General features: G+C 39.0%; 1 protein-coding gene across 8 annotated transcripts; it reads right to left on the reverse strand.

Annotated features, from left to right (window-relative positions):
• Nucleotides 1–536: 536 nt before the first annotated feature.
• zmynd8 (zinc finger, MYND-type containing 8) lies at nucleotides 537–103,136 on the reverse strand. Of its 8 annotated transcripts, none has more exons than XM_059980794.1 (21): nucleotides 103,027–103,136; nucleotides 88,815–88,912; nucleotides 79,345–79,490; nucleotides 43,634–43,852; nucleotides 42,876–42,989; nucleotides 41,240–41,332; nucleotides 38,239–38,326; nucleotides 33,042–33,097; nucleotides 32,630–32,707; nucleotides 29,801–29,916; nucleotides 27,801–28,291; nucleotides 26,091–26,240; nucleotides 25,280–25,432; nucleotides 23,210–23,752; nucleotides 20,483–20,863; nucleotides 18,996–19,192; nucleotides 16,551–16,631; nucleotides 16,371–16,449; nucleotides 15,206–15,445; nucleotides 14,011–14,168; nucleotides 537–1,554 (listed from the first exon to the last, which is right to left on the reverse strand). In XM_059980794.1, exons 1-21 carry the CDS (start codon nucleotides 103,038–103,040, stop codon nucleotides 1,453–1,455), a joined length of 3,597 nt encoding a protein of 1,198 aa, XP_059836777.1. In that variant the 5' UTR covers nucleotides 103,041–103,136; the 3' UTR covers nucleotides 537–1,452. The 8 variants fall into 8 exon arrangements, with proteins under 8 accessions (XP_059836777.1, XP_059836779.1, XP_059836778.1 ...); XM_059980796.1 differs by having other exon boundaries at nucleotides 541–1,554; nucleotides 43,634–43,777; XM_059980795.1 differs by having other exon boundaries at nucleotides 541–1,554; nucleotides 33,042–33,112; nucleotides 43,634–43,777.
• Between the last annotated feature and the right edge of the window lie 41,043 nt (nucleotides 103,137–144,179).

A 144,179-nucleotide genomic window follows, 5' to 3' on the forward strand; every position in this document is an offset into this window, starting at 1 on the left:
GTTTATTCCCCTCCATTGATGCTGCCCGATTGCAAAGTTCCTTCAATACTTTGTGTTGCAAATCATCAAGGGTGTTTTAAGATGAATGGTTAAACTCTGTAGACACAATAGACTGCAGACACTGGATTCTGGAATATAAAAAACAAATTGGTGAAGGAATTCAGCAGGGCAAGCAGCATTAGTCAGTGTATCTACAGATACTTCTTGATCTACTGAGATCTTCTTGCTTTTTTTTGTATAAACTATGTACTCACTTAAGGACATTCATTTGATATAAATGCAGAATGTGCCATATTTTATGCTTTCTGCTCACTATGGCTATTGAGCTGTTGATTTCTATCCCTTAATGTCAGAAGTCACATAATAGGATGGCTTTACTTTCTCATCTAATTTTTGAAGCTGTCTCCACTCTGCATAGGTCAGCAAAAAGCGTGTACATTAATATCCAGGAGTGCAAATCTGGATGCCATAGTCAAGCTCAGTTCAGCACCAGTGTTACCACACTGCTCAGTAACTTAATTCAATCTTAGTAAGGTGGCAATAGAGAGAAAAAAAAATACATGTGATTCCTTTTTCATCTATTTTAATATAAACTTTGTACAAAGAAATGTGAAAAAATACTTCCATATGCTAAAAGCAATCCTGTTTCACAAATTAGGCTAGCAAGTATGTTCTCAAAAACAATGGTAAATTTACTATAGTGTCAATTTTTTTTTTCTTAATTTTTATTTTAGCATTTACCCATCAGGACTGGTTGAAAACTGTACAAACTGCTTATATAAATCAGGATGAAAAATAAAAAAAAACAAAAATATACACATCAGAAAAGCAAAGGAACCATTCTGAACACAAGGATCATCTCATATACACAAACTCCTTCTGTTCAAATATCAGACACTCCAAGAGGAAACACAAGTGAAGATGGGGAGAAGAGAAACATTGAGCAGCGAGACATACCTCCCCATTTTGTATTCCTTCATTAGAAATGCCAAGACATTGCCCACCCCCCATTTCATGCTTTTACATCACTGGATTTCACAGACTCCTACATATAAATATTATATGCCGTGGTCCAACTACTAAAGGCTTTTTGTTTTGTAGCATGCTGTATATGTTCCCCATTTCACTACATTTTCAGAAACTATAGTCTACAATCTTCCATCAAGTCACATTAAAGGAAAATACCAATGGGGATGGAGATGACAAATTCTAGAAAGAGAAGAAAGATTTGCCAGATGTGGTTGTCTTCTGTAGACTTTGGCTTAATTCTTTTTAATGCTAGCAAGTATGTAGTGTCTCAAAAGCTCTGTATAATTATATACAAAGCAGATAACCAATCAATCTGTCTGTTCAGGATTGGAGAACGAGGGCAGTACTGATGAATTCCCATGCAAAGTCTGACTCCGTTACGCTGCTTTTTTCCCAAATGTTCTTAGACAACATCAGGGGCTTTCAGGCTCTGCGGGTTTGGACAGGCATGGTGGTCTGAGTGCACTGGACTTCCGATTGAACTGACGTTACTCCAACTGGTGTATTCACCACAACTGGCATGACCTGTGCAGGGAAACAGAAAAAACCTCATTTGTAATACAGTCCACAGTTAGGCAAAATCCAAGCACAGAAGGTACATTTTCCAAACAAGAGCAGCTTTGTGGAGAGAGAATTCCATATACCAGCCTTCATCCCAAGCCCATGCACCACTCAGTGTAAATTCATTTTCTCTTTGCTCACCATCCAACCAACTTAAAAGCAGAGGGAGACACAATCAAGGATGCAATGCCGAGGCTTTGTAAGGCATTGGTCATGCCACGCTTAAGCAGCTTTGGGTCCCTTCTCTAAGAATGGAGGTGCTGGCAATGGAAGGGGCCCATAGGAGGTTCATGAGAATGATCCCAATAACTAAAGGTTTAACATTTGAGGAGTATTTAGCTCTGGGCTTGTACTCGCTGGAGTTCAGAAGAATGAGGGGGAATCTCATTGAACATTGGAAAGCCTGGATAGAATGACTGTGGAGAGGATATCTCTCATAGTGGGGGAATCTAGGACCAGAGGGCACACACAGCTTTAGAGTCGAAGGGCAACCTCTTAGAACAGAGATGAGGAGGAATTTCTTTAGCCAGAGGGCAGTGAATCTGTGGAATTCATTGCCACAGATAGCTGTGGAGACCAAGTCATTTGGTACATTTAAAGTGGAAGTTGATAGGATCTTACTTAGTGAGGATGTCAAAGGTTATGAGGAGAAGGCAGGAGAATGGTGTTAGAGGGATAATAAATCAGCCACAATGAAGAGAATGCAGAGAAGGCTTGATGGGTTGAATGGCTGAGTTCTGCTCCCATATCTTACAGTCTAAAACCAAATCCAGTACTGAACTATACAAAATTAGGCCAATTGGTTCATCAAGTTTGCTCTGCCATTTAATCATGGCTGATACCCTCCTCTGCCCCACTCCCCAGCCTTCTCCTCATAACCTTAAATGCCATGGCCAATCAAGAACCTATCAATCTCCGCTTGAAATACACCCAACAACCTAGCCGTCACAGCTGCCTGTGGTAACAAATTCCGCAACTTCACTACCCTCTGGCTAAAGAAATTTCTCCATATCTCTGTTTTAAGTGGATGCCCCTCTATCCTGTTTATTTTAATAACAAAGGAAATAAACAACTGCATTTAAGCTACCAATTTCATAAGACCTTGGTCTATAAGTCAATCCCTTAAATTTAGACACTTGAAATACAATTTATCCAGTACTTAGCACATGCTGATTCTTTCTATCTCAGCACCCAACCAGTTAGAAAAATTTACTTGGTCATAAGCAGCAATCGTCAAAATGTTCAAGGAATGAAGCCAAACATGTGGGCATATCCCACTAGCAGACCTCTAGCTAATGACAGATGTGGCTAAAAGGAGACAGACCATTTGATTATTTCACACTAATAACTGGCATTTACTCCGTCTCAATCCCTGATTATCCACAGTGCAGCTGACCACCTAATTTGACTGCCAACAATGGGAGTAGAGCACAAGAATACATATAGCTATATAGCTTTCACTAGCCACGCCAATGAGTCTGTAGGAGGGCGGGCAACACTCTAACAGTACTTGTCAAGCCCTTTTTATGATGTGGTACAATGACCAGTGAAACTTTAAGCATTAAACAACCAGCCACAGAACTATTCCTTAACAAAACATGAATAACAACTTTAAAAAAGAGACATCTCCAAAAATTTGAGGACATTTCAATTAGTTTTCTTTATAATGTAAACAATTACTTCAGTTTGTTTGTTATGTGCCATGTTATATGACACAGGCAATCATACTTTTTCCACGACCATGATTGTTTTCGCCATCTTCTGGGGCGTATCTTTAAAAGATGGGTGATCCCAGTCATTATCAATACTCTTCAGAGATTGTCTGACTGGTGTCAGTGGTTACATAATCAAGACTTGTGATATGTACCAGCTGCTCATATGACCATCCACCACTGGCTCACTTGGCTTCACATGACCCTGTCCAGGGGGCACCATACATCTCCTGTGGTAGAGATGCATCTCCACCCTACAACCCACATAAACTCAGTGACCACTTTATTAGGTACACCTGCTCATTAATGCAAATATCTAATCAGCCAATCATGTGGCACCAACTCAATGCACAGAAGCATGCAGATATGGTCAAGAGGTTCAGTTGTTGTTCAGACCAAACATCAGAATGGAAAGAAATGTGATCTAAGTGGCTTTGACTGTGGAATGATAGTTGGTGCCAGACGGGGTGGTTTGAGTATCTCAGAAACTGCTGATCTCCCGGATTTTCATGCAGTCTCCAGAGTTTAGAGAATGGTGCAAAATACAAAACAAAAAATCAAGTGAGCCGCAGTTCTGTGGGTGAAAACACTGTTAATGAGAGAGGTCAGAGGAGAATTGTCAGACTGTTTCAAGCTGACAGGAAAGTGACAGTAACTCAAATAACCTTTCATTATAACAGTGATATGCAGAAGAGCACCTCTGTATGCACAACATATCGAACCTTGATGTGGATGGGCTACAGCAGCTGAAGACCACAAACACACACTCAGTGGTCATTTTATGAGGTAGCTCCACAGACTAGCTCTTCATTTTATATCTTGAGTTACTGTGCTTCAAAAGGTTATTGCCTTAAAAAAAAACAAAGTTCAAAAAAGTAAAATTTATTATCAGAGTACATACATGCCACCACGTACGACACTGAGATTCTTTTTCTGTGGGCATCCTTAGCAAATCTATAGAATAGTAACTGTGAGCAGTAAACAAATCGTGCAAATGCAGAAAAGAAAAAGTAATAAATAACAAGCATGAGATAACATGATTAAAAAGTCCTTAAATGAGTGTAGTTATCCATTTTTGTTCAAGAGCCTGTTGGTTGAGGGGTAATAACTGTTCTTGCACTTGCTGGTATGAGTCCTGAGGCTCTTGTACTTTCTACCTGATGGAAGCAGCAAGAAAAGACATGGTCTTAGTTGTGAGGATCTTTGATGATGGATGCTGCTTTTCTACTGCAACATTTCATGTAGATGTGCTCAGTGGTTGGGAGGGTCTTACCCATAATGTGCCAGGCCAACTCCACTACCTTTTGTAGGATTTTCTGCTCAAAGGCCTTGGTGTTCCCATACCAGGCCATAATGCAAATATAACAACTTCTTGGTTCACCATTTCAACAATTCCAAGTACGTTCAAGGCGGCTTAGGTTGATTTTCATTCCCATAACTAACAAATCTCATTACTGTTTTCTGTTGGGGGGGGGGGGGGGGGCAAAAGGAAGTGAGCTGATCCGAATGGAGAGGTGGGAGGTAACTTCTGCACTTTGCAATTTTGTATTCAGATTGTTACTGCTAATGGTGTTGAGGACTGGTTTCTCAATGCGACAGGACTGGAAGTCAAACTTAGACAAGAGCTCACAACCAAATATTAAGCCCTTGGCTGTAAATGCAGAGTGACCACTGCTTGCTTAAAGAGTAAAAGGGCTCCAAGACCTTGCTTCAGCATGGAAGGCAGCATCATCCAAATAATCAGCTTCACATTCCACACACTATTCTGAGAACTTAGTTGCCCAACGACATCCAAAAAATGGCATTGTACAGAATATTTTCACGAATGTCAAAAATCACAAAATAGCAAATGGCAACAGATACCTGACAAACTAGAAACCAGGTTGAAAGCTAAGAATAACATATTTTGTAGGTTTTGCATCAGAAATCATCTCTATCTCTTCACAGCACTCTCTAAAGTAGCATACAAAGTATCCACTTCCAACACGAATTGCTGCAGTATTCCCCTAACACTGAAGTAAATAGCTTCTTTCTTTCTTAACATTTGGACATACTCAGTCATCAAATGATTCCTCAGAAAAAATTTTTGTGAAATCTCAGATCAAAATTGCTCTTCAGCTCTGAGACAACATCCCAGACAACATCCTGTCTAATTCTCATTTTCTCATCTTTGTAAGTTCCACTGCTTCCAAATTGGGTACATATGTGTGTAACCTTCTGCCAAGTGCAAATATCTCCCTTCATCATTTTGGACGCAGGCGTGCTAGGCCAATTCAACAAATATTAAAAAGTCCACCATACCGGTGGGTTTGAAGTCGCAAACAAGTCTGACTGGTGTAAAGCAGGTAGATTACTTCCGATGAGGGACAATGGTGAACCAGATGTATTTCCACAAATATTCAGTAGTTGTGTTGTCATTAGTATCAATAACTTGTATTTTCATTAAGTTACAGATGAAACTGAATTGAATTGACTTGACTTCATTACGTACATCCTTCACATACATGAGTAAAAATCTTTACATTACATCTCCATCTAAATGTGCAATGTGCAATTTATAGTAATTTGTAATAAATAGTATGTACAACAGGACAGTCGATATAACACAGAAATACAATTGTATCAGCATGAATTAATCAGTCTGACAGCCTGGTGGAAGAAGCTATCCTTGAGCCTGTTGGCCCTGGCTTTTATGCTGTGGCACCATTTCCCAGATGATAGCAGCTGGAACAGTTTGTGGTTGGGGTGACTTGGGTCCCCAATGATCCTTCAGGCCCTTTTTTTAAACACCTGTCTCTGTAAGTGTCCTGAATAGTGGGAAGTTCACGTCTACAGATGCACTAGGCTGTCCGCACCACTCTCTGCAGAGTCCTGCAATTGAGGGAAGTACAGTTCCCATACCAGGCAGTGATGCAGCCAGTCAGGATGCTCTCAATTGTATCCCTGTAGAAAGTTCTTAGGATTTCAGGACCCATACCAAACTTCTTCAACCATCTGAGGTGAAAGAAGCGCTGCTGCGCTTTTTTTCACCAAACAGCCAGTATGTACATTCCAGGTGAGATCCTCTGTGAAGTGTATGCCAAGGAACGTAAAGCTGTTCACCCTCTCAACCCCAGATCCACTTATGTCAATAGGGGTTGGTCTGTCTCCATTCCACCTGTAGTCCACAGCTAGCTCCTTTAATTTTTGCAACATTGAGGAAAAGGTTGCTTTCTTGACACCACTGTGTCAAGATGATGGCTGCTTCTCTGTAGGCTGCCTAGTTATTATTTGAAATTAGACCAGTGTAGTATCATTAGCAAATTTAATTAGCAGATTGGAGCTGTGGGTGGTGACACAGTAATGGGTATATAGAGAGTAAAGGAGGGGGCTTAAGATACAGCCTTTAAATGAAATCAAATTCTTCAAATTCCACAGTTTTCACTTTGAAATTTAAACTCGTATTATTGTATTCTTAATCCAGATTTCAAGATATTATTATGGCAATTTAATTGTTGAACCATTTATTTATTTGTCATACTTGGTCTGGCTATCATTACCATTTTTACAAATACTGATGAAACTTGTGAATGTAGGACAAGACCACTAGCAGTAACTGGCAAGTGTTAAGCACACATAGAAGACAACAAGATCATAAGATTAGAGATACATCTCAAGTCTAAATTATCACTTCGTGAACAAAGAGAAAGATAGGGATAAAGCTGCAGTGACAGAGAACTCATTCATAGACCAACATGCTTGTTCATGTTCCACGTAGGAAAAATAACTTTATAATCAATAACCTGATAACTCCTTTTCATATCTTCACTATTTCTGAATATCTTCAATTGTTTTCTTCAGATTGCCAAGAACATCATTATATGTTTTTCAAGTTCTTACAAGAGGATACCCTGCAAGTGGCCTAAGTGCTGCTCCTATCCAGACAGCTCCTCCCTCATCTCCATTCAGAGCCCCAAACAGCCCTTCCAGGTGAGACAACACTTCACCCACGAATCTGTTGGGGTTGCCAATTGTATCCGGTGCTCCTGACGTGGCCTCATCTACACTGGTGAGACCCCTTCGTAAACTGGGGCTGCTTTGTCGAGCACCTCCGCACATTCTGCCAGAAGCAGGATTTCCTTGTAGCCTAACATTCCCATTCTGATGAGTCAGTCCATGGCCTCCTCTTGTGCCAAGATGAGGTCACCCTCAGGGTGGAGAAACAACACTCTATATTCCATCTGGGTACCCTCCAACCCGATGGTATGAATATCGATTTCTTCTTCTGGTGAACAAAACTAACCCCCCCCCCCCCCCCACATCTTCTATTCCCAAATCTTATCTTTTACTTCTCATCCGCCTTTTACTTTCCCCTGGGTCCCCTCTTCCTTCCCTTTCTCCTACTGTGCTCTCTCCTCTCCCATCAGATTCTTTGTTTCCCAGCCCTTGACCTTTCCCACCCACCTGGCTTCACTTATCACCTTCCTGCCAGAATCTTTACCGCCCCTCCCCCAACATTTAATTCCAGCATCACCCCCCTTTTCCTCTCAGTCCTGAAGAAAGGTCTCAGCCCAAAATGTCGACTGTTCACTCTTTTCCATAGATGTTGCCTGACCTGCTGAGTTCCTCCAAGGATACCAAAAAGTTTTAGTACAAATTAGTTCAGTTTTAATTTGCCTCAAATAGTACACTACAAAATCATTAAGATGATTTTCCCCATTTCTATATGAATATGTCATAGAAGAAAATATGGGAATTAGGTAGTAAATGTGCCAGAATAATTGAACATTTTCTGTGCCAATAGAGTTCTACAGTGACTCCAAGAATAGGTGGAATTCCTCAGAGTTGAACCAAAGTTTTATCTTTAGCATGAAACACTAAGAAAGAGGAAAAGCAAGTGTATCTAACTCATCCTTCCCCACACAGAGCCTAGGTCATAATTACAATGCTGTATTAACACAGCCAGTCAAGGAAATGACTCAATAGATGTACTGGGGAAAGGATAGGTGGCTGATATCCCTTGTAGTACTAATTCTATTTACAGTACACAACAGGCTGGCTCCGTCTTTGAGTATACTATACTAGACATTCTATTTTCAAACAACAATAATATTGGACACATTTGTCTTAAAGAAAAATAAGAAAATATGCATTTTAGATTTTTCCCACTTGTAAGAACCATCAATTCTGCAGTAAAATCCAAAAAATAAATGCACTTGCAGACTTACTGCTTTTAATTGGCATCAACATTTAAATGGCTTCTATCCAGGCTTGAACACTATTATTTTACTTTTACTTAATTTGGTTGAAAATAGATTGATTTTTCTGCTAGGATGATAGACCTCTTATCATCTACTATGTTTTATAACTAGTTTCAGAAGTTGCTTTAAAAGGAGACATAAATTGTTGAGATCACTTGGAACGGAATAAAGCACAGGGGGTAAATGGTACAACAGGATGGAGCAAAAATTGGTCATTAGTGAGATTTTAGTTAATTATTCTAAGATGCAAGGATGTTCTGCCCAAGCAATTGAAAATGAGCAATTGTTGTAATTTAGACAAATGGAAGCTGCTTAAAGCAGCACTTTCAGCCCAGGGGACATGTGAAGATTTCTATCAGCTTCTCTCTCCAAGAGCTCAAGAACTCCCTCAACAACTGTCTAATCAGTAAGTGACTGTATTTCAAATTATGGGATAAGCTGCTGGAACATAGGTGGTTGATGCTGCTTAGACCTGGATCAGTTTAATAGGCTGGTTGCTGGTCACAACTGCTCTTATTTGCAGTGACAGTATTACAATATTAAGCACAATTTTTAAAGCAAAGATATCTGGTTTTATCAATTCCAGAAAAGTCAATAGTTCTTTTGTAAAATAAACTGTATTTAAATCAATAAAATGCAGCTTCCTTCTTTAGCCTTTTGGCTGACTGAATGTTGAGAGTTCTGTAAATGCTTTAGCACAATAATTTTGATGTTAAGTTCAACTCTCCTCAAAGGTTCAAAGGTTCATTTATTATCAGAGCATACAACTCTGAAATTGAACATCCTATTGGATAATTGACAATTTAAACATGTATCCGCTAAAGTTCAATTTCCTTCCTCGACTACATAAATCAGTCTTTAATCAAATTAACAATATCCAACTTCAATAATGATTAATAGTTGACATTCATTTAGAAGGCCCTCAAAGGCCTCAGATCTTCATGCCTGTTCTAACACTGAGTTAACTCCTTTCTCCTTTTGTTTAGCTCCTCAGATCCACTACAGATTTAAATAGCATATTTTGTTGTGGTTTTTGTATTAGTAATTCTCCTGTGGCCTTGATCAGGGTTAGTTGCAGGAAGTAGTTATTTTCAACTTAACAATGGAGCCAAACTAAAATCAGCAGTCAGAGTCAAGCGCCAGCTATAGAAATTAGTTTCCTGTAACAGGTGCCCAGCGGGTAACGTCAGCTGCAAACTCTAATAATATTGCAAAAAAATTAACCCCATTGTGTTTTTTTAAGCTAAGTTCATTACAACAATTCAGAACTATTTGTGGATACAAGCAAAACAGCACAATGCCACCGGCTTAAGTACTTAAAATCAGGAGTTCTGCATCTAGAAATGAAAGTGGTCATTAAAATGACAGGTGTTACATCTAAGACTAGCGTGTCAACAAAACAGGCATGACAAATGGAAGGCACATTAAGCTTATTGTTCCTCCCATTTTAAGTTTCATTCTCGAGCTTGGGCAAGGGTAGAGAAAACTGGAAAATGCAGCTGATTAATATCATGCCTCCCTCTAGTACAATACTTATATTTTACAAAATGCTTGCAATAATCAGTGGCCTTCAGTATAACAGAGCAAACTGAGAGCCATTTTAGCAGAGTCTCTCCGCCATGGGTATATTGTGGTATAAGTGATATATCGTGACCAGGAAAGTAGCTGTCATATTAAAGAATCCTTTACAAGAGAAGCAATTTAAATCAAAAAGTGCATATTAAATATTTAACAGTATAAAGAATACTTAGAAAGCAAATAGAATTCAGAAAAGTAAAAAGGGAAAAGTTAAAAATAATAGATAATGTAAATTATTCTAAAGTAATTAAAACTTGGAAGCTATGAGACTCCATATTATAAAAGCAAATTTAAGACCATTTAGTTGCAATTAACACTTCAAACTCTTACAATTAATCCTTAAAAGAAATTTTTAATTATATGTGCAACACCTGGTTTTTTTCCTGGTGTGTGTGATAGGCAAGTGTAGGAACTTCGCTTCCTGCATGTATCTTACTGCTGCTGGTGAGATAGCATTATATAGCATTGAGAGAAATGTAGGACATCACGGACAGCAACTTACAGATTTCCATGGTTTACTGCAATTCTACAGACTCTGAAAGTTGCTCTGCAGTCCAGCGTCCTCCACAGATAAAGAGTGATGATGGCCTCATTTTATTGGTGTAGGAAATAGGCCAATAAGTTTCCGTTAAGACAATCATAACCACTGGACAGATACAATGGTAAACAATAAAATTTAATTTTCAGTTGTACTCTGGGGATGTCCTGTGTTGGGGATGGGGGAAATGAAGAATGAATATTGTGGATAGAGTGAAGCCGATTTTACTCTACATCTTGTTGCTGATATATGTGAACTTCAACTGAAGCTCATTAGGTGTATGAAGTGGAAGTTAAAGTGTTATGATCCTCAAGAAACAGGTCCTTACTCAATAGCAAAGATTACAACAATCCCTGATGACATGTGGTCTGCTCAAAAGGTATAGGATTCACTGCAGTTTACTTAATTATTGATTTTCTCTTCCTTTTGAGAAAATTGCACAGCTCTGCTCCAACAGAATAACAGATTATAAATTTTCTGTTTGGAGTGCATTCACTGGTTATCACAACAGAACAAATTAACACATTGCTTGATCTGAAAACTCTAAGTTAGCTCAGTGGGTCCTTGTTAAAGAAAGGGCAAGAAAATAAGCAGGGTGTATGAAGCCAGGATTAAGTTTGTACCGAAATACTCCTGACAATATGGTCATGATATAGATCAGATGGAAGATGGGATAGAAGGGTAGCAGATGGAATGTAATCCTAACAAGTGCAAGGAGATGCATTTAAGGAAGTCAAGTCAGGATAAAACAAATGCAGTTAAGTGGCAGAGCACTAAATAATGTTGATGAACAGGGATCAACTAAGGATCAAGTCCATAATTCCCTGAAAATGGCAGCAGATTGAGATAGGGTGGTGCAGGTGGCTTACAGCATGCTTACCTTCATGGGTTAAGGCACAGGAAATAAAAGTATGGACAGTGTGTAACAACTTAACAAGAGGACTAGTTAGTTCGCATTTGGAGTATTGTGTGCAGTTCTTGTCATCAAACGATAGGAAGGATGTGGTTGTGCTCAGAGGAGTGTAGAGAAGATTCAACATGATGTTGCCTGGATTGGGAGACATTAGTTATAGAGAGAAATTAGATAAGCTGAGACAGTTGTCCCTAGAGAGACAAAGACTGAGGAATGATCCAACATAGGTATATAAAATTAGAAGACGACTAGATAGGGTAATCATTAGAATCCTTCCCATCCCCCATGTTCAGTGGTCGTGACAGAGACTCCCAGATGGTTTGTTGCCTCCCAGGTGCCAGGGTCACCCCTGCAAGTGACCAAAATGCTTCATCTGCTGTTTACCTCCTCCCTCACCTCCATTCAGGGTCCCAGTCATTCCAGGTGTGGCAACACTTCACCTACAAACACATTGGGGTTGCCTACTGTATCTGATGCTTCCGATGCAGCCTCCTCTACATTGATGAGACCCGACAAAAATTGGGGGTGGGCTTCTCGAGCACCTCAGTCTCATCTGCAAAAACTGGGATTTCCTGGTTGCCATCGATGTTAATTCCTATTCCCATCACGACATGAGTGTCCATGGTCTTCTCTCCTGCCACGATGAGGCCACTCTCAGGTTGGAGGAGCTACACCTCATATTCCATCTAGGTAGCCTTCAACCCGATGGGATGAACATCAACTTCTCCAGCTTACGGTAAATTTTCTCCCTTCCCTCTTCTTCATTTATCCACTCTGGCCTCTTACCTCCTCACCTCACTTGCCTATCACTTCCCACTGGTGCCCTTCCCTTTCTTCTATGATTCCTTATATTAGATTCCTTCTTCTCCAGCCCTTTTCCACTTAGCACCTCCCAGCCCCCTACTTCATCCCACCCACCTGACTTCACCTATCACAATCTAGCTTGTTCTTCTTCCCCTCCCTCACCTTCTTACTCTAACATCTTTCCCCTTTCCTTTCCAGTCCCGATGAAGGGGCTCAGCCCGAAATGTCGACTTCCATTCATTCCTGCAGATGCTGCCTGATCTGCTGAGTCCCTCCAGCATTTTGTGTGTGTGGCAGTAAAGGTGAAAAAGGTGGCAAAGTCTGAGGGAAATATAACCTTGGCTATAATTAAGTCATTTCTAAAACAATGCTATGTACAAATATGGTGATTGCATTATTCTTCAGTTGGAGGTTGAAGATTTGGAATAGAATCTCTACAGGTAGGTCCTTGAAACACAGATAACTTCTTATTATCTTGTTCAATATCCAATAGTCAATGAACTAGTTATTTAAAAACCAGCTATTTATACTTATTTTACCAATCAGACAATACAAAATATTTCTGCTTGAGTCTACATCTACAGGAAAAGGGCACAATTTATAAGATGCAAGTAGCAAAGCAATTTATAAGAGTAAAATGTGAAACCAAGATGACTAAACGAACGTGAACATAAAATTAAGAACAATCATGACAAACAGATTTCAAAGTACATGAGCCTTTAGTAGGAGGTTGGTCAGAATGAGTCTAACAGCATTTGAGAACCAGCAAATTTTACTTAATGGTCACAATGGTCAGTAAAAGACAAGTTTCATCAAAGATGCAGACATTGGGTTTGCACTACTTCTGTTTCTCTTGCAAACAACATTTTTTAGGTGAATAGGTTTAAAAGATCAAGATTATGTTGACCAGCCCTATTAACTCTGTGGTAATAAATGGAAAGGAAGTGGAAGTAGTGACGGATACAGTCTTCCTCAGTTCAAAGATTTCTAGATGCTAACTACAGCCACAAAACTAATCAGCACTTACTTCTGGGGAGGGCAGCAATGGCAATTTAGATAAAATACTGAACAGCAGACATAACATCGTCTATGAAGATCCGTATAGTCAAATCTATGATATTTTCAGTTGTGATGTGTGGCTGTGAGAGCTGGACTATTAGCAAGGCTGAATACAAAACAATCGACTCCTTTGAATTTCCATGCTGGATGAAAGTGTTTGTTGGACAGCAAGAAGATCCAACAAGTCAATACTTAAAGAAATACAGCCAGACTGCTCACTAGGAGACTTGATTATAAGACAAAAGCTGAAATATTTTGGGCACATCATGAGAAGACAGGATTCCTTGGAGAGGACTCTCATGTTAGGTAAAACAGAGGGTAAAAGAAGGAGAGGACGACAGAGGCCATGATGGATCGATAATATTACTCAGACAATGCGTATGACCTTGGGGGATCTTAGGGAGGCAGTTTCCAAGAAGGCGGCTTGGCGTGCAGGAGTGCATGAAGTCATGAAGAGTTGGACTCAATGACTGAACAAAAACAACTGGTTTAAAAGCACAGAAGGTGTTCTGAAAAAAACTATGGCTTAAGTGTCTAGAGGATGTATTTTTTATTTCGGTATCAAGTACAACTTACTGTGACATTTTCCTTGTTCTTGTCTGTGCTGGGATCTTTGTCATTTTGGCCGGATTTGGTCTCTGACGGTGATTGTTGGACAGCAGGGACTGGCTGTGTACTCTTAGTCAATGCCTCAGAGCTCACTTCTGATTCGGGTTCCTGTTGAGTTGCTGTGGCTGCAGTCAAGAACAGAAACACCTGTTAAAACTGCAGCACTGGAGATGTGAACCAGCTCTCCATTTGATTCCATTTCAAGAGCCACTGTTTATGTGAAAGATTAGTTTCATAAACGGAGACCAGCACACTCATACACCTGGTCTAAATCCGTCACCCCCCTCCCCTCACTACTTCCCAGCTCAGACACACTTTCATCTTGCACTGGTCACTTTTCATCTTTTATTGCTGTTCTTCCATATATTTGTATGACTGCTTGCATTATTTGTAATAGTCCAGTAAGATTATACTGCCTTATCTGAACATGCGCCTCCCACTTTATGTCAACCCGTCTGTCTTCAGGCCATGCTACTCAGGAACTTATGCTAATATTATTTTGTGACAATATACGCTAAGTGCAGTGTGACTACTTGTACTGTGCTCAGCCCCAGAGGAACAACGTTTCATTTAACTGTATACATGTTTATAGCCAAATGACAATAAACTTTAACTTAATTACTATGGACAATTGAACTGGCTATGCCTATAGTTATTTGATAAAGAATGATAACTGTGTCAACATACTTTAATTGCTCAAGCTTCAAAATAACAGTGGCACAAAAATCAAATGAGATTGAGCACTTTACACTTCACATCTCAGGGTAGGTAGCACGTTCATACAGTGACTATTTTGGTCCAATTTTGTCTCTGTTCAAAGGATTGTGGAGCAACAGTTCAGCTAGTCATTATGCTCTGACAGTACTCAGCCAAGCAGAATTGGGTCTGGCCAATACTTCAATGGGAAACTACTTAGCAATGTCTGGGATAGGCCTGCTTTCTAGGTAGACAAATGATCCTAGTAACACACCAAATTCAACAAGAATCTCAGTCCCATTGCATTTGTTTAAAATAAAGGGTAAGGCATTATGAACTCACATTTATTTAAATCTCCTTTTCTACACATAGCAAAAAATGCCCCACTATCATATTAAAGTTAGATCTTTCAGTAACAGCAAATGTGTAATATTCTAGCCTGGGTTTAAGCTGCCATACAATATACCTGACTGAGTACAAGACTTCATGTGTTCAGGCCAATGTGCCTGCTGGCAAGGATAGTCACAGTAGCTGGTGTTCCAGCAACAGTAGAAGATGGCCTCCTTTCTGCAATTTGCACACCATTGCTTCTTCTTGGTTTCATCCACGGCCTGCTGCTTCTCTGTCTCCATCTGCTTCTTCATCTCAGCAACCATGCGATCTTTTTCCTGCTCGAGACTCTGGCGCATCTCAGCCATAGTTAGCTCTGTAAAGCACCAATTGGAGACCATTTAGCAAAACTGTCCTCTGCTGATTTGTCAAAAGTGTGAAAAGAAGAGGATTTCTAACAAAAAGAGAGATAACATTATTTAATGACATTTCAATTCTCCAACCTGCCCTTTTTATTCCATCAACCCAGTATTCAGAAGTAACCTGGAGTGAATGTTTTAAGCAGATTCACATCTTCTGGGATTATGAAATGTTTTTACATCAACATAAGTTCTCCAACTGTTGGTCTCCACCCTTCTTCACTTCATGATTGGAGAGGAACACAATCTGCTCCTAGATTACTTCTGGCAAATAGAGTTTCCAAAGTTGAAAACTATACTCCCAAGTTAACATCTAAGCCATATATAATACTGTGCCATGTATGTCCATAAGTTCCATGAAGGACAACACAAGAGTGTTTAAATTTGTTCTCAACCATGAATTGTAGTCAGATTGAGGTATAACTAATGAACAACTTTTCAAGAATCAGTGTGCTTATAATTAGAGTCTATATATGTTACAATGTCAAGCTTATTCCTTTGAATAATACACACAAAAGATTCTGAAAATGCTAGAAATCTTGAACACACACATAGAACACAGAAGGACTTCATCAAATCAGACAGCATCTATGGAGAGAAATAAACGATCGATGTTTTGGGCCAAAAACCTTCATCAGGTCCTGATGAAGGGTCTCAGTCTGAAACATCAACTTATTCCTCTCTATATATGCTGTCTGATTTGATGAGTTCCTTCAGCATTTTGTGTATGTTATAGGAAATTATTTTACAAAGGCATCAGACCACAAATAGTTATGAGTTTCTGCAATCTCTTGGTCAGGATAACGAACTACAGTACAGCGAGGACCAAATAAGATGATTTATTCAACCAATATATAAACTAAAGAGAAAACAGGCACATACCAAGATTATGTTTCATTTCAGCAAGTTCCTGCTGATGCAGCCACTGCAGTTTATCAATTTCAATTTTCATTCGTCGAATCTGCCAGAGGACAAGGCAAACCAACAATTCAGGATGGTTGTCTGATGTCAGTTGACGTTATTTAACAGCAAGACTCTCCAATTTGAATACCAATGACTAACCTCTGCTATTGTGCTTCCAGAGCTATTTCTAGAGAGATCATTGTAGATTTCAGTCATTGTTCCTTTTATTGCTTCCATCATCTAGAAAGTAATGGTTGTTTTGATTTATTAGAAAACAAACAGAGTGAAGTTAAAGATAGCAGTTAATCACAAGAGACAGCAGGGCTTTGTAGATTCAGCCAGCTCTATCCTCCCCACCAACAAGGACCAGAAAGTGGCATCCATCATTAAGGACCTTTACCATCTAAGACATGCCCTCTTTTCATTAATACCATCAGGGAGGAGGACAGGAGCCTGAAGACCCACATTCAATGATTTCTTCCCCTTCACCATCAGATTTCTGAACGGTCCATGAACCCATGAGTCCTTAATTTGCATTATTTATGTTTGTAATGTAGGTCTGCACTGTACTGCTGTCATAAAACAACACGTTTCTCATCATCTAAATCAGTCATAATAAATCCGAATCTGATAAATCAAAGGAAATATTTACGTTGTCAAATAAGAGCAGTAATCCCAAAGATTGGGAAAATTTCAGAATTTGATCAAGAAGAATCGAAACTTTGATAAAAGTTAAAATACTGGGATAATCTCATGAGGAACCTTAAAAAAGATTCTATAACTTTGTAAAAGAAATAAGATCAATTTGAACCCCTCACAGTCTGAAACCACGAACTATATTAGGGAATAAGAGAATTGCAGATGAAGTAAATAAACATAGCTGTCGTCACAGGTGAGAAAACATGCATTTCAGAAACAGTGAAAAGCAACAGGTCGAGAGAGAGGATATGAGAGAAACCAGCAAGAGCAAAATAAAAATGGAAACATTTTTAAAAATTAATGCCATGGGAGTGTAGTGGTTCCTGCAGCTCAGCTCAGGGCTTCGGAGGTGAATTCTGACATTGTAAGGAGTGTACATGTCCTCAACTTGTAATGTTTGGGTTTTCTCTGGGTGCTCCAGTTTCCTCCCACTGTTCAAAGGTGTACCAGTTAGTAAGTTAATTGGCCATTGTCAATTGTCCCTTGATTAGGCTAGTGTTAAATCAGGGGTTGCTGGGTCGAGTAGCTCAGAGTGTCAGAAGGGTATATTCCACGAGACAGACAAATAGAATCAATGGGAATGGAAACTGATAAATCTCCAAGACTTGATGATCAGTACCTTAAAGTTTTGGAAGAGGTAGTGAAGAAGATGATGGGCAGCTGACATTAAAACTTCTAAATTCTAGAACAGTTTCTGCAGATTGGAAGTCAAATACATAATCCCACTACTTGAGGATGATGAGAGAGGATAATTAGCTTAAAACCTGTTAATCTCATATCAGTAGTAAGGGCAAAGAAGCAACTAATTACAAGGTAAATAATTATTTTAGTGGTGCTGGCTGGTAATGCAATGATGCTAGCATTTGGACATTAATTAATCATTACATTTAAATTAAATTAATTAACATCAGGAATTTGCATGGACTTCACTTCTTCATTGTTATTGGTATCTTTCATTTCAAGAAATATGAAAGATGAAGCTAAACTTTCATATACAATTATTCAATACTTGAAACAGTGAGTAAAAATCAAAGACTGTTCAATGATGAATCTGCTTTAATTAATACTGATAACTGGGTTGTGACCTTTGCACACATACTACTCCACAAGGCCTTTGAAGATGACAACAGTGTCAGGTCTAATTGTCTATCATGTTTTAGAACGGCCATAGCTGAAACTCAGACACTACTTGGCTGCCTTTGAAAACATTTATTTAATACTGTAGAAAAACTTCAATATTAGCTCACCATTAAAAAAAACAAGAGAAATAACATATTTAATGAAGCCTTTCTTAAGTAAAAATAATTCACTAAAAAGCAATCTATTTAAACATTTCAGGAAGACCTGTTAAAAGCCCTCTAAATTTACATTTTTGGAACAGGTGTGAGGGATTATAATCCAGTTTCAATGAAACTGTAATTATGTTTTGATTTTCAAAACAGTGCTCTGTTATATTTCTGATTTCATAATCTTAGCCCTATTTCTTAGTCCAAATGAGTCCAATTTCTTAGTCCAATTTCTTAGTCCAAAAGAGAACCACACAGTGTAATTTGTCCCATTCTTTTCATGCTTACCCAACAGTGGAGCATTCATTATTTGCCCTAATGATTTCAGGCATAGAGCATGAAGATGATAATAACATCAGACTTTGGCACTGTGCCCAATAAAAGATATCATAAAAGGACAAGAGGCTTAGGTATTTTCAGCACAGTGATGCATATACATTACAGCCATTAAGTGGACGATTATCACATTGCTCATTTTATATTCCAGAACTAAAGAGGCAAACCCAATATTCACCAGCAAAGGTTCATAAGAGTGGTTGGGGAAACTATCTACCTAGTGTAGCCATTTCTCTGCAGTTCTATGTAGCAGGTCTTGGTGTATCATAGTAACAAAACAAACCTTGTTTGTATACTTCGTTAGATCAGCAGCAACATCAGCGGATGGAGTAGCTATGGGTAAATCTGTGCTGTAGACTGAACTGGAAGCTGTGTTCACTACTCCTGAGCCGCTGCCTATCGCAGATGTAGAGGATGTGCTTGTAACCAAAGTAATGGAAGACGTCGAAGTTGCCAGGATTGCCTCTTTCTGCTGCACAGCTGCAATTGGAAATGAAATTAACGATTGAGATACCAGAGTAGGTCACTGTCAACAAAGTTATCTCCTGAACCAGCATGGATAACTTCACTTACCTCAACTCTGAACAGTTACCACAACTTACTGACTAACCTTCAAGAACTCTACAACATATGTTCTTGGTATTATTCATTCATTTTATTTCTTATTTATTTTTTAAACTTGTACTGTTTGGCTTCGGCATATTGGCTATCTGTTAATCTTTGTGCGTATATTTTTTTTATTGATTCTATTGTATTTCTTTGTTCTACTGTGAATACCAGAAAGAAAAGGAATCTCAAGGTAGTGTAAGGTGACATATAAGTACTTTGACAATAAATTTACATTGAACTTAAAATTATAGTTTTCTTACTTGGCCATCTTTTAAGAATCTTCTAAATTCTGCAACGCTAATCAAATTCTGTACGAAATTTTTGAAACTACTGTAATGTTGTTCTTTCACGCTGTTCACAATGCCAAAGAAAAGCGGGTTGTTCATCCTGTGATGAAAGGAAAATGGCAGATCCTAGTATGCAACCTGGCTCCATTATTCTTAAAGGGACTGTCTTTACTGAGAAGCTCCACAGTTTTCAAGGTAATTCAATGAACTCCTGGCACTCGTCTTATCTAGACCAGAGGTTCCCAGTCTGGGGTCCATAGAACCCTTGGGATAATGGTAAAGCTCTGTGGCATATAAAAGTTCGGAAACCCTGATTTAGGCAACAAGAGCAGAATTAGGCCATTCGATCAATTGAGCCTGCTCTGCAATTCCATATTGGCTGACTTATCATCCCTCTCAACCCCATTCTTCTGCCTTCTCCCTGCAACATTAGACGAGCTTATCAACCTCTGCTTTAAGTATACCAATGCTTTAAATATGGCAAAGTAGTCCAGATTCACCACCCTCTGGCTATGGAAATTCCTCTTTATCTACTTTTTAAAAGGATGTTCTTCTATTCTGAGGCTACGCTTACTGGTCCTAGACACACCCGCCCCACTATAGAAAACATCCTCTCTGTCTCACCCTTTCAAAATTCAATAGGTTGCAATCAGAACCACCTCCCATCCTGCCCCTCATTCTTCTAAGTTGCAGACAGTATAGGCTCTGAGCCTTCAAACACTCCGTGACAATGTTCTATAGGATTGCGCAAAAATCTACTTACTACTGATTATACAAAAGAAAGTTAATTCTGCTATAGTAGACAAGTAGAAACAATCAATTTAATCTGTGTTGGCATCTGCCAAAGATAGAGCTCGAATGAAAATATTTCTACCTTTCACAGCCAACCTGGTCTGGTACCGTGTCCCTGTGTTCTGAGACTGCGGCTGAGACGCTGGCACTTGCTGCTGCTGCTGCTGCTGCTGCTGCCTTTGGACCTTCTGCATGTGCCACTTTTGTGAGGAGGTCTGAAACTTGGTCGAGGGATTCCACACGACTGCTCGTTGAACTGCAGGTATTGTTTCTTTTGGCAGAAGAGGCCGCTGCTTTTTAACTGGGCTGTTGGTAACAGTGACAGCTGGGACGGTGGCTGTGGACACCACACTGGCAGCCGTTGTCGTGCTGGTTGAAGGTGCCTGGCTCGGGAGACTGGGAACCGAAGAAGCAACTTCACCCTTTGGTTGACTGGAGACAGTTACAGTGGGTGATGCTTTACCTATACACATAATTAGCAATATTAGCTTACCCTTATAATGGAAAGGATAATGTGCAGTTCACAATTGTGTTTTATTGTAAAAGGCTGGTGGGAAGGGCACTTTTATGACTATGCCTCCTCACCTCCTCCCACATGTATAATGAAAAATATTTACTCCTTAAAAATTTACTCTTCACATCATAGTTTTCAAGCTAACCTTTCACTTAAACATTGCCAATCAAGATGTAAAAGCATACTTTATGCTCCTGTATCATGCAGCAAGCTAACACTGAGGAAAACGTGGCTCCAGTTAATCCTGTTGTAAAAATTAACATTCAAGATCAGAAGAAGCCAAATTATTTAGAAAAGTAAATCTTATTCGCCAAAAGGAGGAAATACTTTGAAGAAAGTACTTCCTAAGACATTTTTTCCTGTTTAAGTATCTTATTCCTTTATTCTAACACATTAAATAGCTGAACTGAAACTTACACCAAACCAATAAATTTCAGATTCAATGAGTCTAAAATTTCTACTTTTCAATGAATCGAAGTATGCATGTATCATACACATAAATGCTGGAGGAACTCAGCAGGCCAAGCAGCATCTATAGAAAAGTGTAAACAGTCGATGTTTCAGGTTGAGACCCTTCATCGGGCCTGTTGAGTTCCTCCAGCATTTTTGTGTGTGGATTTCCAGCATCTGCACATTTTTTCATATCTGTTACACATTATCATTCATAATTTGGCAATTCATGCTTTAGAAATAAATAACAAATCCTCATCACATTCTACAGGGGTTGTAATGAGAGCATCCTGAGCAGTTGCATCACTGCCTGGTTTGGAAATTGCACCATCTCGGATCGCAAGACCGAGTTCGGCACGGACTAGGAGGGCCGAGATGGCCTGTTTCCGTGCTGTGATTGTTATATGGTTATAAGACCCTGCAGTAGTTAGTGAGGTCAGCTGAGAAGATCGCTAGGGTCTCTCTTCCTGCCATCACGGACGTTTACACTACACGCTGCATCCACAAAGGAAACAGCATTAGGAAGGACCCCATTCACCCCTCATACAATCTCTTCTCCCTCCTGCCATCTGGGAAAAGGCTCCAAAGCATTTGGGCTTTCACGACCAGACTATGTAACAGTTTCTTCCCCCAAGCTATCAGACTCAATACCCAGAGCCTGGACTGACACCTTGCCCTATTGTCCTGTTTATTATTTATTGTAATGCTTGCACTGTTTTTGTGCACTTTATGCAGTCCTGTGTAGGTCTGTAGTCTAGTGTAGCTTTCTCGGTGTTTTTTTTTTACATAGTTCAGTCTAGTTTTTGTACTGTGTCATGTAACGTCATGGTCCTGAAAAAAGTTGTCTCATTTTTACTATGTACTGTACCAGCAGTTATGGTCCAAATGACAATAAAAGTGACTTGAGTTGACTTGAAATAAACTCCACATCCCAATGTCCTTTTAGTTTGTTTAACATTAGATCATTCAGTTTGCTGTTCTTTTTATACACTCAGCGCACACTTTAGAAGGTACCTCCTGCAGCTAATAAAGTCACTGAGTGTATGTTTGTGGTTTTCTGCTACCATAACACATCCACTTTGAGGTTCAAAGATGCTCATCAGCACATCACTGTTGTACCTCGTGGTTATTTGAGATACTGTCACCTACCTGTCAGTTTGAACTAGTCTGGCCTTTCTCCTCCGACCACTCTTGTTAACAAGGTGTTTTCACCCACAGAAATGCTGCTCACTGGATGTTTTTTTTTAAAGTTGTTTTCTTCAGCATTCTCTATAAACTTTAGAGATTGCTGTGTGTGAAAATCGTAGATGATCAGCAGTTTGAGATACTCAAACCACCCCATACGGCACCAACGTTCATTTCACGCTTAAAGTCACTTTTCTTGTCCATTTTGATGTTTGGTCTGAACAACAACTGAACTTGTTGACCATGTCTGCATGCTATGCATTGAGTTGCTGCCACAATTTGCATTAACACATAAAGTAACAACTACAGTATTTCTAAATCCTATCATGTAAAGTCATAGAATCATAGAAAAGTATAACACAGTAAAAGGCCTTTTGGCCCACCTAGTCTGTGCCAAACCATTTAAACTGCTCAGCACCAGACGACAGCCTTCCATACCCCTCCCATCCATGTACCTATCCAAACTTCTCTTCAATATTGAAATTGAAATCACATTCACCTCTTACGCTGGCAGCTCATGCCACTCTCACCACCCTCTGAGTGAAGTTGTTCCCCTTAAACATGTGGAGGTAAACATAACCATTGCTGAAGACCACCCAGATTCAACAGTAAGAAAAGGCATAATATCACCAAGGAAAGCACAGGTTTAAATATACATACTTTCTGCATTTGGAGTTGGTGACTCCTTCAGGGTTGGCGTTGGCTCCTTTCTGCTCTTCTCTCCCTTCTTGCCTTCACGCACAGCTTCCTTGCTTTCATCTCCCAGATCTATGACCAGTTCATTGTCAGAATCAGAATCAGAGTCCAGCCCCAAACGCACTGTTGGAGAATCAGTCTCATCTTTACTTCCTAGTTTCTCCTTTGCTCCTTGATGGAGATTTTTAATCTTCTCAACATGTTCTTTGTCTGAATCACCATTTGCCTTTTCCTTCCCCAAAGCCTCATTTTTGGACACAACAGAACTTGGACTGGTCTCCTGTTTCACCTCGCTATGAACTGCCAAATGTTTAGGTTTCTTTTTGACAAAAGGTGAATCCTTTTCACTCCTGATGCCTTCCTTCTCCTCTCTCTCTTCTTGCCCATTATTTAGTTTGGGTCCTTCATCACTAGCATATTCACTGTCAGAGGTATCTGATTTTTCTGAGTCTTCAGAGTCACTGTGCTCAGCTCCTGCATCGACATCTTCAGAAATTTCATTTATCCCTTGGGATAAGAACACATGGAATTTTCAAACTGAACCAAACAACACCCAGAGAATCATTAATGACACCTGAGATATAATTATTTGCTTCAAAATTGATGATAAAGATACAAACTTGATAAACAGTACATCATGAGTAAAGCCTTCCAACCACTGAGCACATCTACACAAAACATTGCCAACAAAAAGCAGCACCCATCAAAGACATTCATCACCTAGGCCATGCTCTTTTCTTGTTGTTGCCATCAGGTAGAAGTTACAAGTACCTCAGGACTTGCACAGCCAAGTTCAAGAACAGTATCCCACAACCATCAGGCTCTTGAACAAAAGGGGAAAATTACACTCATTCTATTTCTGTTCGCACAACCGAGAGCCTCACTTAAAGGAGCCTTTATCTTATTATTTCGTACTCTGCATTTATTTTATTTATTTATATTTGCGTCTGCACAGTTTGTTGTTCATTGATCCTGTTTAACAGATACTGTTCTGTAGATTTACCGAGTATGCCTGTATGGGAAAAAAATCTCAGGGTCATATGTGGTGACATGCATTTACTCTGAATTTAGAAAACTAAACAATATTCTAACACAGGAGTCCACTATCTCCATTACTGGTAGCACTTTCCTTTAACCAATGTAATGATATGATGTCCAATTTGTCAATACAAGCGAATGGTGCAGGAATCAATGTTGACAGATGATGCTTTAAACACAAAAATCATAGCAATTTAATCAAATTATCTTTTTTTCTTTATTAGTAGGCTTTTTAAATCAGTACCTCTTCAAAGACATCATATACAACAAATGTATATCTCAACGAGGGTCATTGGATATTACCAAAATGCATACATTCAACTGATTCTTTAGGAAAGGTTAGTAGAGTCCTTCCTCAAATCAATTAACAGTGCCTAGGGAAATTTAGACATTTTACTTTCTGAGATACAAGGCTTTATAACCTTGTCCTGTATTCCAAATGTAAAGTATTATCATTGTGACACAGAGTGTTGAATGCAAAGCACAAAGACTTACAAGACTGTTATATTCAACCTGTGCCGATGACTCTTCAGCAAAATTAAACAAATAATATTCATGATAATCACAATACAAGTATGGTAGATGAAAGTTAAAAAGAAAATTAAACTGAATCAAACATTTTAATAGCACATTTTAGATTTTAGCAGCTCCAGGCAAAGTGCTGGATTCCCAACTAAATCCAAATACAAACCTCTACCTCAGAGCTTCTCTTCAATGCACAAGCTTCATTAGTTCCTATCCAGCATGTTGACTGTTCATTAATGTGCTTCTCTTGAACTTAACAGTAGGTGTAGGGAAACACATTTGTCTCCCTAACACATCATACCCCAGATGATCAAACAGATTTTTAAAATTGGCAAAATGCCAATTCTCCTAACATCATAAATAATAACAAAGTTTGGAGAGAAAAGTCTTCCAAAGTAATTACACTAACATTTCAAAGAAAAAATAAATAAGTCCTCCTTGAAGACTTAATTTTTAAAAACATATCCTCACCTAACTGTGCTTTACAACTTTCTATGGTCTTGTCAAGATTAAGCAGGAAGCTGCTCCGAACTCGTTGTTTTTTAGGTGAAGTGAGGAGCACAGGAGCTGACTGTACCACAGATTCACTCAGCTCTTTTAGGTCCATCTCTGCCTTACTGCGATCTATTAAGTGAGAAAAGCAGAAATCAATTACATGAGATCAGCCTGATGCAAGCCTCTGCTGGACACAATCTGAAAAGACAGAGATAAACCAGAACCAGTTTGAACATAGGCTCATTCTGGAGTGCTGTGTTAAAAGAGATGAAAAGGCAACAATTGACACCATGTCCCTTTGAAGTAGTAAATTGATCAGAATATCAAGTTATTATTCTTTTAGGTCCAATACAGAGATGCTGTTGAAGACACAAAATAAGTAATAAAAAAGCAAAAAAAAAAACAATTTTTCAATCACGCTAAATGTTTGATACAGAAGACTTCAGGAAAAGCTCCCAACTCAATCATGTAATCTCCAATTTACAATGAAAGATAAATAATTGGGACAGTGTGCTACTGGGAACTACTTTGTTCACTCATAAAAACAAAATTTTTTTTAAGATAAAGCATTATTCTTTTATTCCTTTTTATCAATATCCCTCTCAAAGAATTTAATTCATCGCTCTGAAGTCTCTTCCCCTGGAAAATCCTAAAGAAGCAGCTACACATCAGCATACAATCCCAATGCATGCACATACTCTGCTCTCACCAAACCTCTTCATCTCATTGTAGGTTGATGAAAGGTCCCACAAAGTCAATGGAAAAACATTTTGTGGTCACAACTAACCAAGGTTTAGGTTAAGGATGCTGCCCGTAGGAGGGGTTTTCAAAGTCCTTTCTGATTTAGCAGCAATGGGAGTGGAGGACTGAGGAGAGAAGGGTTTTGGGCTGCCCGACACACTGCCAGCTTGACTTGTCTTCACAGATCCAGGAGAAGCTGAAAGAGGAAACAAACTGGATCAATGATTAGCTGTCAGAGAGTTTCAGGTTTTGAACACTATAACCTGCATCACAACTGAGCAGGAAGTTGAGAAGGGGAGAAAGGTTTGTCATCCAAGACTCCGCACCAACCAAGACAACGAGCGGAATTTTCCATCTCGCATACACAATGATGCATTCAGATCCTTGATTAAGATGCAATTAATTTTAAGGCAATTGACAACCCAGCACACCAAAATGGCTGTCCTCACTACTTGGAAGTCAATCTTTATATACTGGTATCACCTGCTTATTATCTCCAAAATGTAGTACTTTCAATGTAAAGTACTATTCAAAACTCGGGGAACATTTTTTTACATTTTTTTTCAAATTTGGTTTGGCTGCATAAATTCTCAGGAGTCTAATGACCAATGTTATGTACCCCTAGGGTTCATTTTCTCTGTGGACAGTCATTTTAAAATGCCGGGAGAATGAGACTAACTTTTGGACACTTGGATTTCTACTGATTACAAAGTTGCTTGGTTACTATGGTGAGAGAGATGGAGTTACTTGATGGACAATCGATGTTATGGTTTCTCTGCAGCTTGTTTTGAATATACACGGACACACGAAAGGCTGGTGGCGGAAATTGCCACTGAACTTTTAAGTACCCACAAAGGTTGGGGCTGAGGATCGATTACGAGGAAATGATCCGTGACTATTGGTGTGTGTAAAGGGTGACCCTGTGGAATCTACCAGTGTGTCTAACCCTTGCCTGGGTTGGTAGATTATCACTTGAAGATGGCACTCTTAAGTTGGTCACTTTTGGCTGACTTGGAAGATTTGGAGGACATCGAGGAGGTTCAACAACACCTGTTTATTCAGATTACAAGTATCTCTCTCTCTCTCACTTCAATCCCATGCATCCGAACTGAATTTTTCTTACATACTGTCATTAAGACTGTAATTCTTGCCACCTGATCTTGAATAAGTTTAGGAACTTTATTTACACCTATATATGCATAACACAGTTAACTCTTGATTTACCAGGTTTAAGTTACTATATTACATAGTTACTAATAAAATAGTGTTTCGTTAACAGCAAAACCAGACTCCAGGTGTTTTATTGTTGCTGATACTTTTACAGGGTTGCATGTACATAACACCCAGCTTGAGTCATTTCAGCCTCCCAATAAAATTAAGTGAATACAGTCAGTCACCCATTCTCAGCTCATCTGAGGACTAGCACCACTATGATTCAGAACTCCCTCTCTATTGCGATATCTTGAAAACAGAACTTAGTATCCTCAGTGCAGGACAACCTAAAAATCAACAAGAATCTAAATATCTTCAGTCAACTTACTGGGAATGATAAGGTATCCAAAGAAAGGGAATTATATTGAAAGAAACTCAATAAATACGAATCTTGAAAGATTCACAGTTTAACCTCTCCAATAGATTCCTTTCACATATCTTCACGAAAAAATGTTGCTGTCTTACTGCTTTTGCCTCCTGCTCCATCACATGCTGCCCCACCATTTCTTTTGAAAACAGTTGATAAAATTAGCTAATATCATACCTGTGCTCCGGTCAATGAAGTCCATGGACTCCTCACTTGCACTAAAGTGACTGGAAGTTGCTTTCATGTTCTTCTCTGTAGGCTCAGTCTCTAGGTCAGAACCAGTGTGCACTGAAGAGTTGGTGCTCATTGGCGAGCGGGGCGTGTCCGTGAGTGAAATTCTCTGACTTGGACCACCAATTAATATGGGCTTGCTGAGAACTATTTTTGGTGATGCTGTCATATCAAAGTTTAGTTTGATTTTTTCATATTTATCAGGCTTAGCAGTTCCTGCTGCTGGGTTCTGGGGATCTTTCAGCATCTGGAATTGGCTGTTGGGAGTGTATGGTGAGCGAAAAGGCGCATAATTGAATGTTCCAAATTTTTTACGAATGTTCTCCACGTATACTTCCATTTCTTGCATTGCACTGTTGAAGATGCTTTTAGTCTTTTTTACAGAAAAGGGAATTTCTCTCGACATGAGGTAGCAGTTATTTATTGGAACCCAAGCTCTGTGTATTGTAGAAATATATTCAATTAATACATTAGATTAACTAGCTAATATTTTTTCTCATCATCTTAGACATCAAAATGATTTTTTAAAAAACATTTTATTTATGAAAGCACACAAACCCTTTCCCAGTTGAGGAGCAGAACGTGCTTTGATTTAAAGAGCAGAATGCATAGAAAAAAATTAAATATAGTTTTTCAGTTTCTCTTCCTCACTCAAAGCCTTTTTCAATAATCATGCTTGTATGCCACTGCAATGCATCCCAGTATGGCAGTGGTGGTTAGTCCATCGTGGGAGGTGGAAGCAGGTAAGGTCAGTCAGCAGGGCTCTGGTGAAGCTGTTTAAGCCGATACTCTGTACAATGGATACAATAAATTACAGAAACAGTGATAGACTCCAACCATGCCACTGACTTTGGATGATGGATGGAGACAGGGTATCATCAATGGCCTTTGCTCCATTGGGAGCTAAATGCCCAAGAAGAATTGTGAGGAGTTATTAAGATGATTGGATAAACTAGAAACAATGCAAAGATGCTTGATAGCAACCATTACCCTCCTGTTATGCTATAATGGTGCCATGATTCCAAATATTTAAGTTTTATTTTCTTTGGAATGAAGGAAGATGAGAAGCAACTTGATAGAGGAAAATAAGATTACAAGAGTCATGGATAGAGAGGACATCCAACAACTTTCCAATAGCTAATAACAGAGGACTTTTTTTTAAACGGTGAGTAAATTATAAGGGAGAAGTCAGAGGACTCTTTTACACAGTGGTAAGTGTCTGGAATGCACTTCTGGGGACTTCACATAATGCAGGACAAAGCTACACACATAACTAGTGTCCCATAATTACCTGAATGATTCCTTCTCTCAACCAGCAAGTGCACAGTGGCTGCAGTTTGTACCTTCCACACAATGCACTGTGGTTAGTTGCCCAGGATCCTCGAAACCCCTCAACCTCTATAAGCAATCAGGGCAGAACACCACCACTTGCATTTTCCCCTTCAGCTCACAGCACCCTAATCTCAAAATATATTGCTGACCCTTCACCAGTGCTGGTTCCAAATCTGGAACTTCCTAACCAACACTACTATGGATAGATGCTTGAAGAAAATCAATCCTTAATTTAAATGTTCATGACAGACCGTATTATATCCTTAACAATTAAAAATGGATTGGTATCCTGATCATTCTGTTCTCAAGATACAAATTCATGCTATAGTTCTGAGCTCAATACTGAAGGAGACAACTTCTGTACATTTCTGCTAGATCATGCAGTACAAGTTAATGAAAAGCACAAAGGATGCCATGGACCTCTGGTAATGTTTATAATTAAAACTGCAAAATTATTTTCTCTATGGACTATACATTTAAAAATATTTAACAGCCACTTTAACATTTTCACATCAAATCTCTCTGTTCAACTGCCTGATTTAATTATCTTTGCAATGCAGACTGATTCAAGAGAATGTTAGAAACAATCTTCCATACATTACAAAGTATTTCACCTGTCATGCTGGCCAAAGAAACGTGCATCGACCTGTCCGTCCTTGTCTCGCAGTGCTTTTGCCGGCCAAAATGGAAAGCCTTTAAGCTTTGCCCAGACAAGTGGATGGGGATTACTCTGCAAACAAAATACAAATATGATTGGGTGGGAAGGCAGGTAAATCTATAATTTTACAAGAACCCTTTCAAGATTGCTGCAATGCTAAATGCAAAAATAAAGTACAACCTAAAGTCTTGACTGTGGAGGCCTAAGTCTCCACATATATTTAAGGCAGAGGTTGATAGATTTTTGATTAGTCTGGGCACGAAGGGATACGGGCAGAAGGCAGGAGATTGGGACTGAGGGGAAATTGGATCAGCTAAGATGAAACAGTGATGCAGACTTGATGAGTCAAATGACCCAACTCTGTTTTTATATCTTATGGTCTTATAAAGAACTACACATGTTCAGAGGAACTTCTTTAGCCAGAGGGTGCTGATTCTGTGGAATTCACTGCCACAGAGAGCTGTGGAGGCCAAGTCATTGGGTTATATTTAAAGCAGAGATTGATAGGCTATTGATGTGTAAGGGTGTCAATTATGGAGAGAAGAAAAGTTGATGGGGTTGAGAGAGATAATTCTGCTCCTACTTCCTATGATCTAATACAAACAATTCCAAACAAAAAGAGTGGAACTCACATCTAATAAATAACAGTATAAACACAATTCTTCAGTGAAGTACACTGCAGACAACAGACACAGTAATTATTTGAAGGGACTACACAACCAGAACACTTGGCAGTTATTTATAGCATCCTAATACCTGGTAACATTTTGCCAGCTTCCCCCCCCCCCCCCCAGAGGAGCTGTAGTTAGCAACCTAAATTACTGCACTGAAACAACCAGATCATCCTTCAAAGCCTCCCTGTGGAGACTAGAAATTAAGAGAAATCAGCTTAATTTTGTCTCAGAAGTATTACTCATTATAAATCATTCATAAAACTTAGCACAGTACTTGTTTTCAACAAGTTATTTGGGGAGATTAGGAATCTATTTCAAAAACTTAACAGGTGTGGCTGGAAGACATACAACTTCAGGGTGAGGAGCCATGGATGAGCCGGTTCCTCACAGACGTCTCCAAATGAAGCACAGTGGAAGACTAAAACATCTAGTATGCACTGCTGATGGAAGGCCCCTGCACTCGAGCAAATTTATCTCTCTCTCCCTTGATGATGAGAGAGTTGGTGGGCTTGCAGAAGCAATACTGAAGATCGTAATATCCAAACCACTGCTAGTCTCCCCTCTCATTAAACAGGAGCAATATCTCTCTCACCCTTGTTAATGACAGAAAGCCGGACTGAGAAGTCAGTGTTTGGGTGGACAGTAATTTTTGATGGGACTCTATTCTCTTTGGGGGCTTTGCTATTGTTGCATGGAGGATGGTGGAGGGTTGATGCTTTTGCTACTGCTTGTGAGAGGGTATTTTGGGGTTCTAACATTTTCTGTCATTCACTCATTTCCCCCCCCTGTTTTGTGGTTGTCTATGAAGAGTAAGAATTTCAGGTTGTATTCTTTATGTATTCTCTGATATTAAATTAAACCATTTGAAGGGAAAAAACTATAAAGCCTTGTGTTATAGTTTCAAAGGTAAGCCAGTAGAGATGCACCAAAAATATGAGTGTGTTTGGTGAAAAATAACATACGTTAAAAATGATTGATTACCCTTGAAGAGCAGGCCCATTCCACCAGACTGAACAAAGACTCAACTGAGTCCACTTGATGAAAGATTGAAAAGATGAATGAAAGAGCATCACTGAGGAAATAAACTATTCTTCATGGACAAATGGAGAATACAACTGGGAAATCCGCAATCATTGAACAGGATTAGGAGCTTTATTGCTGACCCACAGCAGAATTTTAGAGGGTAAATTCATAAAAATGATACATGAACTTGGAGCAACATTCTCTTTTATGAATATGCTCAATATCCAATGAAAAAGCATGATGGATGGTTTTAGCAGTATTTTAAACATTTCAATAAAAAACATGCTATCCTTCCCTTTATCAACCACCCACTACACACCAAGACTGCATCCGGCACTGATGAAACAATTTTTCACAAAGACAGATTTCTAAGTGAGAGTACAATGACTTGGAATAGCCATGTATGGATTCTGGAAAGAATGACTAAAGGGATTTTCTGTTGCTACTAGTTACACCATAACCCCAATCAAATTTATAAAAGCCCAAGAGATACATGCATAATTAAAGATTCCATTGGCAACAATTTATTATATTCTCAAGGAAAAAAAATATTTTTCTTGAAAGCAACCATTGCAAAATTAAGCGGACATTGGGTAAGCCTTTCTGATATATTGGAGGATAAACTGCAGCATATCATACAAACCAGTATTATTATTCAGCTGTGCCCGTGATGAACTGCATCCTTTGATGCCACAAGGTAAATTTGTTTATCATCCTGGATCAATTAAGGCCAAATGTTCTTTAACAAATTAACAGGTCAATTGGAGGTCAGATTGGTTTTAAATTAGAATCCTTAAGTCAATTAGAAAGCATTTTATGCTGCTGGCAAATTTTTCCACCAGGTTCTGGATTTGATTGTCTTGCTTCTTTCATTGCTAATTGAGTGTAAACACACTGATCTGATGACCGAGATAAAGTTCAACATTTAAAAATCCCAGAGGTGGCTAACACTAAAGGCAATAATAAAGATTCAAATTAACCAAAAACAAAGTTGAGCTAAAGTCCAAGTATTTGTATTTAGTACACAAGTAGTTATTTGATCCAATGAACATTTTGATGTTTACAATTTACAGAACACCTGAACTTACGCATGGCTCACAAAACCAGTTGTCTCTCTTTTGACATGCAGCCAAATAGCATTCTGGACAAACTTCAATTTCATTCATCTAAGTGGAGAAAAATATTAGCTTGAAACAACTTTCTTCAGTATAACAAAGCATCAACAAAAAAAAACATCAACAGTGAACATTTCAAAAAAGTGAATAAAAGTATCTGAAGAAGAAAGAAGAAAAGACAGATTCTTTTGGAAAATTTTATGAGAAAGTTAAGAGTTCTTCCTCTTTCAGAATCTGTGATTCAAATGGTTTGTTTAAGATTGTGCAGATATTTCATGAACATCACAAGCTTGATTCAAAGTAAATGGCCGTCTGTACAGTCCTAATAGATCCAATAAAATCAGTTTAACAATAAAATACAATACTCTTCCTTGCCAATACTTACTTCATGCTCACAGATCTTTATGATCACCTTAGCTGTAGCTGTTAATTTGTGATTGGCTGCAAAACAAAAATCTATTATTTATTTTAAAAACAGAACACAGTACAATATTAACATCTCATTTAATACCATGTAGCTAATAACTGCACTGTTACACATTTCTGATTCACTCTGCACCTGCTTGACAAAGTTGGAATTTTGTCTAAGCCAAAGGAGAAATGATGTAAACAAATTAGGATGAGCATTTCCAATACAATATTTAAAGTGTTGCTGTGTCAAAAATAATGTCTTTCAGCTGAAATGGAACCCATTTTGACTCATTCAGATAAATATAAAAGACCCCTACATACATGTTGCAATGGTAGTTAATAACTCATTAGCCAATGTGACATCACTCATTGATTAGTTCAGATATACAAGCCATAATTTAATCCTTAACCCTCTGCTTGGATAACAACAGCACAGTATGATTAATTTAAACACGACAAAGGAAAAAAACATTCCCATTCAATCACTACCAGCAACCTCTGCTTTAAGTTGCATGAATGCATGCATTCATGAACGTGCTTGCATTGGAGCAGGCCCAGAGCAAGTTCACAAGAATGGTCCAGAGAATGAAAGATTTAACATACGAGAAACTTTTGATAGCTCTGAGCCTGTGCTCATCGGAGTATAAAAGAATGAGTGGGGGGGGGGGGGGGGGGGGAAGCTCATTGAAACCTATTGAATATTGAAAGGCCTAGATGGAGTGGACTTGAGAGGATGTTTCCTATAGTGGAGAAGTCCAGGACCAGAGAGCATAGCCTCAGTATAGAAGGATGTATGTAATTTAGAACAGAGATGAGGAAGAATTCCTTTGTCAGAAGGTAGTGAATCTGTAGAATTCCTTCCCATAACAGCTTTGGAGGCCAAGATGTTGGGTATATTTAAAGCAAGTGTTAGGTTCTTGATTTGTAAGGGTATCAGAGGTTAATGGGGTTGGGAGAGATAACCAACCAGCCATGAGAGAATGTCAGAGCAGACTCTACAAGCTGAATGACCTAATTCTGCTCCTATATGTTATGGTCTTATTTTGTCAAGGACAAGATAAGTTATCAATTTTATCATTCTTCAACTAAATCTATTTTCTATTGATGTTGAGGACGTCAATGTGGTGAGGACACAGATGTGGAGAGTATCTGTAAGTATCTGGAGATGCACCTGGAAGACAGACTTAAATGGAGCACCAACACAGAGGCCGTATACAAGGAGGACCAGGTTCACCTCTACTTACTGAGGAGACTGAGGTCCTTTGGAGTATGCAGGCTTCTCCTTCACATGTTCTACCAATCTGTTGTCATTGGTACCATCTTCTATGCAGTGGGGCAATGGTATCAACATGGGTGATGCCAACAGGCTCAATAAAATGATTAGAAAGGCAGGTTCTGTTATAGGAGTCAAACTGGACACACTGGAGGCTGTGGTAGAACAAAGGACCCTACGGAAAATCCCGGCAATTCTGTACAATGTTTCTCACCCTCTGCATGCCACCTTGGCTGAACAGAGGAGCACTTTTAGTAATAGACTAAGATGACTCTGCTGCTCCAAAGAGCACCATATGAAGTCATTCTTACCCTTGGCCATTAGGCTTTATAATGAGTCAACTCAGCCAGGGCAGTGATGACCCACCTGGACCAGATGGAGTACATCCCAGAGTCCTGAGAGAGGTTGTGGAAAAGATAACAGATGCATTAGTTATGATCTTTCAAGAATCACTTGATTCTGGCATGGTCCTGGAGGATGGAAAATTGCAAATGTCACTCCACTCTTTAAGAACAAAGGAAGGCAAAAGAATGGAAATGATAGACCAGTTAGCTTAACCTCAGTGGTTGTGTAAGTGTTGGAGTCCATTATTAAGGATGAGGTTTGTGGTACTTGGAGACTAATGATAAAATAAGAAAAGGTTTCTGACAAATCTGTTAAGAGTTTCTTGAGGAAGTAACAAGCAGGGTGAACAAAGGAGAGGCAGTGGATGTCATTTACTTGGATTTTCAGAAGACATTTGATAGGTGCCACACATGAGACTGCTTAACAAGGTAAATTCTACAGCGTTACAGAAAAATTACTGGCATGGATAGAGACTCGTGGTGTTTCTCAGGGGTCAATATTAGGACCGCTACTTTTACATTGTTTGTGAATGATTTGGTTAATGGAATTGATGGCTTTATGGGAACATTTACAGATGGTACGAAGACAGGTTGAGGGCTAGGTGGTGCTGAGGAAGCAATGCAATTGTAGCAGTACTTAGAAAAATTGGAAGAATAGGCAAAAAAGTGGCAGATGGGATACAGTGTTGATAATGCATTTTGATAAAAAGAATAATAGTGCAGACTATTATTTAAATAGGGAGAAAATTCAAATATCAGAGGTGCAAAGTGACTTGGGAGTCCTCGTGCAAGACTCCCAGAAGACAAATTCACAGGTTGAGTCTGTGGTAAAGAAGGCAAAGGCAATATTGACATTTATTTCAGGGGGAATAGAATATAAAAGCAAGGAGATAATGCTGAGGCTTTATAAGACATATATAAGACATAAGTCAGGCCATACTTGCAGTACTGTCAACAGTTTTGGACCCCGTATCTCAGAAAGGATGTATTGTCATTGTAGAGAGTCCAGGAGGTTCTTGAGGAAGATTCTGGGAATGAAGGGATTAACATGTGAGATGTGTTTGGCAGCTTTGGGAATTTAGAAGAATGCAGGGGAGGATCTCATCGAAACCTACCGAATGTTGAAAGAACTAGATCAGGTGGATGTGTGGAGGATGTTGAGGGTGTTTACTAGGGTGGGTATATTCAGAACTAGAGGGCACAGCCTCAAAATTGAGGGGCAACATTTTAGAACAGAGGTAAGAAGAAATTCTTTTTAGACAGAGAGTAGTAAATCTGTGGACTGCTCTGCAATGGAGGCCGAGTCCATGGGATACTTAAATCAGAAGTTGATGGTTTCCTGATTAGTCCGGATATCAAAGGATATGGCGAGAAGGCAGGTGTCTGGGGTTGAGTGGAATCTGGGATCAGCCATAATGGAAAGGCTGAGCAGACTCGATGGGCTAAATGGCTTAATTTTGCTCCTATGTTTTATGAACCACCACCTGTTAGACTGTTTGAGGTAACTTATTTTTTAATCTTCTTACTTCTAATATTTTTATATCTTTGCACTTTAATGCTACTGTGAAACAGTAATTTCCCTTGGGATATATCTATCTAAAGCTCATCATTAATCGGCCTAGAGAAAACAACAGTTGGCTTTCTTTTTGAACTGCTGCAACTTGTGTGCCGAAGGTACTCCCAAAAGGTGTGTGGGAAGGAAATTCCAGGATTTTGACTATGTTCCAATGAAGGAATGGTAATATACTCTATATCCAAGCCAGGCTGTAGAAGAATTCCAAGTATTTCCCCAGTCAATCAATTCCCTTGCCCTTCCATGTGGTGAAAGCCAGAGGTTTAAGGCTGTGGCCAAAAGAAACTGCAGTTCATCCAGCAGAGCATATTTACTATATGATGGTGGAAATTGATTTTTTAAGACAATAATTCACAAAGCTTCCATCATTTTGTTGATAATTCACCATAAAATAATGGGGAAATTTTTGGTGATGTTAGGGCAGTTCCATGATGCCATGTCTTTTACTTGCACTGGAACAGTTTAGCCAACGGCACAGCAAGTTCAAGGAAATGTCTTCGTAACTATTGCCAGGAGATTGTCAAACCTATATTCTTTGTTGTGTCCAATTCACTCAGCCACTTGCTGATGTCAAAGTCAGCAAGTCAAATTGGCTTATGTCCTGCACCAGTGCCTTTATGAGGAAGCCTACTGTCAAAGCTCAGATAACTAATTTGAAGTATCAAAAGGCACAGAGTCAATTCAGTAGTGAATGCAAGAGAATTATAAGAACAAAACAGATTATTTTTCAGCTCATCTGATATCTTGATGAGAAACAGAATAATTTTTAAACGTGTGAAATTCTGCTTCAATTGAAGCTGAATTACAGACACAAACATGACATTTTTCGGTATCGCTTCGATCCTACTTCCAAGTATCAGAGGCAAAACAAGCAATAGTCCTTCATTAACTCAGTGGGTAAATGTTCCAAATGTGCAAAAAGCACAAAGGTTCAAAGGCTTAATCTTCAGTAGGCACCAAGGCAGCAGACATCAGAGAGAACAAAAGACCTTTCCTGATGAAGGGTCTCTACCTGAAACATTGGATCTTTTTTCCTCTCCAAAGATGCTACCTGGCCTGTTGAGTACCTCCAGTTTTTTGTGTGTGTTCTCCAGATTTCCAGCATCTGCAGGGTCTCTTGTGTTCTGTTACTCTATTAATAGTGTCACTAACCATTAGCAATGGACAAAAAGTGAATGGGAGAAATTTGACACAGAAAGTGGTCCCACATTCTGAAACTATTTGGTGCACTTTAGCTAGATGACATTCACAGTCCTCCACTGTTGGACAGCCTGGAATTATATACCATGTGCTGTTGATGCAAACAAGGTTCCAGAAGACTATTCACCATACTCCTTCTGTTAAAAGAAGTAATTGCACCCCATAGGCATGCACGACCAAACTCATAATACAACTGGAGGCAGCAGCTGTAGAAGCTGCAGAAGAGGAGAGTATTTAATAAAAATAAAATCACTTTTTTTTCCAGAACTTGTGCTTTGTAGTAAGAATTATAAATAGTGCCAATGTAAAATTTTTGTAGAAATCATCACCAGTGTTCTCCTTCACATTCATTGTTGAGTGTCACTCAAGTACATCAGCTGACATTGAATGCAACATGTATAATCCTGGATTTTATTCTAACACACAGGATTAATAGAGAACAATTATGCAAATTGGTCCACTTCACATTCATTTAGATAGCTGTAGTTTACATTCTGCAATATGCTTCAAAAGCTTACTTATATAAATTATTTACATTTTTCTGTAAAGAGTCAAATCTTTGTCAGTCTTGGATTTCAATGCTATTGGAGATTTGCTGCAGTTGATATTAAAAATAATATGATTGAATTATTTTAAATTAGTTCCAATGCTATAATCTCAGCAAACATATAGAATCCTATCATTCCTTCACTATTAGTATCCACTAGAACAGCAGAATACGGGATAAAAATGTTAAAAAGTATATACTTCAAAATAACTATTGAGCATAAATGATATTTACCACCGTTATATATGATGCAGTTATGCAATATCCATTTAACATCAGCAAGGAAAGCCTCAGTGCAACCGTACATCTTCTTTTTGACATTCTGAAAGAATAGAATAAGTCAATAGTATCGAACGCATGTGCAGTATTAGCATGACAACCACAATGAAAAACCCTCAAGGTCACAAAATGTGGTCGATCTTTAGTGAAAGCATAGTTATTTAGTCTAAATGATTGAGTGGTTAATCAATAGACTTCAACTTTCCCAGTGTGTAACTTATGTACATGAAGTCATTATGCTCTCATTGAACAGCCAAGCATTTACTAGAATTGTGTCAAAAGCAAAATGAAACATTGTGTCCATGGTTCACTTTGGTATTGGCTGCTTGAACATTGTCACAGCATACAAGAAATAAAAATGAGTTTCATTCGCATGAATCCTGTCCCAACTTAAACTTGATAACTTAGTGCACTAATGGATTATTGGCAAGCAGTTAGCTGCACACCATTATTAAATTCAAACACAGATCTGCTATGTTAAAAAAAACAACATAAATGAGCAAGGCTTTTAAATTACTCCCAGACAGCACTTTTTTCTTTACAATTTTATGCATTTAGCAGAGTTTATTTGTCAAGAACAAGGGACATACACAGCGAGGAATATTTTTAACATACGACATTCACTAAAGGCATTTTCTCGTTTGTAATCACAGGTGTGGAGATCAAAGGAGTTTGCTAGAGACTGATAAATCATTTAAAAAAGCACCACAGATTAACAAGGTCATAAAATAACATAACAAGCTCATGAGAGGAGGGAGCAAGGTGGGGTCTATTTCCAGAGAATAGAAATAAGAGGTTATTGTGTGCATTTCTATTGTTTGTATTTCAAAGGACTGCACAGTATTGAAATGATTATGTTCATGAAACAATAGTCAGAATTCTGGAACGGAATTAAAATTCTACTGTAGTAAATAGAGAATTATAAATTCTAGTAATAGAAAAATCCTGGAGAAATATCTAGTTAAGAACAAAAGAACACATGAAACAAGTATAAACCAAGTGGCCCCTGAAATTTGTTCTGATTAATAACATCATGGCTGCTCTAGCCCTAGCCATTGTCTTACTCACCTACCTATTTTTAAGGGTTTTAAGGTTTTTCCTTTTGCTCCAGATCAATGCTTCCAACTTTTATATCATGTATCACAGAGGAGACAAGGGTAATGAAATCAAAAACAATGCTCAGTTTCTACAATCATATGCAACTACAACAAACCCCAAATTGCTAACTTATAGTTAAAATTTTAACTATAAATACTCAAAGTCTCCAGAAATTTTGGTGCAATAAACAGGTGCAAAAAAGCTGCAAAAATATGATAGAAATTGTTTGGAAGATTTTCAGCTGTCTTACACAAGACCTTCCCCTGCACAGTCTCTGGCAGCAGCTACCAGAACAGATCAACATTGTTATTACTGTAGCTGCAACTCTCAGCAAGAACTGCTCTCCCATGGCAGCCGCAGCAGCTGCTGAAAAGTCACCGGTCAGGAGTATTGTGAGCAGTTTTGGGCCACTTATCCAGGAAGGGTTGTGCTGCCATTGGAGAGGGGCCAGATGAAGTCCACAAGAATGACTCTATGGGAATTGAAGGGTTATAGCATTTGATGGCTCTGCACCTCGACTCGCTGGAGTTTAGAAGAATGAAGGGTGATCTCATTGAAATCTATCAATTATTCCTAGATAGAGTGGACATTTCCTACAATGGAGGAGTCCAAGACCAGAGAGCACAGCCTCAAAATTGAAGGACATCCCTTTAGAACAGAGATGAAGAGGAATTTCATTCCCCAGAGGGTGGTGCACCTGTGGAGTTCATTGCCAAGACAGCTGTGGAAGCCAAGTCATTAGGTATATTTAAAATGAAGGTTAATTAGCAAAGGCATCAAATGATACAGTGAGAAAGCAAGAGAGTGGGATTGAAAGGAATAATAAATCTACCATGATAGAATGATGGAGCAGACTAATGGGCTGAATGGCCTAATTATGTTATGTCTTATAGTCTGCATAGAGGCAAAGAAATATAGGGGAGGGGGGGGGGGGGGGTCGCGTCTTCAACCCGCAATCTGCTATCATGTATCCAGTACAGTGAGTGTCACCAGACAAAGGTCCAACACACTGGCAGAGACTCCAACACCCAGCTGTGTGTACACTGTGTAGGAAGGCCATAATAACTAATAGGACAATGCCAATGCTTCTTACTACGTATTTATATTCTGAGCACTACACTGAGGTTTGATAGAAAAACAATAGACTAATGTATAATCATGTCATTTTGCTAACCTCCTTTTGTGTTTTTATGAGTGACAAATACAGCTTGTAATTTCTAGATTTAACAGCCAATTTCTGCCTATCAATATGTAACCATCCAACTGATGGCAGACGAACATTTGACCCACTAATCCAGGGGTTTACAACCTTTTTTATGCCCTGAACCAATGCCATTAAGCAAGGGGTCCATGGACCCCAGGTTGGGATTCGCTGCACGAAGGTGAATTGTTCCCAGAGGTGCCCAGGCGAATTTCATGATGGTCTCTAATTGACCAGGGAAAGATCTCTGGCACAATCTAACAGGCACAGAACAACTTTTATAATCAGAGCATGCATAAATAATGTGAACCAATGGGTTCATTTTCTCAGTGCACAGCCTTGGCAGACATTTCAACAAATGTCTGCTGAGGCTTAATCTTGAAAATGTCCAAGTTTATAGAAATGCATATTGTTAAATTCAATCTCTGCCACTGGATGGCACTAGACAAAATGAAATTCTTACATGAAAATGTGCATTTACTTTGAACCAGGATTCAGACAGATTTTTGAAATAAAATACTTATTATAAATCAAAGGGGCACATTAAGAAAGAGGGTAATTAAACAACTAGGGAGATAATAAAACAAAAATCAAAAATGAATATTGTATATAAGGAGAATGTAATTATAGACCATGAGTTCCTCAGTCTTAACATACCTTTTCTAATGTGCAGATGTCCATTGGATGAAAGATATACTCTGCATAATCAGGATGCTGTTCTAATGAAACTGGCTTGTGGAAGGGTTCAGTCTGTTAAAAAGCAGCACAGTATTTTAAGGAGTTAAGAATAATTAGAACCAAAGGAATTGTTTAGGAAAATACTTTAATAATTAAAGTTTGGGTTTAGTTTCCCTTCTGAAGAAAGAATTTGAAAAAGGGATAATGGCTACTGTATAATTATGGCAAATAATTAATCATAACAGAGCAAATCTCACTAATCACAAACAAGAGAAAATCTACGGATGCTGTAAATCCAAGCAACACACACCAAATGATGAAGGAACTCAGCAGGCCAGGCAGCATCTACAGAAATGAGTACAGCCAACATTTTAGGCCGAGACCCACTAATGATGCTTAGTTCAGCCTGCTGCATAAATGAAGTAATTTTGTCCATTTAGCTTGGAGGCATAAGGAAGAGCTTAACTATGAATGGATCAGAATAATGATAAATGGTTACAATAACATGGGGCACCATGGTAGTGCAGCAATTAGCTCGACACTATTACAGCTTGGGGCATCAAAGTTCAGAGTTCAATTCTGGAGCCATCTGTAAGAAATTTCTACACTCTTCCCATGACTGTACAGGTTTCCTCCGAGTACTCTGGATTCCTCCCACATAGGTTAATTGGTCACTGTAAGTGTTCTGCAATTAGGCTCGGGTTAAATAGGTGGGTTGCTTGGCGCACAGCTTGTTGGGCTGAAAGGACCTTGTTCCGCACTGTATCTCTAAATAAATAAATATATAAAAAGGGAGGATGATGGAACTAATAATAATATGCCACTACTCAGTGCTTTGAAACTAGGTTTATATATAATTCCATGTTCCCTGACTATGTGGGATGGTTGTCAGCAAACAAAGTGGTAACACCCACTTAAAGCAGTGACACTGCAGAGAATTTCCACTGGCTAATTCCTTCAGAGGTCATCTACAAGAATGTCTCAGAGAGGCCCACTTTGTTCTCAGTATTTAAATTAAAGACAGGAGTGAAAAAGTGAAACTTAGAGATGTCATTGAACTGCAAAAACAGCATTTCTTATAACTTATCATTTGCAGTTTATGTTTGCAAGGTGTAGCTGTGTGGCAACAATCTCAAGAAGGTGTAACTTCTATGGCTGCTGGATACTGAACAGTTAAACAAGCTATCAAGAAGCATTCAAAAGATCCTTTTCAATTCTTGTTGTTCCAAGCAAACATATTAGAATAAAATCAAGTGTTTTATGTTTTTGAGTGATTGGTTACTGAATTCACTTTTCGCAAAAGGATTGTTGAATACGTGTGATAATGTAATTTCTTAAATGTTCAATATTTCTAAAACTAGGTCATTTAAAAGATTCATATTCTGCACTGTATTTGATTCTTTACATCTTATTCTTATTTCTAACTATAAATATCATTCCATACTTACTATTCCATAATTATTTTACTTTTTCACAAAATTTGATCCCCCCTCACTGTTACCTCACTGTCACTCAAAACCCTAAACTGATAGCTTAGCTAACATCAGCAACACGTCCCCTCTACAAATTCCGGAAGATACTACAGTTATTTCACGGTGTTTCCGATTGTACTTACTCCTGGCTGCTTCATCTTCTGTAGTGCAAATTTCAGCAGATAAGACAATTGATCTATAGTGAGCATAGTCATAGCTTTACTCTGAGTCTCAATACATTCAGCGACCGTGATTTTCTGTGAAATAAACAGATTAAAGAATTATTTTTTAAAAAGCACTAATCTGCTTATGTTGCATGGGTTGGGAACCACCTCAGCACAACACAGATATGACATGCCATTGAACGCTGCCTTCAAGAGAATGTGCCATTAATCTTCAGTCAGACATCCTTCTTACTCATGAACTCTACAGCAGTCTGAATGACAAGTGTGCCAAATGAGTCCAAAGCCATCAAGTTTAACAAGTTACTGCATTAACCCTTTGAAAGATATCTGCCAGCTTCTAAAGCTGCTGATTGTAAACTTACTACAGATGAAATAACAAAACTATAAAACCTGGAACTTAGGAAAAGAAAAATTAATAAGTTATTTGATTAACTTTATACCTTATTGTTCAAAGGGTTAATGACACAATAAAGAAATGTTCCATCAAGCTCAAAGAAAACTAATCATTTTTTTTGCAACTCAGTCAGTTCCCTGTATCCATACCAGTTTGTGTTATTGATGAACCTTATCCTAAGAATTGTGGCTACATGCATTTTTTAAACCCAGACTCATCATATATAATCAAAATAAAAATCCCACTTCCTTAATTAAAGAATGAATTTGTACAAATTCTGACCCATTTCCCTCACCATAGTTTTAACTATCTTTTATCATACCTCACATTCTGGACAGAACCAGTCCCCTTCCGGTTCAGCGTTCAGTTTTAAACACTTTGCATGGTAGACACGAGGACAGAGTTCGCAGCACAGAACCTGGCCCTCCCGGTGGCACACCCAGCAATAGAAGTCATTTCGACCATCCTGTGGTACAACATGAAGAAGGTCTTTGGTGAATGGCTGCTTCATAGAAGCAAAGGGACCACGTCTAAGTGTCAACTGAAATGGCAGGCAAGAGAAACAGGCTTGGTTTCAAAATGGGGTGATCATCAATTGTTAGGATGCAAAAGAAATACCAGTTCTGTTAGGCTTCTCATCCCAAGCACCAGATGGTTAGGAGTGCAATAGGAACAACTGTCCAATGAACAAATTTGCCCGAATAGTAAAGATATTCAGAAGATGACAAATTAGTGATAAGGTTTTTCTTCTGCCAAGATATCTAAGAAAGTCTCATCAAATTCAGGGAATAATTTTCTTTACTTCCAAGACATGCACTTAGTTTTATTTATTACATTTATCTTGCAAGCAAAAGAATACAAAATAAGTGATAAAGGTTGCTGATTTCTGTACCTTTTTATTTAGACAGAAGTGGGTAAGAAAGCACAGAAAACAATGGTCAATTGGTTTAAGCTTAATATTCAGCAAAAAAAAGCCAAAAAACTAAATACAGTGGATTCTGATTAATTGGGCCATCAGCTAATCGGGGCAGCCACTTATTTGGGAACAAAAACTAACTGAGAAAATGGCCAGGATTCCCTTCATTTATATGGGACACTGTAGCTAAACATGTTTCTAACTGGCACCAATTGCACATACTTGTGTGGTTGTGAGACACTCCACTGTGCTTAGAGAGAACAGTTTTTAAAGAGCATCAGTTGCATGTGTTTGTATTCAAAAAAGCAATTTTTTTTGTTATTGATAGTTAGTGAGCAATAAGCAGCAAGACAATTTAGAACTGTTTTGCTCACTGAGGTTTCAAACATTGTGGCTTGGAGATGCCAGAAATTGCTGGGAGTGGAAGTGAACGACTTCATTTTTTTCTATAAGTTAGGAACTATGAATAATTTGAAGGTATTGACAGGTATCTTGAATGTTAAAACGAAACTGAAGATTTGGAGGATGCAATTGTTAAAAGCATTGTGTGAAGGTAATCCATTATCTGCACTGTGTCTCTGCTGATTTTGTTCACTTGCTGTCAATCAAAAGAACTTGGCAGTGTACACTGAACAAATTCTTTCATTGACAATTATTGGGAACTAATACAGTACTATAGGAGTGTTATAATTTATTCTGTTCAATTTAAATACATAATTTGTTTTTCAGTTAAACAGTAGTTTGTCATTGTTATACCCTTTTAACTACTCTCATGAAGTTTCAGCTAATTGGGCCAAAGTGTGCTGGTCTCGATGTGTCACAATTAACCAGAATCCACTGTATTGTATTGAGAAATTGTAGAGAAAACCTTCCATCTGAATAAGCAATTCGATTCCTAACATGTACCGGTATTCTAATGACACTACAACAGGATTAATATATCTCACAAATACTGCATTTAATAATACTAAATACATACAAAACAAATAAATTAACTAAAATGGCTGTATGTGTATCAACAGTGTACACCAGAATATATGGTCTGTGCATCATTACTTAAGCTCCTCTCATTCAGAGTGATGAAAGCCATCAATTTACATAGGTCCCCCCACCTCACCCAAGAAAACTGTTGGCTTTCAGTACATGATTATATACTTTCCTCTTCAACTCCTGGTCAAGTGGAGGTGAACCATTTCTACAAATGCAAGGATCATTGACTCCATTCAGTTCAGGAAGGGCTTAATATTATTCTTGATTCAACAGTACCACTTAGCCATTGATCAGTACTCACACTAAACAGAGCTTAGAAAAATTTTGCTGAAAACTAGGTAGATTAAACAGAACTCAGCTGAACACAAAAAATGTTCCAAACTTTCAAATGGCTTATACCTGTCCTATAAATTCTATACCCCTACCCTCCACTGGTCAACCCAACCAGCTTCTCAGACTGAATCACAACCCGTCATTGTATTTGCCCTCGAAATGAGCTTTAATCTCATATTTTTCATCACCGAGATTGCTAGTTTAATAATGCAGACTTTATCTCCACCACCACACACCTTCTGCTGTCATCCCCACGACAACAGTTTTGCTACTCTCATTCTCAACTGTTCTAATGCCATCCTGACCTATCTTTATCAAATGCTCTGTTGCTGCCATTTGAACTCACACCAAATCCCATTCTCCCATCATCCACATTGACAAGTCCTTCAATATTCATATCTCTCCAAGACCCTGTACCTAAAAAGAAATCAACATATCTCATATCTGGTCCTCTTGCATCCATTATTTCTCATGCCCTAGCAACAACGACTGTGACTCAAACTATTTCAAGGTTACTGTCTGGAATTTCATCCACATATCTTTTTTTCCCCTCCCTCTGTTACAAAATAAACCTTAGAATCTGCCCTCTTCCCAAAGTTAATGGGCATCTAACTATTAATGGGGTGGATGTGTCTTAATAATGGTAGATGTCGAGTTTTATATAAAATGGCTTTCTGAATAACTCTGGAACATAGTAGTAGGGTTAATACTACAGATAAATTCAATATTAAAACTTTAGTGTGATCCAAGGCAAATGCTTTGAAAATGTATATTTGTCATTCATTCAGCCCAATGCTATAACTGTTAATTGAAGAAAAATTAGATTTCTGGATTAGATGGTCTTTGAGATCATTTCCAGCACTTCATCCCATCTTAACATTGAATGATGTTACTGCAATTTGGTTGAGACTTTCCCTACAGCCAGCAAAGGTGCTGCAGGTACCTTCTGATAATATGGTTAAAACTGTAATGTTCTCATCCTTACAGAGAGACGGACAATATTCTGACTTAACAAAATCTATTATTTTTTTTGATAATTATTTAATATACAAAAATTCACAAGCTAAAACTGAAATCCACACCATGCTGAACCACCATTAGATGTGAAGTTACATGTAGAGGTAGTAAGTGGGGTTTTCTGCATTTAAGCGCATACTTTCCATTCAGTTGAATGCAGAAGTCATAGGTATGATTTCTAAAGATGCCCGTTACTATGTTAAGGCATCAAGTGTGCATCTGTTAACTTCCCTCTGCCATTGCTCTCACTTTGTGTGGACCTTAAGAGCTTTAGAATGGTTTATTACTCAAAACTGGTGACTTGCCTCCTACACCCCGGGGATGTAGGAGGTGTCCTCACTGGTGAAAGGGCTTATTGTGTCCATTCACTCACCTTTGTCCCCCACAGACACTCAGTTCTCACTATGTGGCCCCAAGTAGCTGTTTGCTGCAATAGTAACCACACCCCAGAACACCACTTTGAGAGGTGGTCTGAAGCAGGTGAGGGTGGCCAGTAGCCTCATACCTCAGTGAGTCCCGGGCATGCCTGGCCTAGCTTGTGAAGTCAACTCTGATGGTGTGGATGGATGAGATCTACAATGAGATCCAACAGCCAGGAATGTGATACTGCAACACGCCAAGGAGAGTGAAGGGCATGATGAGGAACAGAAGATGTCACAGTTATCCACTGCAACCAAGGAAGGCCCCAGTTTGTGAAGTTTGTTCATACCACTGGATTTAGATTTCTGAAGTCAAGAGTGAAAATGTCCCAGTGCAATGGCTTTTCCACTTTAAAAACTCTCCCACACAGGTTTCCTGTCGTCGTCAGACTTGATGGACAGTCACCTACCTACTGGTGGCTTGCCGGTCTTTCAATTCATATTAAAATGTTGAAATCACAACTTAAATAACAAATCAGACTGAGCTTTTGGTTCATGTGAAGGGATCATTTTCATGGATCTAAGCTTGATTATTGAAATCAGCCTTTCAAATTTGCTTGAAAATCATTGTTCAGACTATAAAATGCCAGAATTTCAAACTAATGATCAAAAGGAAATCTGCATGGACATATGACAGCTCATAATGAAAATGGAGGTTATGATACAATGCAATGTTTTTCAGCCACATTTCTAAAAGAGGAGCGTAAATGCACAAGACAGAGGTGAGAAGTGCAACTACTACAGTGTATGAATCATCTTTGCAACACATCTGCAAAGAGTGAAAACGACACTGACATCTGCTTGCAAAACTCTGGCTCATTCTAGTTTTTGCAAAAAAATAACCTTTGATATGTAAAATAAATAATTATTCACAATTGGCGAGTAAAGGAATGAAATAAATAAAAGGGAAAGCATAAAGACTCTATGAATAGAGACAAAAATGGGTGCCACAATAGTGAAGTGGTTAGCACTTGGGGTGGATTTCAGCATTCATTTCTGGCGCTGTCAGTAAGGAGCCATACATTCTCCCTGTGACGGTGTTGATTTCCTCCCATAGTACCAAGGTTTAGATGTTAATTGGTCATTGTAAATGATCCTGTGATTAGGCCAGGGTTAAATAGGTGGGTTGCTGGGCAACAGTGGTCATTGGGCAATAAAGAGCCCATTCCATGTTTTATCTCGAAATAAATAAAATTATACAAAATTCTGAGGGCATAGATAGGGTAAATGCAAGTGGGCTGTTACAACTGAGTTTAGGTGAGATGACAACTACAGGTCATGTCTCAAGGGTGAATTGTGAAATGATGAGAACATGAGGAACAACTTCTGTCCTGCACACAGTTCACAAAACTATTTCTTTTACTTCTTTCGAGTATGATTCAACTATTAAGCAGCTTGTGATTTGAACCTGTGGTTTACATTTTGATGGTATGTTTTTGGGCTGATTGAGCAACCTGGTGCTTTGTTGTCTCCAAGGGAGTCTCATGAAGTTTGGAATGGAGTGTGCATCCTGGAAGCTTGGAAGCCTGGAGTCAGGGCACAAGCCCCTGACTGACTTCATTGCTTCTCTCTGATTGAGGCATCAAGGGCGCAAGGTCATGATCAACTCCACTGCTTCTCCCTGATTGAAGCATTGCTCAAGGTTGAAGTTGAAGAGGACAAGAGCAGAGGATGGGTGGATGTTCTGCATTGCCTGCCTGAGTTTCACCAATCTTCTTCTCCCTCTCACTAGATGCTGTTGGGGGAAAGTGCAGGAGTGTTGGGATCCACATTGCAAGGATGGACTGGCAAGGCTGTGAATTCGTTTTGGGGGCACGTTGAGGTTCATATGTTGCATGTGTTCCTGGATTCTGACTACTCATTTTTTTTGGCTGTTTTCGAGCCACTTGGTTGATGTCGACTGGGGCGCATCGGTGAAGAATGGGCCTGCGACCTGCAGTGGATTAATGGCATGGTGCTGAACTAAACTAAACTAGTGGTCTGCTGGTTTGACGTTTGATATTCTATGTGTTGTTCACTTGCTTTTCGCTGTTTGCGCAACATGTTATTTTCTTGTGCATTGGGTGTTTGATTGTTTCTTGGATGGATTCCATGGTGTTTCTTTGTTTCATGGCTGCCCGTAGGAGGACAAATCTCAGAATTGTATTCTGCATATGTACTTTGATAACAAATGTACTTTGAACTTTGAACTGCTGGAGGAATGCAGCACAGAGCTGGCAACATTGGAGTACAGCATTAAGGTAGTTCAAGTCAACAAAGCTATGGATGTTCTTGGACCTTAGTTCTTTAAGTTTAGTTACTTCACCCCATAATGAATCTGACCCCTATAACATTTAAGGAATATCAAGAGGCATCTCAGTGTTCAGCTCCTGTTCCATTACGCAAAGGAAAGGCTTGTCATGTCACCTTTTGGCAAGAAAATACCTTCTCTTAATTTCATTCCTTTTTGATAGAACCAGCATTATCAGCTTTTCCTTCCACCTCCATGGAACTTAAGAGGCATATAGTTTCCACCCTTGACATCCTCCTCATTCTTTGCAATGTAATCATTTTTTATATGTACATTGCTTTGGCAAACTTGGTGAATGAAATCAAAGGTAAGATCCAAAGGACAGGAAGGCAGTTCTACAATACTTCATGGAGAGCGAAGGGCATGACAAGGTACAGAAGAAGTAACAGTTATTCACTGCAACCAAGGAAGTCCCCAGTTGTGATGACTACCCATGCTGCTCGACCCAACTTCCCGAGATCAAAAGATCACATGCTGCTCCAGTGGCAGGCTTTTCCACTTTCAGAACTTTCCCCAAGTAGTTTCTTCATTCAGTTCCCAAGAATAGAACAAACCTGGCTGTCATCATCGGATATGACGAACAATCAACCAATCACATTAATAAGACTTCCAATACATCTCCTGTCTCATTGGGCTTCTAAGCATGAATAGTATCTAACATCAGTGTGCTTTGACTCTCTCTGCAATCAACCATTCCAACAAATTCAATGCACTTGACACTTTCACACAGATTCCTTCCTTGTTGCCCACCTTGACTCAAAATGGAACACTCATCCTATTACAAAATCTACTTTCAGTCAAATAATGCAAGAGGTTACCATCAGGCCAAGAGATAATAGATGCCAAACTCTGTTTAGGTTCCACCATGACCAGTTAGTCCTGAGTCCTTCTCAAAATATGGAAATTTCCAGAAAACATCTGACAACAGCTGGCTTGATATAAAAGCAATATTTAGCCAAATACAACATCAAAAGAGTCCTAGTAAAACCAACATTAACCCAAAAAAAATCAATGGAAATCCAAGTGGCTAGACTCCTGCCAAGTACAAAGGAAAATGGCAGTGATTATCAAAGGTTAATCAGTACAACACTAGGATATTGCTGTTTTGCTCCTCAGGGCAACATCTCATCAACAATCAATGACTTCATCGATGGTCTTCCCTACAACATAAGATTGGATGCAAAGAGTGTAGCCTGCAACATTAAGGTGTGACTGAAGTCATGATGAAAGGAGGACCACAAGGTTTAGTGGCAATGGAATCAATCCTGTGATAAGACCCACCTGTACAAAATAGATGTCATAGCTGTGAAGTTTACACTAAGCTATCAAGACACGGCAACTGTATGTAACAATAATAAGGTGCACAAATAAATTGGCGAGTAGTAGATGGGCACCAGAGTAGAAAATCATGCAGTTTTAAATTGGAGCCAAATAAGTGACAAAGTGAGAAGACCTAAAATACATGTAATTCACAGAGCATCATAAATAAGTTTAGTAAGATGAAAAACTAGCAGAATGAGAATATGATGCATTGTAATAAATAAAACACAACATAAATAGCCAAGATTAGGCTATCAATACTGGTGGATACAAGATGTTCAAGAAAGACAGGGGAGGAGGAAAGAAAAGAAGTGATTAATGATGATATGTTTATGCTAGAGGGAGAGTGCACCCTTGAAAAGTCAAGTCCAGAATCCATTTAGTTAGAGTCAGGAAATGAAAATGAAGCCATCACACTACTGGGGGTATTCCATAATTTTCCCCAACAACTAATAGTAACAAAATGAGCAAATTTGCAGGGAAATTACAAAAATGTGCCAAAACTATAGCTGTGAGGTTGTAGAATTCCAATACACGCTTTTAATTTATTGTAATGGTTAATGAACAAATAAAGCTAGGACTTTACAAAATGTGCCCAACAGAATTTCCTTGATGAGGACTTATCTGGCCAATAAGGCACAAGACTTTGTCAGATTAATTCTGGGAAGTGAGGTGAGGCAAGTGTATCAAGGTTCAAAGAAAGGATACTTGGGAAGCAGAGATCATTAAATCATAAAAAGGATTAGATTAACAGTAAAGGGCATGGAATAATCGAAAGCAAAGCTTCTTAACTGGACTAGGCCTTACTTCAATGAGATGAGCAGAACCAAGGTGACAAAGAAACAAATATTGCAGGTAAATTGTAACAGAATACCATGTGACTCTTCTTGGGGCAGGTGTGGAAATGTTACTGTTACTGTAACTGAAACAAGCTGGAAAATTAAGAGTATAATAACTAGTCCTTCATAATGGCAAAGGAGATACAGAAGCATACACAAAAAGAGGTCATATGATACACATCAGCTGAATAACTCCAGAGAATCACACTTGTTATCAGTTAATAAAGGAAACCCTGAAGTCTTCTGCAGCGATGCGTTGGCCAATTAGTTTTAGTTTAGTTTAGAGATACAGCATGATCTAAAAAGGGGAGGATCTAGCCAGAATAAAAAACAGACCTGCTGATCAAAGGAAGACTTTTAAGCTTTATATGAAGATGAAAAATGAACTTTATATTAATCAAATTCCTGAACCAGTCTCTACCAATGACTATGTAGAAAGGGCAGATTGATACAACAGCACGCACTCAGTGTATTTCCCCCAGAGTGGTAATGTCAAAAACAAGATGGCATAGCCTTAAGTTGAAGAGAGAATGATAGGTGCCTGGAGCGTGCTGCCCTGAGGAATGATACAAACAGATATGATAGCAATGTTTAGGAGACATTTAGATAAGCACATGAACAAGCAGAGAATGGAAAGATAGACACCATGTGAGATTAGTTTAAATCAGCATCATGGTGGACACAGATATCTTGGGCTGAAGGACCTCTTCCTGTGTTCTATGATGAGTATGCTGTCAAAATCCAAATGGAAGAATTAGCAAGATAAAAAGAAATGGGGTGAAAATTGATGAGGAAAAGATTCTGAAAAGGCTGGTTATGCTTAAAGTAAACAAGTCCCATTGTCCACATGGAATGCATTTTTTGATTGTTTGGGAAGGTGTGGCTGGATGTTACAAAATGGCTTGCTGTATGTAACCTATCAAAACTTCCGAGGAGATATCTCATGTTAAAAAGGGGATACAAGACATTTCAGTTAACATTTTTTTTTAGACATAATTTGAGAAGAAACATTAGCTCATTTAAGGGGAAACATGTTTGGCTAAATTAGGCAATTCTTTCAATACAACAAGGGAATGGAAAGACCATAAAATATAGGAGCAATTAGGCCATTTGGCCCATTGGTTATGCTCTGCCATTTCAACATCACTGATCTAATTTTCCTTTCAGCCCCAATATCCTGCCTTCTCTCCCTATCCCTTCTTGCACTGACCAATCAAGAATCTATCAACTTCTGCCTTAAATATACATAAAGACTTAGCCTCCACAGCTGCCTCTGGCAAAAAAATTCCACAGATTCACCACTCTCTGGCTAAAGAAGTCCCTCCTCATCTTTATTCTAAAAAGATAAATGTTCTTGATGGATGTTAGGGATACTCCTATGATCCTCTCAACTGTTCTCAGTCTTTTGTAGGTTCTTCTGATCCAATGCTTGAACTCTCCCATATCAGATGGAGATCCAACTTGGCAGGATGTTCTCAATAGTGCTCTTGTAAAAAGCAGTTATGATAGGGGGTGGACTGAGCCTTGCTTGCCTCAGTCTTCTTAGAAAGTAGAGGTGCTGCTGTGCCTTCTTGTTCAGGGAGACGATATTAAGGGACCAGGTCATCCATGATCTAAACTCCCAGGAACTTGGTGCACTTAACTCTCTCTATGGAGCTGCCATACATTCACAGAGATGGTTCATCTGCACCTTTTGGTCCACAATGACTTCCTTCATTTTCTCCACGTTCAGGCTTAGGTTGTTCTTCTCCCACCAATCCACCAGCTGCTCCACTTCCTCTCTATAATCCATCTCGTCATCATCCCGCAAACTTGATGACACAGTTTGAGCTGCATCTTCATCACTCATCCTACCCATGTCATCGGTACCTTCATGGACCACAACCTCTGGGTGTTTACCGTCCCACTTAAGAATGTTGAGGAGTTGGTCCAAGATATCCCAGACTCTGGCACCTAGAGACAACATACCTTCCAGGAATCTCATCCTCACCCACAGAATCTCCTGTCTATTCACTGAATTAACAAATCCCCAATCACCACAGTGTGCCTCTTCTTCTCCCCTTTGTTCTGACTCAGTGTCAGAGACCCAAAAACTCTTAGACTTTCCTGTTAGGTCATTCCCCCCCCCCCCCCCCCAAAAGTATCCAAAGTGATATACCTGTCGTTGGATGGATGGCCACAGGGGTATTCTGCACTGGCTCCTTAACCCCTTTCTCCTTCCTGGCTGTCACCCTGGCTGTTTCCTGTACCTTTTTATATGTCCTTATCTATCACCCCTTCAGCCTCCCAAATGAGCTGGAGTTCATCTAATTCCAGCTCCAACTCCTTAATGTGGATACTTACAGCTACATGTACTTCCTGCAGTTGTAATCATCAGGGACACTGGAGTTCTCCCTACCTTCCCACATCCTGCAAGAGGAGTATTCGACCATCCCGCCTGGCTTCTCGACTACCCTAGCCGAGCAGATTTAAAGTGAAGGAGAAAAAGATTTAAACTTGAGCTTTTCATTTTATGCTTTCTCTGACTAAAGCCCCTCTTCACTGAAGCCTCAAGATCTCCACTCTGTCCACTCAGACGATGGCCTCGGCATTTGCCCCTGCCTTCCTTTAATTTGCTCTTGCTAACCAATCTCAAAAACGGACTGGTCATTGGACAAACTCTTATCACACTGCCGTGACCCACTGCTCCCTTTTTCTACGTTGGCAGTGGATCAAAGTGAAATTACCTCCTCTCAAACTTCTGATGTTTAGAATGGTAACTGGTCAAAGCTCTAAAGTTGTTGTTCGGAGAAATGACAGACTACAGGTAAGTCTAGGATCATCACACACAAAATGCTGGAGAAACTCAACTATGGAGAGGAATAAACATTTGCCATTTTGTATCGAGCAACTTCATCAGGACTCACTGTTCCCAAGAGCCAGGATCAGCTTTTTGTCCAATGTACTAATACTATGGAAAGTATGCTGAATAAAAAAAAACACATGTAGACGCAATAAAACAGCGACAAAGGTAGAAACAGTCTGCAAGTGGACAGACAAGCTGAACAGCATTGGCATATAGCTGAAGTATGATGCAAGTACCATACAATTGCAAAAAGAACAATAAGAATAAAGACTTAGCGGCATAATTCCGAAGAGTATGCCTGAACGTAACCTGGGTATGTATGACCAAGAGCCTTTGAAAATGGTAAGGTATCCTGACAGGATGATAAGAAACACAAAAGGGGTCTTGACATTCAGATGGTGATCACAAACGTAGCTCTGCATTCAATTCTGGACACCTCGTTTCAGAAGGTTTTTTTTCCCAGTCACAAGTAGCCAAATAAATAATTAGCTTTCAAAGATAATTTTGGAAATAAAAATTAAGAATGCATTGCAAATTATTTTTTTTTAAATTTCAGAACAAGCATAGAGATGAATACAGATCCATCTGGTATTTTTAGTAATAAATTCCTGGAATGTTTTTGATGCATTTCTAGGGCTTCATATATTTACCATATAAATTGTAAAAAGGTAGAATTGTAAAAATTGTAAGAGCCCGATGCAGCTAAATAAAAACAGCATAGTACTTCACAAATTCTATCCAATATCTGTAAAAGCTCAAGTTTGCAATACATGGAAATATTCTTCACTTGCTGAGATTAAGATCAGTTCTAACACCGAAGTAGTTTAGGCAGCCGAAGATCATTAAAGTGCAAACAGCCTGGCTGTTTGCCACCTGATCCACCTCATTAACACAAGCAACACACACAAAATGATGGAAGAACTCAGCAGTCCAGGCAACATCTACAGAAAAAAGTACAGTCGACATTTCAGGCTGAGACATCGATTGTACTTTTTTTTGCAACTGATTCTGCCTGGCCTGCTGAGTTCCTCCAGCATTTTGTGTGTGTTGCGCAGATTTCCAGCATCTGCAGATTTTCACTTGTTTGCCACGTTATAAACACCACCCTTTTAACCATAACTATAGCATTTGTCATCTAAAGGATACAAAGTAAACCACAACAGCATACCTTAATTTCTTCAAATTTGACCTCTCAAAAGACCAGAGTAGGAGGGACAGGAGGTCACCACTGCTTGGAATTCTTTGACCAAATCACAAGCTGTTCTGATTTGGAAATATGTGAAATCCCTTCACAAAATTTGGAATTTATTTAAGACGTCAGTACATTTAACATCTCCTCAAAAGGTCAGCAAAGTGAGAGAAAAAAATGGCAGGCTTGCCACACTACTTCTATGAAGATATTAAGAGGCCACATTATTAAGTACCTCCTGTACTGAGTAAAGTGGCCTCTGGGTGTATGGCAGTGGACTTTTGCTACTGTAGCCCATTCAGTTCAAGGTTCAATGTGTTGTATATTCAGAGATGCTCTTATGTCCACCACCGTAGTAATGCATGGTTATTTGAATTACTGTCACCTTGAACCAGTCTGGCCATTCTCCTCTGATTTCTCTCATTAACAAGGTGTTTTCTCCCAAAGAACTGCACTCACTGGATGCATTTTGTTTTTCGTACCATTCTCTGTAAACTCTGGAGGCTGTTGTGTGTGAAAGTCCCAGGAGATCAGCAGTTTCTGAGATACTCAAACCACCCTTGTCTGGCAGTAACAATTATTCCATTGTAAAAGTCACTTAGATTACATTTCTTCCCCAATCTGATGGTTGGCCTGATCAACAACTGAGCCTCTTGACCACGTCTGCATGCTTTTATGCATTTAGATATTTACATTAATGAGCAGGTGTACCATTGGGCATATAAAGAAAATGTTGTCAGTGCCATTTCCTATTCCAGTCTCTCTGCTGCTCAAATCCTCCAAGGGGATGTAAGGGATAATAGGCATACAGACTCAGGTGGGGGAAGGCAAAGTGAAGCGGAGACAGAGGATAGAGGGTGGTGAGTGGGGACACAAAGGCTACAGTGCAGGAATCTGATAAACAAGGAAGGTGGGAACCATTCAAGATTTAAAGCTAAAGATTAGCTTTATTTGTCAAATACACATACTGTGAAATGTGTTATTTTGCATCAACAACCAACATAGCTTGCCCACAACTTGCCTTTGCTAACTATACATAATTGAAATGTGGGAAGAAACCCACACAGTCATGGGAGGAACATACAAACACCTATAGATAGTGGCAGAAATTGAATCCTGATAATTGGTTCTGTAAAGCATTAAAGCAGCCACTATGCGGCCCTGCAAAGAATCAGACAGTGAGTGGATGGTTGGATGGGGAGGGAGAAACAAAAGGCAAGTAATAGGGAAGGGACTGGAGGGTAGTGGTACAGGAAAGAGAACAAAAAAGGTGGGAGGACCATGGGTGGATCAGAAAAAGAGATGAGGAAAAACCACATGGGGTAGGATTACCTGAAAGTGGAAAGTTCCACGTTCATGCCACTAGCTTGTAGACTACCCAAGCGGAATATGATATGTTTTTCTTATTGTCTGTGTATATCTCACCCTGACACAGGTCAGTGTCCAGATGGGTAGATCAGATGAAATAGTGTGAATCTGGAGCTCAGAACACAAGTGCACTTGGTCTCACTAATGTAGAGTGGGCCACGTCTGGAAACACCAGATACTGTAGACTTAGTTAGAGGAAGTGCATGTGAAGGGCTGTAAAAGTCCCTGGATAGTGGTGAGGGAGGAAGTGTAGCAACAAGTCCTGCATCTCGTATAGTTGTAGGGGAAAGTGCCAGGAAAAATGACCAAAAGAGCCAGTAACAGAAAGTGATCTCTGCACAGAAGGTCAAAAAGGTGGGGTGCAGAATATGCGACTACTGGTGGAACCCGTTTGCACTGACTGAAATGTCAAAGGATGACGAGCTGGGCCAGGAAGGTGAAAAGGGAGCAACAAGGGAATGGTTTTGTTTGGAAATTGGAGGGGTGGGGGGAGCGGGCTGAGAGCAGAAGTTCTGGAAATGGAGAAAATGCAATAGCAGACTCTATCAACCACAGAAGGAAAGCCATATACCCTGGAAAAGAAGGATATTACTTATATCCTAGAATGAAAGGTCTAATTTTTAAAGCAGGTGTGCCAGAGATGGGGCAACCAGTAGAAATGGTTTGACATCGTTGCAAGATTCAGGGTGGGAAGGATATCATACATTGTTGTAGTGGGAAGTATGTACTTCAATTTATTCAAACCCAATGCTGTTGGGATTTTCCAAATCAAATCCTGCTTATCAATAATTTTTTCAATAACTTGATCTTCAGTTATCTCTACTGATGATGTCTTGTTATCTTCACAACTCCATGTTCTTGCACCATATAATCATAAAGATTGTTGTATTTTTAAGCTCTGTATACCAGATACATTTTATTTGTGATTGATTCCATGTCACCATTACACATCCTCTAAGGGTTGAAAGTAACAAACTGAGAAAGGGAGAACAATAACGAGGTTGAGTATATTCATCAGCCTTCAAGGAAACTAAGTGCCTTTGCCACCTTCCAGTAACCACAGATAGATCATATGAACATCCCCTCACTATCCACACCCCACCAACCCAACACATGCTGATCAGCTAATATCAAAAACTAATATATTACCATCAGTTTCAAACTTGGAGAGCAGATGCACAAATTGGTTATGTTACACCTACTGGCTATAAAGTATAAAGCAAACCTAGAGGTCATGAAAACTAATGCAAGTTTTTATTTTCCCCCTTCCATAATGTGTGACAAGTTAATTGAATGGATAAAAGATTATAAAATAAAACAAAATCTGAAACATGATGGAAAAACTCAAGATATTTATTTGGTACTCATTGCATTTAACTGTGACATTTAAGCACACAAGATAAAACTATTTATTTAAACACAAGTAGTTCCCAACTCTTTCCTGGAAATTCTATTTCCATAGATTTCAGATCTGACACAGCACAAGATAGATGTGTAAAATAATCTAATCACTGGTCTTTATGATTATGATGCCAACTAATCTGAATTAGAAGGATCTTGCTCTTAAGTTTTACAAGAATAACTTTTAAACAAGTTAAGCTGTGAAAAGGCTATCCAAGGTAACTCAAAGCAGTTCTGTTTCTGTCTGCACTAATATTCAAAAAATACAGATCCTACACTGTTTAGCTGTATCCTGCTTAGTGCCAAGTAAAATATTTTTAAAGTACAGAAAATGTTAAATTCAAAAATACAACCACTGTACAATTCCTTAAATGTATTACTGAACATACATCATTCACAGAAAAGCTGCTAACAAGTAACTAAACTAAACAAAATTTCTAAAGATAATTTTTAAGAAATAGTGATGCTACCACGAATGTTTTTAAAAAGCACAGATTTGGCAAATAAATATGTACAAATGTTTGGGTCGTTTTATAAGCATAGAAAGAAATGCAGCACTAAGTACTCATTCAATTCTTTCTTAAGGGCCGTTACTGAATCTGTTTCCGCTGCACGATTAAGCAGTCCATTTCAAATCCGAACCACCCACCATGTGAAATGTTTATCTTCATATCACCACTGTGCCTTTGGAAAATCCACTCTCTCTCCTAATTCTTTTCCCAAACTTTGCATATGATTTCTGCCAGAATAGTACAGTCTTTAAGCATTTCTCTTGTACCTCAACATGCTCATTCTATTCTATGTTAAAACCAAAATCCATTCACTGAATCTATTTTCATCAGAATCTATCTCCCATGGCTACTTCAATCCATTAGCTTTAGATATCATACTTTGGAGTTACTAACTTCTGGTTGACAACCTAGTTCCTGATATTTTCTGCATATGTCGTGCATAAAAGTTAGTTCTACATTGAAGTTCTTCCATTAACAAAAGGAAATCCACTGCAAACTGAACCACTGAATACTACTTTTTTAACACCTGGGAAAGTAATTGGACACCAACATTCATAATTCTGGCTCTTACCAATATTGTCAATATTATGTCGGAAATTGCAACTTGAAGTCCTACTCTGAAGAGTGGAGCACAAAATTGGAGCACTGAATTCTAACTTTTTGTGTAGTCCAAAGAAAATAAATGACTTGTGATCTTATGTTCTGACGAGAGAACACAACATTTGTTTGAAACAGAAGTAAATTTTCACATTACATGGAAGTTACTAATCTCAAGCTAAAATAATGTATTGCAAACACTAATGAAACCTCTGTACACCATTGCTAACTATTAGATATACAGTCTTTATGAAACAAGGTCATGAATGAAGCCAGATTACACATCTAGAATGTAGGTTTTTGTTCATGCGAGGAACCAGTCTATAAGACATTAAAAACAAGTCTCACTGGAAGAAAATTGTTGAAAAAAATATGCAAGCTGCATGAGAAAAAGAACAAGACAGCTGAAATAAGTGAGAGCAGTATTTAGCGCAGTCAATGAAGAAAAATTATTCCAGGTGCAAAGTTCAAGAAATTGTGGAAAACGTCTTAAACAGACTCTAACATGCTGTGAACAAACATCATGCTGTACCCTGACAATGTGAGATTGACAAAGTAATCAATGAAAACATTAAATAGATCAGTAAATGCTTACGTCCACACAAAGGGGGCTAAAAGCAAGCAAGAGAACACAAGGCAGATGAAGAAATTATATAAACTAGATAAAGAACACATTGTGATACTTAAAGAGCAAACATGAGGAAATCTGCAGATGTTGGAAATTCAAACAACAACACACACAAAATGCTGGTGCAGCACAGCAGGCCAGGCAGCATCTATAGGAGAAGCACTGTCGACGTTTTGGGCTGAGACCCTTCGTCAGGACTAACCAAAAGGAAAGATAGTAAGAGATTACGCTCTCTTTTGTTTATTATTTATTTATTATTTTTTTTTAGAAAATTACAAAGAATAAATGCAATGATAAAATAGTAAGAGAGAGAAAAAATAATATTAACCCTCCCCACTCCCCTTAACCCTCCCCCCCCAACCCTTGTCTGTCTAAAGAAAGAAAAAAAAAGAAAGAAAGAAGAGAAAGATTGCCTGGATATCGGAGGATCCCCACATGCTCCATGGAGTTCAAAATAATTTTTATTTTTTATTTTTACTTTCCCCAATTACTTTATAATTTTATCTTCAAAGGACCTATGTATTTAATCCTATCTTTTGTAGGTATGGGAGACAAATTTTCAAAAATATATCATATTAATTTCTTAGATTGTATGTAATTTTTTCAAGTGGAATACAACTATATATTTCATTATTCCAACGATCCACAGTTAAATATAAATCAGATTTCCAAGTAACTGCGATAACTTTTTTGGCTACTGCCAATGCAATTTTTATAAATTTTTTCTGATACTTCTTCAATTTAAGTTTCGGTATTGTCCCTTCAATGTCTCCTAATAAGAATAATATTGGACTATGTGGGAGTTGTACTCCAGTAATTCATTCCAATAAAAGTCTTCAATCATTTTGGATAAATCTAATTTTAAAACAAGACCAAGTAGAATGTAAAGAAGTACCAATTTCTTGATTACATCGAAAACATTGGTCAGACATATTTGAATTTAATCTATTTATTTTCTGTGGTGTTATATATAATTGATGTAAAAAATTATATTGTACTAATCTAAGTCGAACATTTATTGTATTTATCATACTATCAAAACATAATCTTGTCCAGCTTTTTCCATCAATTTTAATATTCAAATCAGATTCCCATTTTTGTCTTGATTTATGTATTCCTGATTTAATTGTCTGTTTTTGAATCAAATTGTACATACAGGATGTAAATTTTTTGATTTTTCCTTTTTGAATTAATATTTCTATTTCACTAGGTTTTGGCATCAACATTGTTTGACCCAGCTTTTCTCGTAAATAAACCTTTAATTGAAAATAACAGAAAAGAGTGTTGTTTGATATTTTATATTTATTTTTTAATTGATCAAACGACATCAATTATACCTCCTTCAAAACAATCATATATATTTAATCCCCTTTTGGAACCAATTATGTAAAAGTTTATTATCCATTGTAAAAGGAATAAGCCTATTTTGAATTAAAGTTCTTTTTGCTAATAAAGATTTCTTTATCTCATCGTCCATATTTACCTTATTCCATAAATCAATCAAGTGTCTTAACATAGGAGATTCTTTTTTTACCAGTATCCATTTGGATTCCCATTTATATATAAAATCTTCTGGTATGTTTTCTCCTATCTTATCTAATTCTATTCTAATCCATGCCGGTTTTTCTTCATCAAAAAAAGATGCAATAAATCTAAGTTGATTTGCTTTATAATAATTCTTAAAATTTGGAAGTTGTAACCCTCCTAAATCAAATTTACATGTCAATTTTTCCAATGGTATTCTTGATATCTTTCCTTTCCAAAGAAATTTCCTTACATATTTATTCAGTTCTTGAAAAAACTTCTGAGGCAATTGTATTGGTAAAGTTTGGAATAAATATTGCAATCTAGGAAATATATTCATTTTTACAGCATTAACTCTACCTATTAATGTTATTGGTAACATCATCCATTATCAAGATCCTCTTTTTTAATAATGGCAAATAATGTTGTTTATGTAAATTTTTTACATTATTATCAACTCTAATACCTAAATATTTTATCCCATTTATTTATTGACCATCAAAATTGAGTTACTAATCGACATTGATTATAATTTCCTTTGGTAAGGGGTAAAATTTCACTTTTATCCCAATTTACTTTATACCCTGATACTTTCCCATATTCTTCCAATCTAAAAAAAAAGTCTTTGCAAACATTGCAATGGGTTTGTTAAATAAATCGAAACATCATCAGCAAATAAATTAATCTTATATTCTTCTTGATTAACTCTAAAGCCCCCAATGTCTGGATCTGTTCTAATTAATTCAGCTAATGGTTCTATTGCCAATACAAATAAAGCAGGTGATAATGGGCAGCCCTGTCTAGTTGACCTCGTTAAGCAAAATGGTGTTGAAATCTGACCATTTGTAAACTACTTTAGCTTGAGGATTAGTATTTAAGGTTTTAATCCATTGTATAAAAAATTTTCCTAACTCATATTTTTCCAATACCTTAAATAAAAAATCCCATTCCAATCTATCAAATGCTTTTTCTGCATCCAAAACAACTGCCACACTCATTTCCTCTCTTTTTTGTGCCAAATGAATTATACTAAGTAACCGGGTTATATTATCCATTGACTGTTTTTAATAAAACCTATTTGATCCATATGTATTAATTTTAGTAAATACTTAGATATTCTATTAGATAAAATTTTTGCTATTATTTTATAATCTGTATTCAACAAAGAAATAGGCATATATGTTGTTGGTTTTAAAGGATCTCTATCTTTTTTTGGCAATACAGTTATGATCACTGTTAAAAATGATTGTGGGAGTTTATGCATTCTTTCCACTTGATATATTAATTCCATAAAAGGAGGAATTAATAAATCTTTAAATTTTTTATAAATTTCAGGAGGAAAACCATCTTCTCCTGGGGATTTATTACTCTGAAGTGATCCTAAAGCTTCTTCAACCTCTTTTAATGTAAAGGGCATATCTAATCCTTTCTGTTCTTCCAAATTTAATTTTGAAAGGGTTATTTGTGATAAAAATTTATCTATCTCAGCAATCTTATTTTGTGATTCTGATTGATATAGTTCAATATAAAAATTTTTTTAAAGTTTCATTAATTTCCAAAGGTTTATAAGTAAACTTATTTGCACTTGTTCTAATTGCATTTATTGTTTTAGAAGCCGGTTCTGTTTTCAGCTACCAAGCAAGAATCTTATATGATCTTTCACCTAATTCATAATATTTCTGTTTAGTTCTCATAATTACTTTTTCAGTACAATATGTCTGGAGTGTATTATATTGTAATTTTTTATTAACAAGTTGTCTTCGTTTTTCTTCTGTCATATATCTTTGAGATTCTTTTTCTAACTTTGACATCTTTTTCCAATTGATCTATTTCTGCCATGTATTCCTTCTTAATTTTGGATGTATAACTTATAATCTGATCCCTTAAAAATGCTTTCATTGCTTCTCATAATACAATTTTATCCTCAACTGAATGTAAATTTGTATCCAAAAAAAATTGAATCTGTTTTTTCATAAGATCACAAAAATCTTGACGTTTTAATAAAATTGAATTAAATCTCCATCTATAGATCGATTCCTCCTTATCCATCGTTATCACTGGCATTATCAAGGGGGACAGTATTCTTGCTTTATATTCTACACTTTACACTCTATCCTGAATATTTTTTGATAATAAAAAAAATCAATACTTGAGTAAGTTTTATGTCTATTTGAATAAAATGAATAGTCTCTTGGATTAATTTTTCTCCATATATCAATCAGATTTAAATCTTCCATTAATGATAAAGTTAGTTTTATTACTTTTGATTTTGTAGCAACTTTAGTAGAGATATCCAAAACTGGATTGAAACAAAAATTAAAGTCTCCACCTATTAATATTTTATCATGTGCATCAGCCAAGTTCAAAGAAACTTCTTGTATGAATTTTGCATCATTTTCATTTGGTGCATAAATGTTCATAAGAGTCCATAATTCTGAAAAAATTTGACAATGTATAATCACATATCTCCCCACAGAATCAATTACTACATTTTGTATTTTAATTGGTAACATTTTATTAACCAAAATTGCAACTCCTCTCGATTTTGAATTAAATGTAGCTGCAATGACATTTCCAACCCAATCTCTCTTTAATTTCTTATGTTCGGTTTCTGTTAAATGTGTTTCTTATAGAAAAGCATTATCTCCTTTCATTTTCTTAATATATGTTAAAACTCTTTTTCTTTTCACAGGTCCATTAAGTCCATTAACATTAAAACTTAGAAAATTAAGTAAATTAATCATTCATAATACCTTGGGAACTCTTTAAAATTCTCCATGTTGCTATGTGTCTCTCCCCAACCATCCAGGCAAGAAAGAAGAAAAATAGAAGAAAGGCAACTAATATATAAGAAAACAATGTTGCAAATAAAGAGAAACACAACATTACCCCCCCCCCCATTTTACGGGTCATGGCAATCACCATGATTGTACACGTGAAACTTGCAGCCATCGATCAGGAGCTCCTCCAGCTCCCCCGCAAAAAAAAAGAAAAATATAGTGAAGAAAAAAGAAAAGAAAATAATTAATGTCTCTACTCCCAATTAATACTCCTCAACTATTTTTTTTCTTCTTATTCCTTAAGAACGTCTGTCAAGTCCAACCTTATTTCAGTCTTCGTCATTAGTCCACTTCATTTCTATAATTCTTTACCCCTCCTTGTGGATATAAGGTTGTTCTTGTACAAATTTCTCCACTTTCCGGTAATCAACGAAAAATCTTCTTTCTTCGTTATCCAGGAAAATTATCAATTTTGCTGGGTAGCTCAATAGAAATTTATAGCCCTTTTCCCATAAAGATTTTTTCACTGGATTAAATTCCTTCCGCCTCTTCAGAAGATCGTAACTTATGTCTGGATAAAAAAAAACTCTTTTCCCTTCTATCATCAATGGCCCATTTCTCTTTTTAGCACCTTGAGTAGCTGCCTTCAAGATAATTTCTTTATCTTGGTACCTTAAGCATTTTATCAAAATTGATCTTGGATTTTGATCTTGTTGAGGTTTTGGTCTTAAAGCTCTGTGTGCTCTTTCAATTTCAATTATTTGTCTTCCTTCTTTCATTTCCAAAATTTGCGGAATCCATTCTTGGAAGAATTTTATTGGATTTTCTCCCTCTGTAACTTCTATAAGACCAACAATTTTAATATTATTTCGTCTACTAGAATTTTCAAGCACATCTATTTTTTCCAACATCCGTTTTCTTTCTGTTGTCCAGGCAAGATTATTGTCTTCTATCTTATCTATTCTTTCAGTGTTTTCTTCCATTTTTACTTCCATCTCTTTAACTTTATTATCCATCTTCTTTTGTTTTTCCACCACATTATCGAGTGTATTCTACATCCTTCTTATATCTGTTCTTATAGCTTTTAATTCATTCATCATATACATCAGGATATCTCTTATGTCTACTTTAATCTCCTCCTTTTCCTCTTCTTCTTCATCTGTGTTTCCCAAAGAATCTGATTCCACTTCCGATTCACTTCCAGCCATAGTTGGGATTTGTAGTTTTGTTAATATCTGTTCATGCATACTTGTTTCTTTGCGCATGCGTTGTTCTTGCCATTTCTTCTCGGAGACCGCCAACATTGCCGCAACTTTCTGTCCTCATCATCAGAAGTGCCATGCACTTCTCTGGGAGGAGATCCAACTTGAGTCCGAGGCTTCGCCGAGACGGTTAGGCCTTTTTCCCCGCCGACTTGCGCAGTCTTCGAAGTAGTAGCTTTCTTCTGTTTCAGTTTAGGCGCATATCTAAAAATAATCCTGTGTTGCTTATAAATAGTTACTAGTAGGTATTTGTTAACTCTTCTTCACTTAAACCCTAATTCATTGCTTTTTACGAGGGAGCTGGATTCCCAACGTCTCGATCCTACATCATCACGTGATGCCCCAGAGATTACTCTTTTAAGATTATCTCTTACTATCTTTCCTTTCGGTTATACCTGACGAAGGGTCTTGGCCCGAAACGTCAACAGTGCTTCTCCTACAGATGCTGCCTGGCCTGCTGTGTTCCACCAGCAGTTTGTGTGTGGCATTGTGATATTTGATGTTGCTGGATTTGCAGAAGTTCTACCAGTTTGCAAACAAGTCCATTTTCAGCCACATTGTTATCACCCTTATGAAATTCTGCAGATGCTGGAAATCCAAAGCAACATATACAAAATGCTGCAAAAGCTCAGCAGGTCAGTAAAGTAATAAAGCAGTTGATAATTTGGACAGAGACCCTTCAGGACTGGAAAGAAAGCAGGAAGATGCCAGTTGACATAGATAGGCTTTTTCTATGGAGAGTAGGGAAGATTCAAACAAGAGGACATGAGTTGAGAGTTAAAGGGCAAAAGTTTAGGGGTAACACGAGGGGGAACTTCTTTACTCAGAGAGTGGTAGCTGTGTGGAATGAGCTTCCAGTAGAAGTGGTAGAGGCAGGTTTGATTTTGTCATTTAAAAAATTATTGGATAGGTATATGGACAGGAAAGGAATTGAGGGTTATGGGCTGAGTGCAGGTAGGTGGGACTAGGTGAGAGTAAGCTTTCGACACGGACTAGAAGGGCCGAGATGGCCTGTTTCTGTGCTGTAATTGTAATATGGTTATATCCTTATTAAAAGGTGGGGGGAGGGGAAGGATGCTAGCTAGAAGATAATGGCTGAAGCCAGGTGGTTCGGAAATGTAGAGGGCTGGAGAGGAAGGAATCAGATAGGAGAGGAGAGCAGACCAGAGGAGAAAGGGAAGGAGGAGGACACTAGGGGGAGGTGAGAGGCAGGTGAGAAGAGATAAGAGGCCAGTGTGGGGAATAGAAGAGGGGAGGGTGAAGGGAAAAATTATATTACTGGAAGTAGCAATTGATATTCATGCCATTGGGTTAGAGATGGAATATGAGGTGCTACTTCATCCACCCCGATGGTGGTTTCATCATGCCACAAATGGAGGCCAGGGACTAACATGTTGGAACTGGAATGGGAATCAGAATTAAAATATAGGGTCACTGGAAAGTTCCACTTTTGGTGGTTGGAGCGAAGGTGCTCGACAAAGTAGACCCCCAATTTACGATGGGTTCCACCACTATAGAAAAGGCAACACTGGAATCACTGGAATCAATCAATAGATGACCCCAGCAGAAGTGTTGCCTCACCTGGAAGGATTTCTGGGGCCCCTGAATGGAGTGAATAACGTGAATACGCAGATGCAGCACTTTGACTGCAGAGACCCTTCAGGACTGGAAAGTGTCAGTAGGGACGTTTGGTCAATGAATCAGAGGGAGAGATCCCTGCAGAAAGTGGAAATTGGGTTGGGGGGGGGGGGTAAGGCAAGGATGTATTTAATGATAGGATTGCTTTGGAGATTGCAGATGTTGTGGAGAATGAGGTATTGGATGTGGAGTTTCATAGAGCATTCAAGGACATTTTCAACCTCTCACTGCTACGGGTGCAAGTTCCCACTTGCTTTAAAAAGGCTATAAATATACCAGTGCCTAAGAAGAATAATGTGAGCTGCCTTAATGACTATCATCCAGTAGTACTCACATCTACAGTGATGAAATGCTTTGAGAGGTTGGTCAGAACTAGACTGAACTCCTGCCTCAGCAAGGACCTGGACCCATTGCAATTTGCCTATTGCCACAATGGGTCTCTGGCAGATGCAAACTCAATGGCTCTTTACATGGCTTTAGACGACCTGGACAACACAAACACCTATGTCAGGGTGCTGATGCTGTTCATCGACTACAGCTCAGCATTTAATACCATCATTCCCACAATCCTGACCGAGAAGTTCCAGAACCTGGGCCTCTGTACCTCCCTCTGCAATTGGATCCTCAACATCATAACGGAAGACCATAATCTGTGCAGATTGGTGATAACACATCCTCCTCGCTGACAATCAACACTGGTGCACTTCAGGGGTGTGTGCTCAGCCCACTGCTCTACTCTCTATATGCAAATGACTGTGTGGCTAGGCATAGCTCAAATACAATCTTAAAATTTGCTGACGATACAACCATTGTTGGTAGAATCTCAAGTGGTGACAAGAGGGCATACAGGAGTGAGATATGCTAAGTAGTAGAGAGGTGCCACAGCAACAACCTGGCACTCAATGTCAGTAAGACAAAAGAGATGACTGTGAATTTCAGGAAGGGTAAGACGAAGGAACACATACCAATCCTCATAGAGAGATCAGAAGTAGAGAGAGTGAGCATCTTCAAGTTCCTGGGTGTCAAGATCTCTGAGGATCTAACCTGGTCCCAACATATTGATGTAGTTATACAGAAGGTAAGACAATGGCTATACTTCATTAGGAGTTGGAAGAGATTTGGCAAGTCAACAAATACACTCAAAAACCTCTATAGATGTACCATGGAGATCATTCTGACAGGCTGCACTCTCTGGTTGGGGTGGGGGGGGGGGTGGGGGGAGCTACTCTACAAGAAGCTGCAGAGGGTTGTAAATCTAGTCAGCTCCATCTTGGGTACTGGCCTACAAATTACCCAGGACATCTTCAAGGAGTGGTGTCTCAGAAAGGCAGCATCTATTATTAACGACCTCCAGCACCCACGGCATGCCCTTTTTTCATTGTTACCATCAGGTATGAGGTACAGAAGCCTGAAGGCACACACTCAGTGATTCAGGAACAGCTTCTTCCACTCTGCCATCCGATTCTTAAATGGACATTGAACCCTTGGACACTACCCCACTTTTTAAAAAAATATACAGTATTTCTGTCTATTGCACGATTTTTAATCTATTCAATATACGTATACAGCAATTGATTTATTATTATTTTTTTTCTTCTATATTATGTATTGCATTGAACTGCTGCTGCTAAGTTAACAAATTTCACATCACATGTCAGTGTTAATAAACCTGATTCTGATAGAGTTTGCTCATTTCCATGGATGCTGCATGACCTGAGTTCATCCAGCATTTTGTGTGTTGCTTTGCTATTACTCTACAAAAATCTGTATTAACTCCATGTAACAACAAATCAGAGACCTACTGCATATAGTAAATATTAAACTACAATACAAAAAGGCACTGAGATCAAAGTCCACTCCACAACTTAACTTCCACAATCTACTTCTGATAAATAAGTAGCATATATTAAATATTACACTGCTTGCTGGTCTGTCCTAGGACCTAATGTCATTTAATATATCAACACATTAAGATTTAATCACAATAATATGTTGACAGATGATTTTCTAAAGCTCAGAACAATACATTCTAGCCAAACTAGAATGCACCTTGTTCATTCAAATTATGTAAAGTTGTAAGATATGAATTGACCTCTTGCTATAAAAGAATTGGTCAAAAACAGACACAAAGCATATCCAGGCATTAATCCAATGCTTTCTGAAGCTCTTGGATGGCATTATTACTTCGATAATTCTAAACACGATTCTTGTATTAAATCAGCCAAAGAAAATCTATTTTTTTTTAATTAGTCTGTGCCATACATTCAGAATGCATGCTAGATGCAGGAAGCATGCTAAATCATTTCTAAAGCATCTTTTGGCATTTTACAAGGTGTTTTATTTTTCAGAGTCTCTTTAACTTCTGAGAAATTTCCAAAAAAAGATCTCATAATACATTCCTAAACATTGAAGCAGCTCCCATCACAGCATGTGGGAATTAACCTAAACTGCAGAGAGATGAGCCAATAAATTAATGATCTACCAGAGCCCATTGAAATAAAGCTAAAGCCAAGTTTAAAAAAGGGATAGGAAGCTTGGGCAGAGAGATCATTTGAAAACAAGGATAGACAGACTGTCTGAAACTTAAGTCTGTTGAAATTACCTCATATACTAACAGAAAAGTGATTAAAATAATTCATGAATGAACACTTGTCAATTTACATTGAAATTATCAGCAGAACCACTTCACTTTGAGTCACAAGAGGAAATGTCACCCAAAGAAATGTCATGTGAATCATCGCTGGCTGATGTGAGACACACACCCCGATGAAAAAAAACTTCACTACTCTAATTTGTAGCAATTGGAATATTAAATTTTGAGAAAACAAAGAAAAATACAGAGTTTGAAGCTCCAAAGAATGAGTGTCCAATTTTAAAATCAATAGATTTAACATTTTCCAGAAGACTGGCTAAGATATTGCCTGCTGATGATACAAAGTAGGTGTACCCAGTATTAATGCTGAAATTTAGCAACTAAATAAATATGTCAGAAAATGTTAATACTATTAAATAACCCCCTAACTGAAGATGAAAACATCAAGATTCTGCAACCCACTGCAATAAGATGGATCACATCAAGGATCACCATTCAATTAATTTGATTTACTAAGCAATACAAGAGTTGTTGTGCCACTAGCTTTCCCAATGACTTAGAGAATACTGCTGTCGGATCAAGATTTTTGAAAAGAAAACCACAAGGTTTTGGTTGAACACTCAAAACTGACCCACCACAAAGTATCAAATGAGATTAATCAGTTCACAAGTTGGTAAAATAAATTTCAGTTATAGGCGTACACCCGACTTACGAACCAGCTACTCACTACTTACTAACCAGCTTCCATAATATTATTAAAATCAAAAAGTCTGATGTAGGTACCTACAATACCAATAAAAAAAATTCACACCTCTTGGAAATGTTCATGTTTTGTTGTAACCCCTATTGACATCAATGGATCTGGGGTTGAGAGGGTCAAAGGCTTTAAGTTCCTCGGCATCCACAACACCGAGGACCTCACGTGGTCTGTACACACCAGCCGTGTGGTGAAAAAGGCACAACAGCGCCTCTTTCACCTCAGACGGTTGAGGAAGTTTAGTATGGGCCAATAAACCCTAAGAACTTTCCACAGTGGCACAATTGAGAGCATCCTGACTGCCTGCATCACTGCCTGGTATGAGAACTGTACCTCCCTTAATCGCAGGAGTCTGCAGAGAGTGGTGCGGACAGCCCAGTGCATTTTTAGTCATGAACTTCCCATGATTCAGGACATTTGCAAAGACTGGTGGGTCAAAAAGGCCCACAGGATCATTGAGGACATGAGTAACCCCAACCACAATCTATTCCAGCTGCTACCATCCAGGAAGCTGTACCACAGCATAAAAGACAGGACCAACAGGCTCCCAGACAGCTTTTTCAACCAGGCCATCAGACTGATGAACTCACGCTGATTTGAGCATACTCTATGTTACATGACTGTTCTATTTATTATAAAAAACTAGGATTGCACATTCAGACGGAGATGTAACATAAAGATTTTTACTCCTCATGTATGTGAAGTATGTAAGAAATAAAGTCAATTCAATAATCACTGGATTTAATTTGGCTTTTTTGACACTGGTGAACAGAAAAAGACTCTTGTCAAGGTGAAAACAAATATTAAAAACGCAAAATGACTGATTGCACATGTATTCACCATCCCCCCCCCCCCCCCCCCCCCCCCAATATTACACACTAAATCATCACTGGTGCAACCAACTGGTTTTAGAGGTCACATAATTAGTTAAATGGAGATTTGCTTTTGGAGATTTGTGTGTAGTGAAGGTGTTTCAATTGACTGTAGTAAAAAAAGCACTTGCATACGGAAGGTCCAACTGCCGGCGAGTCAGTATCCTGGCAAAAACTACAGCATGAAGACAAAAGAACACTCCAAGCAATTCCTCAGAAATGTTATTGAAAAGCACAAGTCAGCAGATGTATACAAGAAACAGTTAAGTCTATCATCAAAAAATTGGAAGAATATGGCAGAGTTGTAATTCTGCCTACAGCAGGCCATCCTCAAAAACTGAGTGACAGTGCAAGTGAGGGAGGCCACCAAGAGACCTATGCCCAGTCTGGAGGAGTTACAAGCTTCAGTGACTGAGATGGAGGCAACTATGCTTAAAACTACTGTTGCCCAGGTGCTTCACCAGTCGCAGCTTTATGGGAGAGTGGCAAAGAGAAAGCCACTGTTGAAAAAAACTCACATGAAATCTCGGCTAAAGTTTGCCAGTAGGCTGTGGGAGACTCTGAAGTCAGCTGGAAGAAGGTTCTATGGTCTGATGAAAACAAAATTGAGTTTTTTGACCATCAGAGTAAACGCTATGTGTGATGCAAGCTGAACACCACACATCATCAAAAACACTCCATCCCTACCGTGAAGCACGGTGGTGGCTGCATCATGCAGTGGGGATGCTTCACTGCAGCAGGCCCTGGAAGGCTTGTGAAGGTAGAGCGTAAAAAGAATGCATCAAAATACAGGGAAATCCTGGAGGAAATCCTGATGAAGTCTGCAAAGAGAACTGTGACTTGGGAGAAGATCTGTTTTCCGGCAAGACAATGGCCCCAAGCATAAAGCCAAAGCTGCAAAGTTAATGTCCTGGAATGGCTAAGTCAGTGTCCAAACCTCAATCCAATTGAGAATTTGTGGCTGGACTTGAAAAGGGCTGTTCACTCACAATCCCCATGCAATTTGACAGAACTTGAGCAGTTTTGTAAAGGAATGGGAAAAATTGCAGAGTCCAGATGTGCAAAGCAAATAGAGACCGATTCACACAGACTCAAGGTTGTAGTTGCTGCTAAGGGTGCATCTACTAAATTCTGATTTTAAGGGGATGAATACTTAGGCAATCAATTACTTTATATTTGTAATTAATTTTGATCACTTTGCAGAGATCTGTTTTCACTTTGAAACAAAAGAATAATTTTCGGTTGATGTGTCAAAAAAGCCAAATTCAATCCAGTGTGATTCAATACTGTAAAAGAATAACACATGTAAACTTCCAAGGGAGGTGAATACTTTTTTGTAGGCGCTGTATGTACATGGCAAGAATACTCCAGTGATGGAGGAAGGGAAAGTTCAAAGTTGTGCTCAAGATGCTAAAAATGTGGACCACTTTGTTCTAGATCAGAGTATTGAACCTTTTAAAATGTCACTGAAGCTGTCGTCTTCTAAGCAAATGGTGAGCAGTCCCATCTTCTGTATTGCAGTTATTGGAAAAGTTTATCACATTCAGCATACAGTCTCACTCACCAATGAATGCCCAGCTTTTGACCTGTTCTTTTGGTCTCAGTAGTGATATAAAAATAACACCAAAAGGTAAAATACTTCATTAAATAAGTTACATCTTCCAAAAGCTACATTTTCATTTGTGATTTCTGTAGATATTTCAACTGTAGTGTTGTTGCCTTTTCTTGTACACTAACAAACTCTGTATCTATGGGAGTCAAACCTGTTCATCAATTCTCAAATATAAAACAAAACAAACCCATAAAAAGAAAACAGGCCAATAAAAATAATTTTGTTGCAGGAATGGGAAGAATTTGACCACAAATGAAAATGGAGGAATTGTGAATTTCAAAATAAAATTACATTTGGCTTCCTGTAAAAAACCAGACACATTGGATATTTCTGCCCAACTATAATTTGTCAAAAATTGTATCATTTTATGGAGGACCAGCAAGCTTGTGACTGGGTCCACACTCCATAACTTAACCATAGAACCATAGGCCCTTCTTGGCTGTGCCGAACCATTTTTCTGCCTAGTCCCACTAACCTGCACCTGGACCATATCCCTCCATACACCTCTCATCCATGTACTTGTCCAAGTTTTTCTTAAATGTTAAAAGTGAGCCCACATTTACTACTTCATCTGGCAGCTCATTCCACACTCCCACCACTCTCTGTGTGAAGAAGCAATGTTCCCTTTAAACTTTTCCCCATTCACCCTTAACTTATGTCCTCTGGTTATTTCCTCCCCTAGCCTCAGTGGAAAAAGCCTGCCTGCATTCACTCTATCTATACCCATCATAATTTTATATACCTCTTTCAAATCTCCCCTCATTCTTCTACGCTCCAGGGAATAAAGTCCTAACCTATTCAACCTTTCTCTGTAACTCAGTTTCTCAAGTCCTGGCAACATCCTTGTAAACATTCTCTGCACTCTTTCAACCTTATTAATATCCTTCCTGAAATTCAGTGACCAAAACTGCACACAATACTCCAAATTCGACCTCACCAATGCCTTATACAACCTCACCATAATATTCCAACTCTTATATTCAATACTTTGATTTATAAAGGCCAATGTACCAAAAGCTCTCTTTACTGCCCTATCTACCTGTGATGCCACTTTTAAGGAATTTTGTATCTGTACTCCCAGATCCCTCTGTTCTACTGCACTCCTCAGTACCCTACCATTTACCTTGTATATTCTACCTTGGTTTGACCTTCCGAAGTGCAATACCTCACACTTGTCTGCATTAAACTCCATCTGCCATTTTTCAGCCCATTTTTCCAGCTGGTCCAAATCCCTCTGCAAGCTTTGAAAACCTTCCTCACTGTCCACTACACCTCCAACCTTTGTATCATCAGCAAATTTGCTGATCCAATTTGCCACATTATCATCCAGATCATTGATATAGAATGCAAATAACAATGAACCCAGCACTGATCCCTGTGGCACACCACTAGTCACAGGCCTCCACTCAGAGAAGCAATCCTCCACTACCACTCTCTGACTTCTCCCATTGAGCCAATGTCTAATCCAATTTACCACCTCACCATGTATACCTAGCAATTGAATCTTTCTAACTAACCTCCCATGTGGGACCTTGTCAAAGGCCTTACTGAAGTCCATGTAGTCAACATCCACTGCCTTCCCTTCATCCACTTTCCTTGCAACCTCCTCGAAAAACTCTAATAGATTTGTTAAACATGACCTACCATGCACAAAGCTGTGTTGACTCTCCCTAATAAGTCCCTATCTATCCAAATATTTGTAGATCCTATCTCTTAGTAATCCTACCAATAACTTACGGACGTCAAACTTACTGATCTATAATTTCCTGGATTATTTTTAGAGCCTTTTTTAAAACAACGGAACAACATGAGTTATCCTCCAATCCTCCGGCACCTCACCCATAGATACCGACATTTTAAATATATCTGCCAGGGCCCATGCAATTTCAACACTAGTCTCCTTCAAGGTCTGAGGGAATACCCTGTCAGGTCCTGGGGATTTATCTACTCTGATTTGCCTCAACATAGCAAGCACCTCCTCCTCATCAATCTGTATAGGTTCCATGACCTCATTACTTGTTTGTCTTATTTCCATTGACTCCATGACAGTTTCCTTAGTAAATACAGATGCAAAAAAACCCATTTAAGATCTCCCCCACTTCTTTTGATTCCATACATAGCCGACCACTCTGATCTTCAAGAGGATCAATTTTATCCCTTACTATCCTTTTGCTCTTAATATACCTGTAGAAGCTCTTTTGATTATCCTTCACCTTGACTGCCAAAGCTACCTCATGTCTTCTTTTAGCCCTCCTGATTTCTTTCTTAAGTATTTTTTTGCACTCCTCAAGTACCTTATTTGCTCCCCGTTTCCTATACATGTCAGTCATCTCTCTCTTCTTCTTTATCAGAGTTCCAATATCCCTAGAGAACCAAGATTCCTTATTCTTACTCATTCTGCCTTTAATCCTGACAGGAACATACAAATCTTAACTCTCAAAATTTCTCCTTTGAAGCCCTCCCACTTGCCAACGACATCCTTGGCAGAGAACAACCTGTCCCAATCCACACTTTTTAGAGCCTTTCTCATTTCTTCAAATTTGGCCTTTTTTCCAGTTTAGAACCTTAACCCGAGGACCAGATCTATCTTTATCCATGATCAAGTTGAAACTAATGGTGTTATGATCATTGGAACCAAAGTGTTCCCCTACACACACTTCCATCACCTGTCCTAACTTGTTTCCTAATAGGAGATCTAATATTGCATCTTCTCTATTCGGTACCTCTATATATTGATTTAGAAAGCTTTCCTGAATACATTGTACAAACTCTAACCCATCTAGACCTTTAACAGTACGGAAGTCCCATTCAATATGTGGAAAATTAAAATCCCCTACTATGACAACTTTATGTTTAACGTAATTGTATCTATTAAACAGATTTACAAGGAGTTCAGCGTCAATATTTTGAGTTGATTTACAACACCACCAGCAACATGTTAATATCTTCAAATTCCAGTAGACTAGCTCCTTGTCATTAATCTCAGAAATGAAAACCTACTCTTACCAAAATGACTTTAAACTGTAATTAGCAATAAGATCTTTCATAGTCCATTATCTCAGACCTATTTTTAAAAGTATATATCTACAAATTACTCGAGGATATCATTGTCAAGCAGAAAGTGTTACCCAAACCTGTGCATTTAGAATAATAAAAAGGGCTGTTTGGCATTAAATTATTAAGTAGTTCCATAAAAATCTGTAAAATTTTGTACCAAAAATTAAACTAAGCTTCGACAGCAATGTAGTACATCTTTTTAAAAAAAGAAAAATCTTATTTTTGCACTGCAAGGCACTTGAAAAGTTTTGGTTAAAATTTTAAAAAGGTGTGTATTAATAAATAGAAATCATTACAGCAGCACGTTTTATCTCTGGATTCCAGCAAAGGGAAAGGACTGGTATTGGATACCTGAGCCAGGACAACAATCAATTCATGAACTGACACTCCCATAATCCATAATCAGAAGGACAAAGATCCACTTGAATAAAGATTAATAGATGTCACTTCAATGAAATGCAAAAGAGGTGCTGTTTTGCTCGTGGTTATGCCTTTCATAACTAATTCACTATGAATTAGCCTGCCTCTTCAGACTCATGAGAAATTCCATGACGAAGCTTGACATACAGGAGTTCATCCTAGAGCCTTATGCAAATTCAGCCCTCAACTACATTGCAGTCTTTGAAGTTGTTCCTTGTATACACTGCATGCCACACTTTCATACTACAATTCAGAAACTGGCTGAGAAATTTTTCTGTGTTTTTTAAGTGAAGATTTTTCTTCCTAATCAGCAAATTTGAGCTACAGATAAAAATAAAACTAACTAAGCCAAATGCTATTAACTGACTGTACAAAGCAGGGAAATCTGACTAGATGTGATGTGGAGAACTAACTGCAGCATGAGTGAATATCTTACTACTGACAGTTGAAAAGGGGTATTTCAGCATGTTACTTGACAAGGAGAAGTCATAAATTCACTTTTTAAAACACTACTGAGGAAGTGTTTAGGAAAACACTTATTTCCCATAGAAATAAGGAATTGTAATTGAATCAAAATTCATTAAATTAATATTTTTTTAATTTTTCAATAACAGAACTGAACAGGAAAAGAAGTGTTCAAGGCAATTCTTGATAAGATCATCATTAAAAGAAGGTTCATATTTTTTTAAATGGCAATACACAGAGATGCACTTTTTAAAAGCTTGAAAGTAATATTGCAAATTATAGAGTTTACATTGCTCTCATAACAACACTGATATTCTGTGCTGTACTAAGTCAAAGGATTTAGATTGGATTTTTAATAATGCATTGTACTAAGATCAAATAAATCAACCTGTCCTCTTGATGGCAGGTATGTGTACACAAATAATCTGAGTTATACCTCAGTGATCTTATTTAGAATAATAAAGTTATGCTAGGTATTGCATCACTAGCTCCTTGATTTTGGATTGATTCAGTACAGGGTATGACCCTCATTAGACCACTGGATAAGTGGACTTGTCACTAAGACTCAATTTGCTGATTTCAGAAAAGTAAATGTTAAATGTGATGGACAGTCAAAAGCTGTGTACACATCCACCAAGATCTCACCAAGATATAACAGAAATGCTAGATTCTGCAGTAACAAACAATCTGCTGAAAGAACTCAGTGGGTCAAGCATCACCTGTGGTGGTGGGGGGGGGGGGGGGGGGGGAGAAATCAATAATATTTCTGGCTGAAACCCTGCATTAGGCCCTGACACAGTGTTTCAACTCAAAACATCACTTCCCCACAGATGCTGCTCAACCTGTGAAATTCTTCCAACAGATTGCTTAAATATCATGTTTGATAACGATTGCCCAGAATATAATCAATATTCCCACATAAACTAGGATATCTCTACTAGCAAAGGTCACTGAGAACTTCAAAATTAAGTATTCTTAAAATGAAGCCTTGCAGCTAATTTAAAACTGATATATGTGTAACTGGTTCATGACAGGGGTTTTACACACCACTTGACCTTAATGAGCTTGGACATCACGATAATCCGATATTGAACTTATAATGTCACTTGCATATTAAAATACACCCAGTAGAGTCTTAGATTCAATTTAGAAGGAAATTAATTTACTAGCAGACCACTTTCCAACATGTCACATGCATAGTGCTGTGTCTAAAGAACACAAACGGGTATGATAAACAGGTACAGTTTTAGAAATACTGAGAAAGCATAACAAATAGTTAACACCATTACAAGTAAACGTACCACCAACTTTCTCATCATACAAGCAGAGAATAAAACATGGTAAAAATGTAATTTTTTGTCTAATTTAGAAGCTGCATTACACCACATTTTAAAACTGCGATTTATAAGCAGATCAAAATAAAATTTCTTTGCCAATTCATAACAGCCCCAGACCCTTAATATTTTGTTATCTTCCAGATGTTCAATATGATGCTACACAGTGGAGTTCGAACATAGTGCATGTCTAAGGTCCTGGCTGTGACAAGTATTTAGTGCTTTTAATACACTAATTTTCTGTCAATTTGATGTACACTTTAAACATTCGGAAGTACATGTCGGCCTTAAAAATAGAGCAATTTTGTCGACATAGCTCATACAGAGCTGAAGGAAATTTGGAAATACTCCAAAATTAGTTTGGGGTTAGGGTTGGCTATCATTGGACAAAAGAGAGAATAATGTTACTCACTGATACAGGAATAGGCAATGAAAAGCAACACATGACATCAACAATTTCCTACAAACATGGATTGTTCTCTTTCTGCTCCAATGGTTTCATACATTGGTGCATCCAGCTTTTAAGGCCATGTTCTGCCTTTTATTCAATGCACTTCAATGTACTGCAATGCACTTTTGGACAAAAATGACATCTACTAAGTAACACTTTTGAGCTAGACAACCTGTGCTAAAATGTTTTCTACTAGCAAATATTAACTAAAATACACTCAACAAAAATGGAGCTCTTATTTTCCCAATAAAATTAAAGCACTAACAATAATTTCTCCAAAAGGAAATTTGACACATTCCCATCAGTAGAAACTATGGGCTACAATGATCTCCTGGAGGGATCTTCATGGTTAGGTTCCTGATCCAGAATAAACAAGCAAAAAAAATTGCAGATGCTGGAAAATGAAAAAGAGCTTTTGACCCAAAATGTTGGGATGCTGCCTGCCCTGCAATGTCTCTTTTCCTCACTTTCCGATCAGCTGTTTTTATTTAAGCTTTTGCCAACTATTCAAAATGATAACCATGAAATGATCATGGTGTAATGCAGCTAGATTAGATTATGAAGCATCAGAGTATGAACCAGGCAGACTCAGATGTTACTATACCTGCTCTTTACTAGAATTGGCTAAACCAGGTTTCTTCTTCTTTTTCATGGGACTCAGTGCATCATCTTGTGGAGAGTGTCCATTTGAAGATGGCTGGGGGCTAAGCTGTTTTCGTTTTAGACCCGTACGTTCTCCAGAACCAAGATCTGAAAGATAAACTCAAAACATTAAATGAAGAAAATTTCATCCACTCATGGCAGCAAAATTAAAGAGACCTACTGGGAAAAAGCAACTTCCAGTGAGATGGCTTTTGATGTTACTATTGAATTTATGCAAAGTTCATTTATGTTTCCATTTACAGTATGTCTCAAGTATCTTTGCAAAATACACCAAAACAAAAATCAATTATTTGTTGACTACCCTCACCCATTTCTCAGTAGTGTAACAAACATTTGCAACTATCTTCAGCACACTTGAGTGCTAAAATCTTAATGAACCATAGGGCATTTGTAGTGTTAGTAATCGGAGTATTATTACATAAATAGAAAATGGCACCTTATCAACCATGGGTTCAACTGTCTAAAGAAAAACTGAAGTAGGAATCTTAAGAGTAAATTAAGCAAACTTTTTCCACCAAGGAAACAGACTGTGGAATATATCAACAGGGAAGTTTTCTGCAATTTAGGCAGGATAAGTACAAGGCCCATTATGTTAGAAGACAGAAAAAATAAATACGCCAAGAAGAAAATGTAAGCATTTACTCTGGATAACAATGAGCTGAATAAACATAATACTCATTATGTTTCTGAAAAGTCTGCACTTATGAAACAATGGCTAACATTCATCTTGATTTTGCAGTCAGAATTGAACCAGCAGTTCTTGTTATTCATTAAACTGTAATTGGGTATCAGAGAAGTCTTCAGTCACATGACAATCATTACACTCTGCAATACTAGCAACAACATGTCCCCTTAAACTACACTTCATTACTTTTTACATCATCTCCAACAATTAAACCACTAAAGGAATAAGGATCCACACTTCTAAATGTCTTGCATTGGAAACGTTGCCAGTAATAACTAATATTTATGATTTGATACAAATTACTTTTGTTTTAAAATGATCAGGTCTTTACATGTTCTGACAGCTTACATCCATCTACCACAACATTCTAACTTTTTCTCTTGGAAAGTGTCTGCTCTAAAAATATCCCACAACATCCAAGACAATGTATCTGAAGTTCAGTAATCTTTTTAAATATCTTTTTTGTTAAGTCTTTAATGGCATTTCATTATAAACCACATGCACGCAGATGTTTCTTGCTCCAAGGCTAGTCCAGTACATTTCCACCAGATGATTTTCTGTTCAGTTATTTTAACACTAAGTAACTCTATTAGCTTTATCTTGCAGATGTCAGCTCAGCATTTTCATTCATTTAAAGTACTTGCATTAAGAAATTTATGGATATACGATAAATAAATATTTGCAACTACAAAAGCAGTTTTCTATTTTGGGCAGAATGTTGATACGGAGTGTCTGCAGAGAGATATAGATAGGTTAAGTGAGTGGGCAAAGGTCTGGCAGATGGAATACAATGTTGTAAATGCAAGGTTATCCACTTTGGAAGGAAAAATGAAAGAGCAGATGATTATTTAAATGGTAAAAAATAATTGCAGCATGCTGCTGTGCAGAGGAACTTGGGAGTGCTTGTGCACGAAACACAAAAGGTTAGTTTGCAGGTGCAGCAGGCTATTAAGAAGGCAAATGGAATGTCGGCCATTGCTAGAGGAACTGAATTTAAGAGCAGGGAGGCTATGCTGCAACTGCACAGGGTACTGGTGAGGTCGCACCTGGAGTACTGCATGGAAGTCTGGTCTCCTTACTTGAGGAAGGGTATACTGGCTTTAGAGGCGGTGCAGGAAAGTTGTTTCCACTGGTAGGCAAGACTAGAACTAGGAAACATAGTCACAAGATTCGGGGGAGTAGATTTTGGAAGGAGATGAGGAGGAACTGCTTTTCCCAGAGAGTGGTGAATCTGTGGAATTCTCTGCCCAATGAAGCAGTGGAGGCTACCTCAGTAAATATACTTAAGACAAGGTTGGATAGATTTGTGCATAGTAGGGGAATTAAGGGTTATGGGGAGAAAAGGCAGGTAGGGGAAGATGAGTCCATGGCCAGATCAGCCATGATCTTATCGAACGGTAGAGCAGGCTCGATGGGCCAGATGGCCTACTCCTGCTCCTATTTCTTATCTTCTTATGAGTGAAAATGTAACCCAAATGAATGGTCATTTTATGAGCCATTATTCCCAAAAGATAACAAATATGAAATAAATCTAGGACCACACAGATTACCACTGAAATTGGGGAATAAGCAGTGGAATGTTTTACATTCTTTGGGAAGGAATCCTATTACTGACAACCAAATCAAATACACATTTCTTATTTAGTTAGTAACTAAGCTGAAAAGAGCTAATTCAATAGTGATTGCTATTATAAAGTATAATCAAATCTTCATAATTTTCCCCATCACATTAGTTAATAAACTTTTTAATGACTAATTACTTCTGTCTCAACAGGGCAATAAGTTCACTCAATATCCCAAACTAATATCTCAATGTTTCTTTTTCCCACTTAGACCAATAAGCTTAAAAGGTCTGCAGTTGACTACAACACCAACAGGATGGACCACCCCCACGGCTAAAATGCTCTACATAACGAGAGTTCTACTTTGCCATTCTACTTACTAAGAGAGTTCTCCTCAGTAATCCTAGCTGCAGTTTACATTCCGTCAGAAGCTGACATAAATCAGGCACTTGAGATACCAAATGCTGCCATCACCAAACAGTCCACTACAATGCATTTCAAATCATAGTCAGGGACTTCAAATGTTGAAGTGTTTTGAGAGGCTTGTTTGAAGAAACCTGTACCCAATTATCATCAGCACATAACTCGCACCACAAGGGGTACCAAGACACAAGGCCACTGCTATACTATGATTAAGAATGCCATCTGTTCCATGTCCAATCTGCATTGTAGGAAATCTGATGATTGCCTGTCTTACTCTTACCTCTTACAAAGTGAAATCAAGCAACATAGCTGCCAACAATGCTTTGATCCCAGGTGAGCTCAATACCTTCTATGCTCACTTTGACCATCAAAAGATGGAGGAAGCTTCATGAACTCCCACCGCCTCTGATGACCTTGCGACTTCAATCTCTGAAGCCTTCACAGAGATGAATCTACCAAAAGCATCTGGCCCAAAAGGTAAGTTAACCAAGTACTAAAGTCCTATGCTGATCGACATGCTGGAATATTCACCGATATCTTTAACCTCTCACTTCGGCAATCTGAGGTCCTTACCTGCTTCAAGCAGGCTTCAGTTATTCTGGTGCCTAAGAAAATATTAACCTGCCTTAATGAATACTGTCCAGTAGCAATTACATCCACTGTGATGGAGTGTTTTGAGAGGTTGGTGATTAAACATCTCACATCTCAACTCTTGCCTGAGAAGCAACTTGGATCCACTCCAGTTTGTTTATCAGCACAACAGGTCATCAAAAGATGCCATCTTATTGGCTCTTCACTCAACCCTGGAACATCCAGACAGCACAGATGCATATAGTAGAATGTTCGTCATTGACCATAGCTCAGCATTCAGTACTATCATCCCCTCAACACTAATCAATAAGCTTCAAGACCCTGGCCTCAATACCTCCTTGTGCAATTGGATCCTCAATTTCCTCGCTTGCAGACCCCAGTCAGTTCAAATTGGCAACTTCTGCTCTACAATCTCCATCACAAGGCTGTGTGCTTAGCCCCCTGATCTACTCGCTTTACGCTCATGACCATGGCTAAGCACAGCTCCAATGCCGTATTTAAGTTTGCTGACAACATCACTGTTGTTGGCCAAATCAAAGGTGGTGACGAATCAACATACAGGAAGGAGACTCTAAATCTAGCTGAGTGGTGCCATAACAGCAACCTCTTACTCAATGACAGCAAAAGCAAAGAGCTGATTCAAGAGAAAGAAACCAGAGGCCTATGAGCTCATCCTCATCGAAGGATCAGAGGTGGAGAGGGTCAACAACTTTAAATTCTCAGTGCTATCATTTCAGGGGACCTGTCGTGGGCTCAGCACGTAAGTGCAATTACAAAGAAAGCACAGCAGCACCTCCACTTCCTTAGGAGTTTGTGAAGATTTGGCATAATATCTAAAATTCGGACAAACTCCTATAGATGTATGATGGAGAGTATAATGACTGATTGCATCATAGCCTGGTATGAAAACATCAATACCCTTGAATGGAAAATCCTACAAGTACTGTATATGGCCTAGTCCAGCATGAGTGAAGTCCTCCCCATCACTGAATACATCTACATGGAGCACTGTTGCAGGAATCAGAGATCTCCACCACCCAGGTCATGCTCCCTTCTCACTGCTGCCATAAGGTGACACAGGAGCCTCAGTACCCACACCACACCAGGTTCAGGAACAGTGATCACCCCTCAAGCATCAGGCTCTTGAACCAGTGGGGATAACTTTACTTGACCCATCACTAACTGTTCCTATAACTTCAGTTTCAAGGCCTCTTCATCTCATGCCTGGTAATATATTTTTTTGCTTTGTATTTGAACAGTTTGTTGTTTTTTGCACATTGGTTGTTCGTCCGTCCTGTTAGGTATGGTCTTTCATTGATTTTATTATGTATCTTGGATTTAATGAGTATGCCCATAAGAAAGTGAATCTCAGGGCTGTACATGGTGACATACATATACACTTTGACAATAAATGTACTTTGAGCTTTGAATTTTGAAAATGCAGCACAAAAATATGGTTAAGGTACTTCAGCTTCTGAGCACTGGCTTCTACCGTTAGACTGCAGCTGTCCAATTGGTTCTGCAATACTCAGAATGGGCAGGCTTAAGAGCACAATGTACTCTTGAGACCTTTCCACCAATGCTGGCAGCACTCATAGTGCTTAAATTCAGATTCCTGACCAGATTATCTATGAATGCCTTCATGTCACTCCGTCAGGTACCCAAAATTCAGATTTATATTTATTTATCATATATACCATACAACCATATAACAATTACAGCATGGAAACAGGCCATCTTGGTCCTTCTAGTCTGTGCCAAATGCTTACTCTCACCTAGTCCCACCTACCTGCACTCAGCCCATAACCCTCCATTCCTTTCCTGTCCATATACCTATCCAATTTTTTTTAAATGACAAAATTGAACCTGCCTCTACCACTTCTACTGGAAGCTCGTTCCACACAGCTACCACTCTCTGAATAAAGAAGTTCCCCCTCATGTTAACCCTAAACTTTTACCCCTTAACTCTCAACTCATGTCCTCTTGGTTGAATCTCCCCTACTCTCAATGGAAAAAAGCCTATCCATGTCAACTCTATCTATCCCCTCATAATTTTAAATACCTCTATCAAGTCCCCCCTCAACCTTCTACACTCCAAAGAATAAAGACCCAACTTGTTCAACCTTTCTCTGTAACTTAGGTGCTGAAACCCAGGTAACATTCCAGTAAATCTCCTCTGTACTTTCTCTATTTTGTTGACATCTTTCCTATAATTCAGTGACCAGAACTGTAAACAATACTCCAAATTTGGCCTCACCAATGCCTTGTACAATTTTAACACCAAAACATAGTGATATGTGCAACTTGCATTAACAATCAGCAACCCAAGAATACGCTAGCGGCACCCAAATGTTTTACCACCCATCCCAGCACCAACATAGCATGCCTGCAATAACACAAAATACAACAAAACAGAACATACCAAACAACAAAAAAAAGCTCCACTCCTTCCCAACACATACACCCAATTACATACCCTGTCCTGAACCCACAGTAGACTCATTCAGACACTGAGCTGCAACTTTCCCTCCAGTGGACTTGCAGAAATTGGCAGACCACTGGGCCTCAACCTCTGAACTTCTGATTGACATTCAATCTTTGATCTTTGGTATTGACCCAGGACTCAGAGTGGGTGGCAAGGTGTTGTCGCGGTGAGTGCAGCACTTACAGTAAAGGCGATCCAAGTTCAATTCCTGCCGCTGCCTGTAGGTTCTCCTTGTAACCATGTTGGTTTCCTCCGGGTGCTCCAGTTTCCTCCCACAATCCAAAGAAGTACTGGTTGGCTGACTAACTGGTCATTAGAAATTGTCCCATGATTAGGCCTGGATTAAATCCGGATTGCTGGGCGATGCAGATTAGAAAGAAATTTCACATCACATGCCGGTGATAATAAACCCGATTCTGAAAGGGGCTAATCCACGTTGAACCTCAATAAGTTAAAAAATGATGATGAATAAGGATCCTGGATGACAGCCTGAACTCTGGGCCTCAAACACAGAATACACCAATGATGGGGCCTCAAAAGCTGGGCCTCATATCAGTAATTCTAACCATTGCAGGCTGTCTAGCCCACAAATCTTCAATGTATGTGACAAGATTCACTTCACTGTCATCATTATGAAACAACTTACCTCTCTACTCAACTGCCATCCTTGATAATGCCCTTGATTTGATGATGATGTCGAATCAGGCCTGAGAGGCCAGTGTCGGGCATTTTCATGCTTTACAAGGTGTGGAACGAAAAACTGTGTGGTGCACACTCCTCACACAGACAAAATTGATTTATTTTGAGGAAACATAGAACAGAAACATTGGGCAGCTTGCTTTCTTTCTTTTCAGTTTGTTAAATTCAACAGGAACTGGAAAACATTCACAATGGTGAAAAATTTTACAAAAGAATATTTTTCCTTCTGAAGAATTTCCACCCCAAACTATGTCAGATTCCAAAAACAGTAGTTGCATTCATGCTTGGGGGAACAGGTGATCACTGAAATTTTTGTTTTTTTTTGTTTTTCCCTTTCAAAGTCACTAATCAAATGCAGTTATCACAATTATACAATTTCTGTTGAATACTTATGGTAAACAAGTAAATGCAAAGACTTAATTTGTTGACCAACAAAACTTGAATGATTTTACCAAGAGCAGATCCAATCTTCCATAGAAGCAGTCATTTTATCTTAAACCATAAGGCAGGAACTTATACTCTTTTGTCAAATATCTGACAAATTGACAACTCTATTAATAAGTCTTCCCTTAAAGGGAGAAATGCAATTTTACTCCTAATTTAAAAATATTGCACATACTTCTACAGATTTATCTGAATATTTCTAGTAACCTTTAAGTTCCTAGCTACTCAGTACAAAATACAATGACAATTGAGATACAAGAGAATGAGATGCTGGAAATCTAGAGTAACACGCACAAAATACAGGAGGAACTCAGCAGATAAGGTGGTATCTATGGACAGCAATAAACACAAACACAAGAACAGTGTCCTTATAAAGAGTCTCAGCCTGAAAAGTTGCCTATTTACTCTTTTTCCATAGATGCTGCCTGACCTGCTGAGTTCCTCCAGCATTTTGTATGAGTTGCAGATGAATAAACAGTTAACTTTCAGATTGAGAAATTTCATCAGGACTCTTGATGAAGGGCCTCGGCCCAAAATGTCAATTGTTTCTTTCTCACCATAGATACTGCCTGGCCTGCTGAGTTCCTCCAGCATTTTGTGTGTTACTAAGAATAGAAACAATAGTCACTAAATATGAAATAGATTATTAAACTTTTCAGAGCATCTGGGAACTTAAACCACACCAATTGGTCAATATTTTCTATGGTCAAAATTGAGTATCACTAAATTCTAATACCCCTAACTGTTCCATTGTTCTAGGATCAGTAATGGCAAGTTAATATCTGCAAGATCTGCATTTCTAAAGCTAAAACTTACTGTTGAAACCTTGGCATTGTTTCATACAGTTGGTATATCCAACATTCAACTGCGAAACTTTCTGAAACTGAGCCAGAAAAAAAGCTGCTGGAGATTGCAAATTTGAGGGATAACTGCATGGAATGGACAAAAACATCATTGCTACATTATCAATTTGAAGGGGGGAGAAGTGGCATAAAATTGTCTAAGTACTAGATGTGGTTCAACGCATTTTCTAATATAAAAATATCTCCAGTTCTCCAAAGTTTTCAAGTCACTATAAAATATACCATTTAAAAAAAAAGGCCATTAAAACCAGAGAATATATACTCTTAAAACTACTTTCACTCTGCATTTTTTTTTAAATTGCAGCAGATTATACAGACCACTTCCCACATTCCAGATTTTGTTATTCAGCACGATAGCAACATAGAATGATGAAACCTTCAAAAATAGCTGTAGAATTGAACTGGGAAAAAACAACATGCTCATTGGAAATTCATTGCTACATTGTCTGATGCTGGCTTCTTCAAACTAATTAATATCTCAGCTGTAAAGATGAGAATTTCAGATAAACCTAAATGTGGATTCATATCCTAGAGTTCCACAGATGGAAAACATGCGTAGTGTGCACAGATTAATATGCACAGATGCATTAGTGGGCCAGTCAGCATAAAACACTTCTACTTATGACTTCTACAAGATCAGAGTGTTTCTGCCAAAGATTTCCTGCAACACTATCTTGCTGCTAAGCAACCTAGAACATTTAATTTAAAATTGATACTTCCAGTGAGATGATGTTACATATTAACATTTTAAAAGCATCAGCCTATACAGTTGTATTCAACTAAAGAATTCCTATAATGCATTTTTAAAATATTTGTTCACATACATAATGTAGTCATCATTTGGAATACCAGTCTATGCTGCCCCTCCCTAGTTGTCCTTGTAAGATTTAGACTCAGCTTGGAATAATTACATTGCAAAAACAGAAAAAGCCAATGTAGCAAATGGATGAAAAGATATATCCAGGCAAGAAATTCTACATATGGTTCTAACCAAGCCTAAATAAAATCTGTTTTCCAAGTTTCAACTCAAATTAATAACAGCACCACTCATTTTACAGGCCCTTCAATGTATCAAAATGATCTTAAAACACAAATTTACAAGGGTATCAAGTTCAATTTGACACCACTGCTTAAGGTCTAGTGACTAAAAGCTTAGTCAAAGTGATACTCCTTTATTTACAAATACAGTTTGGTTAAAAAGAGGAAAGGTGCTCCAAGGATTGAATTGCAGAAAATGGACTTCAGCAGGCGGAGCAATTGCTAGCACTTGCAAGGGAATAAAAACTGGGTCACTGAAAGGACAAGAGAATGTCAGAGATCTCACAATGTCACTCAGTTAGGAATGGCAAGGTCTGAAGGCATTGAAGGATGAAAATTGTAGAATTGTAGAATAACCATAATCCAATATAATACAGCATATAAGCAGCTCATGATAAACGATTTTAAGGAGAGCTGGGACTGCAATAGGGCGAGTTTCAGATAATGTACGAGCCACTCTACATGGGACAAATAACACTCTTGCAGACGCCACAGTTTGGAGCAAAAAGCAAACTGCTGGAGAAAGTCAATATGTCAGACAGGATCTGCAGAGGGAAATGGATAGTCGACGTTTTGGTTCATGACCCTTCGCGAGAGAAAGAATGCAAGTCTTTCACCTACCCCTAGATCTGGTTGAGATCTCCATTCCCTCCTCCTCAACCTCTTCTTCCTCCTCTTCCTCCTCTTCCTCCTCCTGTTTAGGCAGGTCCTCTGCCAAACTATACAAATGAAAAAGAGAGACCAATAGCTTTAAACAAATATTGCAAAAAACTATAATTTCTTTAAGCACAGCAACATGGAAACAGTATTTGGCAAAAACATACATTTTTCTCAAATGCCACACGAAATGTCATGCTCCTCCCAAATCCTTAACCTGAAGCACGTAACCTAATCCAAAAAGAAACCTATCGCCAACTCTGTCGTTTCCTTATTTTCAAAACAGTTTCACTTTTCATTTGTCCAATCTCTCAGGCTAACAAGGCATAGCCTTGGAATTTTTAGTAGTGTTAATTATCCTGTTTTTAAAATTCCCCTCCCAGACTAAACTGCCAGAGTTTCTCCAGGCTGTACAAGGCTGTCTGTATTCCTCCAATTTTGATCTTTCGGCAGTCTGATTTCTTCCACTCTGCCAATCCAAATGCAATGCTAACTATATTTCATCTGTCAAGATCCAAGGACTGAGAATCACTCATGGCCTTGTAAACCCATTTGCTAGATGCCCTTTAAATCTTACTTCTTTTCACCATGTGTTTCACCTACCTTTGTATCTAAGAGCAGTGCTGCTGTTTGAGAAACTGCTCTTAGTAAAGTGGTCCAAGGCCCTTCCCATCTTGAAAACACACACACACAAATGTAATTTAGTGTTATTGCTGAAAACTAAAGGGACAGGTATAAAGATTAAACTCCACAGATTGACCAAAAGACATTGGAGCAGAATTAGGCCATTCAGCCCATCAAGTCTATTCCACCATTTCATAATGGCTGAACCTGGATCCCATTGAACACCATGCACCTGACCTCTTGTCATATCCCTTAATGCCCTGACCAATTATGCATGAATCTATCAACTTCCGCTTATACCTATGGACTTTGCCTCAACCACAGTCTGTGACAGAGTATTCCACAGACTCACCACTCCTTGGCTAGAAATAAAGTTAGGCCTTTTCATTTCATTAAAAAATGATCAACTGCTTAATGTCATAACATACAAGTTTATCCCAGCTTTGGTATGGCTTGTACATACAAACAAGTCAACAGATAGTTATTTCTCTGACTAGAGCCTGTTACTAGTGATGTGCCACAGATGCCATTGGTGAATCCATTGAGGTTTGTCATCTACATCAATGATCTGGATGATAATGTGGTAAACTGAATCAGTAAATTTGCTGATGACACTAAGATTGGGGGTATAGTGGACAGCAAGGAAGACTATCAAAGCCTGCAGTAGGATCTGGACTAGCTGCAAAAATGGGATGAAAAATGAGAGATGAAACTTAATGCACTTTGAGGACCAACCAGAGTAGGTCTTACCTGGTGAGCAGTAGGGCACCAAAGTAGAGCAGAAGGATCTGGGAATGCAGATTCCTAATTCCTTAAAAGAGGAATCATGGGTAGATGGAGTCATAAAGAAATCAACTGACATACTGGCCTTCATAAATCAAAATACTGTATACAGGAACTGGAATGTTATATTGAAATTGTGTGACATTTTGGTGAAGCCTAATTGGAGTACTGTGTGCAGTTTTGGTCATCTACTAGGAAAGATGTCAATAAGATCAAAAGAATGTAGAGAAATTTTACAAGGATGCTGCGAGGACTTGAGGACCTGAGTTATAGGGAAAGGTTAAATAGATAAGGATTTTGTTCCCTAGAACATTGAAAAATGAGAGGTATAAAAAGAGTGAGGTTAGAACTAGAGGTTAATGGTGAAAGATGAAATACTCAAGGGGAACTTCTTCACTCTGAGGGTGGTGAGAGTGTGGAACGTGCTGCAGGCAGAAGTGGTGGATGGGGGGGTCAATTTCTACAATTAAGAGAAATTTGGAGAGGGGTATAGAGGGCTATGATCTGGGTGGAGGTCAATGGGACTAGACAGGTTAAATAGTTTGGCACAGACTGGATGGAGCAAGGGACTGGTTCTGTTCTGTAGTGTACTGTTTTACAATTCCAAGGATTAACTTATTGGCTGCTGCACGGCTGCAGCCATCATCTGCTACCTGGGAACCTGTTTTGCAATTGCACTTCCGACTTGCAAGTAGTTTATAGAAACAGAACCGTACTGCAACCTGGGATATCGCTACTGTTCTATCTACTTGCTCACAATTTGGTTCAATATTTTCAATGACTATATTCTCTTTAAATGTTGAGCAAGGACAGAACTTTCAGAAGAAATGATGAATCCCAGTATATAGGAAGTGGAAAAAAAAAGAAAAACTGACTAAGGAATGGGCTATGAAATTGGCTACAAGTTCCTTGAGCAGAAGGTTTGGAAAACTATTTATTTGTTCTTTTTCAAATCATTTGTACTCAATCACAATGCTTTACTTTCAATATGTTATCTCTTCAGAGGATTTGTCCTGGGTCCAGCACATAAATGCCATCATGAAGAAAGCACAGCAATGCCTCTACATCCTTACAAGTTTAAGATTTGGCATGACACCAAAAGCTTCGTCAGACTTCTATAGATGTGTCTGGAGAGTAAGTTGATTGGTTGCATCATGGCTAGGCATGCAATCACCAACGCCCTTGAACATAAAATCCTACAAGTAGTGGATACAGTCCAAGCCACCATGGGTAAAGCTCTTCCCACCACTGAGAACATCTACACAGAGTGCTGTAGCAGGAAAGCAGCATCCATCATCAAGGACCCCCATCATCCAGACCATCCTCTCTTCTTGCTGCAACCATCAGGAAGGTGGTACAGGAGCCTCAGAACTCACACCACCAGAATCAGGAACTGTTATTACCCCTCTAGCTCTTGAACCAGAGGGGATAATTACACTCAACTTGACTTGCTCCATCACTGAACTGTTCCCACAACCTATGGACTAACTTTCAAGGCTCTTCAATCTCATGTTCAATATTTATTGCTTTTTCCTCTTTGGTATTTATACAGTTTGTTGTCTTTTGCACATTAGTTGTTTGTCTATCCTGTTGGGTGTGGTCTTTCATTGTTCTATTGTTTCTTGGCTTTACTGTGTATGCCTGCAATAAAATGAACCTCAGGATTATATATAGTGACATATGTATTTTGATAATAAATAAATTTACTTTGAACTTTCAACTTTATTTCCTGTACCATATGAGTCACGACAAGGATAATTATCTAGCCCTCTGACAAAACTGAAAAAATAACACATCTGGTACTTTCACGTTTTCCAGTCATTCTGACAGATACAGAATATCCAGTATGCTATATTAAAAAATTCACGAGAAATTTCTCTACAAAATGATGTAATGGGAGTTTACAGACTTCACAGTTTTAAAAAATATCAATTCAAAGTAAAAATGCAGAAGAGATGTCAAAAGGTAATTTATCATTAATTAGACCTCTGAACATAGCCAGGTACAGGAGAAAACAAACTGCAGTTTTTAAGTTTGAGTGGGTGACAGAAATCTGGTGATGATCAGATTTAGATGTCAATATTCAGTTTACGTCTCAACTGTACATTCTACGCCCCCAACTGAGAATGGTTGGTTGGTAGAGCAAGTGAATTAAGGAAACCAACTGAACCTCATATCTACAAGTCTGATCTTGCTATTTTACCTACAATAGATCACATGTTATTTTGATTTTGAATGAAACAGAAAAGCTGCAATGACTTATTGGCCACAGAATTTCTGCCTTATTCAATGATAACTGAGCATGTTACACAAGTGATGAAAGCAAATTGTTAATTACCCTACCTTGCAATCAGCAGAGGAGTACATTGTAACATAATTTTGCAGTAGGGAACCCAGTTTAGTGCTATAAAAAAAATCATACCTGTAATATTCACTGTGCCCACACAACCTCAAATAGACAATGGCATTTGTGGTTTCATTATGAAGTGATTCAGCATGAAAGAATACATGATGCACATTGTGTATACCTAGCACTGCCTATAACATATAACCATTTGTTTTTAAATCCCCAGTTCATCAGCTAACTGCCTCTTGGTTTTACAGAAACTGAATATACATGACTATTTAAATTTTATATAAGCAGATTGCCATGGAAATAATTTTCCCCCTGGATTTATTGGGTCTTTTTTTAATACAAAGCAGAAATCCTGCTTGCAGCGAGTAACTCAGCCGCTCTGCATGCACCAGTATCAACCATTTACTTGTCCTGAGTACACAGTGTTTACAATATGCAGAGTCTAAAAATGGAACCTGGCACAGAAGACTACTCCTATCTGTGCCTAAAATGGTGGCAGTCTCCATTATCACTTCGGCAATTGTCAAGCCTGCAAACCTGTACCACAAAACCATTCAAGACAGAATAAAGTCTGGTAATCAAAAGATATTAAGTATATCTTAGTGCAAAGCAAAACAACCACTAAACTACATGCAACCAACACATAATTCAGGAAATACTTCACATAGAACAGAAACAAAAGTCAACTGAACATCTCACTGGTATTAAATGCCAGCTAGAATCTTAAGGAAAACGCCTTGTGCTGTACATTGAAGGCATGTAAAATGCATTTTGTTCTATGCAGCTCAGCAAATCTAACCCAAAGTCTTAAAACATGATTTAAAAGATGATTGTGGGATTGAAATATTTACAGAGAAAGCAGCTCCAATGCAGATATAGCAATGGGAGGCTTGATCAAACTGGTTTGAGCCAGTTTTTTTACCTTGGTCATGACATCTGCTTTTCCTAGACATTGAATTACATCATTATTTTAATCAACTTAAAACAATTTTGCTTTGTGTCTTTGCTACAGAATTTATAACATCAAAATTATGTAGAACAGAGCTTAATGCACATCCCAAGAGGGATCTGGGCATAAGGAGTCATTGCACTGGGCTGTCTGTTCTTGTCTCACAGCTTGTACAGCATATCCCATCAACACCAAATATAAACTGTTAACAAAACAGAAGAAATTGCTCCTTTTTAGCCGTGTAGTGTATGTTACATAAATGACAGAGAATCACACCTTTTAACTGTTAAAAATATATAAAGTTCTTCAGCTTGGCTGAAATTACCTTGTTGTTGGTGGAACAAAGATGGAGGAAATTTCCAGAAGGCCTTTTTGAGTCCAGCTACTGTGATTGTCAATCTTTAATGTATTCTGCGCTGCTATTGGCTAAATGCTGCAAGGCGAGATACGATTGGCTTGCAGTGAAAAGCTGTACAGCTGCTGCTACCTTGTTACAGACAGCATCTTTCTGCATTGCAGCCTAGATTATAAGAAACAGGGAAGTATCTGTGCAGATTTCTGGCAAACAGATACACAGACTCTTTCAGGGGAGTAGGAGGGAAATTTAAGCTTGCCCAAAAAAAATCAACTGAACTGTTTTCAGTCATTTGTGGCACAGCAACGATATGGTCCCTCACAATTATGATGGTGTTGTTCTTCCATGTAGGCCCTTTCAGTGCAGCCATGTTAATACCCTGCTGCAAACACTGACAAAAGAATGTCTAGGTAGGTCCTGTCAATAAATACAGTTCTTCAGGTACAGCATCTGAGATTACCACTCTGAAGTGCACCCTTCTGCAATTAAACAAACTTGGGAGCCATGCAAAAATTAAGTATAATGTTACTGCTATATTTAAATTTGACAAAATGTTTATATTTAGAGCATCAGGCTGAATATCAGAAAGCACCTTTAAATCTGTAAATTGTATTTGAAACTTCTCATCCTAATAATCAAACCAATATCCACAGTTTCCAACTATCTAAAGCTTACTCATTTGATAGATAGGGTTAAGCAAAATAGCAAAAAAAAAGAAAAATTTGAAGGGAGAACTACTGAAGATTTGTCTCCTTTCCAAATTGGTACTTTACCAAATTCCTGTAGTGGAAATAGGGTAGCCATCTTGTACAATAGCATTACAACTCAACAATGTGGTGCTTTTTGGATGCTCACTTTATTGTTTCCTCACAGATCGTGTTCCACAACCCTTCCCCCACCTTCTGCTGCTGTCTGCCTGCACAGGTCCCACTTGAATCTGGCTCATGTTACAATGAATGCACATTACCAGGGAGAGCTGTTTAGCACACACTCATTGTCTTGTCCCTGAGTGTCCCTATGACGAACAGTCTTAATAGTGTTTAACAGCTCAAGTCCTCCTTTCCTCATATACTCTATGGCATTAAAAAAAACCACAAGATCTACATACATACTTCCTGATCTAGCTAATGCAAACACCAATTCATATTTTTAGCCATTTACACAATGTCAGCAATATGTTTGTCACAGACAAGCTGGCGGTCAAATCGTGATCATAAATTAAATATGTATGTAACATTATCATAGCCCAGGAAAGTTCCACTGCTATTTGGGAAATACAGCAAATTCTGCACACACTGTTGTAGTGGATATAAATGTTACAAGACTAGCACTTTAAAAATTTACAAATCAAAAATAAAACTTAAAACACAAGCAAATTGTTTTTGCTAGAGAAGAAACAGACCATTGAAAACAAAGTTATATCAGTGCAACTAAAAAGACAAATATTTAAAGAAACTTGTCATATTGTGGACAAAGATAACAACACAATGTACCTGTGGGAGGGAAAAACAGACAGACTAATGTTAAACTCGGGGTATATAGGGGGAAATCACTGTTATCATAATTCAACATGAACAACAATGTTATGAAATGAAATTTAACCCCAAGCCACATGCACGCTTACAACAGCAGCAGATCAAAAGCCTAGTGATGGAGACAGGTATTAAGGAGCCTACCAAAAAAGGCAAATCAGAGTCAAGTAGGGAAAGGAAACATCTATAGAAAAGCAACACAAGTGAATCTGCAGATGCTGGAAATAAATAAAAACACAAAATGCTGGCAGAACTCAGCAGGCCAGACAGCGTCTATGGGAGGAGGTAGTGACGACGTTTTGGGCTGAGACATCATCTCGACCTCTTCCCATAGATGCTGTCTGGCCTGCTGAGTTCTGCCAGCATTTTGCGTTTTTATTTTTTTTATCTATAGAAAAGAGTTAGCAGTTAACGTTTCGGGCTGGAACCCCTGCCCAAAATGTCAATTGTTTAGTCTTTTCTATGGGTGCTCCCTGGCCTACTGAGTTCCTCCAGCATTTTGTGCATGTAGCTTGGATTTCCAGCTTGTGTAGATTTTCTCATTGCAAGTAGGGAAATTCAGGTGTAGACAATTGCCAATGTTGTAATGCTCAAGTTCCAGAAAGATCAAAAAGCTTGAATCTGAGTAGTGCTGACCTATCATGGAGTTGCAAGACTGAATAATAAAGTTAGAACCCCAGCAAGTGAAGCAGAGCATGGGAGAATATTCCCAGGAAGGATTTTGAGTACTTAAAGACAGAAGCAGTGAGCATGATGAGCCCAAAGATGAATTTACCTTGGCATTCAATATGAGTAAGGGATGCACGGGAAAGGAGATGCATTGACCACAAGACACAAAAGCAGAATTGGGACATTCATCCCATCAAATTTGCTTTGCCATTTGATCATTGCTGATTTATTTTCCCCTCTCAACCCCATTCTCCCTGTAATCCCTGAAAACTGTACTAATCAAGTAACTCTCAAACTCCCACTTTAAATATACCCTATGACTTTGCCTCCACTATGTCTGTGCCAATGAACCCCACAGATTCACCACCATCAAGTTAAAGAAATTCCTCCACATCTGTACTCTAAGGGTAAGTTCTTGTAATTTGAGGCTGTGCCCTCTTGTCTTGCTCTCTCCCACCATAGGATCACCCTCTCCATGTGCACTCTCTCTAGGCCTTTCAATATTCAATAGGTTTCATTAAGATCCCCACCCATTCTCAGCTCCAATGAGTACAGGCCTAGAGCCATCAAACACTTCTAATACGTTAAACCCTGCATTCCCAGCATAGTTCTCATGAATCTCCTCCTCTGGGCCCTCTCCAATGCAACCACATCCTTGGATATGGGGCCCAAAACTGCTCACAATATTCCAAATGGGTACATTTCCCCATGACCCACCACACTCTACACCAGGACAGTACACTTACCTCCTGGCATGTCAAACTTTTCAATAATCTAGAAGGTACAAAAGAGGCATGGCATAGACATTATTTCACAACATGTACCGGTGATATTAAACCTGAATTTGATTCTCTTCCCTTTCCTGGATGATTTGTGCTCCAACAACACTGAAAAAGTTCATCCATGCCAACTGCACATGGGTACAAACATGATTGGTACCTCACACACCGTCTTGCAAATTCATTCTACTCAATTATTGTACACGGTGACTAGTGTGTATACCACCTACATGATCCACCAGTGCAGCAATTCACAACAGACCTCCCAAACCTGTGATTTCTACCACTTAAAGGACAAAGGCAGCAGAACCATGCAAACAACACTTTGTTTGAAGAGGAAAAAAGTCACAAAATGTCCAACCAAATGGCACCAGGTGAGTACCTTCACAAGTATTTCAACAGTTCAGGCAAAGGACTCACAAACGCTTTAAGGGCAATAATTATTGGCCCTGACTGTTGTAGTAAGATCCTGTGAATGAACATTAAAATCTCTACAGGCTACAAACAATGACAGCATTTTGGGAAGGGGGAGGGAAACAAACAAAAATCCTGAATGAAATGAGTGCTTGAGTAGAAACACAATGGCAAAATCCCAGATGTGGAAAGCATGGGTCTTCATAAGAAAGAGTTCAGCTTAACGTTGAACAGAATGGCAAGGATGTGGAGGCAAATGAGGACTGAAAGAGAGGCATCAGGCTATCACAAGTGATACAGCAAGTCACCCAATGCTAATCACAAAGATTCTATTCATGACTTTAAACTGGTGAGGGTGGGTCAGTACCATTACAAAAGGATATAAAGGGTTCCAAAGTTACTTTTTTTAAAATGCAGTTTTAACCTTGGATGAATGTCCCTAACTGCTTTAACATCGCAGGAGGCTAAAAAGTATAGCCACTGGAGATGATTTTTTTTATTAATGCACACATTAGGTTTAATATGGCATATGAGAGAGACAGTAAAGACAGAGAGGGTGTAAATAGAAAGGAAATTCAGGAAAACAGCACCCAGATCCCTGAAATCGTGGTTCCATTACTTGACCAAATAAAAATAAAGGATGCCAAAGATCCAGAATTGCAACAGCACAGAACCAACAAGACTTTGGGTTTAGCAGAAACTGCAAGGTTAAATGAGGTACAAAATTGAGGATTTGCAAATCAAGGATTTTGAGAATTAAGGTATTGCTGTGTCAAGCAAAAGTGCGATCACAAACACGATAACGTTCAGTAAATGGAAGCTAAGCTATAGGCTGCAGTCTTAAACAAGCTTAGGAAACCAGTCTGGAAAGCATTGAAATAGTCAAGAATGGAGGCAGTAAAGATATGACTAAGGTGCCAGCAGTAGATGGCCAGAGACAGATAAGCTATAGAGGTGGATAAAGCTCATTTTGGTTTCTCAGAAGACACAAGAAATTTATTTTGGGGTCAAATTAGTTGAACAGCAAGAATTGCGAGCTGGATTCACTGACAACAGTGGCGTTCATCTTCATAATATTCCATTTCTTCAGGGATGGGTATTTTTTTTTAAAAAAGACGTGATAAATCAGATACATTGCAGGAAATGAGGGAGATTTGTGGACCCAATTTCTATCCAGATAATGTTCAAAGAACATTTATTATCAAAGAATATATACATTATACAGCCTTGAGATTAATCTCCTTCCAAACAGTCACAAAACAAGAAACCCAGAAGAACCCATAAAAGACATACAAACACCGTCTGTGCAGAGAGAGAGAAAAAATCCTGCAAATAATAAAAGTAAGCAAATAGCATTTAAAATGAATTGTGAGATCTCAGATATGAAGCCTAGAGCTGCTGCAGCAGGCCGCAGCCTCAGTTCAGCACAGTGGGGTAAACTTCACAGAACCCAATTTCATCGAAGATTGTATTCAGGTGAGAAAAGAAAGCAGCCAAGGCTAAATTCTTGAAGGCCTCCACGTGTAACAATTCAGATGTGTAAAGATAGGTCTTGGTAGGCGAGTCTATGCCGTTGGCTGAGAGAGAGCAGAATGGAACCATCTGTTGACTAATACACACAACTGGGTGAGACATATCAAAAAGAATGGATAGTGTTGAGGGTGAGTCATATCAGAAGCCACATGTCATTTAGATCTGCAGTGTATCAGGGCTGGGGAAGGAAAACAAAACTACAGATTTACAAATATGGAATTTCGTGAAGGATGAACAAAAATGTGGGAGGATGGTATTCATGACTAAGTAGCAATGTCAGTGCAGTGGGCAGAATGAACGTCTTATTGATGAAACTGCAACACTGTACTCCTAACAGCACTGTCCCACTCAAGTCAGAATTCTAAGTGTACAAACTAGACTACTACTTGCAGCTATTGCACTGTGCAATGTTAAATTTTATATTTTCCCCCAATTTACATATATGAACACCAGCTCCATAGCAAAGAAAGCCCAGCAGCGTCTCTACTTTCTGCGAAGACTGAGTAAAGTCCATCTCCTACCCCCGCCATCCTCATCACATTCTACAGGGGTTGTATTGAGAGCATCCTGAGTAGCTGCATCACTGCCTGGTTCAGAAATTGCACCATCTCGGATCGCAAGACCCTGAGGTCAGCTGAGAAGATCATCCGGGACTCTCTTCCTGCCATCACGGACATTTGCACTACACACTGCATCTGCAAAGGAAACAGTATTATGAAGGACCCCATGCACCCCTCATACAGTCTCTTCTCCCTCCTGTCTGGGAAAAGGCTCCAAAGCATTCGGGTTCTCACGAACAGACTATGTAACAGTTTCCTCCCCCAAGCTATGAAACTCCTCAATACTCGAAGCCTGGACTGACACCTTGCCCTATTGTCCTGTTTATTATTTATTGTGAAGCCTCCACTGTTTTTGTGCACTTTACGCAGTCCTGTGTAGGTCTGTAGTCAAGTGTAGCTTTCTCCATGTTGTGTTTTTTTTACATAGTCCAGTCTAGTTTTTGTACTGTATTATGTATCACCATGGTCCTGAAAAACGTTGTTTCATTTTTATTATGTACTGTACCAGCAATTATGGTCAAAATGACAATAAAAGTGACTTGACTTGAATGGTGAAGGTCTGGAATGTATTGTCATGCAAGCAGTGAGGTAGCCTTAATTTTAAGCAGTCAAAATTAGATTTTATTTATTTGTTGAGATACAATGCAGAATAGGCCCTCCAGGCCCTTCGAGCTGCGCTGCCCAGCAATCCCCAATTTAATCCTAGCCTAACCATGGGACCATTTACAATGATCAATTAACCTGCCAACTGATACATCTTTGGACAGTGGGAGGAAACCCACACACAGGGAGAACATTCAAACTCACTACAGGCAGCGGCGTGAATTGAACCCAGTTCGCCAATACAATAACACTTTGTGCTAACTGCTACGCTATGGTGCTGCCCCAATCATCTGAATGAAAAGGCAGGGAAACAGAACTGGCAGGGTTGCTCTTGCCTAGAGAGAATTCAGATTCTGAGGGACAAATTGTCTCCTTCCATTCTGTGAAAAGCCTTAACCCATTCTCAGATGAATATAATCCAACTCTGACTAGTGGACAGTAATACAGATCAGGGGTTCAAGATGTAAGAATATCAGAGTTTAACCTGGTGCCCCACTGCCAGGAATAAAACTTGTCAAACCCTTCTGGACTCAGCGGGCCTATTCCATATCAATCTGCACGTCCATTAGCTCAGCGAGCAAGCTAAAGTAAGAAAAATTGGTTAACCCAAAACCTTATTAGTCATGAACACTACACAAAAAACAATTTTTAAAATGTAATTCACAGCATCTTGACTTACCATAAATCACATCTTGATGTATACTTCCTTTGTGCACATTATAGATTGGGTTTAAGAAACTTAAGATACCAGGTGGTTGCAAATGGAAAGTGGTGGGGCCAGTTCCCCAGTTCTTAATCAAATTTGCAATCAGTTGTAAAGTTAAATGAAAGAGAGCATGTTTTAACTAAGTGGAAAGATGGTGTAGACTAACTGTTTCACGATCATTCCATTCAACTGGTAAACATCTGCTGCATCTTCCTTCCTTGCAACATTACAATGCAAAAGCAGTTAAGTTCAGTTCTAGGCCAGTTACTTTGCAGTTTCTTAAGAAAAAAAGACAGACTGCAAGCACAGCACACATTGGCTGAAAAGTGCCAATAAAGCAGCTAGATATGTGGTTCTCCCCACGATTTTCCACACGGGTTATTCCTGATTGCTGCTATACCACATCAGTGACAAATAGTTTTTCCAGTCTTCCCACCCTTGTCCATCCCCCACCACTGCAGGGTTGGGGGGGGGGAGGGGAAAGCAGCAAGAGAGAATTAGCCTCTCAGTTTTCAGTTCATGATGACGTTTGCCTGTGTAGCTAATGCAAAGAAGCCAAGGTAAATAAATAAGTAGATATTTTTTCCTTGTAAGATGGCATTATAATTCTATATCATTAAGCTTTCATGATTATTGTGATTATAGTTAATTAAAACTGGAAAAGATATTGTAAAATGTAGATTTATTCTGCTGCAATAGGCATGTAGACATTTACACTTCACCATGAGGGTGTGCAACTTCCATTTTGGACCATATTTGTGTGTCTATCGTGGTGTAGCTGGTACATAACCTCAACTCAGACTTAAAAGCTTCCAGATTCAACTGCAACTTGAGAATATCTTCTCAAGTGGATGCAAAAGATCCTGTGGCACTATTCAGAAAAGGTGGGGTATTTTCCTAAAGCCTTGAACAATATAACTCAAAGTTAAGAAAATAACAAGTTATCAGGACACCAATAGGCAAAAGAAAATCTGCAGATGCTGGAAATCCAAGCAACACACACACACACCCCACCCCACCCCACCAGGACAAGCAACATCAGGGTTATTCATGGGAGCTTACAGAGGGAAAATGTATTGTTACATAGCTACCATACTTCAAGTGCTCTTTGCTGGGTGTAAAGTGATTTGGAATATTATGAAAAGCATGATATAACTCAAGTTTCATTGGAGAGCCAAATAAAGCATATTCAAAGATGTAAAAAATTTAAAAGCTGCAACTTCACTGTAGAAATTTTTTTCCCCATCTGAATTCCTACAATATTAATCCCATTCCACAAGAAAATAACTTGATGAGAGAAGAACCCATAAATATTCAGATAAGAAATAATGGAGACATGAAGGGCGGATGTTCATAAGCCATAATTTCCTAATCAGGGAGAAAACCTTAGTCAAGCAAGTTCCTGCAGAAATAAAATCCTCAGTTTTTCTAAACCACAGTTCACAAAACAGAAATTGGTGCAGTTGACTGACAGATTGAGGAGCCTTAACTATTCCCATAAAATTCACTGTGCCATTTAGCACATGAATTAACTGCATTCATCTCTTTAAATAGTTCATTCATGAGCTTCTGAATGCACATATATGTGACTCAGCATGTCTGTCTGTCTTGCACAAAAGATATTCAATATCACATTCAGGTAGAACTCCCTCTAAAAGCAGTCTGGTTCTGGGCTGTGCTCATACATACACTATAAGCCACCTCTGATTTCTGATACAATTTCAAAATTTCAGGGCAGAAATCCCTTCCCATGCCCACCCCATGTAATTTGCCATTTTGCCTTGACACTAAAGTATACTGAACTATTATTGTTAGAGGAACAGATCTGATTTTAAGTGTAATAGCACAATCTGTGTCCTACCTTCTTGAATGACGATGGTGATCTTGTTTGCAATTCAAACTAGCTATAGCCTGCCTTGATTCCCTGTAGGGCAGTAGCCTTCTTCTGTACTGCTTCTTCTATTTGCCCACCAACAAGCATGTGACTCTGCTACACAATAGGGCAAGGACCTTCTGTTAAAGAGAAGGCCACTATAATTGACTAGTGAGCATCTAAACTCAGTGAATCAGAAGTCAATTTCCCCTTCTTAAGGAATATTTATAATAACACTGATGATTACACTTTAAACAGAGCCAGTACTGAACAAGATGGCAGTAACATGTGACCAAGGAAAGCAAAAAGTAAAAAAGTCTGTCATTGTAGCTGCTCTAACTACTTGGACTGCTAGTTTGCATAGCAGTCAGGCCATTAGAGTAAATGGAAACAATCTTTAACACTTTAAAAGTACATAAAATAAACTGTTTACTGCTTACCTCTGTGGTTGCATTGTACTGTAACACAGGGTTAAGTCAATACTTTATAAAAACATGGTGGACAGTAACAGTAGTCAGAGAAGGGCTTGGCACATAAGCTTGATGATCTGTCAGTCTCCAAAGTACCTGAAATGTAATTGGATGGGCTTCTTTACCAGCCTATAAAATTGAAGCTGATTGGCTCAAACACTTCCTGAATGGTTACTTCTGCACAGCATTTACAGACAGAAACCATTCTGTGAAAAGAATTTAAATTTAAAGATTGGCTCAGTTTCAGAAGCAGAAAGCAGAAATATCAAAGAAGAAAATGCATATCAAACTATTGAAATAAACTAGAAAGCTAGGAATGTCCTGTAGTACTCTGGCAGCTCATTTTAGCAGATTAGCTTGATGTTATTGTCCTTTTCCCTGAAGGTAAAATGACAAGAACTGCATTTTGTGAATAAAGGGATTTCTCTGCATTAGTCAAATAACTGGGAGTGCTACAATGTTTCAGGCTCTTTAAAACAAATAGGAACATCACAGAAGCTTATCACTAAAAGATCACTTTTCCAATAATGTAACTATTTTAGAAATGAAATGCATTTGTTGAAACAAATTTGAAACATTTCAAATTGTTGAAACATTTGTTGAAATTGCAATAATCAGTCGACATCTTGAATCTATATGACTTTTAACAGAGAAAAACACTCGAAGGTGCTTTTTTGCAGAGAATGAAATTAAAAGAGGGATGGATGCTGAGTCAAAGAAAGCCACATTGAGCACCCTGAGAAGGGTTCCTGAAGGATGTTTCCCCTTATCTAGGAAAAGAAATGATACATCAATCTAAAGAATCAACCATTAAAGATTGAATAAACTTCTCCCAGTAGGGTTGGAACTCGGGAGTTCAGGGGATGAACCAAGATGGTGTATTGCAGAATCATAGAAACATAGAAAAGCTACAGCACAACACAGGCCCTTCGGCCCACAAAATTATACCAAACATGTCCCTACCTCAGAAATTACTAAGCTTACCTATAGCTCTCTATTTTACTGAGCTCCATGTACCTATCTATAAGTCTCTTAAAAGACCCTATCATATCCGCCTCCACCACCGTTGTCGGCAGCCCATTCCATGCATTTACCACTCTCTGAGTAAAAAAAACTTACCTCTGACATCTCCTCTGTAACTACTCCTAAGCGCCTCAAACCTGTGTCCTCCTGTGGCAACTATTTCAGCCCTGGGAAAAAACCTCTATCGACATAATCAACACCTCTTATCATCTTATACACCTTGCAGACGGATTTCTGACACCCATACAACTAGCCCGGGTACAAAACTGGATTGCTCTGAGCACCTAGCTGATTGGAAGAGATTGAGTGGCTTCAGGCCGGGTGGTGAAATCCAGGCCCAGAGCAAATCACTGGGCGTCATGGTCCTGACCCTGAGCACTTCACAGAAGCTGGATCCTAACGCAAGGTACAATTCACTGTTTAGACAATTTAAATGCCCGCTCATATCGGAGGCAAGATCCAATTTCACTCTCTGTGATGTTCATTCCTCTCTCTAGGACACTAAAGCCTTTTGCTGTTCTGTTGTTTGGTCAATTTAAATGCCGGACAAGATAGACTAAAAGGGTGTCAGGATTCAGGGCGAGAGCCGATTTCATTTGTTCTCCGTGATGGTCACTCCTCTCTCCATGGCGCTGAGGCCATGAAGACTGCCCTGGCTGCTCTGCCCCGTGCGCACTATAAAGATAAAGTAATAAGCAAAGCTTAGGGCCTATTCCAGGCTGCTCTGGAGTTCAGATTTGAGGACTCAATTTTGGCTTGGAATGCTGTTGTTCGCTTCAATTGTTTGCATGATTTGTGTTTTTCCCCTTTCTTTTGCGCATTGGCTGTTGTTTTTTTTATTTTTATTCTTCTTTTTCCCTCCTTAATTCGGTTCTTTTGAGTTCCTTACTTTCTTGCTACCTGTGAGCAAACAAATCTCAAGGTTGCATGATTTATACATTCTTTGATAATAAATGTACTTTGAATCTGGAGAAAGGAATCACAGAGAACAGGTAGGAAACTCAGGTTGCAGCTACAATCAAATAATCTTATTGACTGGTAGAGGGTGGTAAGACCAACTTCTGCTCCTCTTACTGTTGTGAAAGTCAAAATCAGATTTAGTATGACTGACTTGCACCACGTGAAAATTGTTGTTTTGCAGCACCGGCATCCTTCTCAGAAGATCATCATTTTGTCATGGTGGAGAGGCTTATGAACTCCTGAGATCATGGTATGGCCATCCTTGGCGTAAGGTCAAGGGGGAGGTCCCAGTTAAAGAGCAATTGAACCAAGATCTGAATGGTGGAGCTGGCAGAAGATGACGACGCGTCGCAACAGGAGTGAAAGCAGCAGACGGCTGCCTCATTGAACGGTCTCCAGTCTTGCATTTCACGCCATTGAACTCTGTCTCTGATCTGTCAAGTACCGTGTGGTGACTGCCTGTGCATCAGCCTCCCCAGGTTAAACAAAGTCACACACAGGTGTCCTCCAATAAGGGAATAACCCCTTAGGGTGGGCTTGCCAACCTTTTTTATCCCATAGACCCCTACCATTAACTGAAGGGTACATGGACCCTCATCTGGGAACCCCTGTCCTCAGGTATGCAATTCCAGTACATAGACAGTGGAAAACAAAAATATTGGAATGGGAGAGTCAGTAGAATGAGACGTTCACAGACAGAAACAGGTTCTTGAAGGGTACAGAACATGAAAAATGAGCTGATAAAGCATTTCCTCTTATCTGCTTTGCTATTTAATTTGATCCTGATTGATACTTCATTTCAGCACCATTTTCCCACACTAACTCCAGAACACTTAATTTATTTTTGTTTATCATTTCAAGTCTTTGATATAAATCAATATCTGAGCATATGTACCCCAACAATGGAGATTTCCATAAGACTGTCCTGTAGTGAAGAAATTTCTTCTCATCTTTCATTTCCTTAAGACCAAAACCTTCAATTTCTTACCATTTAAACAAAACATTGTGGGTTTCTTTTTTCTCTAGCAAAGCAGAGGAACTGGTATTCCAAGGCATGCCTTCGCCTATTACCCAACCTGTATGACAATAGACAATAGGTGCAGAAGTAGACCATTCGGCCCCTCGAGTCTGCACTGCCATTCTGAGATCATGGCTGATCATTCACTATCAATACCCAGTCCCTGCCTTGTCCCCATATCCCTTGATTCCCCTATCCATCAGATATCTATCCAGCTCCTTCTTGAAAGCATCCAGAGAATTGGCCTCCACCGTCTTCCGAGGCAGTGCATTCCACACCTCCACAACTCTCTGGGAGAAGAAGCTCTTCCTCAACTCTGTTTTAAATAACTGACCTCTTATTCTCAATCCATGCCCTCTGGTACTGGACTCTCCCAACATCTGGAACATATTTCCTGCCTCAATCCTATCAAATCCTTTAATTATCTTAAACGTTTCAATCAGATCCCCTCTCAATCTCCTCAATTCCAGCGTGTACAAGCCCAATCTCTCCAATCTCTCTGCTTAAGACAGCCCTGCCATCCTAGGAATCAACCTAGTGAATCTACGCTGCACTTCCTCAATTGCCAGAATGTCCTTCCTTAAACCTGGAGACCAAAACTGTACGCAATATTCCAGGTGTGGTCTCACCAGGGCCCTGTACAAATGCAAAAGAACATCCTTGCTCTTGTATTCAATTCCCCTTGTAACAAAGGCCAACATTCCATTTGCCCTCTTCACTGCCTGTTGCACTTGCTCATTCACCTTCATTGACTGGTGAACTAGGACTCCTAGGTCTCTTTGCATTTCTCCCTTACCTAACTTGACACCGTTCAGACAATACTCTGCCCTCTTGTTCCAGCTTCCAAAGTGGATAACTTCACATTTATTCACATTGAATGACATCTGCCAAGTATCTGCCCACTCACTCAGCCTATCCAAGTCTCCCTGTATTCTCCTAACGTCCTCTTCGCATGTCACACTGCCACCCAGTTTAGTATCGTCAGCAAACTTGCTGATATAGTTTTCAATGCCCTCATCTAAATCATTGACATAAATCGTAAAGAGCTGTGGTCCCAATACAGAGCCCTGTGGTACCCCACTAGTCACCTCCAGCCAGTCTGAGAAACACCCATTCACTGCTACCCTTTGCTTTCTATCTGCCAACCAGTTTTCTATCCATGTTGAAACCCTGCCCCCAATGCCGTGAGCTCTGATTTTACTCACCAATCTCCTATGTGGCACCTTATCGAATGCCTTCCGAAAATCTAGGTACACAACATCTACTGGCTTACCCTCGTCTAACATCCTTGTTACACCCTCAAAAAACTCCAACAGATTTGTCAAGCATGATTTGCCCTTGGTAAATCCATGCTGGCTCGGCCTAATCCTATTTCTGCCATCTAGATGTGCCACTATTTCGTCCTTAATAATGGACTCAAGCATCTTCCCCACGACTGACGTTAGGCTAACAGGGCGATAGTTCTCCGTTTTCTCCTTCCCTCCCTTCTTGAAAAGTGGGACAACATTAGCCACTCTCCAATCTTCAGGAACTGATCCTGAATCTAAGGAACATTGGAAAATGATTACCAATGCATCAGCAATTTCCTGAGCCACCTCTTTTAGAACCCTCGGATGCAGACCATCTGGACCCGGGGATTTATTAGCCTTCAGTCCTACCAGTCTACTCATCACAGTTTCTTTCCTAATGTCAATCTGTCTCAATTCCTCTGATATCTTATGACCCTGGCCCATCCATACATCTGGGAGATTGCTTGTGTCCTCCCTGGTGAAGACAGATCTAAAGTATGCATTAAATTCTGTTGCCATTTCCCTGTTTCCCATAACAATTTCTCCCAATTCATTCTTCAAGGGGCCAACATTGTTCTTAACTATCTTCTTTCTCTTCACATAGCTAAAAAAGCTTTTGCTATCCCCTTTTATATTCCTGGCTAGACTGAGCTCATACCTGATTTTTTCTCTCCGTTATTGCTTTTTTAGTTAAGATCTGCTGTTACTTAAAACTTTCCCAATCATCTGTATTCCCACTCATTTTAGCCCTGTCATACTTCTTTTTCTTTAATGCTATACAATCTCTGACTTCCTTTGTCAACCACTGTGGCCCATTCCCCCTCTTTGAATCCTTCCTTCTCATTGGAATGAACTGCTTTTGCATCTTTTGTATTATGCCCAAGAATATCTGCCACTGCTGATCCACTGTCTTTCCTGCCAGGGCATCCGCCCATTTAACTTCGGCCAGCTCTTCCCTCATGGCTCCGTAGTCTCCTTTATTTAATTGCAACACTGACACCTCTGATCTGCCCCTATCCCTCTCAAATTGTAGATAAAAACTTATCATGTTATGATCTCTACTTCCTAATGGCTCCTTTACTTCAAGATCACTTATCAATTCCTGTTCATTACACATCACCAAGTCCAAAATAGCCTCGTTCCTGGTTGGCTCAAGCACAAGCTGTTCCAAAAATACATCCCTTAGACACTCCACAAACTCCCTATCCTGGGGTCCAGCACCTACCTGATTCTCCCAGTCCACCTGCATGTTGAAATCTCCCATAACGACTGCATTACCTTTAGCACATGCCAATTTTAACTCCCTGATCAACTTGTACCCAATATCCACACTACTGTTTGGGGGCCTGTACACAACACCCATTAGGGTCTTTTTACCCTTACTGTTCCTCAGCTCAAACCACACAGACTCTACTTCCTCTGTTCCCAAGTTACCTCTTGCTAAGGACTGAATCTCATTCCTCACCAACAGGGCCACCCGACCCCCTCTTCCCATATTTCTGTCTCTACGATAGCACGTATACCCTGGTACACTCAATTCCCAGGCCTGATCCCCTTGCAGCCATGTCTCCGTTATCCCAACAATATCGTAGTTCCCCATTTTCATCTGAGCTTCAAGCTCATCTGTCTTATTTCTGACACTACGCGCATTCAAGTATAGAATTCTTAGCCCATTCCTCCTCTCTTTGCTTAAAACACTGTCTACTGTACCTAACCCAGCTCCTTGAACTTCCATCGGGCAAATTGCACCCTGAATTTTGATGACCTTCTCAAGATCACCCAAACCTTGTACACATTTATGTATTTCACTGAAGTAATTCTCCAGCAGCCCATTTGATTACCTAGCTTGGTGACATTTTATAATTGATCCTCAGGCCACAACAGCAGTTTTCATATTTCATTAGGGTATAGAAGGAGACATTTCAGCCCATTCAATAAATGCTCTTTCTCAGAGCAATCCCATCTCATTTCCCAATAAATGATAAACACAAGAGATTCTGTTGATGCTGGAAACCCAGAGTATAAATCCAGAGTTTAATATATTTGACAAATGTGATCTCCTTTTCATACACCTGTTCAACCCCGTAATTATTTTTATAGGTACCCTGCTGTTCCTTCTTCAATAATAGATCTCACCATTTTCCCTGTTGCAACTGTACTATATTGTACCATATGCATTGTACTGTCGAACCAAGAACCAACTGAAGTCAGTCAGCAAGGACAGAGGTAATGAATGAAGTGAGATACTTCATGGTAAAGGATAAGGTGAAGTTTACAGTTAGGCAGGTTGCCAAGTAGGCCTGGAAGAATTGTGATAATTAATTCTAGAATTAATAAGCCATGGATGAGGGTTTGAATAGCAAATAAGCAGAACTGAATGAAAGGACATGTAATGTTAACGCGAGGTTAAAAGAGGTGATGTTTGTGGGGCAGAGCTACTCGGCAAAGATAATACACTGTGATTACAAAATGTCTGATGGTGTTTAAGATTGGGAAAAGAATTATTGACATGTATATTATGTTTCTACCAAGGTCTTAAAAAATCTCATCTAATGTTTAACTGAATGAAACTGCAGCTTAACCATGTCCACACATGAGTGCATCAGCAAGAGCAGGTCCTTATTTTTGGATGATTTTGGTATAACACAGAATGAGACCTTGAACTTGGGAAGCCAGAAACCACAGTGCATATTGGACAAGATCTCATTGACTGCCTTAAATTATGTGGAACAGGACTGAACGAAAGAAAAACAGTTCCATTCAGGAAGTGGAGAAGAAAGATGTCTGTCCGTGTCTTGGGGATGGATGAGGGATGGTCTCTCAGAGTAGAAATCATTTAAAATATTATTTGTAACCCCCTGGGTCGCCTCAGGCTTGCTCAGCTCATTCTCGTCTAAGGGGAGCAGCCTTCGGCCCCGCCAAACTGGGTAATCAGCTGGTGTGGATGCAAAGAAAAAAGAAGAAACCCCCTTTACACTCTCTCCCCACCAAATAAAAGTCATGTCCTCATGACTATTAAATAACTCGCCACCTTTCCTGCCAACACACCGTAACCCAAGCACAAACAGTGACATCTCCTCCCCACACAGTAAACCTCACGCCCTGTTCCTCAAGCGCTACTTAGGCCAACTATCTGGGAGTTCCCTAACCCTTCTGAGACCTCCATACCCCCTCACCTAAACCCTTCAGGTTCGGACACAACTGGGGATGCCTTGGGCCCACTACCAACTCCTCTCTCAACCTCTCACTCATGCCCCACACTGCACACAGCTAACCCTCCCCGCTACACCTGACTCAATGGGAGAAGGGCCAAAGGTCTCTTCCTCAATCGAGGGAAAGTCAGCAAAAGGCAGCATGTACCACACATCCAGCACATTATCCATCGAATCTGTATTCTTCCTCATTTCTGCGATCAGTAGCTGCTGTTTGATCTTCTCCAAACGGAAACACGTGGCCTGCACTGCTCCCGCAGTCTCTTCAGCCTCCTGTTCAGTATTCACTGCACTTCTCTCCAGCTTTTTCTTCCTCATGACTTCTTCCAGATCAACTTTCAGGTTTTGCACTTCATTTGAACTGTCGATGGTCATCTTCAGGTTTCCTTCAAGCTTCCGCTTTTCTCTTCTGAGATTTGTCTGTAATTTCTTCACCTCCACAAACTCCCCTCTCCAGGGAGAGGAGGGGGGATGAAGCTAGACATGCTTGGTTGACCACTCGGAGGGTCCTGAGCTGCGAGTCGAGGAGTTTGGAGGGGATCGAATGGTGGCCAGAAGACTTCAGTAATTGAGCTCCAACAGTTGTGTACGAAGTGGTTTGGACTTTGATAAGTTTGGCGCCTTTTCTTTATTTTTTTCTTCATATATACTGTATCATTATTAATCACTTAGTTATAGTAACCTTTATAAACCCCTCTGAGGGTTTGCTATTGCCCTCAGTCAGACAACTTTCTTCATTCTCTCCAACTTGTAAGTCTTCGGAATGGTTCCAGATCACTTTCTCCAGTTTCTCCATCTTCATTTCAAACTTGATTCCGTAGAGACAGTCACTCACAAGCTGCGACCTTCGCCAGCCCTGGCACGTGTCCAGAAAACACTTTAACTCAGTAGTTCTCAGCTGCTCATCCAACGACCTCACTTCATATTCTCCTGAGGCAAATCCAAATACCAAGAGATCATCCACATACACCAAAACTCGAAACGCCTCCACATCCCCTATGGTCTTCCACCTGCCCCGCAGGAAGGTTGCAAGGGCTCTAGATATGCCCTGTGGCATCTTTTCGGACTCGAAGACTCCTACGGAATTTGTAACAGCCGTCTTCTCCTTGTCGGCCCAACTCATCGGGATCTGGCAACATCCACTCCTCAGATCCAGCACCTTAAACCACATTGCACCACTCAGACAGGCCATCGACTCTTCGGCCCTCAGGGCCATATTCTGGTCACTGACAGTGCGCCTCTTCAGCGCAATATAATCCACACACATGCTGCCTATGTCTTCCACGGCTTCAGGGGCCAGTCGCCGCAACCTCTCTCTCTCCAAGGGGGAGCAGCCTTCAGCCCCGCCAAACTGGGTAATCAGCTGGTGTGGATGCTGTGTGATGTCCCCGCCTCGCCCAAAAACAGACAGTACACCGTATGCGATTAAATGAGTACAATTTATAAAGGTTACTATAACTAAGTGATTAATAACGATACAGTATATATGAAGAAAAAAATAAAAAAAAGGCGCCAAACTTATCAAAGTCCAAACCACTTCGTGCACAACTGTTGGAGCTCAATTACTGAAGTCTTCTGGCCACCATTCGATCCCCTCCGAACTCCTCAATTCGCAGCTCAGGACCCTCCGAGTGGTCAACCAAGCATGTCTAGCTTCATCCCCCCTCCTCAGAGTACCTCCTGGCCTCGGACCCCCGCTTGGGGTCCGTTCCTCGCCCAGCTTACAGCATTGCGTCCTCTCTCTCAACCCACTCGCGCCGATCTGCCCAAAAGCCCGTCAACAAAAGCTTACAGACTCAGGAGAAAGAACATTAATCCCCATTTGGTTTACAAAGGAATACAATTCTCGTTATCAGTCAATTTTAACCCAAACAAGCTTCCAGCACTCTCTCCCAACAAAGGAGCATTCCTGCCTTTAACAAAACAAAGAAGCCCTTTCCCAAACAAGCTTCCAGCACTCTCTCGCAACAAAGAAGCATTCCTGCTAGTTAACAAAGCAAAAAAACCCTTTTGATTACATACACAGTAACAAAGAAAAAAAGAAGAAACCCCCTTTACATATTCAACCTAATAGAGGGTCTAGAAAAGATAATCAACAGATTACTGTACTAGGAATAGTTTATGAGAATGAAGAGTCTGATTCTGAAACATAACTCAATTGGATCTTTTGGAAAATAAAAACAGAACAAATAGAAGCATGAGTAGCTATCAATTTCTCTAACTTATGGTATTTTCACCCCTCTCCCTTTGATTCCCCACTGGCCTCTTACCTCTTCTCTTCACCTGCCTATCATCTCTCCTGGTGGCCCTCTTCCTTCCCTTTTTCCACTGGTGCACTCGCCTCTCCTATCAGATACCTTCTTTTCTAGCCCTTTACCTTTTTCATCTATCACCTCCCAGCTTCTTACATGATTCCCCCTCCCCCACACACCTGGCTTCACCTATCATCTTCTAGCTTGTTCTCCTTTCCCTCCCCCACCATCGTATTCTGACATCTTTCCCCTTCCTTTCAGTTCTGAAGATTCTTGGCCCGAAACATCGACAGTTTATTCATTACCATAGATACTGCCTGACCTGCTGAGTTCTTGCAGCATTTTGTGCATTGCTCTGACATCTGCAGGATCTCTTGTGTTCATGAGTAAGCCAGTCAACTCCAGAGGCCTTCTCCACTACTCAGACACATGATGATTAATCTTTTATCTCAGACCATTTTGTCACATGAACCAATATCCCTTGAATACCTCCAACAATCTAACAAAAAGTTATTGATCAGCAACATGTTGATGCCATTTTGCAACTAATTGCTTTATCATGAAAGCCTTGAAGGAAATAGGAGTGAAAGCAACAAGAAATTGTACTCAGGGCAAGGGAATGCAGAGTTTGGTTTTAATTATGCTTAGGAAGCCCAGGCAGGCTCATAGAAGAAGAAGAAGAGAAGAATATGTTTCATAAGTCCAGATTAATACACAATGTACTGGAGGAGCTCAGCAGGTCAGGCAGTATCTATGGAAAGGAATAAAGAGTCAGCATTTCAGGCCAAGAACCTTCATCAGGTCTTGGAATGGAAGGGGGAAGAAGCTAGAATAAGAAAGTGGAGGGGGGGAGGGGAAGAAGTCCAAGCTGACAGTTGATAGGTAAAGTCAGGTAAGGGGGAAGGTAGGTGACTCCTGGAGGGGTCCATAAGAGCAAAGGGGATTCTCCTGGCTCACCAGGAAATGAAAGCAGATTGATATTAAGAATGTTTCATCTAATTTGTCATCTAAATCAATTTCTGCAACATTTGTCTGCCAATGAAACTTCCAGGAAGCCCTCATGGTAAATTTGCAGCAGGACACCCAAGATGTCAACTACCATTCAACTGAAGGAACCTGCTGCTTTTCAGAGGGAGCCTCATTAGTTTGCTCCAACACGGTTTAATATTGTAATCACAAAGCCAACTGCAACACTATAGTAATAGCTCAATTGGTTATCTACAAAGTGTAGATACAAGGATCAACTTGGCTCCACGATACCTTGGAAAAACACTATCAATAGAAGATTTCAAGACGATGCAATTAAATGAAGAATGAATTCACGTTGTTGCTGATTTTCAGTTGACACTTTAAAAAATCATGGTTAAAGTAAATATATTGCCAAATATACCAAGAAATTCGACAGAATAACCATATTTATATTCATAGAATTGCAGAATCATCAGTCCATGCCAGCCATGATACTCATCTAAACTAGTCCGATTTGCCCAAATTTGGCCCAAATCATCTAAACCTTTCCTAAACATGTACCTATACAAGTACTTTTTGAAATGGTTTAAATATGTCTGTTTCAACCACTTCCCTGGCAGCTCATTTTCTATACTGACCACTCCAAGGGTGAAAGTTTACCCTCAGGTTCCTGTTAAATCTCTCCCTTCTCACCTCAAATATTTTCCCTCTCGTTCTTGATTCCTCAATCCTGGGAAAAGGATCTTCAACTTCAAACATAACTCAGCCACTCAAATCTCAACAACTTGCTCATAATCTCCTCTGCATTCTTTCCAGCTTAATAGCATTCTTACTGACAAAAGCTGATCACAATATTCCAAATATAGCTTTGCCAATGTCTTGCACAAATGCATGATGGCATCCCAACTTCCATACTCAAGGCCCTGACCGATGAAGGCCAGTGTTCCAAAAGTCTTCTTCATTACCCTGTCTACACCACAGGGAACCTGTTCCACAACACTCCCCAGGGCCCAACTATTCACTGTGAAAGTCCTACCCTTATTTGTCTTCACAAAATGCAACACTTTGCACTTATTCAAATTCACCTCCATTTGCCATTCCTTGGCCCATTTATCCAGCTGATCAAGATACTTCTTTAAATCCTGACAACCATCTTCGCCCTCAATGGCACCACCTATTTTGTAGTCATTGGCAGACTTGTACATTTTCATCCAAATCATCAATATAGATGAGAAATAGCAGTAAACCTATAACCAAGTCCTGAGAAACACGACTAGTCATGGGCCTTCAGTCTGAAACACAAACTTCCACCATTACCCCCTGCTTCTCGCAATCGTGTAAATTCTCTATAAGGTTAAATAGCTCTCCCTGAATTCCATACATCTCTTTCCATAGAAGACTACCATTAAAATCTTGTCCTACCCATCCTGGTAACATATCCTTATGATCCCTTATTCCTCCTGTTTCAATGCATCTACACCATAAACCTGTTAACAGTTGGCAGTTGGGTTGGCAAGGTTGGCAAGTTTGCAGTCAACACAAAGGTTGGTGGTGGTGTAGATAGTGTAGAGGATTGTCGAAGATTGCAGACAGACATTGATAGGATGCAGAAGTGGACTGAGCAGTGGCAGATGGAGTTCAACCCGGAGAAGTGTGAGGTGGTACACTTTGGAAGGACAAACTCCAAGGCAGTGTACAAAGTAAATGGCAGGATACTTGGTAGTGTGGAGGAGCAGAGGGATCTGGGGGTGAATGTCCACAGATCCCTGAAAGTTGCCTCACAGGTAGATAGGGTAGTTAGGAAAGCTTATGGGGTGTTAGCTTTCATAAGTCAAAGGATAGAGTTTAAGAGATGCAATGTAATGATGCAGCTCTATAAAACTTTAGTTAGCCCACACTTGGAGTACTGTGTCCATTTCTGGTTGCCTCACTATAGGAAGGATGTGGAAGCATTGGAAAGGGTACAGAGATTTACCAAGATGCTGCCTAGTTTAGAGAGTATGGATTATGATCAGAGATTAAGGGAGCTCGGGCTTTACTCTTTGGAGAGAAGGAGGATGAGAGGAGACATGATAGAAGCGTACAAGATATTAAGAGGAATAGACAGAGTGGACAGCCAGCGCCTCTTCTCCAGGACACCACTGCTCAGTACAAGAGGACATGGCTTTAAGTTAATGGGTGGGAAGTTCAAGGGGGATATCAGAGGAAGGTTTTTCACTCAGAGAGTGGTTGGTGCATGGAGTGCACTGCCTGAGTCAGTGGTGGAGGCAGGCACACTAGAGAAGTTTAAGAGACTACTAGACAAGTATATGGAGGAATTTAAGGTGGGGGGTTATATGTGAGGCAGGGTTTGAGGGTCAGCACAACATTGTGGGCCGAAGGGCCTGTAATGTGCTGTACTATTCTATATTCAATGTTCAGAGAGAAAGAGTTAAATAGAAGGCTTAGAAAGAAAGAGACCTTGTAAATGTGAAGTGAGACTGTATGTAGTGGGGTCATGCTGACATCTTAGTGCTGTTGCAGGGCATAGCGTGTTGGTGCAAGAACATAACTGAGACAGCTTTACAGCATATTCAACACTCCTTTATCACTGAGCAGGGAGAAAGCAGAAAAGGATGTTCTGATATGAACAGACATATGCCAAGGTCTGGTTAAATTATAGAAGTAGGAACAGAAAACTCTGAATAGTGGAGCAGGTTTCTAAAGATATAGCCCAATCCATCAGAGGTAAGGTCCTCCCCATCATTGAGCACATCCACACAGAGTGTGTTAGAGGAAAATAATGTCCATCATCAAGGTCTCTCACCATCCAGGCCATGCTCTCTTCTTGCAGCTGCTGCTGGGAAGGAGATACCACCAGGTTCAGGAACAGTTTTTACCCTTCAACCATCAGGCTCCTGAACCAGCATGGATAACTTTACTCACCTTAGCATTGAACTGATTCCACAATTTATGGACTCACTTTTAAGAACTCAACAACTCATTCTTAGTATTTATTACTTTTTTTTAAAACATAGAATATAGTACAGTACAGCACAGGAACTGTACTTTGAATCACAATTTTTTGCCAATTCAAATAAATTAGTAATCAACTGGCCAAGTAAACCAAGTAATCCCTTATGCCTACACAATATCCGTATCCAATTCTCCTCATGTTCATGAGCCTATCTGAACATCTTGTAAAAGTCCCTAATGCACCTGTCTCTACAACTGCTCCAGGCAATGCATTCCAGGCACCCATCACTCCCTGTATAAAAAGCTTTCTCCTCACATCTCTTTTGAAAACTACCGCCCACTCTCATCTTAAACACAGGACCTCTGGTATTAAACATTACAAACCCGGGAATAAGATACTGTATGTCTTCTCTAGCTATGCCTCTCATAACCTTGTAAACCTTTATGAGATCTTCCCTCAGCCTCCACAGTTCCAGAAAAAACAATCCAAGTTAGTCTAACCTCCCGTTACAATAGACAATAGGTGCAGAAGTAGACCATTTGGCCCTTTGAGCCTGCACCGCCATTCTGAGATCATGGCTGATCATCTACTATCAATACCCGGTTCCTGCCTTGTCCCCATATCCCTTGATTCCCCTATCCATAAGGTACCTATCTAGCTCCTTCTTGAAAGCATCCAGAGAATTGACCTCCACTGCCTTCCGAGGCAGTGCATTCCAGACACCCACAACTCTCTGGGAGAAGAAGTTTTTCCTTAACTCTGTCCTAAATGACCTACCCCTTATTCTCAAACCATGCCCTCTGGTACTGGACTCTCCCAGCATTTGGAACATATTTCCTGCCTCTATCTTGTCCCATCCCTTAATAATCTTATATGTTGCAATCAGATCCCCTCTCAACCTCCTTAATTCCAGCGTGTACAAGTCCAGTCTCTCTAACCTCTCTGCGTAAGACAGTCCAGACATCCCAGGAATTAACCTTGTGAATCTACACTGCACTTCCTCTACAGCCAGGATGTCCTTCCTTAACCCTGGAGACCAAAACTGTACACAATACTCCAGATGTGGTCTCACCAGGGCCCTGTACAAATGCAAAAGGATTTCCTTGCTCTTGTACTCAATTCCCTTTGTAATAAAGGCCAACATTCCATTAGCCTTCTTCACTGCCTGCTGCACTTGCTCATTCACCTTCAGTGACTGATGAACAAGGACTCCTAGATTTCTTTGTATTTCTCCCTTACCTAACTCTACACCATTCAGATAATAATCTGCCTTCCTGTTCTTACTTCCAAAGTGGATAACCTCGCACTTATTCACGTTAAACTTCATCTGCCAAGTATCTGCCCACTCACCCAGCTTATCCAAGTCACCCTGAATTCTCCTACCAGCCTCATCACATGTCACACTGCCACCCAGTTCAGTATCATCAGCAAACTTGCGGATGTTATTCTCAATGCCTTCATCTAAATCGTTGATGTAAATCGTAAACAGCTGTGGTCCCAATACCGAGCCCTGTGGCACCCCACTAGTCACCACCTGCCATTCCCAATTTAGATAATTGGGCTTTGTTCCTGGGAAGGTGGGATCTGTTCCGATGGGACAGTTTATACCTGAACTGGAGCGGTACTAACATTCTTGCAGGAAAGTTTGCTAGTGCTTCTCGGGGGAGTTTAAACTAAATTTGCAGGGGGCAGGGATCCAGAATGCGAGAGAGGATAGCAAGATGAAGAATAAAGGACAGGTGGGGACTACACGGTTCCGGAATATTAAGTGTGTAGTAGAGAAAGGTGAGGCGGAACAAGTGATAAGGAGGACACATGTACAGAGGGATGGTCTGACGGAGCATGGAGTTAAATGTGCTGAAAGAATAAGCAAATTTAGAAAGGACAACAAAATTCAAGGGGCGTATAGCCCGAAGGGAGTTCGGGGAGCTGGATTAAGCACAACAGGCAGCAATTTAAACAGAGAGAGGAGAAATGGGCTAAAATTTCTATATCTGAATGCACGAAGTGTCAGAAATAAGGCGGATGAGGTTGAAGCTCAGTTGCGAATGGTAACTATGATGTTGTTGGGATAACAGAGACATGGCTGCAGGGAGATCAGACCTGGGAAATGAATGTACAAGGGTATACGTGCTATCATAGGGACAGAAATGTGGGCAGAGGGGGTGGGGTGGCCCTGTTGGTGAGGAATGAGATTCAGTCCTTTGCAAGGGGGGGACATAGGATCAGGAGAAGTAGAGTCTGTGTGGATAGAACTGAGGAACAGGAAGGGCAAAAAGACCCTAATGGATGTTGTCTACAGGCCCCCAAACAGTAGCACGGATATTGGGTGCAAGTTGAATAGGGAGTTAACATTGGCATGTGGCAAGGGTAATGTCGCAGTAGTTATGGGGGATTTCAACATGCAGGTGAACTGGGAGAATCAGGTTGGTGCTGGACCCCAGGATAGGGAGTTTGTAGAGTGCCTAATGGATGCATTCTTGGAACAGCTTGTACCAGAGCCGACCAGGGACAAGGCTGTTCTGGATTTAGTGTTGTGTAATGAACAGGATTTGATAAGCGATCTTGAAGTAAAGGAGCCATTAGGAGGTAGTGACAATAATATGATAAGTTTTTATCTGCAATTTGAGAAGGACAAGGGCAGATCGGAGGTGTCAGTATTGCAGTTGAACAGGGGAGACTATGGAGCCATGAGGGAGGAGCTGGCCAAAGTTGACTGGACGGATAGCCTAGCAGAAAAGACAGTGGAACAGCAATGGCAGGTATTCTTGGGAATAATGCAGAAGGTGCAAAATCAGTTCATCCCCCGGAGAAGGAAGGATTGATTCAAAGGGGGGAAAGGGGCCACAGTGGTTGACAAAGGAAGTCAGAGATTGCATAGCATTAAAAAAAAGGAAGTATGACAGAGCTAAGGTGAGTGGGAGGACAGATGATGGGAAGTTTTTAAGGAACAACAAAACTTAACTAAAAGGGCAATACGGGGAGAAAAAATGAGGTACAAACGCAAGCTAGCCAGGAATATAAAGGAGGATAGCAAAAGCCTTTTTTAGGTATGTGAAGAGAAAGAAGGTAGTTAAGAAAAATGTTGGGCCCTTGAAGAATGAATTGGGTGAAATTTTTATGGAAAACAGGGAAATGGCAGAAGAATTTAATACATACTTTGGATCTGTCTTCACTAGGAAGACACAAGCAATCTCCCAGATGTATGGATGGGCCAAGGACATAGGGTAACCGAGGAAATGAAACAGATTGACATTAGGAAGGAAACGGTGATGAATAGACTGATGGGACTGAAGGCTGACAAATCCCCAGGTCCAGATGGTCTGCATCCTAGGGTACTAAAGGAGGTGGCTCTGGAAATTGCGGATGCATTGGTAATCATTTTCCAATGTTCCTTAGATTCAGGAGCAGTTCCTGAGGACTGGAGAATGGCTAATGTTATCCCACTTTTTAAGAAAGGACGGAGGGAGAAAACAGAGAACAATCATCCTGTCAGCCTAAAATCAGTAGTGGGGAAGATGCTAGAGTGCATTATTAAAGATGAAATAGTGGCATATCTAGATAGCAGTGATAGGATTGGGCTGAGCCAGCATGGATTTACCAAGGGCAAATCATGCTTGACTAATCCATTAAAGTTTTTTGAGGATGTAACCAGGAAGTTAGACAAGGGAGATCCAGTGGATGCAGTGTACCTCGATTTTCAGAAGGCATTTGATAAGGTCCCACATAGGAGATTGGTGGGTAAAATCAGAGCTCATGGCATTGGAGGGAAGATATTGACATGGATAGAAAACTAGTTGGCAGATAGAAAGCAAAGGGTAACGGTGAATGGGTGTTTCTCGGAATAGTTAATAGACAATAGGTGCAGAAGTAGACCACTCAGCCCTTCGAGCCTTCTGAAAATCAAGGTACACTACATCCTCTGGATCTCCCTTGTCTGTTCCCAAATAATTCTCCCTATAATGCTCTCGTAACTTGCCCTGCTCCAGTTTAATACTCTCCCACAAGGTCCATGCTTATCCTTATCTTTAGCTATCTTAAAACTTATGGAGTTGTGGCCACTGTTCCCTAACTACCCACCCACTTAATGATCAGTTACCTGGCCATGCTCATTACCCAACACCAGAATCAGTGCAACCCCATCTCTTGTTGGACTATCTAAAGATTGATTTATGAAACCCTTCTGGAAACGCATAACAAATTCTGCTCCATCCAAACCACTTGCACTAACTCAAAACATGCAGCTCTTCCCTGTATCAATGTGAAAATAGTCTATGGAGAGAGACCATTGGGAGAAAAGTGTCTGAGTCCAAAACTTGAAGAAGTACTCCTCATACCAAGCCTCAGCAAAGTCCATTTGAACAGGTGACATCTGGATACAAGTTGTAGGCTTTGGGAGTGGTGAGAGTAAACTAGAGTTGTATAACTGTTAAAGTTAAATAATGAGTCTGCTTCTGCAGATCCATAACTATCACAACACCATGGTTTTAGCTGGACATATCTTATTAGTATCAGCCATTTCATGTAAATCATTTTTATACCAATAGCATTTTACATGCCACAAGTGCTCAATGTTCACTTGATCTAAAAGGTCCAGAAATGACACTATATTCCCAATATCTTTAGCTTGACCATATATTCAGCAGCTGTTTCCTTTGCTTCCTATTCTATGTGCCAAATTTCTTATCCCTTGAAAATCTCCAAAGGTGTGAATTAGCCATTTCAAAGTTTTTACAATATCCTTATGTGTAACTTGTGGCAACAATAGACTCATCAATATCATGCACAATTCCAGCCTTGCCACCTGTGAGTAGTAAGACTGGTTACATTTCCCAAGCTTTCTAAAAAGTGTCCTTTGCCCGCCATCATTATTATGCCATTTGCCATTAACTTCACACTTGAGTGCTCACACAAGCAACCCAATTTTCTTGTTGCCAATGTAGCCGCTAAAGTTTCTTTGGTCCTGCTTACGAAGGCAAATATCAGCAGGTAAAGCTACAATAAAACATTTTTTTTACCGAAAGCAACATTTTTTCACTGAAGCCAATCACTTACAAATAACAATTATGATACATCTAACAATGTATCAGTATTTATTCCACATGGAACACACAATTCCTAAAGGTACAATATCTGTTACATAGGTTAAACTATTCTGTATACATATTCTCACAACTCTCGAGGTGTAGTAAGGGTTGACACTGCTGCAACAAGTAGAATTAATAACTTTAATAGTAATCTACTCAAGTAAGTTAAAAGGATACTTAATCCATAGAACTGCTTGTGGCATATTAAGCCATGGCAGCAAAAAAAAGAGAAACAATACACAAGAGCAGCTCTTTGCTGTACCAATGCTAAAATAGTCTTAAATTATGCACTTCAGTAAGTGTGATTTCAGTGCAACATGGATCTAGGAATGTTGATTGCTAATGTATTTTTCTGCCTCCGTTAAATATTTATTTCAGGCTGTGTTCAGTTCTTTATCTGAAGTTGACAATGAAATTAAAATAGAGTTTCATTCTGGCAGATTTTTAAGATGAGACACGGAAAGGAATTTCCATTACAAATTCTAGTGGGTACTTTTGAAGGCTCTGATTTGAGAGATATCTGTGTTACTGTACTCAGGAGAGCCAAGTTCAAGTGGTTCTGAATTCAGTCATCAACACCGTTCTAATTATAATGGATAATCTAAATAGGATTCAACTAACAGATGGACAACTGGGGACTAGGAATATCCTGGCTTTGTTGCAACACTTGGCCTAGTGTATATCAAGGAGCTCTAGTAACACTGAAGTAAATGGGAATCAAGAGAAATGTTTCATATCACCCATTCCTTGTCAGAATGAAGAACATTGCAGTTGTCAGTGTTTGATTTGCTCAGCATCTGAACACTGCAACAGCAGCTCCTCAGGGCAATGTCCTGAGCCAACAACCCTCAGGTACCATATTAATTACCTTCATTCCATCATATTAGTAATTAGAATTTGTTAATGATCCTACAATAGTCAACTCTATTTTATATTTCCTTAGAAAATGTAACAATGTAAAAAGACTTTATAACATTCAACCATGGGTTTATAAATAGTGAACTATATTTGTACCCACTTAAGATTGATAAAAAGACCATCCCCAATGGGGATCATTGTGGATCAGAAATTCAGGTAGACTAACAAGAATAACATTGGGGCCACAACAATATATCAGTTATTAGGTATCCTACACAAGTGAGTTAGCTCCTTCCTTTACAATATCTACAAGACATAACTTGAGAGTACAAGAATTGCTGTCCATTTGCCTGGACGGTAAGTTGTTTGATACCATCTATAATAAAGCATTCCATTGGAATTTCAAGTCCTATTGACCCCTAAAAGTTCACCCTTCCACCATTGGTACACCAAGAACATATCTCACCATTCTTGACCATAAGATATAGGAGCAGAATTAGAGCATTTTCCCCTCTCAGCCCCGATCTCCCACTTTCTCCTTGTATCCTTTCATGTCCTGATTAATCAAGAATTTATCAACTTCTGCCTTACGTATACCCAATGACTTGGCCTCACCAGTGGTTTATAAAGCCTCAACATTGCTTTTATATTGTAGTCAAATTTTATTTTCATGTATCATCACAGGGCCTAAATGTTGGAACTCACTAGTGAATTATACCATGGAAATTGCAATGGTTCAAGTGGACAACTCATTACTACCTTCTCAAAAGCAAAACTGGATAATAAATATTCACCTCACCAGAGATAAGTGCATGCAGGTTAAGATTTTAAAATATAAAAATTCTCCTATGTTTTATGGTTTATATCAGCTTTAGCAGATGCTACTATAGGCTGTTGACCAAATGGTAGAATTATTTAGTTTGTTCTCAGGCTGTGTCATTTTTCAGTATGAGGACTTCCAAGTCCCTTTGCAACTCTGATTTGTGAATTTACATCAGACAGCATTCTGTCTTTGAAATACTTGCTCAGCACAAAACTGTGCTCTTTCATGATTTATATCTAATGGCACAGTGGCATGACTGTGACTCGATAGCTCCAATAACCCATATCAGACTTAACTTTCCACACAAAATGTTGGGTCTCACACACGAAGGGTCTCAGCCCAAAACATCAACAGTGCTTCTCCTTATAGATGCTGACTGGCCTGCTGTGTTCCATTTTGTGTGTGTTGTTTGAATTTCCAGCATCTGCAGATTTCCTCGTGTTTGCTCTTTAAATTCACTACTGCGAAGCCTCTGCCACCGATGAAGTTTAAATCTTCTCTTCGACGGGAGTTCAGTGAAACCCTCTCTCGCTGCTCCCTATCTATAATTCCTTCTGCCCTTCAACTTTTCGATCATATTTTGACCCAGACCCACTATTACAGCCATATATCCTTCCTTGGAACGTGCAGTCCTGACGAAGGGTCTCGGCCCGAAACGTCGTCAGTGCTTCTCCTTATAGATGCTGCCTGGCCTGCTGTGTTCCACCAGCATCTTGTGTGTGCTGTTTGAATTTCCAGCATCTGCAGATTTCCTCATGTTTGTTCAGACTTAACTTTGGTGCTCTCAGTTTGGAGTTTGTATAATTTCCCTGTGACTGTGTTGATTTCCTTTGGGTCCCTGTTTTCTTCCCATACTTGTTGGTTAATTAGCTGTTCTGAATGGTGGCTGATGTGCTGATGAGAATGTGGTGAGGTTATTGTAAAAGGGTAATTGATAGTCAGTGTGGGTTAAAAGGCCTGTAGCTATGTGTAGGATCTTATGACTCCAGGACATTTTCTTGGATCAAATTCTGGCAGCCATTATCACTACATTGATTAACATTTACATTGCAAATGACAAATTTTAAGGCAGAAAGTTGGCTTTGCCATATACCCATTAATACCAACAAAATCCCTTCATGCTTTCAGAGCATTATTGCAAATAGTTGACTTTTATGCAGTCTACACCAACAAAGAAATTCACAGGCCACAATACGGAAGTAGGGCGTTATAGTTCAATAATCTACATTTATTCTCAATGTGACAAATTTTCCTCACAAAATTAATTTACCCTGTATCCTTCACTACATGAACTTTCCATCCTTTCCTCTTTTATTTTAATCATTTCTGTCATATTACCCATAAAAAGCTTTGTAATGAACATGAACTCAAACATTTCATGCCTTGGTCCTGAAAAGCAGTATTCCTTTGTTTATTTTGAGAAGGGGCACAAGAAAGAAAGCAATTTTACATTTCATGTGCAGACATTTTAAGCACAATAGCAAATCCAACAATGCACTTCTCAGAATGCTGAAGAAAATATCCTTATAAACATGTCAACTGCTGAGTTATTGAGGACATTTGATGCTGAACTGATCCACAAAATTTGTTATAATTTATTTTTAATTTTATTGTAGTTCATGATACCAGGAATTAATATTTACTGTGAGCATCCACTAAAATTTGATATTTGTTGTATGTTTTAGTCACCTAAACGACAACTTCAACTTACTGTTGAAGTCTCCAGCTGCTGTAGCCCATCCATTTCATGGTTCGATGTGTTGTGCATTCAGAGATGCTCTTTTCCAAACCACTGTTGTAATACATGGTTAATTGAGCTACTGTAACCTTCCTGTCAGCTTGAACCAGTCTGGTCATTCTCCTCCAATCTCTCTCATTAACAAGGAACTTTTGTCCACAGAACTGCTACTCACTAAATAGTTTTTGTTTTGCACACCAGTCTTTGTAAACTCAAGAGATAGTTGTGCTTGAATATCCCAAAAGAACAGCGTTTTTTGTGATACTCAAACCACCCTGTCTGGCACCAACTATCATTCCACGGTCAAACTCACTTAGATCACATTTCTTCCCCATTCTGGTATTTGGTATGAACAACAGCTGAGCCTCTTGACCATGTCTCCGTGCTTTTATGCATTATGTTGCTGTCACGGGTGGCTGATTAGATATTTGCATTAATGAGGTGTACAGGTGTAACTAATGAAGTGGCCAATGAATATACACAAATCTTTTGATGCAACAAAACCTCTCAGGGTGCTTTACAGGATAAGAAGTTTTAAATTGAAATTAGACACTGTTGCATATAAGGACTTAAGGAAATTAACAAAGACTTATTCAAGCAGTTGGTTTTTAGAGGGGTCATAAGGTTGAAAAAGAGGAGTGAGAGGCATGTGATAAATATTCACTGTCCAGGGCCTGGGGGGGTGGGTGTCTTTTGCCAAGCTCAGCTTTCTAACATGGCAGCTGACACTTCTAGAGATCAAAGAGTTGTTCTTGGGTATGTTAAACTTCCAAACAATATTACTTGCTCAGCTTCTTGTCATAAATAGGAGCCAGGCTTCAGTTCTTATAATGTAAATGGCAAGCTATAATCGGTCTAAAGTTAAAATGACAGAATAATTTCTTCTCAATCTTTCAACCATGAGCAGGTATTGATTATAACTAATGTTTTGATGACAAACACTGCCATCTTCTTTTTTAAAAGTGGCAGCTTTGTAAACAAAGAGCACTGTCTATAGAGCACAAACTGCTGGCCCATAGCAGAGGGCTGACTACTCAAAACATGTAATGTAAAACAATGGGTTAATTGGGCCTGCATCAAGCCAGACAATACTAGCTAAATTATTTAGTTTCAGGAAGCTTGCAGACCAGATTGATACTATCACTTAGCACATCAAGCAGCTGATCTATCAATAGTTGGAAGATTTGTGTACTCAGAGAGTCTGCATTCACAGCATTAATTTGGGGTACTTGCATTAATTTTGAATCTCTGTCGCCAAAATCTTGTAGACCAGTTGTGTAAAAAAGTATCTGAAATAAAAACACATGGTTGTGAAGTCAACAAGTGTGTAAAAAATAAATGTAAGAAAGCAGTCAGGATTGTTAGGAATGGTCAAGGGATGACAAGGAGAATGAGAGAAAGACAAGGGGTAACTGGAATCCATTCCTCTGCCTTTGATTTCTGGAAAGGATGAAATCTGCAACTCATTAATATGTATTTTTAGCTTATAGACATTGCCCCTGTGTTTTGGAAATCACTTGTGTTTTAGAAATCTTCTGTACTTTGGTAATTTTATTTTAGCTTAAGCATTTTTAATAAAATTAAATAAACCGTGTTTAATCTGCTTTGTTAGCTGGTCATATCTCTGCCTGTGTAGAGAGGGTGGAGACGGGCTGCTGAAATAGTGGGTATTGAGAGCCAAACTCACAACAGAGGATAAACAGAGAAGTGATAACCTTTGAAGAATATAACCTACAGTATAACCTCCGTTTAGTGACGGTACCTGTAACTATCTATGTCGGATAGGGGTTAAGATCTTTACTTGAGTTCAGAAATTCACAGACGGCAAATCCAATACCATCAGATGGAAAGAGTTTTGGTGACTAAGTTCCAAAGCATAAGGGTTCGGGTAAGGCTGATAAGTGCACCAGACCAGGGTGAAGCCATTACTTCTGAGGGTGAGGAAGAGTTCAGTATTGGTTAAGATTAGATGTCTTATAGTGCTGCAGAAGACAGAGCTAGAGAGAGAGAGAGAGGCAGTAATGACCACGCAAACAAGGAAGAGAATTTTAAAATGATGGTATTACATAATTGGAAGCTAGAGTAGCCAGCAAACAAATAAATATGCGGATTTCATTGTACTGAGTGTAGTAAAATTTATGTCAAGGGGTGCAGATAGGTTGAGAGAAAGGGGTGATTTTTTTTGTCAAAATCAAATGGGATAGCATTACTGACTATGATTGGGATTTTGTTAAATACTCTGGGGAGCTGGAGCTGAGCAACGGGTGATAATTGATTTGAGGGGATTTGAACAAAGAGTTCAGCCTAAAATGGTAATGAACTTGAAAGGCTGAAATACATTCAAAGTTTTTGGAGAAGAAAGAGAGGTTGGAGATAGGCCAGTTTGCAAGTACAAAAAAGGGGACCATGGTAGCATAGCAGTAAGTGCGATGCTATTTCAGCTTGGAGTGTTCTGGAGTTGGAAATTCAATTCTGGTTCCATTCTGTAAGGTTTCTCTGTATGTCCTTCCTGGGAAATGCATGGGTTTCCCTGGGTCCTCTAGTTTATTCCCACAGTCCAAAGATGTACTAGGTAGGTTAATTCATCATTGTAAATTGTCCCATGATTAGGTTAGGGTTAATTGGGTTTGTCAGGGATTAAAGGGATGAAGGGCCTACTCCTTGCTGTATTGCAAAATAAATAAATGGTCAGACATTGGAGTTTAATAACAGCATATTCAAAGAAGAGTTCCAATATAAAAAGAAAGAGAACTTTTAACAATGCCGGTTAACAAGACAACCAGAAAAGGAGGTTGAATGATCAAAAGTTTAATAAGCAAATAGGTGGTAGATCACCTAAAGAATGAAAGACAACAGGGAAAAGACCAAGATATAAGTATGGGAATGGGTCTGGGAGCTTCAGAGAATTCCCTCCGAGGGCTGAGGGGAGCGGAAGTGTAGAAGCAGCCAACCAACTAGTTTCAATCTTAATGACAAAGGAAGTTATGAGATCATCAGAGTATTGTATATGAGGGAGCAGCTTAAGAAGACATGTACACTGAAGAAAAAAAGTCTACAGTTATCTTTCCAGCTCAGGAATAGTTGAACAGTTCCAGAGTGAACAGTTTTGGCAGTTGAGAGCAAGTTGATTAGATGTAAACAATTTTTTAAAGTTCTATTATGTCAGATAAGTAAAGAGTTAATGACCTATGAATTAAACTGACTGGTTAAAACTGGGCAAATAGTTTAACATTGTTTGTTCTAGTGTCCATTCCAACCTACAGCTTTAGCAAAGGTTCACAGTAACCAACATACAAAAATGCATTAAACTGGAAAACTATAGCTGGAGAAGTAATGTGTCGTATATTTTAAGAGAAAAAAAACAGGAAGCATAATACAAAATGATTAGTGAAGTCATTAAGAAACAGCTAACCACTGTGTGTGGGCTGAAAGGTCAGGTTCCATTGTACTCAGTTGCTTTGAATAGCTCAGTAATGGGGCTGGTAGTGCTGATAACTATATACAGTCAGAAACTATATACATGATTCAGAAATGCCTGAATGGACATTACAAAAAGAGCTACACAAAAGTGCTAGAATATTAAACAGTTTATTCCTAAAGATCAATTAATGTTGTTTGTTTCAATAAAAGTATTTATTCTCAAAATGACAAACAATTCTCAATACATTTTTAGAAATAAAATGACTTCTTTGATTCCTATCACTTAAAAGGTCACTAATGGGTGATCATAGCCTGGCTAAACCTCAGTGTACTCACAGTCAGCTAATGGATGAAAAACAAGATATTTAAATATTTGACATAGCAGCAGGACTCGATGGTATGGAGAAACAAGGAGGCTCTGCCTTTAGGAAAAGCAAACAGCCCTTCCAAAGAGTTAGCTGGTATTTCGTTGGCTCTGTTACACAGGAATATAACAAACCACAAAGTTATTCCATCCGTTTGAGTTTTTTTTTATTCTTCTTTCTTCCTTCAGCTCATGAAAACTTTACCTGATACTTCAACTGCATGTCCTTGTGAACAGTTGAGATTATTTCAATTTTCACATTTCTTAAATTCAATTTCAGCATTTTGATAATTCTAATGTTTATTGCCTATTCCCTTGAACAGGCAATGATGCTCCTTTGTGCCTCCTGGCCTCCTTGGTGGCAGTTATCTTGGCTTTGGGAGATTTTGTCAGAGTAGGTTTGGCAGATATTTACTCTTCATATTGTAGACTGTATATGTTGTAGCTACTGTGCACTGATAATAGAAGAAAAGAATATTTAAGGTAATGAAAGGATGGCAAACAAGTCGGCTGCTTTGTCCTTGATGGTATTTAGTTTATTGAGAATTGTATTTGTGCTAAAAAGTGGGAAGTAGTCCATTGTGAACTTGGTTTGTGTTTTATACTGTAGATGCTGAAAAGGACTGGACTGTGAGGGTGATAGTCCCTTACCACAGGATATCCAGCCCTTGACCTACTCTTGAAGCCACAGTATTTATACTGCAGGTGCATTTCATTTTTTGATTGATGGATCCCAGGATATTAATGGTTGCGGATCACCCATTATAATGTAAGTGAACTCCAAAATGGTTAGATTCTGATTTGTTGGAGGTAGTTATTAAATAGCATTTTTGCAGTGTCCGCTGGTAGTTAATGTAAAATAAATGGCCAGACAGATCTTGTTCTGTGCCATAACACTTCCTTGACACCCAGATAAGTCATGAGGAAAATGAATGTGATTTCTTAGGCATACTACGATTGAAAGATTTGCAGTCCAAGGAGCAAGGGGCCTGAGAACAACTGATTCATCAGGAACACTACTCCGTCTGAGCGGCACAGGTGTGTGGCCACGCAGTAGCTAAAGTGCTCACGGCAGATAGACTTTGTTACCATGCAACTGGAATTTTCTTTTATATAATGTTAATATCATTTAAAAATTATGTTCATATAGTAGTTTTGAAATCTATGTTAATATAATTGTGAAATAATCTGTAATTAATCATGTACTAATGGATATAATCCATAAATTTTCTAAATAAAACATACTACAACCTTTTCTTTGAAACATTTTAGAGGTTCATCATATTTATATTGTCAGTGATTCAAGTAACAACACTGTTACAAATTGTAGCAATAAACATAGAATGGAAGTCAGTAGCTCCTGATTAATAAACTGTTGGCCTGCTGAACATAGAATACGTCTAGTATTAATTTGGTCATTGTGCCTGTCAGTTGTTTTGAATCACAGCAAATTGGTGATTTCAAATTTGTCATTTCCAAGAAACTAAAGATTGGTTCATCTAAGACATTCATTGACATGTTGAACTATGTGTTTATAAATGAAGAATTCAAAGAACTGTCACTTCTTGTTGACAATATTGAAACATTTTGAGCTAGTGCTGACAGCAAAGTCTTTTGAATTCAATCAAGTGTGAATCCAGAAACAGACTAGAAGTGAAACATTTGGATGATCTAATGAGTTTTGAGATATATCTTTCATCTGAATACAAAATTAATCTGGGCAGAGTTTATAGACAATGGATTTGTAATAAAGACAAATGAGAAAAAGTTTACATTTTCTTTGTTGCGCTATGCTTCATTATACTCTTCAAATAATAAATAAAATCAGAAGTGATTTTTCAATTTTCATTTCAATTATTCATAGTATGCATATTACAAAAAAAATTAAAGTGCTGCTCAGTTTGCAGGATATTCATAAATTTCCTGCTCAGAGCAACAGTTGGCCTGCACAGCTATATAAAAAAGTGAGAGGGAATGTTGAATTCAGGAACATACAATGTTAGAAGTTATGCTGAAGTTGCACAAGTTCTGGCTCTCAATTTACCTGAAGGTAAGTGGAATACAGTGACAATTTCAAGCTAAAGTCTCATTGGATCCAAGTACCACAAAAAAAGAAAAGCAGCTGTGAGAGATCATGGCAGTCTTCCAGGGTGTCAAAGTTCATAGAAGCAAGCACAATACAAAGCAAGAAGAGGGAACAGGATTGCAGGAAGTGCAGCTTATCAACCTTATCAAGGGTTTATAAGAAGGTAGACTGGAAACTCATTGTTTCATGTGCATCTCAATTTGCAGAATAGAAACAGTATGTTTAAAATAGGTATTATATGTAGCTTGACCACTTTTTTGGGTGACCTACAAAAAAAAACCAAATAATTGGTGAAAAAATTGTTTTAAAAATCCACAAGATAGATAGATAAGCTTTAATGATCATAAAGGAAATTACAGGGTCACATTGGTGTTACACGTGCACAGATCAACAAACATCATCAGAGAAGTAAGAAAGAATAAGTAAGAGTTTATGTGTGGTGTTTTGGTCAGGTCAGATGTATATTCTGACAAAACTTGGTCACGTCAGGTTGAGAAAAGCTCATAATTACTCAGGTTTGGCTTGTGTCACATTGTAATTGCATATTTATGTAGACATCTGCAACAAGCAGGACATAAAGCTGCTACTGATGTGAGTGGAAATGTTGTAGGAAGGGTGGGGAAACTGCAGTCGCCAACGTGTCTGGACACACCGATGTGATGAATGCTGTGAGATCTGGGTTGATCGAGGGTCATGAATTATTGGATGCAGGTCACAAATGGTTTATAAAAAAAATCTGCAATTAGTGAAGGAAGCTCCGTTAAATTTTTTAATGTAAAGCTGGCCACTGAAAGGTGAGGCTGGGTCATGCTATGTGTAGGATATCAAAGTGAATGTACAGAGCCTTTAAGTGCAATCTCTTTCCAGAGCCCTGCATAATGGCTCCTGATTTTTATTTTAATGGCAAGATTTGAAGCTTTCTCTCAATTGCACCAATTGCTGGCAGAAGTTGTAGAGATGTGCACAGAGTGACCTGCTAATGGTATCTGGTCATGTGAGAGAAATGTTAGCTGCATAAAGATAAATGAAGCCCAGAATTGAATGACCCAATTTTCAGATAATCACAAATTGACCAAGAAATAATCTCTAACATAACCTAATGTCTGCAAAACTATTTCACTTCTCAAGATTGTAGGTAAGGTATTTTTATTGGTGTTCTATCTTTATTTGACTTTCCATGTTACTGTTCCATGTAACAGTGAACTTTCTGTGACAAAATCAGATAAGACAAATCCAGAAATGTAAGTAATGTACACAAAATGTACACTGTTTACTCTTTTCCAAGTTGCTGCCTGGCCCGCTGAGTTCCTCCGGCATTTTGTGTGTACTACTTTGATTTCCAGCATCTGCAGATTTCCACTTGTTTGTAACTCCAGAAATGTAACCACAATGTTATCATCAACATATTATTGCTCCATCTTTTCAAAGCAAAGTCCTTATGTGTCCACTCAGATAGGTGCAAACATTTTGATGTGAATGTTTTGGAAAGGTATTGTGATTGTGGTATAGAATGATAATAACACCAGCATTGTTGGCACAGTGGCCTTGTTATTTGAATGAACTGCTTGAAACAATATGTAGTCCTACATTAATAGATGGGGTGGATCTTCAGTGTTCTGGTAAAGATGAAAACCAAAGATGTTATGATCAGGGAACATTGGATCACAAAGGATATTGGAGCTCTGATCCAAGATCAAGACGAAAGAGCTGATTGTAGACTTCAGGAACACAAACCAATCCTCATGGAGGGATCAGAAGTGGAGAGAGTGAGAAATTTCAGGTTCCTAGGTGTCAATAGCTCTGAGGACCTAACCTGGATGCAACATACTGATGCAGCTATAAAGAAGGCAAGACAGTGGCTACTTTCCATTAGGAGTTTGAGTAGATTTTGTTTGTCAACTAAAACACTCAAAAGCTTCTACAAATGTACTGTGGACAGCATTCTGACTGGCTGCAACATTGTCTGGTATGGGGGGGGGGGGGAAGGCTTTTTCACAAGATCAAAATAAGTTGCAGAAACGTAAAATTAGTCAGCTCCATCATAGGTACTAGCCTCTGTGGTATCCAAGATGTCTTCAAGGAGTGGTGCCTTAGGAAGGCATTGTCCATCAGTAAGGACCCCCACTACCCAGGACATGCCCTCTTTACACTGTTACTGTCAGGCAGGAGGTACAGAAGCCTGAAGGTGCACACTCAATGATTCAGGAACAGCTTCTTCCCCTCTGCCATCCAATTTCTAAATTGAACCCATGAACACCATCTCACTACTTTTTTATTTCTGTTTCCTTGCACTACTTATTTTAACTATTTAATAGACATATATATACTTAATGTAACTCAGTTTTTTCTCTATATTTATTTATCATGTATTTCATTGTACAGCTGCTATAAGTTAACGAATTTCGCAATATATGCCAGTGATATTAAACTGATTCTGATTCTGAAAAGAGGAAGCACATGACAGGTGTAGACAACTGGAATTGGATAGGTTCTTGAGGAAGATAGTGAGTGTAGGAAAGAACCTCAGAAAGCAATTAGGAAGGTAAGGAGGAGCCTTGAAAAATCTTTGGCAAGTGAGATTAAAGAGGATCCCAAAACATTTTAAAAGTATATCAGGAGAATGAGAGTAGCCAGAGAAAGAGTGGGTCCCGTAACTCCTCTTAAAGATCCAAAGTATCATTTATGTTTGGAGCCAGCCACTGTGTTCTTATCTATTGATTGCATAAGCAAAAAAAGAAAGATGTGTAAGGTAGTGAGTGCAGAGAAGGATGGTCTGGAGCCTACTGGTATTAAAAGGTATTATTGGTATTAAAAAGGTAAGATGTCATGAAAAGCATAAAGGTTAATAAATCTCCAGGTCTGAGTGAGATCTATCCTATCATGACATGGAAAGCAAGGCAGGAGATAGCTCAGACCCTGAGAAAGGCTTTTTTCCCTCTCTGTTGAGGTACCAGAAGGCTGGAGGGTGGTGGATGTTGTTCATTTATTTAAGAAGAGCAGCAGTGATAAACCATTTAAATAAAAGCTGATGAGCCTTTTGTCAGTGATAGGGAAATTATTGAAGACATTTATTAAGGAAAGTATTAATGTTATTTTGGAAAGGCAGGAGTACTGTCATCACAGCTTTATGTGTGAAATATTTTGTCTTACTAATTTAATTGAGTTTTTTGAGGAGTTAACTATGATATATGAAAGCAGAGTGGTGTACACTTTAGAAAGGCAATTGACAAGGTCCTGCATCTCCAACTTTGCACCTTGGCCCTGGAGTAACACAGTTTCAATTGGCTGTATTCATGAATAGTGAATGGTTGCTTTTCTGATCGGCCATCTGTGATTGTGATACAGGGACTCTTGTTATTTGTGAGGTATACTCATTATTTGGATATGAATGTAGGATGAATGATTGCTAAGTTAGACCATAAGACCATAAGATATAGGAGCAGAAGTAGGCCATTTGGCCCATCACGTCCAATCCACCATTCAATCATGGGCTGATCCAATTCTTCCAGTCATCCCCACTCTCCTGCCTTCTCTCCATATCCTTTCATGCTCTGGCTAACCAAGAGCCTATCTATCTCTGCCTTAAATCACCCAATGACTTGACCTCCACAGCCACTCGTGGCAACAAATTCCACAGATTTACCACCTACCTAAAATAATTTCACCCATCTCTGTTCTAAATGGGTGCCTTCAATCCTGAAGTCATGCCCTCTTGCACTAGACTCCCCTAGCTTGGGAATTAACGTTGACATATCTAGGGGGTTGACTTTTTTATATAAAAAATTTCTTTTATGATGTATGACCTATCTTTAAATTTTTGATTACCGAGTGGTATACCTTTATGTGTTATGCTATAACATTTTGATCAATTTTATTACATTATATGAATGTACACAAGTTATGTTGAGATGTATCTATGTTTTGCACTCTGTAAATCTTGTTTTTTTTCTTCTGAATAAAAATATTATAAAAAGAAAAAAAACTTTGATATATTTAATCTGTTCAGCCCTTTTAACATTCGGAATGTTTCTATGAGATCCCCCTCATTCTCCTGAACTCCAGGGAATACAGCCCAAGAGCTGCCAGATATTCCTCATACAGTAATGCTTTAATTCCTGGAATCATTCTCATGAATCTTCTCTGAATCCTCTCCAATGTCAGTATATCCTTTCTAAAATAAGGAGCCCAAAACTGCACACAATTCTCCAAGTGTAGTTTCATGAGTGTGTTATCGAGCCTTAACATCACATCCCTGCTTTTATATTCAATACCTTTAAAAATGAGTGCCAACATTGCATTTGCCATTTGCACCACTAACTCAACTTGGAGATTAAACTTTAGGGTATGCTGCACAAGGTCTCTCAAGTCCCTTTGCATCTCTGCATTTTGAATTCTCTCCCCATCTAAAAAATAGTCTGCCTGTTTATTTCTTCCACTAAAGTGCATGACCATACACTTCCCAACATTGTATGTCATTTGCCACTTCTTTGCCCATTCCCCTGAACTTTTTAAGTTTCTCTGCAGGCTCTCTGTTTCCTCAACTCTACCACTCCTCCATCTATCTTTGTATTACCAGCAAATTTAGCCACAAATCCATTAATCCCATGTTTGAGGATAACATGAGATTTGATGGTGTTATGAACAGTGAAGAACGTTGTTTAAGGCCATAGTAGGATATATATCAGACAAAAAAGTTAGGCAGGAGTTGTAACATTGTCAGTTTGCAGACAACTTTTGACACAGGTGCCCCTGCTGCTTGAGGTTCTCACACCTTTAAGTTCTTTTTCTTTATGATGGATTCAGTGAAAGCCTCAAATCAAGACTCAAATGAGACTGAAGAGAAAGGAAAGCTTTGGCTGTCTCCAGAAAAGATAATGTTGTTAATGTCATGGTTATAACGAGAATCAATTGCATCAAAAGAATAAAAGTGGAAGTGAATGACTTTACAGAATACATTAGAATTATTGTGATTATGATACCAAGTCAGAAAATGCTAGTTTATTCACCTTTGTTCCTTATTCTTTTCTTTTTATGCACTATTTATCAAAACCTAACAGGGTAGGAAGTCCCTGTTCCTCTCATTAGTCTTTGTGAAAGGGAGGTCAACAGCATGTTTTTAACATTTTATTTCCAGGAACAAGAAAGGTTAGTGAAACAAATTGGAATATTAAAATTGTCCTTGGTCACTAGCATTTTAGCTGCTGGAAAGTAGGATTGAAGTTCAAAGTTCACACATTCAAAATAAATTTATTATCAGAGTACATATATGTCACCATATATAGCCCTGAGATTCATTTTCATGCAGGCATATTCAATAAATCCAAGAACCATAATAGTATCAGTGAGAGACCACACCCAACAGAGTGGACTAATGTGCAAAAGACAAGAAATGATACACATATTAAAGAGAGAAAATAATAATAATAAATAAGCAACAAATATCAAGAACATAAGATGACCTGATAGTGTGAGCCCTGAGGCTCCTCTACATTTTTCCTGATAGCAGCAGCAAGAAGAGAGCATAGCATGGGTAGTGGGGGTCTCTGATGATGGATGCTGCTTTCCTGCACCAGCACACCGTGTAACTCGGCTCAGTGGGGGGGAGGGGTGGAGAGCTTTACCCGTGATAGACTGGGCCACTACATTTTGTAGGATTTTCCCTTCAAGGGCAACGGTGTTTCGATACTAGGCTGTGATGCATACAGTCAAAATACTCTCCACCACACATCTATGGAAGTTTGTCAAAGTGTTAGATGTCATGCCAAATTTTTGGAAACTTCTAAGGAAGTAGAGGCACTGCTGTGCTTTCTTCATAATTGCACCAAGATCCTGAGCTCAGGACAGTTCCTTTGAAATGATAGCACTAAGGAATTTAAAGTTGCTGACCCTCTCCACTTTTGATTCCCTGTTGAGGACTGGCTCACGTACCTCTGGTTCTCTCTTCCTGAAGTCAATAATCAGCTCCTTGGTCTTTCTAACATTGTGAGAGGTTGTTGTTGTGGAACCACTCAGCCAATTTTTCAGTTTCTCTCCTATATGCTGATTCATCAGCCAACACCAGTGATGTCATCAGCAAACTTAAATATGGCGGTGAATCTGTGCTTAGCCTCACATCAGTGTAAAGTGAGTAGAGCATGGGACTAAGTGCAGAACCTTGTGGTGCTCCTCTGCTGATGGAGATTGTGGAGGAGATGTTGTTGCCAATCCAAACTGACGGGGGTCTACAAATGAGAAAATCGAGGATCCAATTTCACAAGGAGATATTGAGACCTGCCTTGATGCTTATTAGTTAGTTATGAGGGGATGATAGTATTAAATGCAGGGATATAGTCAATAAAGAGCAATCTGATGTATGCATCTTTGTTTCAGGGTTGAGTGAAGAGCCAATGAAATGGCATCTGCTGTGGACCTATTGTACTGGTAGGCAAACTGGAGCTGATCCATGCCTCTTCACAGGAGGCAGTGGATGTGTTTCATCAACAACCTCTCAAGGTATTGCATCACAGTGGACGTAAGTGTGACTGGATGATAGACTTTGAGGCAGATTACCACTTTCTTCTTAGGACTGCTTTTTTTGAAGACTGTTTGAAGACTGCTGAAGCAAGAGGTTAAAGATATTGGTGAACACTCTAGCCAGTTGATCAGCACAGGTCTTTCATACTTGGTCAAAAATCCCATCCGAGCCAGAAATTTTCCATGGGTTCACCCTGCTGAAGAATTAATATGGAAGGCTGCCATTTCACTGCTGTGGACAAACTCAGTCAATTGGGGTGTTATTGTGCTACATGATTCTATGAATTTATTCTATAATTATGAAGTACAATTTAACTTAGGCCAGTGTTTCAGAAAAGGGACAGAGATGAAAGCGATTACATAACTCCTTTATATTTCTGTGCTGCTGTAATACCAAAAATTATGTTTACATAGCACCGCTAATCTATGCAACAATCCAATGGTTTATAGGAGAGGTGGCAATCAGAACTTGACATCATCACATATTAGGAAAAAGTGATGGAATATTTTCTCAGGAAATTTTTCTCAAAGGTCAGAGTTTAGGCAGAAACTAAAATGAGCGAAGGGTAGAGAGCCTGCGAGGTTGAGGGACAGAATTGCAGAGATGAAAACACAGGAAGCTGAAAGCAACATGCAGTGATGAAATCTGAGGATTTTACAGGGTTATGGGAATCAAAATGACAATAGCCAAGTCAAACTAAATCAGGGTTCAAGAAAATTAGCATTCAAACTGACCCAATGTTGACCTAACATCCTAAAACACCCCTATTTTCACCCTGTTTGACCCATTTTTTGCACATTTACCTTCTGGCACCTCCTTCTAAGGGAGTTTTTAGTTCAGCTGGGTATTCACGGGCAGCGGCATAGTCAGCTGAGCGAATTTCTCCTGACATTAACACTTGAGAAATCCCGTGATGGCGTTTAAACTGGTCTAGAAGGGTCTCGGCCCGAAATGTCGACAGTGCTTCTCCTATAGATGCTGCCTGGCCTGCTGTGTTCCACCAGCATTTTGTGTGTGTTGTTGTTTGAATTTCCAGCATCTGCAGATATCCTCGTGTTAGCCATCCATTGCTAGCTTTGAACTGTGAGGTTTCTCCGTTGGTCTGCTTGTCAAACTTCTCGGGTTGAGCTTTGAGAATAGGACTGGAAATTGGAAGGCCTTCTGAGCGAGCTTAAACGAACCGCTCGTATAGGGAGTCATTGAGGCCGACACCTTTGGCTGTCTTCATGTGTTTGGCTTTTAGTCCTACTTCTTCAACATTGCAAAGTGATGCGTGTAACTTTTCTTCCTGAGATTTCCAGCCACGAAGTGTTGATTCCAGGTCTCGCGTGAAGCTCTTCTTTCACAGGAAAATATTTTCTTTTTCCAGCAGTTTGTTCCATTTTGAGCAAAAAAAAATGGCCCAATGACTCACACAAAATGCAAGTGGAACGCAGCAGGCCAGGCAGCATCTGGTCGAGACCCTTCATCAGGACTAATGGAAAAAAGAGATAGTAAGAGATTTGAAAGTGGGAGGGGGAGGGAGAGACCTGAAATGATAGGAGAAGACAGGAGGGGGAGGGATGAAGCCAAGAGCTGGGAAGTTGATTGGCAAAAGGGATACAAGGCTGGAGAAGGGGGAGTATAGATTGACATGGACATGGATGTACATGGAGTCCAATGACTCATTGCATCATATCCGAATTTACATTAAATCAGGGCGTGTAAAATCAGGGTTTCACTGTACATTGAAATCTTTAAATACATCTGCAAGCAGTTAGTAAAATATAAATATGGTGATCAATATCTGTTGTTTGTTTTCAGAATTATTTATTTTTCCCAGACAAAGGAATTATAAAAGTGCCAGACAGAAAAAGATCACCTGACTTTCTTTTGTTCAATTACTTTGTAACCAAGCAACATAATTCCCATTATTTTCTGTCTGCAATGAGCCAAGCTATTTCCTAGGAGATACATATTTTTTTCTTCTGGGGAAAAGAATTTTCAGGAATTCCCTTATACCCAATATTAACATATTATATACAGTATACTATATATACTTGTGTATTTGTATACATTCATATACCAAATATTATGTGTTAAATCTTAGGATGTGATTATTGCTGAGAAAACTACCATGTATTGCCCATCCTTGATTGTTACTTTCTTAAACTATATAGCAGTGATTTGTTAGAAATGAATGGCACATTTGATCTGAATATGAGAGACAAAGCTTCGAACCCTAAAGGCATTAGTAAATTATTTAAGATTTTATGATAACAAGCTACTTCCCTCCATCATCATTTTCATTAATACAAGCTATATGCAATGTTTTTGTAATTAAACCTATGAACACCAATGACTTTGAGCTTGAGAGCTTTGTTACTCTGCTGAACAATTCTCACATTGCAAGCAAACACAAGTGACAGCATTATCCTCAAAATCAAAGCTAAGGGTCAACTAGATTCTCAGTAACCTTGTATCAGTAACAACGTATGCTGCCTCTACTGAAATCTTCCAGTTTTATCCTCATTGCTGTATTGCAGAAGCCAAGCATAGCTGCATTGACAAAGTGGGGAATCTTCTAATCTCAAAAAATACAACATTTGTAAGAATCACTTGGTGTCAATAAAATCTCCCAGACATACCTCCCAGACACCTCCCTGGCAATTTTATGTCAATAGTGCCATCTCTTTTGGCTGACGTCTTCTGCCATTTTCTTATGTACTTATATTAAAATTAAACTTCTCGTTTTCAACACAAACAAAATGCTAGAGGAACTTAGTAAGCCAAGCAGCTGCTACTTCCCTCCATAGATGCTGCCTGACCTGCTGGGTTTCTCCAGCATTTTGTGCGATGCACAAGATTTCCAGGAACTGCAGAATCTCGTGTCTCCACTTCTCTTTTCACAAAATTTTTACCGGAATGTTTTTTCATCACTTAATCCTTATTTGGTACCCACTGAATCTACCTTGTGGTTTGGTAACAGAGGTTCCGGTTTAGGTGGCTTTACTTGACAGTTGCTTGGCTGAGGGGTACATCACTCCACTAAGACTGCTGGTGAGATGTGCCTGATACTTCAAGAAAAATTAAGTTTGAGACTTAAATATCAATAAATACTGTATTTTTTGAGAGAGCAAAGGCAGTTGTGATCCAATGCAATATGGTTAATAATTTTGCCAGAGATTAATATTGGACTTTACTCCTGGGCAAAGGAATGCTAGGGAAATGGCACAAGGTACACATGTTAATTGAATCATTATGTTTTCTAGCACAGAAATGGCCCTTCATTCCCTTTGCACCATGTGTTGCCACGTGTCACACCTATTCTTATTAATGATGGGTTTAACTTATGTAGAAATGTATGTGAAATAGGGCATTATGTAAACAACTTTCTAGGCCAACTTATTTTAGATTACTAGGAGTCCGACATAATTACCAAACAATTGCTCCAGGTAATAACAAGAGCAATAAAGTACATTATTTCAACATGGTATTAACCCAAGATAGGCATCACTGTCTCCTCCAAGGACAAATGTAAAATATGCAGGAAATCTATATTCACCTTATTAATTTCCAAACTCTTGCAGAGATAAATAATTCTCTGGGAAAAGAAAATTCGCTTCGATCTAACTTAATTCTGTGCTTATACACCCTTTTAATCCACCATCATACTCTGTTTTTATTATCTGTAAGTTCTCATTCACCAGACTGGAAATTTCCTCATCAATGGTTCTGAACCTAGAACAAATTTCTAGTGATAAAAGTAGTCTGAAGTTATGTTCGTGCTCAGCTTCAAATGGTCTATCATAACCAAAAAAAGATTGAGGATGCACCACATGAACAAATTTGCTGTCCAGTGTTATTTGAACATCTGCTGACGCAGATTATCTTCATCCAGATCACTATTAGATCATATGATATACTGCAGTGCTACCAGTGCTGATTCATACAAAAAGACTCCAGAAACTTGCTTCCATATGGAACCACTATCATTAATAGAAAATGTGCAAAGAAGCAAATACTCTGCAACTATTTATCTGCACTTCTAAGATTAAAAAAACTAAAGCTATTACAAGACAGAAAGTAAGATAAGGAGTTAAAAAATAAGGATTCAAAGATGGAAAAAAATGATAAAGTTTAAGAATTTAGACAATATTTTTAAAATTACTTTATTTGCAGCATTTCACAATTTGTTCAAGCAATGTCAGCCCAGTTCCTCTGAAGATGATTTCTGTGATCTTCTTGAACAGATTGTGGATTTGTAATCTATCTTCTGAATTCTGTGAGTGAACTATATTGCTACAGATGCAGCCACTTCCTCTTGAGAAGCTAACCTTCAAAAAAATTAACTTGTCCATTTACTTTAAGAGTATCCATATTGTAATGTGCATTCAGAACAGCAGAGGGCAGGCAAATAGGTAAAATGCCCAGGCAATTTTAATGATGCTCATGAACAATTCATTACAGGGAAGTGTGACAAAGCCTCTTTGTCATTCATTCAACAACGGTCACACTCTTTCAAATACACCTGACCTCTGATGCCACCAAATTGTTACAGATTTTGTGGGTTTATAAAGCGTTAAAATAGATTCCACACAAATCCTGCAATATTTTGATTGCTAATACTGTAATGGTTTTAAACCATAAAACCTGAAGCTATTGGAGCAGAATTAGGCCATTTTGGCCCATTAAATCCACTCTATCATACCATGATAGCTGAATTATTATCCCTCTCAACCCCATTTTCCTGCCTTTCTTTGTAACTTTTGACATCCTAACTAATCAAGAACATATCAACCTCCGCTTTTAAATATACCCAATGACTTCACCTCCATAGCTGCCAGTGGTGATATATTCTATAGATTCACTACCGTCTGATTAAAGAGATTCCTCCTTATCTCTGTTCTAAATGGACATTCCTCTCGTCAGAGGATGTGCCCTCTGACCCTAGACTCACCCACTTTAGGAAACATCCTCCCTGCATCCACTCTATCCAGACTTCTCAATATTCAATAGGTTTCAATGCGATTTCTCCCTCATTTGTCTGAACTTCATGATTATGGGCCAGAGCCAACAGATGCTCCTTATATGTTAACCCTTTCAATCTCAGAATAATTTTGAATCTCCTTTGAACCCTTTCCCACATCAGCACATCCTTTTTTTTAGATAAGGGGCCTAAAACTGCTCACAATACTCCAAGTGTGGTCTGACCAATGCCTTATAAAGCTTCAGTATTACATCCTTGCTCTTATATGCTAGTCCTCTCGAAATGAATGCTAACATTACATTTGCCTTCCTTACCACAAACTCAACCTGTAAATTAATCCTTAGGGAATCCTGCATAAGGACTCTCAAGTCCCTTTGCACCTCTGATGTTTTAAATTTTCTCCCTGTTTAGAAAATAGTCTGCATCTTTATTCCTTCTCCCAAAGTGCATGAACATACACATCCCCACACTATATTCCATTTACCACTTCTTTACCCATTCTCCTGATCTTTGTTCTTCTTGACAAGGAATGGCACTATCCTCTGGCTAAAGAAATTCCTCCTCACCATTGTTCTAAAGGGATGTCTGTGGAAGAAACTATTTATGATAATGCTTTTGACTCCCTGTAGGTTCAAAGTGTTAATGATTTACGCAAAAATGCCAAAATTGATTTATTGATGCTCAGATTGTTTAGTAGCTTCGTATTCATTTTATTGATTAAGAAAACACTATTGAAAGTGCTGTAACCGCAACAATGACTAGCTCTCATTGATGACAGCTACAAACAATGCCACTTAATTCAAAATAATGAAACTTCTTGACCTTATTACAACCTTATTGTTAGATGAGTGAAATAGAAATCTGAATTTATTGAAAATCTGTAGACTATTTTGGTGTAATTAGGTAATTTAATTTACTGTGAAATTTAAATAAAATACTGTAAATAATAGTTGATACTGTACTATGTAATATGCCCCAAGGGTCCTGCTTTTACTTGTTCAGTCAAATATTCTCGTGAAAAATAAACAATTTGACAAGATGGTACTTGTGAAACATGACAACATCTGGAAAGTTTCTTTTTAAGAGAGGTTGGGGCTAGTGCAGCGGATAAGCAGAAAATGACTGATAATTAATGACATAAAATTTATATCAAATGGAAACATACAAGCTACATGACAATCCAAAATGACAAAAGAGAATTACCTCCATAATTTCTCACAATTTCTCATAATTTCTCCTTTTCCGCACATCTTCAAATCTTTAAAATTCAAGGTACATTTACTGTCAAAGTTTGTATCAGTTATACAACCTTGAGATTCATCTGCTTACAGGTAGCCACAAAACAAGCAATTGTACAATTCTCTTATAATCCCCCCTAGTGTGTAAATAGAGCTGGAACCAAGGATTTTGTGTTGGAGAGGTATAGAGTTTCACAGTCATGATTGATCAGGTTATCTCAGCATAACTTTCAAGCAAAGATAATTTTCTAATAAGGAATAATTAAAGATTGAGAATTCTGTCCTTGTGCCACCTTATGACACTGAAGAAGGCATGTGATACATAGTAATGTTAAACAGACTCAGAG

Source organism: Hypanus sabinus, chromosome 9 (assembly GCF_030144855.1).
Source record: "Hypanus sabinus isolate sHypSab1 chromosome 9, sHypSab1.hap1, whole genome shotgun sequence".
Classification (NCBI taxonomy): domain Eukaryota; kingdom Metazoa; phylum Chordata; class Chondrichthyes; order Myliobatiformes; family Dasyatidae; genus Hypanus; species Hypanus sabinus.

Bases quoted from the DNA above. Each gene is read 5' to 3' on its own strand.
- zmynd8 (XM_059980793.1), bottom strand. The intron at 41,333-42,875 runs GTAAGTACAATC...GCTTTTTAACAG, and splicing joins AGAAGATGAAGCAGCCAGGA to ACTGAACCCTTCCACAAGCC. The intron at 29,917-32,629 runs GTAAGTTCAGGT...TTTTGTTTGCAG, and splicing joins ACTGGTTTTGTGAGCCATGC to AGTAATCCCCATCCACTTGT.